General features: G+C 47.4%; 1 protein-coding gene across 4 annotated transcripts; it reads left to right on the plus strand.

The window, feature by feature from the left end:
* The first annotated feature begins 6,138 nt into the window (after positions 1-6,138).
* SLC16A1 (solute carrier family 16 member 1) lies at positions 6,139-78,197 on the plus strand. 4 transcript variants are annotated; one of them, XM_084611413.1, is made up of 7 exons: positions 47,025-47,146; positions 51,921-52,035; positions 55,342-55,397; positions 66,565-66,822; positions 73,325-73,468; positions 73,981-74,853; positions 75,653-78,197. In XM_084611413.1, the coding sequence occupies exons 4-7, from the start codon at positions 66,606-66,608 to the stop codon at positions 75,946-75,948; spliced, it is 1,530 nt and encodes a 509-aa protein (XP_084467539.1). In that variant the 5' UTR covers positions 47,025-47,146; positions 51,921-52,035; positions 55,342-55,397; positions 66,565-66,605; the 3' UTR covers positions 75,949-78,197. The 4 variants fall into 4 exon arrangements, with proteins under 4 accessions (XP_084467541.1, XP_084467539.1, XP_084467538.1 ...); XM_084611412.1 differs by lacking the exon at positions 55,342-55,397; XM_084611415.1 differs by lacking the exons at positions 47,025-47,146; positions 51,921-52,035; positions 55,342-55,397 and adding an exon at positions 6,139-6,160.
* The last annotated feature ends 65,982 nt before the right edge of the window (positions 78,198-144,179 follow it).

Consider the following 144,179-nt stretch of genomic DNA (forward strand, 5'->3'; position numbering starts at 1 on the left):
TTCAGAGATAAACACCATCCTCCTGTAGCAGAGGCCCTCACTTTCACCTCTCTTTAGGTTGAGGGTACATCATGAAGTCTGTGCTAATCCATCTGTGTCCTGAGCTGACTCCTAAGAATGGAATGGATTATGTTATCACTGCTCCTGGGATATGTCTATCCTGCTGTGGCCTTATTAGCCTGATGGTGGTATTGGTGGTAAAGACAAGAGTGCCATCTAGTGGCACAATTGGAAAGCTACATCTTGCATAGAGCAGTGCAATTAGAAATCATTAGTACATTCCCTGATCTGAACCTTGCTCCCCTTGAGTACGGTGCAAGATCAGCCCCAGGGTGAATTTAGTGCTGGTGAAATTGGTAGCCCACGAGACTGAATCCTCTGTTTATCCAGAGAACAGCTATAGATGGACAGTGGCAGTGCAAGACTCCCACATTCACCTTCCTTTGCCAGTGCCTCTCCCTGCCCAGCCCTCCAGACACTCATTCCATCTTTGTGCCTCATTCATTCACAGGCATTTCAGCAGGGGGCTTACCAACAAATCAGCACCAAATTAGATGGTGGCATTTGTGGATGCTTGGCCACTAGGAATGGTACTGAGCGGCCCATGGTGCTGCTGCTTGGTCACTACAGACTTAGGCTGGATTTGAGGTGCTGTATTCCATGATCAGTTTGGCAAACTCTCCCATCCCCTATAAGGGATGCTCTTTAATCTGGCACCTTTTGTAACACTTGCTGAGTTCTCCCCTGGCTCTGAGCAGTTGCTGCTGCCAGCTCGTTTTCATACAAAGTGGCAGTACAGTCTATTTTACTCATTGCACACACACAGAGTCACTGTCCTTAGCAGTTACACATTTTATCAGGCAGCCTGAGAAATAAGTGCTTGTGGCAGGTTCTAGTGTGAAGAAAAATCAGACCAAATAACAGTTCCATTACGATATTATTTCCTAAATGGACTCATTTCTGCCCACGTATGCCGGATACATGTGTTGTGTTATTGTTTTTTTTCCCCCTCACATCTTAATTGGAGTGCAAGCTGACTACATTTATACTGTTTATGTTAAAACAAGAACAAATCTGCTTGATAACAAACCCACACAAATGGAGATGTTTCTTTTCCCAAATCTGTCTTCTGCCCCTCATTTGAATGATTTTTAATCTAGTTATTTACAGTCTAGGAGCAGGTTTCCAAAGGGGCTCAGTACACTGGTACAGAGTACATATGAAAAACTGGCCCCAGCTTTGCTGAGCATTTGAAGATCTAGCCCTGGACTCTTGCAAAATTGGACTCCACAGACCTGATTCTCCACTGCCTTGTATTTTGTGTGGTCACTCACACCTGTATAAAGTGAGTGTAAAATGCTACCCAGTCAAAATAGCTGTGTTTGAAAACAACTTTGAACAGCTGTAAATGAGTCCTCAAAGGGCCAAGGCAAAGGAGAATGACACCATTGACTTCAATGGGAGGAGGGTCAAGGCCTCAGTTTGTAAAATCAGGAAGTGGCTACAATCTGCAAAGAGCTATTTAATAAACTGATGATAAAACCAGGGACTTTTTTGAATGCATCCGATGAAGTGAGCTGTAGCTCACGAAAGCTTATGATCAAATAAATTGGTTAGTCTCTAAGGTGCCACAAGTACTCCTTTTCTTTTTGCGAATACAGACTAACACGGCTGTTACTCTGAAACCTGTTTTGAAGAACTGTTTTTCTTGAGAAGAATACTATTCTTGGGAGAAATTTCCCAACCCAGAGAATGAATTCCAGCTCCTGACCTCTTCTAGGACTAGAATATGGAACTCTTCCCCTAGGGCCAGTACTGGGTGGGTATTTTGCTTGATCATTGTTCCCTGAGTTCTCTTCTCTAAGTCACACAACACAATGAATGCACCCAGCCAATCAGAGCCATTGAATTTGAAGAATGGGGCCCGCCTGTTATATCATATCTCCAAATTATCTCTTGGATCCATGTCCACATCTGACACAGTGATTAGCCAATTCACCATGAGCAAGTCTCCTGAACTGCAGTCCAGTCTAGGGCTAATTCCTAGCCCTTAGAATGGCAACCAGGCAGTCCTTTGTCTGCATTCATGCCGTTCATTTTTCGTTGGTGGTTTTCCCTTTAATTTCATTGGTTTCTCCCTCCATTTCATATGGGAATAGTTATGAGAAAAATATCAATAATGGGTCGCACTAATGACAGCATCCTTCCCGAGGAAGCCGGGGGTATGTAGGCTGCTGTCTGCCATCAGTCTCCTTAATTAGCTTTGCTCTACAACCCTGGCACTTTCCAGCCATCTTGGAGGAGAATAATGGGAGCTGTCATGGAGCTTTGTCCATGAAGTACCTTACATCCAGTTTACTTTAAAAGAGTCATGATTCCTTACAGTTAGGGTGATATGTATTTGCTCCATAGAACCTCACCTACTCCTTGGAACTAAGAGGCTGGACCCTGGCATTCCACACATGTTCAGTCTTGGCAGGAAGCTCTTCTGAAAACCTGGCTAGGCCCCAATGGTGGGTGCTGGGAACTTCTGACTGGCCCATGCCTGGGAGTGTATGACCTAGCAGCAATTGAACCCACAGCTCACAAGTCCTAGTTCAGGGCCTTACCCACAGGAGCAGCCTTGGCTGGCCCTGCTTTGGCTGTTGCTATTGCTTAGGCTTTGGAGGCAGCCACAGTCCAAGAGGATGCAGAAAGCTCAGGTTCAGGGATTGTAATGAATGTGCTGCAGGCAGAGGGTGCCTCTCACATTGTTCGGGGCACCCTTTGTCATGTGCCCTAGCTAGGGAGGAGCCCATCCTGGCAGGCAATAAAAAACATTAAAAGATATAAGTAGAAATAGCTGCACCATCATTCTTACAAGGGCTGGGAGTGTCTCTTGGAGGTTGGTCTCGGTTGCTGTAGCATCGCAGAAGGCAGAGATGGAAAAGTGCTAATCACCTCTCCCCTCTGCCTGGAACTCAGTGCAGGAGTATCCCCTGAAGTGTATTTTCTAAGGCTTTCTCCAGGATAGTGTTAAGGCCAAAATCTTCAAAAGTGGCTTCTGGGTTTTGGGTGCCTCCATTTTTGGAAAGTGCAGAACACCCACAGCCCCAAACCCATGCCTAGTGCTCAGCACCTCTGAAAATCAGGCCCCAAACATATCCCCAAATCAGCGGTCACTTCTGAAAGTGTGGTTATGTGTCTAGCAATTAGGGGGTGTGGGGGGGGGGGCTGGGGAGGTTCCATGCCCATGCCTGAACCGCCACCTGATGGTCATTTGGAAACGACAAGCTGGTGAGCTCAGGTGTGTTTTACAGTCGGGGCCTGATTCTCAGGATGCTGAGTACCCACGGTTCCAGTTGAAGTCAATACATCTGTGCTCAGCACCTCTGAAAATCACGCCACCTGTCAGTTGCTCTCAGAGACTGGCATATTCACAGCAATCTCTGAACATGAACAGGGTCCGTAGCTGGAAGGGAGTTGATTCTGCTAGTTCCTCTCTGGTGCAATGGACAGGTGGCTGTTGTAAACAAGCAGGCCTGTGTTGTCAGTGTCCCTGGAACTGCCAAGGAGAAGAACTGTGTTTACAGAGCCTCTGGGCTCTGCACACAGAACTTTGGACAGGCAGCAACCTTGTGATTCACTGTTCGAAGGAAGCAGGGTATTGTCAACCACAGCCCATGTTCAGCAGAAAGGTGGTGGGGTAGTGCTGGTAAAAGCTCCCTTCCTCCTTCCAAATGCTGTCTCCAGGGATTAGGAATACAAGAAAAACAAGCCCTGTCCTAATGCCTCTGCCAGTCTGGACCCTGCTGCTGACAGAACACCCACAGTGACTCTTTGCTCAGCCTGGTTTTGCCCCGTTCTTGCAGCCCACAGGGTGCATGATGGACAAACAGCACCTGCTCTGGGTGCCCCTGACGAAGGGCTGTGCAATGTCCAGACCCATAGGATGCAGTCCCCGTTACACTGCTCTGCTGAGTCTCACCCACCTGAGATGGAAATGCAAAGATATTTCATTTTGGGGGTTCTTCTGGCTCCCTGAATTTCTGTGATTTTCACACCCCTGCCCTTACTTCCCTTGGTAGCTGAGCACGGCGTGTCGAGGTGCAGATCACATCAGCACCTCTCCAGGCTGAACATGCTTCTCCCACAGCACTCCCTGCTCCTCCAGCCTGTGCAGCGAGGATCTCCCCCCAGCTCTGGGCACTCTGTCTCCACAGCACTCCTAGCTTGCCTGGGATGCAAGAGGCACACTAGAGTTCAGGACTGTGGTTCCCACCAGCCAATGCACACACCTCTGCATTCACCGGCCAGTGATGCTTTGTCATAATCCCCTGGCTAGCACCTTCTACTGGAGCTCACTTGGACTGTGCCAGTCTGGGTGAGGGTTTACACTTGATAAACTCTGACTCTTCCTCCAGCCGCAGGAGCCATTCAGATTTCTGCTTCTCAGAGCAACATGAAACACAACACTGGCCATTCCCCGCGTGTAGGTTATGGGTCGGAAGACCATGATCTGAATGGAAGCAACCCTGAACATTCAGAGAAAAGTCACTGCAGAGGGTGGTTGAGTTCATTGCTCCTGGCAGGTATCCTAGATCTATGCAAACCTGCAGATCATATTGCAAAGGCAGGAGCTGCTCAGGGAGGGGCAAAGTCTTCTCTGTACCAACTAAGGAGTTGCTGAAACTACTTGGCTAATCATTCCAGGTTTCTCAGGCTGTTGGAGTCTCACAGAAAGAGCCAAGTGGGGAGGAACCAAAGCACAAGGAATGCAGGTCTCTTTAACAACCCTTCCCTCCAGGATTTGCATTCACAAGAGCATTGCCGTGGCAGCAGGAATCTACATCTTAATGGAAACCCATTCCACATGTTCAGCTGGTCCGGACCTGCAGGATGAGAAATGGGACTGCTCTGTTACACCAGCAGCTTTAGTCTCAGCTAAGCCAGTTGTCATCAGAGGCCCTGTCTCTACACAGGAGTTTTTCAAACAGAACAAGCCTGATTCTCCTCTCACTTGCAGTGGTGTAAATCAGGAGTAGCTCCATTGATGTCAGTGTAGTCACAGCGGCATGAAACCTCCATGGGAATTTTGCAACTCTGGCTTCGCTTTTTATGGCAGGCACATTGGTGCGTAGGATGCAGGGTTGGGGAAAACCAGCAGCATGGCTGGCTGAGGATGTGCTTCCCAAGCCCCTTGCTCCAGATCTAGTCCAGTGCTGAACTTCAGGAATATCTAACAGCCCATGCTCAATGTATAGGAATGAGGGGCAGAGCATGGAAAAGCCAATCTAGCCGGGAGTGTGTCTTCATGAGAAGAGGTGCAAACTGAGCCCTGGTCTATACTGCAGATTTAAACTGATGCAAGGCAGCGTCTGTCACCCTAACTCTGTAAACGTCTACACTAAAATGTTGCTCCCACTGACATAACTTGCCGTGTAGGCCAACTTATTACTTCCACCGCTGTGAGAGGTGTGGCGCTTAGGTTGGCGTAGTTAGGGTGATGCAGCGACTTGCTGCCTTTTGGAAGCCGTCCCACAGTGCCCCACACTGGCAGTTCAATTGGTGCCTGGTGAGGACACGCTCCGCCAACACAAGGAGTGTGGTGTGGACGTGCAACCGCGATTTAATGACTGCGGTGGCTGGACGTTGACAGAACTTAGGTTGACATAATTGTGTAGTGTTGACATCCCCTAAGATAACCGTAACCTCACCCGAGAAGGACCCAGCCTAGAAAGCTCTGTGACTGCGCAGTGTTAAGGGACAGAGCTGCACCTTGGGCAGCAGCTGCTGGCTTTGCTGGAGGCTCCCTGTGTAACCTTGAGCCAGGCACCCGCTCGTCTATTCGTTATTCTCAAAGGGAGCTGAGTACGTGTGGAGATCCAGCCCTTTCGTGAAGGTGTCTGTGTTAGAGCCGCGCTCTAGAGCCAGCTCTGAAGCGCCCCGCCTCAGTTTCCCCCATCTGTAATGTGGGGATAATGCTCCTTCCTGACCTAGGAGGGCCATTGAGAGGATGAATACCATGACACTGTGAGTGCCTGCGGTGTGGGACCATGGGAGTAACCAGACAGAAACCAAGGGTCTGATTCTCTGCTCGTGCTGACACTTGTGCAGCTCCGTTGGCTTCAGTGGCGTGACTCCTGATGCACAATGATGTGAACGAGGCTGTGTTTCAGAGGTATGTATCTCCTGGGAGGGGACCTGGTTTTTACATCCAAAGGCGGCATATGCGCTGCCCTTGGAGATGTTGGTTAGCGCCCTGCTGGGCCAGGTGCTCAGCTGGTGTGATCGGTGTAGCTCCAAGGAAGTTGACAGAGCTACACCAGTTCACATCAGGTGAGGATCTGGCCTGATAACTGCGAAACCACTGCTCTAGGGCAGTGTTGTGAAGAGTTGGCCCTTTTAAATAGTTGATCAGAAGTCCAGCTGACCCCTTTGTGCCCCCCCATGACTGTTCCCTGCCCCTGTGTCACTGTGGCCCAGGGTTCTTGTTTTTTCACTCCTGATCCCCTCAAGTGTTTATGCTGTTGCCGGTATTGACCTGTGCACATATCTACTGGCATCTCCCTTGTGCAGGGCACTCTTGTCACAGTCTGTCTGCGGTTGCACCTCCGCCCTCAGCTGTTCTATGGGGCCCTACATGAACGTGCATCTTGCTGCCTGCCTCGGCCAGTTGGAATGACAGACAAGGCTGCACTAAAGCCCCCGGCAGCCCATCTCTGCCTTTGCTCTGGGCCTGGCTTGGTCCCACTGAGACGCACTGGGTGTCCTGCTTCCCCTGTCTCTGCCCCAGCCGTACCTTCCTGGCTTCCCTCTGCTCTGGCTCCAGCCTGCTGTGGTGGGGGATGGATGGAAAAGGGACCAGGAGGCATCCGTTGCTGGATTTGGGGGGTTGTTTGTGTCCCTCGTCACATTTTTTAAAAGTGGGAGCTGCCATCTGTGTGACTTTCCACACTCAGAACCCTTGAAGTCCCTGTTCGTGTGAGATCCTGTCGACCTCCATTCTCCCTTTGATCCAGGCTGCTATCAGACACGCTGGTGTCAGATTGGTGGTGGGCACGCTTCCTTTGTGATAAGTGGGGAACTGTCAAGGTTATGAGGTGAGCCCACATGGGGGACCCAACACCCAGGGTGCCTTGGAAAGAGAACCTTCCAACTGACCTGAACATGGCTCGTTTTCCTGCCTCCACTCAGGATGTGCGCTTTGGATGAGGACTGTGCATTCTAGCTACACACAAGAATGAGCTCTGAGTGACCAGCCATCACCTCAGGAGGTACGCACCTCCCACACTCATGCTTGGGAAGGGGCAGACTCCTGAGGGTCACCGAAATCTCCGTCCTAACTGATAAGCGAGCTGTGTTAGAAGAGCTGGGCAGGTGATGGAAAGAAGGGCTTGTGGAATGTTTTAATAGGGACACTCATCAAATTAATTATTTAGGTCAAGATTTCCAGGAGCAGCTACTGGCTCCAGGCATCTTACGGGGTTTTTCAGTGGTGGGTACTCAGCACTTGCTTGAAATTTGATCCCTTTCAGATGTCTCAAGCTGGACACAAAAACTGAGACTTCCAATCCACTGGTCACTTTAGGAAATCTTTACCTTGATGCTTTTTATTCAGCCAGCTCTAGTGAGGGCTGCTGGTTTACTGAGGCTCTCGGCAGATGAGATGCTTGCTGGGTTTAGTGGGTGGTGGTGGTTGGTGATGTACAGGAGGTCAGACTAGAGGATCTGCTCGTCTCTCCTGCCCTTAAACTCTGTGACTCTCTGTGGACTCCCCACAGCACTGTCCTGGAGTATTGTTGGACATAGTCTCACATCGATAGCTAATGCATGAAGCCAGTCACACCTGGGGAAGTGATGAAGTGAGCTGTAGCTCACGAAAGCTTATGCTCAAATAAATTGGTTAGTCTCTAAGGTGCCACAAGTCCTCCTTTTCTTTTTGCGAATACAAACTAACACGGCTGTTACTCTGAAACCTACTAGGAACTAAGTGATACGTTGCATGTAAGAACACTGGCCGTGGACACATTCCAGTTAACAGCGGCCATGCAGTCACCTGGCTGTGCCCAAGGAGGCTAAGGTAGGCTCCTGTAGGAAATATGTGAGTTCGAATTTCTTTGCTTATGGGGATTTATACTCTTAGCCTTCTGGAGCCAAATCAAGTACAGAAAATGAAGTATTTGTTGTACTTGACACTTCTCCATTCCTCTGAGCACCACTAGGTGACGGTAGCATGCTAAAGTTGATGGGGTGCGTGAGGCCATGCAGACAGCAGCTGCCTCATACTGGCCTAGTTTATTGCTATGCCCATTATGATGAAAGTTAGAGAAAGCACTTTCCATCATCCACAGAGCCTGCAAACAGCCCTTTGACACAAAATAACAAAGTTCAGTGAAAAGAACCTACGTGTCTGAGAAGTGGCAACTGCCCGGCAGGGGAGCTAGTTAACTCTTTTAATTAAAAACAGCACCAAAATATGAAATTTGTATTATCTCCACGTCTGATCCTGGGACTTTTAAGAATGAAATTTGGTTTAAAGGTCACAGAATAAAAACATCCCAGTGCCTGAAATGTCTGGTCTCAGTAACATATGCAGCAGTGGTGTGTGTAAAAAGAAAAGGAGTACTTGTGGCACCTTAGAGACTAACCAATTTATTTGAGCATAAGCTTTCGTGAGCTACAGCTCACTTCATCCGATGTGTGTGTGTCTCTACACATGCGTGTGGGTTTCTTTACAGTACAGAAGCTTGTGACTAATTTGAAGCACACTTTTTTCAGCTGGATGCAAACCTGAGGCCCTGACATTTGTGGGCAAGAAAGTTTCCCTGGCATTTGCTGCAACAGTTGGAGTGTTGTGTTCCGGACAGATGCGGATATTAGTGAGATTGAGGGAGGCAGAATTGTAGTTTAGAATAGATATTTGGCATTCTTGTTCACTTCTTGTGCTAAATGGTTGTGTACCCTGTATGCTGTTAATCAGCTTCCAGCTCAGTAGGGTCTGCATTTCAGTGGTGGGCCATTGATTCCTGTGCATAGTTTGTATGTTGATTTGGATCCTTTGGGATGAACGTGTATATTATTAGCAGTAATTACCTGTAATGAACGAGAGGTTATGAAGGAATCAACCTGCCTTGCTCGTTTTCCTGCTATGTCCCAAGTCCATTCCTCGACCCTTCCTGATTTTAGCTTAGCTTCTTGTACACAAGCCACCCACATGCTGAGATCAATACGCTTTACAATATCTGCATTGATTTAATCTCTCAAATGTTGCCCATATTCTCAGGATTCAGCTGATCGCCATATTTGGGGTCGGGAAGGAATTTTCCTCCAGGGCAGATTGAAAGAGGTCCTGGGGGTTTTTCACCTTCCTCTGTAGCATGGGGCACGGTCACTTGCTGGAGGATTCTCTGCACCTTGAAGTCTTTAAACCATGATTTGAGGACTTCAGTAGCTCAGACATAGGTGAGAGGTTTATCGCAGGAGTGGGTGGGTGAGATTCTGTGGCCTGCGTTGTGCAGGAGGTCAGACTAGATGATCATAATGGTCCCTTCGGACCTTGGTATCTATGAATCTGTGTTTGCTCATTGTCATTCACTGTGTCTTAAATTAAACATGACAGTCTCAAATCCTCTAGCCTCTACCATTTTCTCTGGCTAATGACCTAGCCACTGGAATCCCTTTCTGTGACTAGCACCGCCCAGCCCTCAGCAGTGACTAACCACTGCTCCAAGGCACAGTGTTCCCAATGGAGTTCCGGGGCTGCTTTTCCCAGAGGATCATTGCAACATGCAAGTGTCAGTTGGAGCTTTGGAGCCCAGCTTAGGGTTTGCAGAGGTATGGTCTCCCACTCCAGGAATGAAGTATGTTCACTTCCTCGAGTGCTTGGCATTCACTGACCACCGTCAGCTAGAGTCAATGGAGTTGTACCAAGGAAGAATATGGTCCAGCATTTTTCCAAAAGGCACCGGTGCCGGCAACAACATACTGAAGAAAGGCATCTAAAAGCAGAGCATCTCCCCCAGCAAAAAGGCTTAGCAATAAACCGCATTGGTCCTGGACATGGGGGACAAAGTGCCTGTCACAGGGCGCTGCTTCAGCTACGCCGCCTCGCCTGTTTTCATGGCCCCAGTCACAGACGCGCATGGGGCTTGTCTACACTCAAAACGCTGGCTGTCGTGCTTCAGTGCAGACGCCACCTACACAGCCGGGAGGGGCTCTCCCATCGCGTGGGTAACCCACCTCCCCGAGGGACAGTAGCTAGGTCGATGGAAGAGCTCTTCTGACGAGCTAGCGCTGTCTGTGTGGGGATTTAGGTCAGCTTAACAGTACCACGCAGGGGGTGGATTATCACTCCCCTGACTGATGTAGTTGAACAAATCTAATTATCGAGTGTAGACCAGGCCACAGTCTGTTACTTTTCTACCCCATGTACCTTTAATCCTCTGTTTGCACACAGGGTGGGACTTGGCACACATATACAGTGGGAGGGGTCTTCTGCACAGGTTCGTTCCTCCACCCACCTCACCCTCTGAGCCTCCCGTTCCTCCCAGCTCTATATCCCCCCAGTTACTGAGCCAATGGTCCATCAGCCCAGCAGTATCAGGAATTCCCCTCTAGGAACAGGTTAAGCCTGCAGCCTTCTTCGTGTTGCAGAACCTTCAACAGCCAGCACCCTCACAGTGCCCACGATCCCACATGCAAACCTCCGCTCTCCGGGCACAGACACAGGTGAGGCTGTGAGGACGCCAGACGTACACCCCTTCCCTTCCCCCCAAGCCTGCTCCGAGAGGGTATGGTGCCCACTGGAGGAGGATATTTTTTCCCTCTTAAACAAACAGGCAGCTCTGAATTAGTGGTCTAGTTATTTTTAATGGTAGGGACGGCCCTCTTCAGAGACTATGAAATTAAGCATTAACGATCTGCCTAAATTAGATTTTATGAGCAATAAATTAGGAACAATTTAATATTTATCCCAGTGCTGAGGCCAAATACAGTGATAAATTTAACAGTAAAACGTGGCCATTATTTTGTAATCTTTAAACGATATTTAAATTCAGTGGCACTTCAGGAAATTACAGTCTTTAAAAATTAAAAAAACCCTTTCATTAAAATTTGCATTTTCAGCTCCAAATCAGGCAAAGCAACTTTTAAAAAATTTATTTTACGGTACTTTTTAGACTTCCGTACATGGTTAGGACCCATGGTTCTGTGTTTTTGAGAGGCGTTCACCCTCTGACACATGGGTTTGTGTTTTTGACCTACCAGGTTGTTGCCATGTGCATTCTTCCTCGTTATCAAAGATGATTTTGGACTTCAGAAATGGCCCTTCCCAACCCCTTCCTCCCCAAATCTGCTCTTTTGATTGGATCCTGCAGTGAAGTCAGAATGTTGGATTGGTGACAACACAATCATTTACATAGCAACAAACTGTGGTGTCATCACAGGATCATCATTCATCGCAGGATCTGGCACGGGAAGGAGCCTAGTTCAAGGGAGACATGCCCTGCCCGGGGCTTTGCTCGTTGGTAATCGTCTCTCTTTCCCCATTTGCCGCAGTCTGAAGGTCTCAGTGTAGGGATACAATGACTGCAAGCCCTCCACACGTCTCAGCTGTGCTGAGGCAGACCCTGCAGTTTAGGATTTGTTGGGGATGCTTTGAGATGTGTTTCAGACACTAGCCCCACTTCTGACAGGTTGTGGATGAGGGCGTGTGGGACTGGTTGTTTCAGGGAAAGGAGCATTTAATCTTAACTGCAAACAAAGGTGGGCTTTTTGGGGGGCTTTTTGTTAGCAAAAGGCATTAATCCTACTGGCCCTGATCCTGGTCCCAGGGAAGCCAAGGAGAGTTCTGTTGGCAGCCTCCGAGGCAGCAGGATCTGTGGTTTGAAGTCGCCTGAACCTGGAACTGGATCCAAAGGCTGCACCTTCCTAACTGACATAAAAGCTGGAGCAAAGTCCAGCAAAACAGAGCGTGGGGTTTGCAGGGTAGAAGGCAACAACAGAAGCTGTGTCCATTATCTGCTAAAGGACAGGGCAGCACACACAGTGCTGGCCTGATAGCCTCTGCTCCTCCCACCCCTCTCTGGGCCTCAGCCTGCCCTTCTGGAGAATGTGGGCGGCACTCCCACAGGGCTAAGCCTTAGCCAGGGAACAGCAGGTTTGCTCTCTAACCCTGTCCCTGCTGGTGCTGCTCAGAGCCAGACAAGCTTGCAAGGCTTGTTCAAAATGGGTGTAGTTCTCTGAGCGCAGCAGAGCTGGGCTTGCTTTGCTGGGAGGGGGATTCCCCTTCCCCGGCCAAAGGCAAGCCCCTTGACCTGACCTGGCAATTCACAGGCTGCAGTGCCCACGTGCCCACTTCATTGACATTTTCCTCCACTTGGAGCACTCAGACACTGGCAGCAGCTGCCTCCTGCTCCCAGTGACTCCCACATCCAGCCCCAACTGCAGCCATGGGAAGCGGGGCCTCTCCACTCTGCTTCTGACTGCTACCGGAGAATTCCAATACCAGATGGATCTTTGCACCCACAGGTCAGGGAGAATCTTTACAATTCCCAGGCAGGGCCAGGCCTCCGGGAGGCTGGATCACCTTTTGCACCTTTCTTGCCTCTCTCAGCTGAGGCTGGAGCTGAAATAGACGTGTGGAATATGGCAGGGAGCCTCCCCCAAATGCTGGAGTTGATAGTGCTGGAAAGACAGATCACTGGACCCAGTGGTTTCTATCATAGGGTCTTATAGTGCTGCCCATCACCATAGTATCTGGGCACCTTCCACATACAATCCATAGTAATAGCTATGTTCCTAATGAACTTCATAGCGTGCCTCACTCTTCTCCCTTCTCAGGGTAAAACCTCAGCTTGGGGCAGGTTGGGGTCAGTGGGCGAAAGAGGCATCTCTGGCATGGCCCTCAGTCTTCTGCAGTGCTGACCTCAGGCTGCAGATAAAATGCAGAGATAATAAATAACGACAGTGCAGCACCGTGCAGCTGGCAGCAAAGGAGCTGGAACTGGGCTGTAGCCTGGTCCATCATTTGCCCTGTCCTGTGGTGGCATCTGTGCTCTGGCATGGCCGGCATTGTTCTGATAGCCACAGGATGAACTAGCACAAAGTCTCCCTCCTACACTTCTTGGCCTTGGCGTTTCACGCTAGCGACGCTTACCTGGTTTAGATAAAATAAGAGCAACTTGGACATGGGCCTGGAATTCAAACCAAACCTCTCCTGGGTCATTTCCCCCTTGTTGTTTTCCATTTTGGTACTGTCTCTGCTCTCCCTGTTGGTGCAGGGAGTGGATGGGCCCCAAACCCCACCATGGAGCCAGCCTGGTTTTGCAAAGAGCATTTCTGGGTGTTTCCTCCAACCAAGCCCTGGAGCATTCTGTAGTTCATCCATCAGTGTGTCTGAACCAGACAGTGAGGCTGGCTTGGAACAGACTTCGGTCTCTTGGCAATCTAGAGTCCTCGATCCAGGACTGCGCTTCAGCATGTATTTAACTCAGTGGGACTTCATGCTTAAGTGCTATCCCGAATAGGGATCGACTTACGTGTGTGCTTAAAAGCTTTCCTGAATCATGGCTAGGTAAGGAATTAGTTTATCCAATCTTGCCATCTTCGCTTAGGCAAAAGTCCCAAAGAGGCAAAGGAGAATTTTGCAAAATTGGGTCCTTAGGAAGGATGAGAGATGAGACCCGAGGAGAGCTGGGGGCCAGTTAGTGACCTGAGGCAGCAAAGGAATAAGCGGGTGAGCTGTGATGAGCGATGAGAGCAATGAGGCACAGCCAGCTGGGACTGTGTGCAGGGGAGAGATTCCCTCTGCTGTATTTGCTCTGTGTAAGCTCAGTGTAGGAATCTCAACAGTCAATTCAGAGCTGTGGGAAGCAGAGCAAAGGCAGAAAATGGATTTCTCGCACAATAAGACCAAACTGTGGTTCTCTGGTGCCAGAAGTAAGGAGAGGTTTCCGTTATTACTAGCATTATCTCCAGTACAATAGCATCTGCGGGTCCCAGTGGAGAATGAGGCCATATCGTGCTAGGTGCTGTACACACAGGGAGCACGAGACAATCCCTGCCCTGGGGCACTCACAATCTAAAGAGACACGGCAAAGGGAAAGTGGTCACTCAGCAGATCAGTGGAAGAGCCAAGAACAGAACCCAGAGCGTCTGTGTCCAAGGCCAGTGGCTGAAAATACCGCTCTAAGAAGCCACTGAGCCAAGCTCCTACTCTGATCCTACACCCCACTGGAACAGATTTTTCAGCTCCGCCCCCCAGGGGCACTGCATGTGTTGGGCAGAAGGAAGTGCTGTATGTGGGAGCTGCCCCAAGGACTTCAGGGGCAGAGAGAACACTGCACTCAGTGTGTTCAAATGCGCTGGGGGTTTGGGTGTGACCATGAGTTTGGTGCTTGGTCTGGGAAGCTTGAAGAGTTGGTTTGATGCTTGGAGGCATGTTCCTAAAATGTTAGCATATGTCTGAGAAACGCTGCCGTGGCCCTTGTATCATGGCGCAGCTCCCCTCGCCATCTCTGTGTGCTCCTGCAGCACGGAGTGCTCCTTTGAGGGCCTGCCCTGGAATGAACCAAGCTGCCCAAGGCAAGGCCTTCCAGCAGGCTGGCGCACAGAGAGCAAGTGTGCGTGAGTATCCATGTGTGCGCGCTCAGGCCAAGACACCATCTTCCACAGGGCTTTGTCCACACCATCACTAATCATATCAAGGTGTTCTGCCAAGTTCCTTCCAGTGAACCTGGGACTTTATTCAAAATGACAGGGGATCTGATTTATTATACTAACGAGCCGGCGATCAATAAACATGACCTCAGGGAATCCCAGTCCCACAATTCCATTCTTGTTCAGTTCCTTGGGGGAGATGAAAGGTTTCCTACAACTTCCCAGTGCTACCCAGAATCTCCCCACTTGATCTGCCAAAGCCTTTTGCTGCTCTCGAGCTGGGCGTTTGATTGAACTGACAGGAGCGTCTTATTAATTGTACTAATGAGGGGCTCTGCAACACGGAGCAATGGGCAGAGCTGGAGAGAGCCCAGTGTGGCTAATACAACGTGCAAAGCTGAACGGAGCACCAGCTCACCCTGTTGCTATGCTACCAGCTAAGCTGCCTGTAGGACCAATATGTGAACCAGTCGGTGACTCTGGGAGAAAAACTGCTCCGTAGCTCACATAATTAATAGGACAGTGATGCTTTATTTTCTCAGCTGGAATATCGAATAGGGAAGCTGTGACTGCACATGTACCATAAGCCTCCGCGCTCTGACCCCAGTACAGCAAGAGGTTAGATGCTAGCAGCAGAGGCTGGGTGGGAGCTGCACTGCCATGCACCCACATGCCGGCTGGGTTACATTCACACCAGCGTCGGGCCAGGCCTAAGTGGTTCTGAGGTTTGGCTCGGAGAGACCAGTGACTAACTCAGCGCCAGGGATCTTGTGATCACAGGTTCTCTGGTGGCATTTTGGCACAGGTGGTGAGGGGAAGTGCATTGTTTCCAGACCCCAGGGGAGGGCTGGAGTTTGGTGTTCAGACCCTGCTGCTGTTAGGCTCAGCCAAACTGGTTTTCCCAGTTCCAGTCCAAAGCTGAGGTGAACTTCCCTAGGTAGCGTCATTGACAACGGATCCACTCCAGAGTCAGCGGCCTACAGCAGCTGTTGAGTGCAGAACTGGGCCTGGTTTCCCTTGTTAATTTTTCTCCAGTGCTGCAGAACAGAGAGGACACAGAGAACATCATACCTCCGCATCACTGCAAAGGGAAGGAGCAGTAACCGCAAGCGCTGGGTGACTTGCAAAAGGATCAGAATTCTGGTTCACATTGGATAAGCTTTCAGGCTGGCTTTCACACAATTTTACTGGCACTTCTGGTGCTGGCTGGAGAGTCCAGGGGGATGGCTTCCTTCAGGGCTTTCAGCCGCTGGGGCAGAATGTTTCTGGCCCTCAGGAGTGGCTTGATCAAAACTAGTTGAATCTTTCTAATGACTGGGCTCTAGCTCCACCAGCAGCCCTGGGCTGGATGCAGGTGTCGCTGCGGGAGGTTCTGGCCTGTGTTTTGCAGGAGGTCAGACTAGGTGATCAGAACAGTCCCTCCTGACTATTAATAATCTCTGACTATTGAGGGGTAGGATGAGATCTTTCTGGGGAGCAGATGAGCCCACGTCTGCCTGCTGTGGGGTTCTTGAAACTTCCTCTAAAAGCATCTGGTGCTGCTCCTGTCAAAGACAGGATACTGGGTGGGACGGACCCTAGTCTGAGCCAATCTGGCAATGCCTGTGTGCCAGAGCAGGTTCACTTTTGGCCTGTGTCTGTGTTGACTTTGATGGCATATTAGGCTCTGTCTACAGTACAAGCTGTGGTGCTGCCATGGCGTGCTGTAGTGTCGACGCTTGCTGCAACGACAGCGGGGGCTTTTCCGCTGCTGTGGTAAATCCACCCCCTCAAGAGGTGGTAGCAAGGTGACAGAAGAATTCTTCCATTGACCTAGGGGTGTCTGCACCAGGGCTTAAGTTGGCTTAACTACGTCTCTCAAGGGTCTTTCATGCCTAAGGCCATAGGCCAACCTATGTTTTAGATGTAGAGCAGGCCTTAGGCTTTGTCTACAGACAAGCTTGCACCAGTTTAGTTAAACAGGTGCAACACCCTGTGTGGACACGCTTATTCTGGTTTAAGAATGGCTTATTTTAGTATAGATTAAACCTGTTCCCAGTGGTTTTAAACTAACCCGGAATAAGCCTGGCTTAAAAAACCTAGTTAAATTAAACTGGGGCAGCTGTGCAGTTTGCCAGAGGGCCCTGAATCCTCTCTTTGGCCTTGTTTTCACTAGGAGGAAAAGTGTGTTCTTGCCTTGTGTTCGCTAACACGTGGTAACTAACAGGAGGAGAAATCCTAGTGAAGATACAGCAGTGTGTAGTTTTCACATGATCAAGGCAGTCCGTAGGCTCCCCATTGTCCTTTACTTTGACCTGTGAACTGGAGAGAGCAATGGAGGGTCACGCCCAGGGACGTTAACTCTGCATGCCGCTGCGTCAGCACCTCAAGTCTCACAGACAGACAGAAAGAGGAGAAGGCCTCTCCCTCACTGGCCCAGTTGCCAGGTCTGGAAGCACATGCCGTTGTATAATACCAGGGCAGTGAGCAATGTGGGGCTGGGAACATGGCCATACACACCTGTGGTGCTGTATAAATAAAACAGCTTTAAACTGGAAACTACTCCTATGTCCCAGTTTGGTGAGGCTGGTTTCCACCTTCCTGTGGACTTCTCCGATGGCCAGTATACACTGCAACAATGAGTGATCCAGAGGAGCTGGTTACAGTGGCCAGGAATTGTAGTGTAGATGGCATCTAGCTCCAGCTGGGGGGCTGGGTTAAAGCGCTGGACACACCAAGGCTCTGGCACCGTTACAGGCATCTCGGTTCCGTCTGTGCTGCACCTATTGGCCATGCTGTTCCCAGGCCAGTGGCAGCGGTACTGTAGACAGGAATAGGATCCAGCTGTGTCTCCACCACTGAACTTCACAGCCTTGCCCTGTCTAGGGATTTAACCAGGTAACAGACATGGCTAGGTTCCATCTACACTAACTGTTCGAAGGATTTGATGTGTGAATGGAAAAGAAGACAGGACCTTGCCTCTTCAGAGCAAAGAAGCAGCTCAGTTCCCGTGGAACCACTTTATATGTTGTTAAACCATCTCATCTGATTTCAAGAAATGAATTACAAACAGGAAAAAATGAGAAGGGCAAATTACATGGCTTTATGTGCCCTCCCTCCCCCCCGAAGAATGGAGAAGGGGGTTGGAAGCTGGGGTTATCACCACCCAGTGCTTTTTCACAAGCAGCTCGCTGAATTTACGAGCAGCGTCAACAGTTCAGTAACGGCATCCGATAAAAAAAAGGTTAATAACTGCATCTGTTTCAGATGACACGTTGTGGCATGCAAGCTGATGGGGGACTTTAAATAACCAGTGGCAGGAGCAAACTGCCAAGATACCCTGGCCTTGGCTTATGCTGAAATTCCCACATATCACCGCCACACAAGGTAAATCAGGCTGACCTGAGCCAGCAATAACAGCCCGTTTCGCCAAAAGGACAAATTGCGGAGCTCTCCTAAGATATTAATTCCTACATGGAGCTTAACATGCAGCACGTGCAAATTTACAGTGATAAACAGGAATATTCCTGATTTGTCTAGGGAGAAAAATGGAAGAGTGACAGAAAATTCTAATCCCGGGTCTTTTTCTTTGTATCTATTTTTAGACACCCATTTGAGGGCTGGATCAGATCTCTCCAGACTGCACTCTGGAGTGGTAACGTTTTCTGCTCAGGTTAGTGCCCACAATCCAAGCTAGGCTTTTAGGTTTGCAATGATACCTTTGGCAAAGGCAAATATTAGAATTAGTCCAGTTATTTTCTTGAGTGCTTCATGCCCCAGCACATGGGAAACCTGGGACAGGAGCTATCTGTACCCACTCCCTGTCAGTACCGCTAGTGTTTTGGGGATGATTCAGGAGGTGAGTGGGTAAAAAGGAATTAGCCATAGGCCATGCTGCTCCTGGAAACCTGGGACTGGCCAGCTACACAGGTGGTTTTGCTGACAGAGTCCTCAGGATATGTCTGTCAGAGCCACTTTCCCCAGGTAGGCATGTTCCTCTGAGCAGCTGCTGTTACAGGTGAGAGAGAAGCTGAGATTATAGGGGGACTGCAGGCAGTCCCAGGGCCTGTATCACTGCCTCAGAGCAGTGAGAGACACCCTGACATACACCCCTGGGGGTGAGAAAGGCTTTGACCCAGATACCTGGCAGTGGCCAAAGACATCTGCTGGGTCATTAAAGGCCACTCTGCCATCCAGTTAGTGTCTCATCACGGCACAGACCTAAGGGCTTCACCCATAGCATGGCTGTGTCTCTGTACTCAGTCTGGGACCCTCCCTCCTGACTCAGTGATACGGGAATTGTGTCTACACAGCAGCTCTCCGTATCATACATGGGGCTGAGTTAGGACTGTGCTGACAACTGCGCTGCTGCTAAGCCATAGCAGTGCATGCTGGGAGAATCTGGGCAGCTCCCCCATCATGCCTTGGCAGGACACAGTGTCCAGAGACATGGACACGGAGCAGCCCTGTGCTCTGGGATGTCCTGCCGCACAGAGAGCTGGGAGGAAGCAGGTCCTGCCAACCCATCATACAGACCTGCTCAGGGTCCCGTTGCCACTGCAAAATAACAGGGTGTGGAGTCAGTTACGGAAAGACAATATGGGCCTTGGGCAGGAGTGACACACTGTTCGCTGCCAGGGTTATGTGCTTGGTGTGCAAACACAAACAGTTCTACACGCCACTAACTAGTGGCCAGTTTGTTTAGAAGTCGTGGAGTGGACAAGACCTCAGAGATCTGCCCTGAAACTTACTCCTGTATTTTTCCTCTGGGTCTGGTTTGGAGGGCGCTCATGTCCTTATAGCGGAAGGCCCTGTGCAGACAATTATCCCCAGTGGTCTAGCGAGTTTACCTGAAAGAAAGCCGTGTTGTAAATGGAATACGGTGGGGCAGGTCTGTTGTGTGTGATTCTATTAGCAGAAGCAATGCTGTGTCTTCCACAAAAAGTTATTGTCATCAAACTATTTTATTTTCCCTTCTTAAGAAAAGCACGGCTGAGTCGTCCCTGGGCAATGGGAGCAGACAACAGTAATCTATAAGCAACATGAATGATATGCTGATTACTCAGTGAAAAGGTCTCCTTTCAAAAGGCTTCTCATTAGTGTCAAAGGAACAAAATGATGTGAAATAGAAACAGTTTTGCCCTGCAATGAAATCACCAAGGTTTTATCAAGACTTAGCAACAAGGCCACACCAAGCCAGCGATTTCGGATGAGAGAGAGCTCTTGTCATAATTTTTCATTCATTCCAATGACTTTGTTTCAAGTATTTGGCTGGACAGGAACAAATAACACAAGAAGACTGATAATTCCATGTAGCAGCAAGGCAGCAGCTGGGTCTGCCCTGGGTTGGGCTGACTTGGAGAGGACGGGCTGGCTAGCCCGGGCAGAGCTGACCTTATGTCTGCCTACCAGAAACCAAACTGCTTTCCTCATCACACCATTTAAAAAAAAATCAGTTTTTATGAATAAGCTGGTTTCTGATTAACCTTTTTTCATCATCCCCAACTTTCATCAGCAAATGAGCAACAGATGGTCAGTAATGTGGGAATATAAGATTTGCTCGACCAGACTGAACACTGGCCCATCCAGTACATACCCTCCGCTGAACCCCATAGTACATCAGGTCAGCTGTGCAATGTGCATCATAGGCAAAATGAGCCCGTGTGTGCCTTCTATCTAGGGGTCTCCAAATTCTTTATAGAGGTGGGTAAGAATTACTATCTCCATTTTACAGATGGAGAAGCAGAATCACAGACCTGCCTAGGGTCACACAGTGAATTGGTGTCAGAGCCCGTTCTCCTAACTCCCAGTCCCCTGCTCTGATCATTAAATTATACTTCTCTTCACATGTATAGTGCTAAGTGTTATTAGTGCTGATAAAATTACCCAGCCACTTCCTAATCCCTGCCCCATCAGCTGACACAGTCTCCTTTTGGTACAGCAATCTTGGAACAACCACTGTGGTCTCCATGCAGCACCTTAGCAAGCAGCATGCCATTCATTTGCAGCTTCCTAGCACAGTCCTAGTGTCTCAGTGAAGTACACACCTCCCTTTGTGTATTGAAATGTTGGCCCTGGACTTTGATACCAAAGGTAAAAAAGAAACCAAACTCTCAACTTTAAGTTAGGGGAAGGAGAGTGACTGCCCTTTGTGGGTTGGCCAGACCCAGTTTGGGCACTAAGGGGTAACCCCTCAGCTAGAAAAATGTACTGCTACCTCGTTAGGCCCCTATCTGATGGGCATTGTGATGCGTGCAGACCAGGTGCCAGCTCTTGCCATGGCTTTAGGCTTCAGCCGAATGCTGACAAATTTGTTGCTGGACCCCAGTCCAGCTCACCGGTGCGTTAGTATAGTTAAGCTTGAACTTGTGATAATGTGTTTAGTGTTTAGACTTTATGAAATGCTTGTAAGTTGCTACATGTATTAATCCCACTTATAACATCTATATCCCACTCTGTAATGTAATACTTATGTGCTCGTGCTATAGCTGTAAAATGTGTGTTCTGAACTAAGTCACTCACAAATAAGAAAAAACTTCAGCTAGTGCAAAGTGGTAAATCCCTGAGAAAGGTACTACTTCTTGCCCGTCACAGTGTTGCCAACTCTCACGATTTTATCATGAGTCTCATTATAATTATTGTTTTCCTTAAAGCCCCAGCTCCTGGAGTCAAATGGATACGTGATGATTTTAACCTTCTTTCTTAAAGAAAAAATAGGTTTCTAGCCCTCGTGGCTGTGGAGGAAGCTTCAAAATGTGACCCCAGGGCACCCAAAAGGCTCAAAAATCAGCAGGCAAATGAAAAGAACCCCAGATCTGTTACTTCGACATAATCTCATGATTTAAAAGCCAATCTCATGATTTCCAGGGAATCTGACTCACGATTTTTGATCATTTGGGGTTGACAATACAGTACTGCCATCAGGATGAAATGGGCCATTGTGGGGCATCACAATAAAAAGACTTCGCTAATTGTCATTGCACACCCATGAAGCAGCCATATGCAAAAGGGCTCATCCCATCAGCTTGAATTCTGGAAGAAGGAAATTAAAATAGCGGACAAGACATTTTTTCATCTCCTTGACTTGTTGAACTTTCCCAGGGCTGGAGCTAGGAAACAGAAGCAGCAATCCCCAGGGTCAATCCTAAAAGACGTTCAGTGCTGACAGATTACTGCAACTCTGTCCCCTTTTGGAACCATAGACTGTAACTCATTTGGGTAGATATGTTTATGTGCTTTAACCTGTAAAATCCTTAGATAGTTTACTACAGGACTGACTACAAGCATTGTTTTTGGTGAGAGAGGTACAAATTGACCTGGGGTAAGTGACTGATCTCTTGGGGCTGGAAGCATCCTGAATATTTTATGATTTTTGGTGTAGGACAACCAACCATCACGACGTGCCGCTTGCCTGGGGGACAAGAGAGACTGGCATGGCCAAGGGGACTCTCTGTGACGCCATGGCACGACTGTTGTTCTGCTTCAGGAGTTCACACTTGTTACTGCGTTGGTGACAGCCAATTATAGACCACACAAGCCGCTTGGCAGTCTGCCCGGAGGTTGGCATTCACGGTCATGAACCACCCCAGGCAGCGTGACAGCCATCAGCAGGGTGGCTGGAGCTGCTGGAAGCAGTGCAATTTCTCTATAGTATGTAATGTTGAAATGTTACCAGGCATCCGATCTGAAAAATACCCACAAATCTAAGAAAGGGCCAAGACTCACAGAAACATAGTTTTATTTTGACAAAAATTGTCAGAAAACTTCTAAATACAATTGATAATGTAGGTGAACACCCAAACCACTGTGCTATGGAGGGCTTCATACTCTTAGCATTTGCTTGGGCCCAATCAATAGTTAATTAAAGGGGAACAGCTTCAACAGTAAAGGCTAAATGTCCATGTTATTCTAAGCTGGCCCAAGGAGAGAACTTTGCCAGGGACAGAATTGCAGGGCCTGGCCCAGCATGGATACCCCCATGGACAAAGGAAAAGAAAAAGCCACCAGGAAAGACTGGGAGGAATCTGGAGTCTTTAAACAGGTCCATAAATGCTTCTTCCTTTCTCAGTGGTCTCCTGCATTGAGCTGAATGGAACCCAGCCACTAAACCACAAACGGAGAGGGAGAGCGCCTTGGCTTCTAAATACAATTGATAATGCAACTGCATACTCCAAAATAGTACTGCTTTGGAAAGCTTGGGAAATAGCCCCCGGTGATATATTTTATGCTTTTTCCTGTACTTTTGCCTTTGGTTAAAATCTATAGTCACATGACAGTATGAGCTTGTTTGTACCATGTAATACATCAGAATATTTGTCATTATTTGTAGAATGGTTTTGAGAAACCATTCTGAGAAACCAGAATTTGAGAAATGTTTTTCTGCATGCTATTTTTATGAAGTTATGCAAATAATAAGAGCCCTTTCTAACTACTTATAATGTTATCTGCTTAGCCAGAGAGTAAGTCTAAAGCACACATGGTAATTATCTTCTTTCTTATTATCACTGAATAAATGATAGTACATGTAAATTACTTGTACACCAGTAATGCATTGGGGCTGCAGAATGGCTTGTATGAATATATTGTGTGAATAACAAAGTATGAGCATGTGCTTTTCTGGAATCCCTGCATATAACCATGAGCTACTGAACGTCTCATGCAACACCCCTTCAAGGTATATTGGCTCACAGAAATAGTCACAGTAATTTGCAGATTGTTGAAACATTTCTACTCCCCTGCAGAGTCTGTGTCTGCTGTGTTCATTAGTCTGTTGCTTGCTCATCACTACCCCAGTTGCATACATCAGAGCACCCAAAGTCTTCCCTGTTGCATTTGCATCTCCTTGTTGCATAGGTACTCCTACAGCTACACAGGTGCAGGACCATTATGGTAGGAACAAGGTGTCATGCTATCTATGGACCATCTGTTGTTGTCAGGGGACGCTTGAAGATACTAAACTGTTGCATGATTCCCTATGAGTGATTGATAACTTGCATGTTTCAGGTGCTGACTGAAGGAGAACAGTGTTGGTGGCAGTTTCTCACTTGTTGGTTGGTTCTTAGCAAACAACTCACAGGGTGCACTAGCTGGCTGCAGGGGGCAAAAAAGTGATTCCTGTTTTTTTAAAAGTGCCCCTTGCTGGCAGATACTTTTCCATAAGCCCTTCATCTTCCCAGGCACAGAGGGGAATAGAACTGACAGCTTTGACATCCCAGGTGAACACCCAAACCACTGTGCTATGGAGGGCTGTATACTCTTAGCATTTGCTTGGGCCCAATCAATAGTTAATTAAAGGGGAACAGCTTCAACAGTAAAGGCTAAATGCTCATGTTGTTCTAAGCTGGCCCAGGGAAGAACTGAACATGGGTCTCCACCTTCTTGTGTGGTTACCCTAGCCACCATGCTACAGAAGGCTTCTTACTTTTGACTCTTGATTTGACCTAATCAATAGTTAATTAAAGTGGAACCACTGCAACAGGAAAGACTGAGGGCACCCACTATTCTAATGTGGCCCATAGAAGAACCGAACCTGGACCTTCAACATCTCAGGCATACACCCTAGCCCCCAGGCTACAGAGAGCTTCTGTTTAGCTTTGGCCCAACTAATAGTTAATTAAAGCTGAACAGCTTAGACTGAGGCGACATGCCATTCAAACCTGGCCCAGAGAAGAACTGAACTACAGTCTCTACTATGGCACATACTTACCCTTGCCACTGCGCTACAGCATGCTCCTTAGGGCTGATACTTGCTTGGCCCTAATCAATAGTTAATTAAAGTGGAACCACTGCAACAGGAAAGACTGAGGGAGCCTCACTGCAGAATACCTCAAAGTCCAGCAGTTAGGCCATTCAATTGCCATGCATGCTTCTTAAAGCCCTTCAGAAAGGGGTTGAACCCAACTCTCCCATAGTCTAGGTGAGTGCTCAAAATACTGAACTAGAGAGCGATTCGTAGGCTCTCTGTGGCCCAATTAATGTTTAATTATTGAATTAAAGTGAAACAACTTCAATAATAGATGAAGAAGAACCCACATCAGAACACTCCTAAGGCCAGTGCTTAGAGCGCTCACTTGAAGAAGGAGAGACTCCATTCACAAGGGAAAGCAACACAAAGCAAGTTCCTCTATACCCCAGCTAAGGTCCCTAACCACTGAGCTAAACAGGAGGTGGTTTCTTCCTTCTCCATCTCCCCTGACTGTTTTGTGTGGTGCTGGGCAGGTCCTTGACAATCTTCCAAGAAACAGTTTGGGCACCTAAGTCACCTGACTACAGGAGAGGGGCTCCTGGCTTTGGCTCTCAAGCAGAGATAGAGACCAAACTCTGTGAAAGGCCGGGCTGATGACTGAAGCCCCACAGATGCTGGCTTCCCTGAGGATTTCTTCAAGCCCACTTTCCTGAGTCACACTGCCTATCTCACCCATGAAATCCATTGCACTATGCATGCCTCCCTTCTCAGGGGGGCATTGTCAACTTCACTTTGATTTCTCCATTTGATCAGCTGTGCTTTGCGGCAGACTGCTTTGTCATAGACAGCACAGGTCCAACCTTGGCCCAGTGAGAGGAACACATCCTGAAAATATTTCATCGCAGTTACACAGTCTTAACATCAGTTGCCAGTGCAGGAATCATTAGACAGCCAATATTCATAAAATATAAAATAGCAGACAGAAAAACTCTTCTCACATCAGTCCATTCTTCAACTCATGACCAATATTCTGATGTATTACATAGCACAAACAAACTCGTACTGTCGTGTGACTACAGACTGCTGCAATGTAGGCAAAAAAGAACGGGAAGATGCATAAAAAATATCGCCTGGAGCTGTACTAGTTTGAGTACATAGTTGCATTAACAAATGTATTTAGAAGCTTTCTGCCAATTTTAGTCAAAATTAAACTCTTGTTTCTACAAGTTCTGGCCCTTTTTGTGATTCACTCCTTTCTCAGCCTGCAAGCCCGATAATGGTTTAACTTTACATGATACAACAAAACTGCATCGATTCCAGCAGCTCCGTCCCCATGGAGACAACCATGAGATATGTGCCCAACGTGTGACAGCCATGTCATTTTTCTAGCTGGGGTTACCCCCACCCATGAATAAACCCCTTTTTAAATCTGGCTGGTAGAGTACAGGGTCATGATAGGGTGACCAGACAGCAAATATGAAAAATCGGGATGGGGGGGTAATAGGAGCTTATATTAGAAAAAGACCCAAAAATCGGGACTGTCTGTATAAAATCGGGACCTCTGGTCACCCTAGGTCATGGCCATGCTGGTGGGAGAGCCGCATCCTGTGTTGGGCCTCTCAGGAGGTGCAGCACAGAAAGCACACCACTTTGGTATGTCCCTCCGGGCTCCTGTAGCTTACGGCAGCCTTGTATGGCTGCCCACGGGCTGCTCTGTCCATTCCCTCTCAACTCCCACCACGCCGCCGCCTACCCTGCATGCCCCTACACCAAGGGTGGTGGCACCAGCCCGGAGTTCCCCAGGGAACTATTGTGGCCACCATAGCTGGGTAAAAGGGGTGCAGCAGTGGCCTAATATTTCTTGACACTGGTTTGAGTTCTGCACCCTCCTGCAGCCAGGGCCTGCCAGGCAATTGCTCGCTCTGCATTCGCGCCTTACGAGGGGATTGCAGGATCCTTTGCTCCTGGGAGAGCAGGTGACCTCACCCTTTGTTGCTCCTTTTAGACATGGCCCTGAGGCAGCTGCCTATATCACTGGGAAGGACTGGCACTTGCCTTCACTGGTGGAGGAGAGAGAGCTGGGCACCCAGTCATGCTACCACAGCCTATGTGACACCTGCACAGCGCAGGGATGCAACACCCCACCCAAGCACCTGGAAGGAGGCTGTTGGGCGGGTTGCCATGAATCAAAGGGTGGGCATGGGGTGAGGGCAAAGGGAATGACAGCCAGCATCAAATGTGCATTGTTCATCCCTGTCTCTGGCTGCAGAACAGTAGGAGGGGAGGTGTCAGGGGTGTGGGATGTGATCAGCGTGGGGTGGAGGGTGGCAATTCTCCAGGTTGTTATCTCTAGGCTCCTGCCAGAAAATGTCAGCATCTCCTATCTCTCCCCTCTGCCCCACTGGCATCTCTCTTCCTGCCACAGAGCTCTCTCTCACTCTCCTCCGACTGGGCTTCCCCCTTGCTCTCTTCACATTCCCCAGCTCCTGTCCCTGCTGGCTGGTTCCTTTCCAGCTCTTGGTCGCTCTCCAGTAACATTCCCCTCTCCTCGCTTCCCTAATTGAGGCAGGATCAGAGCTGCTGCTGCTCTTACTAGGGATACCGAGATTTGCTTCCTCACTGTGGAAAAGTGATTTCTTGTCTTGTAAATGGTTCCTGTTTTTTGACTGACTAAACTAGGGTCACAAGCCAGCAGCTGCAACTGGCTCAGAAGGATCCCAAGTAGTTAGCCCAGAAACTCCATTGAAAGAAACCCCTAAAAGCTTCCCCACCCCCCATCCTTCTCAATCAGCCTTGCATCCCCAGCCCCACACCTCCCTGCAGCTTCCACGTCTTGCCTTTCTGTGGACTATCCAAGGAGGAGAGGCCTATAAACAAGCAGACCCCAGTGCTAGCTGTTATTTCTTCTATGATCATTGCACATTATAGTCCTGCGAGCCACTAAAATGTTACAATGGAAGCTGCAAGGGATCCCTGGCTGCCTTTCCCGGGAGAGAACTTTGCCAGGGACAGAATTGCAGGGCCTGGCCCAGCATGGATACCCCCATGGACAAAGGAAAAGGAAAAGAAAAAGCCCCCAGGAAAGACGGGGAGAAATCTGGAGTCTTTAAACAGGTCCATAAATGCTTCTTCCTTTCTCAGTGGTCTCCTGCATTGGGCTGAATGGAACCCAGCCACTAAACCACAAACGGAGAGGGAGAGCGCCTTGGCAGCTGGCAAGAGCAGCATGATCCAGAGCCTTGACTGCGTTAGGAGAGCCACGTAGTCAAGGAGGGGCAGCAGCATGAGGAGAGAGTGGGCAGCTGCGATAATTTATACAAAAATGTGGTGATTGCTTCTGACGATTCCTCAGCCCGAGGTCTCTAGGTCAGGGGACAGAAAGCTCTGGTGTGTGTTACAGTCTGAGGCCTGGCCTGCATTGGGGATTTCTCCGTTTCTAGCTGCAGTGGAGCAGACCCCTGGTGTAGTGATGGTAAGATCCCGGCCCTACCCCATTGTGGCCACTGGCTGCACAGGGAGCAGAAGCAGGCCTGGTCCTGCTGTTGGCACTGGTGAGGGTTACTCCAGTTTCAAGCAGGGGAAAACTGCACCAGTGCAAAGAGCAGGGTGGCCGTCTGCACTCGGGGTTCACACTGGCGCAGCTGCAGTGATGGCTGTGACTGGAGCAGACAAGCAGGGGCACTGGAACAATTTGTACAGTGGGGGGCGCTGAGAGCCAGTGAACCAAACTGTAACCTCTGTGTATGCCCGGGGGTGCAGCCACGCCCCTCATTCCAGCACCTGGGCCGACAAGGCTCAGACTGGAACCCTTTGGAAGTGGGGACTGGCTAGTGGGACGTGGCACCTTTCGAATCCACCTCCATCTCCTGTCTCATGGAGCTTCTGTAGCAGGCAACAGTAAAACTCCTGACATGCTGGGGAGGAAGATGGGGCTGCATCTGTTCAACATTGCACATGTGTTCCAGCTCTAATTCAGCTTAACAGAATCGGCTTCTGCAAAGAGTGCAATACAGTAATAATCATGACTGAAGCAGCATTAAACTGAATTAACTTGAGTTCAAATTGAGCTGAATCTGGCTTGAGGTCAGGCTGGTCACTGTATTGAGCTGAGTTTGAATTGAGTTGAGCTGCAACTGGTAGTGGCTGGAATTTCCTTCCCCCTGCTTTGGGATAAAATGCCTTATCCCAATGCCTTAGATAAATGGGCTCTATTCTTCGATTTTTTATGCTGCAGCTCAGCTTGTGGCAGCCAAGACGATATAGGTTTTCGCAGCTCCCCCTACCTTTCCCTGGCTGCTTCCTACCTCTGCTTAAAGTTTGGGAATGGGCACTGTCTACATAGGAAACACTCAGCTTCCAGCACCTCACCACCTATTTACCATCAAAGCACCTGGACTTTCCAGGTATCTGTAAGAAAAAAAGGAGATTTATTCCCCTCCTGCCCCCACAACCCTCATTGCCAGAATGTCACTAGTTCTGACTTCCCACCCCACCTTTTCATCCTAAGTTTGTATTGTGGGGCTTCCGAGTGCTCAGGAAAGAGGCTAGCTTCAGGAGAGAGTCCCCTCTGCCTAACCTTTGCTGCCATCAAAGAGCAGTTTGCAAAAGGCCCTTCGGAAAAGAACTGGCATAGGAGCGTTACCAAACTAGGTCACTGCTCACCCTTCCAAAGCAGGCAAGGCATGACTACTCTAAGACCCTGGGCCCTGAAGTCCATATTCCATTGGGGGAGGGGCACAGTGCTAATGATCTTCATTGCTGGTCCTAGTGAACTTCCATCTACAAAGAGAATTTTTTTGAACCTGGCAGGAAAACACTTAATCAAAACATGAGCTTGGAGCCCTTTTAGACTGTTTACTCCTGTCTCAGTCATTGGCCAGGAGGCCAAATGCCAGACAGCAGGTTTCAAGCAGGTTAACTTTGGACCAAGATGATAACAAATTATCTTCCAAATACACATTTGAAAGCTCAGTGATGTCAGCATGTTTAACTTTGCATTAGCCTCTCCTGCTCTAATATTCCCTGACTTTTTATACCACTCAATACATTTCCTCCCCTCCACTGAGCTAACCTTGGAGCCAACAGGATTTAGGCCATGGAAGAAGACTTTATCTTGAGATGCAACATGTCTTTCTCCTTGGAAATCTGAGCTCTCTGAACATTAAATCTCACCAAATGCGGGTAAATCCATCCTCATCATTGTATCCACGCATTATACTTCACACCTGAACATAGCCATTATATGAAAAACATACCCCCATATCTCAATGTCTGTACTTTGACCCGTTAACTTTTTACCCCCAATCGGGGATATTGCAGATTATAGAGTAACAGCCGTGTTAGTCTGTCTTCGCAAAAATAAAAGGAGTACTTGTGGCACCTTAGAGACTAACCAATTTATTTGAGCATGAGCTTTCGATGAAGTGAGCTGTAGCTCACGAAAGCTCATGCTCAAATAAATTGGTTAGTCTCTAAGGTGCCACAAGTACTCCTTTTCTTATTGCAGATTATGTATTCCTTATGCCAGTGCTACTCAAAGTGGTGGTCCGCGGACCGGTGCCGGTCTGCAAGCCATCAGCTGCCAGTCTGCGCGCACATTGGGAAAAAAATTGCTGGTCCCCCACATCAGATAGCTTGACAAGCACTGCCTTACGCCACCCGATCCTAAACTGAACTTTGCACCCCTTGATAATTTGTACCTTATTCCCCGATAACCAGAAACTTCTATGCTTAAACTCTGTACTGTGTTCTTTTTATTTTAACGTCATCTTAATAAAATTATTAAATATGAAGTTAGGTTTGGGAATCAATAGGGAAGCGTATATTTCTTTCAGCAGAAACAGACAACTTTATTAACTATTATTAGAGCAGAGTGCATAATTCAGAGTAAATAATTGATCAGGCCTCTTTAGCTTCTTCTGCATGTGGAATATTCATGAGTTCCTCAAATTGTTACTGAATTTATTCAAGGGATTTTCTTCGGAATTTCTTTCCTTTATGAATGGGTCACAAACACAGCTCTGCGTTCATTAGGCATTCAAGTATTTGAAATTCCAGCAGTGTTGCTCAGTTGTGACTGGCTAGGTAGGTCAAACAACATTGTATCACAAGCATTTCCTGCACTGAATTCTTGAGCATGTGATTCACTAATTTGCTTTCTGTGAATACTCATGCCTACTTAGTCACACCAATGTTTGTGTAAAGTGAACACAAAAGGGATGTGAACATGAACTGAAGCAAATTCATTAAACATGTTGGGTAAACATTCACCCACACCTTTTGGCAGGTATTTCTCCAACTCTTGTTATCATTTACATTACACTTGCCTGAAAACAGCACTTTCCAACAGACAGAAGATCCCCTACAAAGCAATGCAGCCCCAGTCTTGACAATCTTGCAATCTAAAGACATCAGTGTAGAAAACAAAAGGAGCAAGGAGAGCTGAATGGTTGTTACTACTGGCTGGGAGGCCTGACAGAGAAGCATGGGTTTCAGATGTGAGCTGTGGGTGTGGAGCCATGGTTGGAAGTGCTGGAAATCAGGAACAGAGTGTGGCAGCAGCCAAAGAGGGCTTAGTGTTCTGGTACGGTAGAGAGAATGGAAAGGAGAAATTGTGGAAGGACGTAAGAAAAAGCAGTAGGATTTGGGAGTCCAAACACTGTCCTGTCCCCTTTCTGGCTCCCTTCTAGGGAAGGCCCCTTCTCTCTACAACACTGTCTTCCTCATTTAGTGCAGGACCCTAGATATTTTGATTGGAGGACACACACACTCCAGAAGAATGCCCACACAGGGGGTGGTATCACCTGAGTTGGGAATAACTAAAGTAAAGGATAACTGCTGAAAAAAGGACAAGGGACTGTTGGCCTCTGAGCTCCTCAGGCCAAAGCAGAAAACCATGCCACAGGTGGAACCATGCGTATATATGTGTTTACACTTCCTCCGAATAGATTTAATGTTATCAATGGGCTTCTTAATGTGACTGGGCTTAGAACCCATGTCAAGCAGATGGATGACCCCAGAGGAGGATATCTGAGCCTTCAAAAGGATAATACATCTTGTAAGAGATTTTCTAGGTCAGTGCAGGCCTAACTATGCTCCCATGGTCAATGGTCCCATTGAAGTCCCATTGAAATCAATGGTCAATTCCCACCCTCTTTGGCGGAGACAGCATTAGGCTCACGCTGAGCACTTGCTTTTGAAACTCTTACCTCTTGTGTCTCAAGGAAACACGCTGTCACATGGATGACCAGAGGTGCATGAAGGTGCAAGACCCAGGCCCAGCAGCAGCCAAAGGGGAACGGAGGATTCAAAACAGCTGGTTAGGAGGAAAGGGCTCTGCCCCAGGACACTGCCCGACTCACTGCTGGCCTGAGCCAATGCCCACTGAGGTCAATGGATGAAATCCTGGACACTGAAGTCAATGGCAAACCTCTCACTCAAGGGGAGTCTTTTGGTTTACTTTGGTGGGTGCTGGATCTGGCCCTGTGTTCATCCAGGCAAATGACCTGAGTCGATCAGCTGGGGTAACAAGTGGGTCACCCTGACACTGGCCCCTAGCTGAGTTTTCCCAGGGAAGCACCTTGCAACCTCCCCAGTGCCATTGTCTCCCCTTTTGGTTCCTCTCCACTGCATTCCCACGTGTCCACTCTCTGCAGACCTTCCTGCTACTGCCTGGGTCTCCTGCCTGTTGGGCTTTGCAGAGACAAAGTGTTACCTGTGGAATGTTTAGCTTGGCAACAGAAAAATAACATGTGGAAGGCAACTCTGGCTTGCCATTTCCATGTGAGGTGATGTTTATTATTCCTGTCAACAGTAAGTATGCGTGGCCCTCTGTGTGCTCCTCTCCAGGGATCATTTGTTTAAATGAGAGCCCCTGAGCAGAGCCTCTCAGGTAGACTCTGCTTCCCCTCAGCCAATCTCTGCTCTTGAGAAAGGGTCGGAGTAAAATGTTTGGAACAAGTGAAAGGAATACATCTCACACATATACAACCTACCGGCTGTGAACGAAAGGGTCAACGCAGTGGCTGTAACTGCTGAATCCTGCTCATGCTGGAGAGAAGATTTTAATGGCAACACAGATTGTTGCAGCTGTGCCACCCAGAAGGAGTACTTGTGGCACCTTAGAAAGACTCACCAATTTATTTGAGCATAAGCGTTCGTGAGCTACAGCTCATGCATCCGATGAAGTGAGCTGCAGCCCACGAAAGCTCATGCTCAAATAAATTGGTGAGTCTCTAAGGTGCCATAACTACTCCTTTTCTTTTTGCGAATACAGACTAACACGGCTGTTACTCTGAAACCAGAAGTAGTGTCCACACAGCATTCCGACCAGGCTCCTGTTAGTCCTGGCTAGCTAGGAGAGTGCCTCGCATGCTCTCGTTCACTTGCAAATCTGCTGGTGTCCAGCGCAGGTGGCTGGGTGGAACTAGTGGGATGGGCACTAAAGGGACGGCAGAGCACAGGGCTGTGTGGTGGGATAACATGGCAGGGTCTGATAGTCTCTCTGTTCCTGTGATGGGACAGGGATGAGGGTGAACGTGGGGTTCCGGGGATATGAAGTTACCGTTGTGTTTCCTGTTGTCTGGGACTTTTCCCAGCTCAGCGTGGCTCTGACCTAGGCACTGTTTCCCACGCTCCCCTTGAGTCCTGGGGAGCAGAGCATTGTCCTAGTAGCACTATATTCTGACCCAACTCCCAGCTACCCAAACCATCTCCCCTGTCCCTGGGGTTGGGAGCAGAGCGGGCACAGAGCCCATATACCTGCGGGGGAGGCTTCCTGAGGAGGGGGCATTTCCACAGGATATTTCTGCCCCCAAGGCTTCTTCACACATTGCCAGAGGGCATAATGGGGCCCCAGTGTAACTGGGAATCTAGCCCCAGAGGTACAGGGGTATAATGTGTGATGGGCCACAACACAAGATCCGGCTGCCTGGAAGAGAAATCAGGAATGGGGCATGCAGGGGAGCTGGTGTGCATGTTGCATAGAAAGTGACAAAGGTCCCCTCTCCAAGCAGCATATTATTGTTAATTATCTGTATTACCATAGCACTGAGCGATCCTAGTCGTGGGCCAGCCCCTTGGGGTGACTGGCAGCTTCCTGACAGTTTAGCTAATGGAGCTGCAGCACTGGGACAGAGGTGCCCCACATGGGCAGCTCACCAGAGGGGCGCTGCAGCCGGGCTTTCTTCCAGGCCTAACTACGCCACAAAGTCTGGCTCTGAATTTTCCCAGAGTTTGGTTCCAGGATTTTGGATTGGGCCCAGTCCCAGACACTGGGCCAAATACAAACCTGCTCTACGTGGGTGCCACTCCACTGACTTCCATAGACCAAACGGACCAAACCAAGCTCCGCTCTGCCTATCTCAGGTGCGTTGGAAATAACCCTCAGAGTGCTGCAGTGCGCTGTGCTTTCTCAGCAGAGGCTGGAGGAATGGTGGGGCCCGCACCTCTCCCCGAGAGTGGTTCTCAGCGACAGCGCCGGTTGTCTGTGGAGGGGAGTGTGCACTGGGCGGCCTGGATCTGCATGTGCAGCCTGCTTTGCGGAGGCCTTCATTCCCACAATGCTGCCAGTGGCATCATCTTTATGCACCGCCTCGTGCTAGGCATCAGGATTTCCCCAGACGTGCAGAAAGAGCAGGCTCCTGGACGCCTGTGACCCATGCTGTTCATGTTGGGAAACCCCAGCTGCCAGCCAAGCGTGTCTGGCAGGCTGCAGGTTTAGAAATACTTCAGAAAATAACCCTTCAGCACCAGCCAGGCCAACAGATATGTGGGTGTTGCAGAGCAAATATTGGTAGGGATTTGTTTTTTCTAAGTGCTCTGCAGGCTCCAGTTCTCTCTGCCATTATGAACTGTCCCATCTGCTTGCTGGGGGAGACAGGGAAATGGGCAGAGTTAAGGGAGAGGATCACTTCTTGGCAGTGCAAAGGATGTGCCCAGCTTTGGCTGGGGAATTTGGCTGGTTAGACCTTTGTGGATTTCCATAAGCTGCAGCTCCCACTCCCTGTGCTCCCATGTTAATGGGACTGAGCAAGATCTGTCTGCTGACTCAGTCGGCAGACAGCTCGGGGCTACTGCAAAGTGTGACTTCCAAATCTTCTGAGACTTAAATATTTATCTGTATTCCCACTGATAAATGCAATTAGGGGATTTCCCCTAAAGCAAATGGTTTTCTTTTGTGTGCTCACCACAGGGAAGAAGGCAAGAACAAGTGAGATGGGTTTTAACCAGGTAGCAACTTTATCAGTCAAATTGCATCCCAGGTTCCCTGTGCGGTCCCTTGCACCCCATTCATCCCTTGCCAATTCTTTGAGTGCTCCCACCGCAGGCAGAGCCAATCATCAGACTAGGAGGTTTTCTGGGCACCTTCAATTGCCCATTAGCATCCCTCCCCCTTTCATCCCTTTTGAGGCAACGGGGGACCTCAACAACCCCACTAGCGCCATGGTAAAGCATATGGCGGGCAGTCCTGCCAGGGTAGTGTCCTAACCCATGGTTCACATTTTTCCTCAGGGATTAGATACGTTGCCCCCTTTTGTACGGAGGTGCCCTTAGGATGCCATTGTGGATCTGGAGCCTAAATGAGCGAGTTCCTGGTCCCATTGCATGCAGTGCCTGCCATGCCAAGAGAAAATCACAGTCTGCCTGAGGCCCAGCTGCGAGCACCTTGCTGAATTACACGCTCTCTTGTAAGCCCAGTGCTGTGCCTACGGCTGCATACCCTCAGCCCTGGGGATGCTGCAGTACATCCGAGGTGACAGATGGGGGAGGTAAGCAGACATGGTTAAAACCTGCTGTGCTTATGGCCCACTACCTGCCTTGGCGTCCCATCAGGTAGCTGCAGACAGGCCTCATAGGGCCTGGAGCGCTAGTGTCCTTTAACCTCAAATGCACTCAGCCCCTGTGTGCAAAGAGTGGGAGTCATATTCTCCCAGTGTCAAGCCCAGAATTACAGCCCTTTCCTAAACACTGCCATGAACTGGAATTTGGTAAGGAAGAAACGGTCCCCGTGCAGGAGCTGGGGACCCTTATGGGGTGGCTACTGAACTGCATATGCCCGCAATGCCCATACAGGACACAGGTCCCCCTCACCAGAGCGTTGCAGAGCCTTGCTCACCCCAATTTGATCAGTTTTTGATGTGGACTGTGAGCCAGAGAGAATCATCGTGCCAACCCACGTCCTGTACTTTGAGCGTCCACCCCGAAGACTTTCCCTGGGCCGAAGGGCTCACCCACCCGGAAGGGCCTGAAGAAAGCCAATGGAAAGGTTGCTGAGATGAACACAGCCTGGCTCCCCCACATGGCAGCTCCTAGATCTCATCTCTCTGTGTCCCCGCTGATAAATGCAGTGCGGGGATTTCCCCCTAAATGGAATGGTTGTCTAACTAGAAGCACATGTAATATGGTTGGCTATGGAGTCACGATGCCTTGTGCTTCATTGGGAAGTGTCTGGTCCCGGGCTCCAGGAGCGGGTGCACTTGGCTCTCGGGACTCTGTGATCCGAGTAAGCAGAATGGCCCTCCCTAGTGTATCTACTCCAGCCTCCAAGTCAAGGCAGCCATTTCCAGCCTGGTTCCTCATTCCTAGGCCACACCAGCACATTGCTGTGTAACCCAAATGCCCAGGACTGGGGAGCGGGGACGGCAGCCGGAGAAGAGAGGAAAATAACGACATTCCTCTGAGCCTTGCAGCTGGATCTCAGGGATGCCAGACCCTGTTGTCCAAGCACAGAAGGGTTGTGTGAGGTGGGGCCGGAGCAGCTAGTGGCAAGGAGTTGCTTCCTGTTCTGCAAGGAAAGCCAGAGGAAGGCAGGTCTCCTGGAGAGCGGCTTTGGCAGGCTCTGTGCTGGGGGAAGCAGAAGCCCTTATTGTGGTACTGAGTGTTCTACAACAAATCCACCTGCTTGCTCTCTCAGCTGCCCTGACTCCCTCTCTATTCTTCCCAGTTTCCCGCCTCACTTCTCCCCTTTCCTCTTGTCACCACTGCTGACGGCTTTCTTTTCTCAGCCCTGGCCCCAGTGACGGGTCTTTCATCCTCTCCTAGGGGTTACACCTTTGGGCAGGGGTGGGGTGGGAGGAGGTGGAGGGGGAAGAACTGTAGGGACACTGACATGCTATCATGTGAATAGTTAATGCAATTTCATTATTGAGCTAATGTGCATATTTGTGGATACCTGAATTTCAGTATAGGACAAAATCGTGCGTAGATGTGGCACTGGTGCAAGGTGGCAGCTCTGGTGAATAAAGGTCTGTGTGAAGATTCAAGGTAAATCAGCTGGACAAGTGTCTCAGATACACACTGCCCTGCCAGGATGCCTCAACCCGATTATTGTGCTGGCAAAGACAGAGAGAAACCCATGGTGAAAATGGTCCAATTCTCATTCACACAGTACACACACTTCCCTCTGCCCCCAGGGCTGATGATACTCATCCAATTCTGCCTCATGTTCTCTGCACTGAAAGGTGCAGCCAGAAATCTGTTCCTGCAGCTGAACAGGGCTCTGACCCATGTAGGGGTTGCTGGGTATGAGGAACCTCCTGTGGCACGTTCCCGCACTCTGTTGGGCTCTAGGCTTCCTTCACTATTGGGTGCCCAGCCGGAGACACCTTTGGGGGAGTGTCGGGATGCTGAGCACTTGTGAGTGCAGCTGAAGTCAGTGGGAGTTGCAGGTGCTCACACCTCTGGAAAATAAAGTTCCAGGTGTCTCAAGTTGGCCACCAATATCTAGAGCCAATTACAAAACGGCTTCTCTTTCTTAGTCCCTTTGACAAACTCCCCAAGGATGAGAAAGGACCAAAGGATGGAGAGGGAGATTTGTCCGATAGCCCAAAGAATAACTGCCATGGGCAAGCGGGGAAGGAAGGATGCTGGCTGGAACAGCAGCCCGGGACTCTGGTCTGTCCTTCACTGATGTTATTCCTGTGATCTGCACAGGCCACATGTGCGATCTGGCTAGAGGGACTGGAGGAAGAAATGCACTGGGAGACTAAAGCAGGTTTTTGCAGGGCAGAGGAGGAAGAACCAGTGACCGTGCAAGCAGAATGAAGAGAATGGAAATCACCCCCAGCGGAGGAGCACAGCTCCACGAGACTGGAGCTGCAAAACCTGGAAACAAAGTTGAAACAATAGAGTCTATGCTAAATAAATACATGAGCAAAGGACTAGACACTGCGAAGCATATACAGCTCAGAAGATGTAGCACAGAGCATGACTCTGATTGCGGAGAGCTAGGTCCCCCTTCCAGGCCTCAGAAAATAAATCTGAAGGACTGGAGAATCGGGACTGTCATCAGATGAAAAGGTCTTGAGAGGGAAACAGCCTACTCAGCTTCTGGCAATAGGGGTGAAAGAGGGTACAGAGAGACAAGGGGCTTGTTCCCTGGGAAGATTTTGGAGAGAGCAGAGTTCAGCAAAATGCAATAAAATAACAAGACATGTGTGGCTGTTCTAAAGGTGGTTCGCCCCAAGCGAGGCATGACCAGTAGGACCCATTCTGATTTCAAGTGACCAGAAAAGAGGTTACTCTGCTCTGGAAGGTTCTGTATTTCTGACGGTTAATCTGCCCACCCAGACCAGTGTTTCCTGCAGCTGCCAGGGGCGCCAGCCACTCCTCAATGGCAGGTATTGTCATCCTGATCTGGGGAAGCTGCCCTTGACTCCCATGGCTGTTACACACACAGAGGCTGTGAATGTCTCACCAGAGTTCAGCTGTATGCATGGCACGGTGCCCAGTTACTGCGGTGTTAGCCGAACTTCTGCCCTGGGGTTTACAGCGGGTGTCAGTTACTCCCTAGTGCTGCAAATGTCAGGCAAATCTCTGCCTGCCTGGAGGCATTGGCACCACTTGCTGCCTGCCCTTTGAAGGCTGTTGGCATGCGTTTGCCAAAGGGAGCATACTTAGCAGAGTGGAGGACTCAGAATTACCAAAAAGATATGCTACCAGGCATTCAGTGGGAAAACCAGCAGGAAGGGAAGGGAAGGAAGGAGTCATAGCGTTGGAACATGTGGCTCAGTGAGGGAGTATAGTCTTCATGCTCCCTGAAGAGCATACTGGCAGGGACATGGAGCAGTGAGTGGGGAATCGTTGCTAGAAGAAGGTGGGTGCACCATCAATTTCCTGTGACAGCCACTGTATTTTGTTTTCTTATAAGCGTCTGGGCAAACTAGGACACCTGGTGAGGTTCAAGGGAGGGCACCGGGTGCATTTATCACAAGAACTGAGAAACCTAGTGCCCAAGTGTAACTTTGAGTGGTGAACTAATGGGAGAGTGCAATGCCCTTTCAAGTTTAGTTAAGACAAATGTGAGATTTCTCTATTTATGCTCAAGAACTCTAGGCAAGATCACAGAGTTGACTGCCTTTCACCTAGCTAGTAAGCTACTGCAGTCAGACATACTAGGTATGTCATAGCCATTAGGATACAGGATAGTAGACATGTGTAGTGGGGGCCATTCTTTCCTGTGTGTGTCTCAGATGCATCAATCATCAGTGGAGTCCATCTTCCTTAAGATGCTCATCTGATGGTGACAGAGTGACAGAAGACACTACTGGGGTTCCTGAGAGAAACTGAATGGAAATATTTCCTTATTGCTTAGGTACTTTATACTATCCTCCAAGTGGATGTATTGTTGTCTCACCATGTCTTATTAGTCTGCGGTCACACCATCCACATGCAACGGACTTTAATGAGGAATTAGCTCTATCGTCACCATTAAACCCTGGTCAGCATGGTGAGCATGCAGAGCAGGTACGAGAAAAGCACTTACAGATAAATCTCTCAATCACCAACATAAAAATTGGCTGGTTCAGAGATCACTGCATTGTCAGCATCTGCATCTAGAGACCCAGGGCTATTTTGTGGGGATAAAATCTCTCCAAGACCTGGTTTGCTGCCTGGTTTGAGCCTCTATTATGTTGTTTTTAAAATGTTTCCATGCAGCTTGCAGGCATTTTACTCTTCTGACTGCTCCTTTTAATTTCTGTTTAACTAGCCTCATTTTCTGTAGTTCCCTTTTTTGGAAGTTAAATGCTACTGCGGTGGGTTTCTTTGGTATTTCCGCCCCCCGTAAAGATGTTAAATTTAATTACATGATGGTCACTATTACTGAGTGGTTCAGGTATATTCATCTCCTGGACCAGATCCTGTGTGCCACGTTAGCTGAAATCAAGAATTGCCTCTCCCTTTGTGCATTCTAGGACTAGATGCTCCAAGAAGCAGTCATTAATGGTGTCTAGAAATGTTATGTCTATATCCCATCCTAAGATGGCATGTTTCTAGTCAATCTGGAGATATCCAAAATCCCCCATTATTATTGAGTGAAAGATACAGTATTAAAAATGAACCTTCCTTAGCTCTTCGCTAATTGGTCTAAAACTTGAACAAGAATAATTAAGACTTTACAGTTGGAAGGGAGATATTGAATATTAATTGCTAATTTAAGCATTGTATCAGCAAACACTTTCTTCCTCCTCTGATGCTTTCTAAAGCAGATTATTTTCTGTACAATCAGAGAGGTTGTTGCACCACAATCACCCTATACAATATCACATCTTTACAATCTGATAAGACAGACTCAGAGGATTCTCTGTGGATGATTTATTAATGGACTTAATAAAGAACATTTTTGACCAATTGGGTGGATTGCTACTATGAAGGCTGAGCCTCGAAAGGTTTGGAGGCTCAGTTACATTGAAATTGTAGTCAGATGCCACCAGTGTGGTGCTCCGCTCTGTTCAATGTTGATAACAGTCAGCTGCATGAGTGTGTTCCCTCTGTGTGCTGCCCCTTCTCTGCACATCGCTGGCACAGCAGACCCTGAGAGAACCCCCAATGACCACAGACGCTGATAAGGTACGAAGGCACCCGGCCAGGTTTATTGTCAAACGAAGCCCAGTTCCCCGCAGACACTGCAGGACATACTACGAATATGTGCCCCCTGGCAATGGACCGGCTCAGTCAGTGGGGGGACTCTCCACTGCCCCCTATGCCAGACAAAGATACCGCCCCAGGGATGCATTCTTATACACAGGTACAAACAAGTTACACACCACTCCTGACGTATTGAGGTACAACCCCTTTACGTAGCAAGGTGCCACCTCTCACCTTGTACATGTTGGTTCGAACAAAACAACTCTATCCATCATATTGTCCTTCTGACCCTGTCTTTAGGATGTGTCTGCCTGTTCCTTGTTATCTCTGTGGAATGTGTTCGTACTGGGATGTTCTGATATCTAGTGTCCAGTACCTTTTAGGTATGTATCTTTTTGCAGTATCAGCCCTTTCCTTGCCAGCTTCTGTGAGCAGGGCCTGCTTCCAGAAGTGGTTGCATTTCAGTGGTGGAGGATTGGGTTCCCATTATGATAATTAATAGAAGTAATAGCTAGCTCTTCTGTAGTGCTTTTCATCGCAGATCTCAAAGTGCCTCACAAAGGAGGGCACCATCCTTATCCCAATTCTATATATGGGGAAGCTGAGGTAGAGAGCCGTGAAACAATTTTGCCCACATTCAACCAGCAGGCCAGTGTCAGAGCTAGGAATAGAACCCAGATCTTCTAAGTTCAGCCGGTGGTCTGTCCACTAGGCCATATTATTATTTCACATCACATCATTATTTATTATTGGTATTCTGGCAGGAGATGGAGACCTCATTGCACTAGACACTGTATACATGCACGCACAGAGGGTGAGACAGTGCCTACCCCAATGAGCCTGCAATCCACACAGGAAAGACAGACAAAGGGTGGGACCGGAAACAAAGGCACAGAGTGGAGGAGGGCGCTCAGGAGCTCAGTGCCAGGAACAGAACCTGTGGGCCGTAAACATACAGCGCCTCCAGTGTCACTGCTTCAGAAGGAAAGGTGCCACAGACACACAAGGTGAAGGGATGTGTTGGTATAAGCTCAAAGCGTCTCCTTTTCTAACTCTGGCACATCTTATCTTCTAGCAAAAAGCAGTGCTGGGGGCTAGGATGAAAACTATCCCTGCTTTTTAACCCACGCAGAAGTTTAAAAAGTCTGTTCAGCCCACTAGCTCTTCAGTGTCTGCTGAGTGTCATTTTAGGAGGTGAATGGAATTGTTATAATCGGTGCATGTGGTACTATTTTCTCTTATGAGGCCCATTCAGTGCCTTAACATGTACAGCGTGCACCTGAAGTGAGCCTGCTGCTGTGATGGGGGACAGTGGTTTTCTTTGGCGAGAAAGGGACTTAACCTCTTTTGGCAGCTGCTCCATTTTCCATCTGTTGAGAGTCCCTGATTTGCGGTGTGTTCTTTCTGAATCAAACTGAACCATATTTCTCACTCATCTAAAGAAAATTACCAGCTATTAACAATTTATCCCATGAAACAATTAACTCAATTTATCTCACTATGGTTCCCCAGAATAGCTCCATGGTTGTCGGAAGGTAAGTAACATGCATGAGGAACCCTGTTGATGGGGATTAGCTCTCTCACAATATTTGTGACAGGTCCCAGTAAGCACACAGGGAATAAGGGCTATTTCATGCCTTGGTGCAATAGGCAGTTTCCATAATGGGGTAAGCAAAGCCCAACCGATACATAAAGCTATGAAAACATGAACTCTTGGCTTTCTTATCATTCCTGCTGGCTGGCAGTCATATCACTGATGATTTAGCAGCACTAGGAGATGCAAACTTCATTAGGCTAATCCCAAACACCCAGCCACAGGCTGCTGCTGCTTTGGGAAACACTCTCTCTGATTTCCAGACAGAAGAGCTTCATATTTATAAAGAACATTTCTGACCAATTGGGTGGATTGCTACAATGGAGGCTGAGCCTTGAAAGGTTTGGAGGCTCAGTTACATTGAAGTTGTTGTCAGATGCCACGGGTGTGGTGCTCTGCTCTGTTCAATGTTGATAACAAGCCATTCTATCACTTTGGAGTAATCACTGATACAAAAGGGAATCCCAGATATTGTATGTCACCAGGTTCATGACAATAACATTACTCACTCAGGTTATCTGCAGTAAGCAATTTTCCTGTGAATATGTGAGCACTGTAGTCAGGTTGCATAATGTTGAATATCTTTTAAATGAAGACGTTTTGCTGCATTACCCACTCACATGGGCCTCACAGCAACAACAAGTAGCTACATGAGCGCAGAAATTCAAAAATGTACAGCTCAGCCCTGAAATGTGCTGAGCACCCTCACCTCCAACTGAATTGTCACTCACTCAGTCTGAGCATTTTAGGCCCTGGCAGGACCAGGCTCTTTGACTGTAATCTCTTCGGAACAGGCATTCCACAGTGAATTCTTTAAAGTGCAGTGTAAATGTGCAGAACTATATCACTGTCACATAACAATAAATACTAATTATGACTCAGATGACACTGCTATGGGCAATACGGAGACAATTCTGTAGATGACCTTTTTGCACTAGTAGCCACATCTCTCTCTAATTCATATTCTCAAATATGATTTTCTACAGCTCTAGTGACCAATATATGCCGGCTAGCACATAAATGTACATCAATCATATATATGTATGTATGTTAGTATGCATTAAGCACCAATACCATGAAGCACAAACATTGTACCAGTGATGTAGCCTAAACTGGCCTATCCCATAGTTTAGTTCACTTATGATAAGTTTCCCATAACTCCTTGCATTTGCTGGAGTAAGCATTTGGCGTAAGTGGATAGGAAACTGGTCAAAATCAAGATATATTCCTCCTATGTCTTAGTACAAGCTAGCATAGCACCTTCATGGACAAGTACCTGGAATGCTTGTAAACAAAACGAAGATAAGGAACAGAACAAGTTAGGGAACTGGGACAAACTGATGGGTTGAATTTTAGTGATGTGTAAAGAGAGATGTAACTTGTAAAATCATGATATAAATACCACCATCTGAAACACGTAACTTGGGGGAGCACAGCTTCTGTGTAAGGTGAATGTAACATTGTTCCATGGGATGGCTCCTCAGAGACTGGTATCACATAGAACCTTTTCCAGTACCATATTAATAAACCTGACTGACACTGGTTATTTGGTCTCTTGAATATATTTCATAATGAACCAAAGTGTGGTCAAAAAATTGACTATACAATTTATCAACACCACCTCTTCCATCACAATTTCTATTTTTCTTTAAAATAATTTATTTTAAAAATATTTTGTATGCATTTTTAATTGAATTGTGTTGGATAATTAATACATCTTCTCCTCCTAAAACCACATTTTTCGCTTTAAAACAATCCTAGTGTGCCTCATATTCTTAAATATGTATAATACTGCCAACTGGCGAAGTCACCCATCAGGGATGAGTTGTGTGCTGTGACATGCAGTAATCATGAATAGACTTGAAATCATTAAAAGACACAATCAGGTTAAAAATTATAATAAAAATTCTTACATCCATTACTAACATCACTTCAGAATATTACAACTAAATCATTGGAAACCTTGTATACCTTCTCTTCTTGATCTATTTCCTCATCTAAACAGTAGAAAAAGTCAATACTACCTTAAAGAGGCCATTAGATGGGAAAGTATGCCTAAAATGCAAAATTGCTAATGATGGTTGAGGGTTTTTTTTGTCTCTGTGTCCTAGAAAGAGAGCCAAGACACTTCCCCATCCTGTGTAACTCCTAGTTGGCACAGAGACTTGCTAATGGAATGCTGGAATTTTTGCCCTCCCGTTAGGGGAAAGCAGAAGCTTTCTCCTGAAAACTGGACAAACTAGATAGGAGCAAGTTACAAGTGGAGCAAAACAAGAAGCCAAAATCTAGGCCTGCAACAAAGTGAGAGAGAGAGAGAGAGAGAGAGAGAGAGGAATAAAGCTGGAAGTGAAATTCCAAATAATACTACAGCCTTTTAGAGCAAAAGTTACAAGTGCTGGAGTATAAAACATGTAACAAAAGCCCTGGACTCCTAAGTGCCTGGATACTACAGTGATACACTTATTAGAAATGCCATGGATTAGATCAAATTGGGATCTCTAGTAGGGAGGAATGGATCAAAGTCACAGAATTTATATGCAAGCTTACTGGGGCTCCATTTTAAGGAAGAGTTGTGTGGTGCTTCAGAGTGCCATGCACTTACCTCCTCTTGTTGGGTGGAGACAGAACTTAGTATTAACAGGTAAGGCCCCCATCTTGAATGATCAAGAAATTATCAGCTGCAAAGGAAAAACAGAGTGAAGTAGAAAAGTTTGAAAATTCTGTTTTTCCAGCACCTCAGAGCAAAAGGTGGGAACAGACTGATAAAATAAAAGAGCTCAAAGGTACAGCACAACCAAGGCTCTGAAAACAGATGCATTGAGGTAAAACTTTCTTGCTTTTAAATGTATGTTATATTGTTTTTAGTTTCCTTGTAAATAAAGACAAACCCCAGACAGGGGTTGAGCTATGACACCAGCAACATGTCTGAGCTGCATTTGGAGCACAATGGGATAATCTAATAATTTAATAATCTAATCTTCCATGTAGAGAAAAAATGGCAGAACAATATCATTGCCTCACTTGTTGCTTATTCATGACATTTTATTTTGTCTCTCTCCCATTTCCCTCTGTTCTTCTACTTAGACAGTAAGCAAAGACCTTGTCTTTTACATGTCTATAAAGCGCCCAGCTAGTTGCAAATAATATACAACTTAAAAAAAAATACTTGTATGTTCCATGGACATTTAACAGACATTTGAAGTGCCTCATGGCTAGCTAACATGTCATATGCCATTAACATTGAGGGATGTAACTAGATATTAATATAACAGGGAATGAGGTATGCTGATTCTGATGAGGTAGTGGAAGCATTAATCTTCCTTCATTCTAAGTACACAAGCCCAATCTGGTCCATTTCCGTGCAAGATGCAGATCCAAAAAATACATGAAGTGCTTTATTTGCTGACAGGTAATATTTATGCATTCATAATTAAACTATTAAAAATGAAGAGTCCTTAAAGCCTTTTGTTCAAACAAGCCACTGGAACACTTCCCACTGCTTACAGTCATCTCTTGAAAGGTGCCCAGTGGCAAATTACCACATAGGAGTCCATTGCCCCCCAGAAGAAGACCAAACCTGGAAGCCCCCAAATGAGCAATACAGCCCCTGGTTTGAAGGCGGGAGGATGATTCTGTGGTCTATGCAGCAGACCTGAGATGTGCTGTAACCAAAGGTTCAAACACCAGCAGGGCTGGCTTGGCTCCCCATTCTGTCACACAGCTAAAATGATTAGGACTGGTCAGGAACGTTTGACTAAAAGTGTTTCCATGGGAAAATGCCAATTTGTTGAAACTGAAACATTTCACAGAAATATATCCATTTCGACAAAACTTGTGCTGTGAAATGTTTCTAAGGTCCATAATGGAATTCCTGGTCAAAGCAAGAGAGAAGTGAGACCCCTGAATAGTCAATGGCCCAGTGGCTCTGAGACCAGGCAGAACAACTGGGGTCTCCCACATCCCCAGCGTACAGCCTAACCCAGTGGCTCTCAACCTTTCCAGTCTGGAGTCTGCTTTGTCTTGTATACCCCAACTTTCACCTCACTGAAAAACTACTTGCTTACAAAAATCAGACAAAAGTGTCACAGCACACTGTTATTGATAAATCGCTTGTTTTCCCATTTTTTACCATGTAATTATAAAACAAATAAATTGGAATATAAATATTGTATTTCCATTTCAGTGCATAGTATATAGAGCAGGATAAACAAGTCATTGCCTGTATGAAAGTTTAGTTTGTTCTGACTTTGGTAGCGCTTTTTATGTAGCGTGTCGTAAAACTAGGCAAATATCTAGATGAGTTGACCTACCCCCTGAAAGACCTCTGTGTACCCCCCGGCCTACAAGTACCCCCACTTGAGACCTGCTGTCCTAACCATAGGGCTGTTCGCTCTCACCAGTGGGGCTCTTTTGTGCCTGAGGTTGTTTGTTTTACAAAAAAGGTCAGGAAGTTTCTGTTCCCATTCCACATCAGAATGAAAAACAAACGTGCAACTCTCCGAGCGCCTCACCGGAGGGAAACGTTGTTTTGCAGCCAGGCCCAGGCCACAAGCCCTGTGCCCGGCCAGGCGGCTCTGCAGGGGCTGCTCCGTCAGCGCTGGGCTCTGCCGGGCGGCCTCAGCCGTGGCCCCGCGCGGAGCCAGCCGGGGCCGCGGGCCTAGGTGGGGGCCACAGCGCCGGGGGCAGCAGGGGCCCAACCGGGCCCTCACCAGAGGCTGGAGCAGACCCGCGGTCTGTCTCTCGACTTGTCCCGGGCGCCGCGGTCGGCGTTTCTCACGTCTGTTCTGGAGTCTGGACTTTGGCTCTGCCCTGACCAAGAAGTTTGGACCCTGACAAAAAATAATTGACCCCCGCCGGCGCCCTGAGGGGCCGGGCGTGGGCCGCCCCCTCGCACCGGGACATTCTGGGGTCACAGGAGCCTGGTCCCCCCAGCGCCTCGCCCCCCCCACCCCGGCCGGCAGCCCTCAGCGCCCCCCCCGCAGCGCCTCGCCCCCCCCCCCGGCCGGCAGCCCTCAGCGCCCCCCCCGCAGCGCCTCGCCCCCCCCCCAGGCCGGCAGCCCTCAGCGCCCCCCCCGCAGCGCCTCGCCCCCCCCCAGGCCGGCAGCCCGCAGCGCCTCGCCTCCCCCCCCCAGGCCGGCAGCCCTCAGCCCGCAGCGCCTCGCCCCCCCCAGGCCGGCAGCCCTCAGCCCGCAGCGCCCCCCCCCGCAGCGCGGCAGACAGCCGCCGCCGGGCTGGGCTGGGCTGGCCTCGCCCCGCCTCTCGGGGCTGGCCCCGCCCAGCTGCGCTCCCTGCGCGCGGGCTCCCGGCCGGGACCTTAAAGAGCCGGGGGGCGGGCGCGAGCCGGCTGGGAGCGGAGCGGCCGGCGGGGACCGTGTGCACAGGTAGGGCCGCCGCCCCTCCACGTGGCGGGCTCGGGGGTCGGGACCGGCCTGAGGCCGGGGAGCGGGGGCGTGTGAGAGGGGTTGGAAGGGCTGGAGTGGGGGTCACGGGGAGGGGTTACAAGTACTGGGGTCACTGGTGGGGGGAAGGGATGGGCGGGGGAGGGGTTGCAAGTACTGGGGTTGGGGGCAGGATGAGGCGGGGGGGTCACTGGTGGCCGTTGGAGGGAGTAGGGTTGCAAAGACTGGGGTTGGGGTTAGGATGGGATGGGATGGGATGGGGGGGGTCACTGGTGGGCGGGGATAGGGTGGGGGAGGGGTTGCAAGTACTGGGGTTGGGGGCAGGATGGGATTGGAGGTTACGGGGTCGGGGGAAGGGGGGGTCGTTGTGGGGGAGGGGTTGCAAGTACTGGGGTTGGGGGCAGGATGGGAGATATGGGTAGGGGAGCCTGATGTGGGGGTGGGTCACAGGAGACTTACAAAAAGAAAAGGAGTACTTGTGGCACCTTAGAGACTAACCACTGGCGGTGGGGAGGGCTATAGAAGCCTGATATGGGGGAGGGGGGGTCACTGGAGTGGGTGCTGTAGGTTTCTGGCTAGGTAAGAGCTCACTGGTGGGGTGTTTGAGCTCATGCCGGCTGATGGATGAGGGCCCCTATCCGGGATGTTTGCTCTCTGTGGCACATGGCCTTTCCTCTCTAGGGCCTCAGTTTTCTCTAGTCCCAGGTCAGGGGGCACTAAGTGGCTAACAGGGCTTGTGGGGAAGGACGTGGGGCCTTTAGCTGCTAAGGCATGTGTTGGAATGGGGTTTGGGAGTTCTGGGAAGTGTATTAATAGGGGACTTTTTGCCTCTAAAGGTATTCCATTACAGCCCCACGCTGGGGGGACTGGCTTTGTTTGGGAGGAATGGGAGAATCAGTCCCCAAGTGGGGATTGTGTGTGGGAAGGCTTTGCTGATGCTTCCCATGCTGTACCTTTGCTACATATGGGCAGAAACAGAGGATTTCTGTTCCAGGGCTATTAATCTGGTGCACTGTACTATCATCAAAATGTTTGTTTTAATGTAGTTGGTTTAATTGGCTGTGGATGACTCTCCTTAACTTTGGCATAGATGTGCTCACTGGGATGAAAAGCATAAAGTACAGTTTTAGCACTTGATACATTACAAAGTTTCCAGGAGGCAAACCTCACTTTTTGGGTACGTTGCTGGTGTTCCCCTAGGAAAGAACTTGTGATTCCAGGCTGCAAAGCAGTGCTAGCTTCAAAATCACCAATATGGCTCTTTTTAGAGTAGGTTTTTGATCGCTGCAAGGGATGTGCTCTGGGTTAGGTCAAATAAAGTTTCTCCATATACTTTTGGAAAGGATTTGTCTAGTGCATCTTCAGTTCTGTAACAGTCTGAGCTTTTGAATTACTGACATTTCCTGACAAACTTTGAAAATGTTCCCTGCTTAGACACCATTCTGCTGAAATCCTATATTCTTTGTTGCTTTCTTCAGTAGTAAGTGTGGTCTAGCAGTTCTGGGTTCTACTCCTGGATCGGCTACTGACTTGCTGTGGGCTGCAGGCAAGTTGCTTAACCTCTGCCTCATTTCCCCCCATTTAGGGAAACTACTTGCCTATATCACAGAGGCACTAAGGCTTAATTTTCATAAAATCCTTTCAAATCCTCTGAAAACTGTTACAGAAGTCAAATGACTTGTCACTTAAAAAATGGGACCCTTGTTCTTTAGGTGCTAGCTTGCTCCCGGAGGCCTGAACTCGTAATTCCATCTAGTAATGATATTATTTTTTTAAAGGGGAAGAGATACAGGAAAAAATGATACAGTGTGGAATCATCTCTCCCTATGATAGAGCAATGGATGTTTCAGCTCTTCATTTGTCTACTGTACCCGACTTGCTAATCCTGTTTCTCTCCTAAATTCATTTTTAAATCTGCTGGATATTTTGGAGGGTCTGCGCACTTACATCCTGAAGCATTTAGAGTGTTGTATTTTTCTTGTCCCTGATTTCTTCCCTTCTTTCTTACTAAGAAAATCTTTGAAACTTTTAAAAATACAAACTTTGCTATCTTAATTTTTTTCTGCTACTCTAACTTAGGACTAAATTTAGGTTGATATAGGTACGATGCTCCAGGGTGTGCAAAATTCACACCCCTGACTCTGTAGCTATGCAGACCTAACCACTGGTGTGGACGCACCTACATCAACAGAAATATGCTTCCACCAACCTAGCTACCATTGTTTGGGGAGGTGGAGTTTCTCCTTCTGTTGCTCTAGTCTGCATCTATGCTATGAAGTTGCAGCAGCACGGTGATGGCTCAGTAACTATGCCACTATAGCTTCTGAAACCTATAGCATAGATATGGCCTTATAATTGACACTTGCTAGGAAAGAGCAGAAGCCCTTTTCCATCATGTCTTTCCTTTCTGTGCCAGTCAAACTCAGAATTATGATTTGGCAGCTGAAAGTTTGTTTTGGGGACTGGAAGGGAGAAGCCCTTATTATTATACAAAGATTTGCAACAACAACAAAGGGGGATACCTGGCTGGCTGCTTCCTGTGAGCAGAATGTTGTGTGTGGGTCACCCTGAATGGTAGTTCCTGTTACAGCCTTGGAGTCTATGGTGTAAAGGATTTCAATGCTGAAACTTGCCTCACTCTACTACTGATTAAGCTTGTGGTCCTAGCACAATGAGGCTGGTTAAGTTAATGATTTTTAGTGGTGGATATTGGCACATATCATTGTGGGGTTGTTGCTTGCTTCTCTCTGTACTTCCCCTTTCACTCCTGCTGATGAAACACTGCACCATTCCTGCACCTCAAGGCTTTCACTGTAGCAATAAGGATGGGTGGACAAGTGAGGGGACTGCTTCCTGCAGCTAGCTATGTCACTGGGGACTTGTGAATTTACCTACTAGAGGGCTCTTCCAAATGAAGAGCGTGAATGAAACATTTCTAAGAATTAATTTAGAGGAAGTTAAAGATGCTCTTAAACTTTTGCTATTTTTATCAGGAACACCCTGAAATGCAGAGTGCATCCTGCTTCTTGATTCTTTGCATTTAACCATGTGCTTATATCTGCTCTATTAATATAATACTGTAATATAAGGCAGTTCCTGTTTGTCTAGATGGCGCAAGACCTTGCTCTGGAAGGGCACTTCAGCTGTTCATGTTCTTGTCAATCTATGAGTTGTTGGGAGCAATGCTTGACACTGTCTCTCATGACTGTGATGCAATCCAGGGAACAGCACTACAGTCATAAGCTAGTAAAATGTGACCTACTTTGCTTAGTGGCTAATGCTGTGTCCCCATCTGTAAGGGGAGTACAGGGACCTAATTCTAGTTAGGAGTGGGTCTGCACAATATATGCAAACTTCATTTGTACTCTTCAGGGGTTGTTCATTCTTGTCCTTCTAGGTCATCTGTACCCAAAATAACTGCCAATAGCCTCTTTGATTCCCTGTACCAAAAGAAGGAAAATATTGCTGGTTTACCTTTTCTGGGGTTGAGATTTATAATTTATACAGGCTTTTTACTGACTAACATAACATATCACAGAGCATCTCTTCTGCTTATGCTTGTCTCTGGTCTGAGAGCTCAACCTCAGAGGTGAAAGTAAGCCGGTATGCCCCGGTACGGCGTACTGGCAAGAGCTGGTGCATTGTACTGAGGCAGCCTGGCTTCCCTGGGGCAATTTAAAGGGCCTCCAGAGCCCTGCTGCTGGAGCCCTGGGGTAGAGGCTGCAGGCCTCCAGCAGTTATTTAAAGGGCCTGGGGCTCCCACTTCCCCAGGACTCTGGCAGCTAATTAAAGGACCGTGGCAGTAGAAGCAGGGGAGCCCTGGGCCCTTTAAATAGCCCCTGGAACCCTGGGCGGCTGCTGCTGCTACCCCAGTGGGGAAGGAGGGAGGGGGGCTGGCTCTGGCTCTGACCCCCCTCAGCCCCGCCCCTTCTGTCCTAGGCCCCACCCCTTCCAGGGGCCAAAGCTGGCCCCAGTGTACCAGAACCGTAAGTCGGTTGACTTACTTTCACCCCTGTTCAACCCCTCCAAATAAAACTCCCACTGACAAGCCTGGTAAGTTTAGGTTTCAAGTGTGAGGCCTTTTAGGTGAGTTGCATCTTAATATCTTGTATATGGACGGAATGGAGCCCTTTTAGTCCACTTGCTGTTACACCCACAAAAAAAATCACTGGTGATTGCACTCTGTATCTCATTATGTACTGAAATGACCTGTGGAGTAGAGTAGAACTTTATTACTGTACAGACATAGCATTTAACTGGTTCTTTGCACTCTCATGTGCTCCTGGTGCTAAAATGTATGGCCTGATTTATTCATTTTTTTTAAATAGCTGCAGAGCTTCAGGATTTTGCTGAATGGCAGGTGCTCAGTAGTTCTGAAATCAGACCATTGTAGCCCAAATAAACAGTTTGAACCAGATCAGTACTCCCTAAGCAGATCTCAGCGTTTAGTGTTTGTTTTTAACACCGCAGGATGTCTGATGTGCATGTGCTATTGCTTAGGCTGTTTGGTAAGAAACGGCTGCTGCTCTGAAACCTGGTAAGAAATCTTTTATCTTAAGAAAATGTAGGCCTTCATTTTCTAAGTAGCTAGCCTAATTTCTACATACAGTAAAAGAAAATGGCTTAAAGCAGGGCTAGTCAATAGGCAGACTGCAGGCCAAATCTGGACCGCCAGATGCTTTTGAATGGACCCTGAAATCATTTTATTTACTTATTATTATCATTGTTGTTTGTTTGTTTTTTCTCTGGAGTCTAGACCTTGACTATACTTTGACCAAAAAATTTGGATCTTGACAGAAAATAATTGACTGCCCCAGCTTAAAAGTGACTTAACGCAAGTTTTAAAACTTCCGACTTCTGTTGGTTACACGGTAAGAATTAGTCCGCTTTCTTTTTGTACACTTTTAACTTGGTAACATAAAGTATTAGTGCTTCAGAGTGATCTGTTTTTTATGACTGACAAATTGCAAGTGTTAGCTAAATGGGCAAGACTGAATTGTAAAGATCAAGCCAGAGTCAACTGAATTGTCATATAAAAATATTGAGCTTCACCATTCTGACCTAATTGCACTTGGGTTTTTTCTTTTAATGTCCTTGCGCCATTTTATAGCCTTGATACTGAAATTGCTAAAAGGTAATAGAAGCTTGTATGGGAGGAGAATACAAAGAGTGGAGTCCTATCTGTTTTCTTGTTGACTAGTGTATGAATTGGCTGGCTTATTTCCAGTAGACCTACAATAACTCAAAGAACTCCTAAGCCATATAAGGTCTACATTTTTAACAATCAGAGTAATTAACCAGCGGAGCAGCTTACCAATGGATTTGCTGATTTCTCCATCACTTGCAGTCTTTAAAACAAGATTTGCTGTGTCTCTGACAGACATTATTGGACTTGATATAAGGATTATTGGGTGGAATTCTGTGGCTTGTGTTATGCTCCTCTGGTCTCACCTCCTGCACAGTGATTCTGTTCTGGCCTTAATGTGCTGTAGATGGCAAACAGTTCATAAATTTGGAATAATAATCTAGGAGCCAAGTTTCAGAGGTGTAACTCTATGTAAACTGTACAAGTTCACTGTAGCTGTCCCATTTCGCATTTCATCTTTGTCTCCTATGACCCACTTGCCACTGCTGTATTTTTATTTGTATTGCAGTAGTGCTTACATGTTGCAGTCATGGACCAGGACCCCATTGTCCTAGGCACTGTACAAACACAACAAGGGCTGTCCCTGTCCTAGAGAGTTTACAATCTCAGTACAAGACAAGAGATAGCAGGTGGATACGGACAGACAGACGGAAGCCCAAGGAACTGCTAGTTCTCATTGCTGTATTAAATGAGTGTAGAGATGGTGTTTATGCAGCTTGTCCTTTCCTGGAGGCAGCAAATCTGTTGGATGACCCCATTCAAGTGTGGAGCTGTTCCATTGAGGTCCAGTTGCTGTTCAGATGTTTCTACCATTCTTCCATGCCTTCTCAGATTTGGTGTGACCATCTCCTGATGCCAGTTCTAGCTGATAACCCTGAACACTGATCAAGCTACTTCATAGAAAATCATGATGAAAATAGCTGTTTTTTTTATGAAAAGATGTCTGAAATCTGAATGTAAAACAAGAATTTTACTTTCATTGCTGCCTCTATGTACCTGAACATGTCTTATATAAGTGTAAGAGTCCCCTGCTCATGCTAAATTACACCTTTTATAAACCAATGAATAAGGCAGTTCAATGCAGGTTGTCTGTATTCTTGGGTGCTTTTGTACCTTGTTGTTGGAAGACATGGTATGTGAGGCTACCCTACTGTCTGGGCATAGTATGAAGTGGGAAGATGAATGGAAGATGCGCCAGTTTTGGTTCTGAACGCATGGTACTTGTGATGGAGTGTCTGTAATTTAGATCTCTGACAGCATAAAAGAGGAGAACTCTATTTTGCTCTGTTATTTGCAAGGATGGGGGTGGGTGGAGGGTGTTGTCTCATGCTTGAAATCTACATAACTACATAACTAGATACTGACTTAAAAATTAAATCTACAGACCAATTGCATTGGGCAACTGCATTATATGCTCCCCTATGCTGCCCTGGACATGATCTCAACCTGTCCTGGTCCCTTAGGTACTGGACTAAGAGCATCAAACTTCTCAAAAGCTGCACGTAAGCTAAGGAGAGATTCCACTGCAAGTTAAATCTAATTAAACATTGTGGCACTGGTTTTATTGTTGCACTTGCAGCTTTTATGACTTTTTTCTCCTCCTCCCCTCATGAAACCAGCTTATATGAAGTAGTTTTACAAGGAAATGTGGGTCTCTTCCCACCATTGTTAGTATGACTCATTTATGAGAGATCATTTAGAAGCTGGCAGAGTACAACTATGTAAAATTCAAAGATGTTGTGTGCAGGGTTATATTTAACACTTGGAGCCACTTCTGATCAAACATTGTCACATAAATGACTTTAAAACACTCCCTGATAGTCTAAAGCCTCATCTGTGCTACTATGTTGGGTGAACGGTAAGTCAGCTGGGGTCAACCTATTTGTGCACACGTCCGCACTAAAATTTGTCTCCCGTTGACGTAAGAAACGCAGTAAGACCATCTCCCTCCATGGCACGGAGCCACCCACTGAGCTCGAAATGGTGAGCATTGATACTAACAATTTTCTAGTAGCTGCCCCATAATGCCCATTCTGTTACAGTGAGCACACTGGTCACTATTGTGAATTCCACTTCCTGGGGTCACAGAGTCTGGAAGCCACCTCCATCCCCTTAAAATAGCCTGTGTATTTTTGAAATGCCTTTTCCTGGGTGCCCAGCTCGGCAAGAACAGCTATGGACCAGCCATAGAAATGTGGATGTCTGACCAGCCCTAGTGCAGTGTGAAAGTGAAGAAACTGCATTAGGCATACTATGAGGCCAGGAGCAAAACAATCTGCTTTTGATTATTTCTGCCTTGCAGAGATCTGGCTCTATGCTTGTTAAATACAGTAATTAAATTGAGGGCCTCATATAGTTACTTTAGCAAGCTCTGCAGTGTGGACTGGGGCCTCTATTTCCCCTAGTAGTGATTTTTTTTTTTTTAGTGGGGGTGGGTGGGTGGGTGTGTGTATGTGTTTTAAATCCTGAAGATATTTAATACCTTTTTGTTGTGTGATTTGATTCCTGTTACTGGCTTGGACAGACTTTAAAGATCGCTTAATAAGAAACTTTTATCTCTGTGCAGTTTAACAGGGTCTGATGTGAAGTCTCTGCTATTAGCCCCTCACTTTTTTCTGTGCTACTTCACCTGCAATGTCCTCTACAACCACTAAACTTTCTATTTGCTGAGCCTGGGGAATCTGAGTAATCCACTCTAGTCCCCACCTAGTTAGAAGGCAAATTGGCTGTAGGTGAATTCAGGAAAATGCTTGTTAACAGGAAGTATTTTGGCCAAGAAAGTGTTTCCTCTCCGAATCTTCTGGTGCTCTTAAAATTCTGCTGTAAACCTGCTCTCAGCACTCCTTGTCTGACTCCTCACCTGTCTGGAACGAGGGATTGGCAGTTGTGGTTCATAGTGTTGGTTGTATTTGCTGGGTCACCAAACACTTGACACACAAAGGGTGCTCTTTGGCCATGTCATAGAATCATAGAGATCACAAGGGTAATCCAGTCTAATCCACTCCCCTTTTTTCCCCCTTCTCCCTACTAGGAGGAGCTGAGTCCATCTCCCTGGTCTATGAGAATCTTCTGAATCCGCATCACAAGGTCTGTGAGCCAAGGAGTGTCTCCACAGGCAGCAGATGCTCAAATATAAAAAAGCCTCTTTTTTTTTTTTGTGATACCATCCACTCCCCTGTTCCGTTTCTGAGTCGCTCCATTTGCCTCTTACAGGCCCATCACAGACGGGACACAATAATGCATGCAATCCAACTCTCTGACCACATGGAGTCTCAGCCCCAGCAATTCACTCTCCCCTCACTAGGGACTGGGGTAGAGTCCACTTCCACGTTTGACTCATGAGTTCTAGCATGTTTCCCTAGGACGTCCTTCAGAATTTTATTCCAAGCTTAAACAACATCCTGCCCTCAACTGTGATTGGAGAGATTTTGCTATAGCCAACACCCATCGGCTATTTTAGTAAGGGATGGTATAAAGTAGGCAACAGATCAGAAAAGGAATCTGTGCCAATCTAACAGCTGGCCCTGCATAAGGATGTGAGGGTGAGTGGGCAGCTCCAGTACTTCTGATGTATATAGTTTCGCTCTGATAATAGTATCACAGCTTCTGGAGGCTGCCTTTTTGGACTACAGATAAGAACATCTGCTATCTAGTCTGTTTTATGAGTATTGGGTGTTGCCTTTGGGCATTTATCAGTCTGTCACCCTGTGGTTTGCGGATTGGAGTGCATCTCAAGAGATGCTGGCCATTCTTAATATAACAGTAGGCCTGGCTGGGGATGAGTTGGGGGTGTCATGGTACTACCATTTACTTGTGGGACAAACTAAACTGTTGATAGCATGAAACAATGAGTGTTGTCTGCAGCTCTTTCTGTGGGTTGATGTCCTTAAGTTCCCTGATGCCTGCTGCTGACCTTATCTCACCCCTTGCACAAATACTGTGACCGAGTAGGTCCTCAATTGCCCATTGTGTAGTGCAGAGCCCTTGTGAGTCATATATCCCATGTGCAGCTGGGTTAAACCCCCAGCTAGGGGTATGGAGTGGACTTTTGTCCCCCAACCTAATTCTCTAAATCCGCTTAAAGCCAGCAGAATTGCTGTTTCATTAGCTTGCAGTGAGCCCTAATTCAGCTCCTTCCTGCCCAGGCAAGGACTGTTGACTTTGAAGCAATAAAAACCACTTCCAACTGGAGGAAAGGCCTGTGAGTTGCTCAGGAGCATGCACTCTTGTTGCAAACCAGTAAGGAAATATGCTGTCATAGGGTTCTTCCAGACTTAGCTTATGGCTGGGGGCAGAATTCCCACCTGAATTTACACTGTGTAACACTACCCCTTGCTCTGTGAAGTGTACTGCCTGGATGATAGGAAGCGATGTAAACTGATCTAGTGATGCAGAGGTGGTGTGGGGTCAAGTGCTTTGCATTCTGCTAGAATTGGGGTGGTGTTGTATAATGGGTACATTGATTAGAAGATTCAGTGTTTAACAAGTATTTTCCACGGCATGCATCCGATGAAGTGAGCTGTAGCTCAGGAAAGCTCATGCTCATATAAATTGGTGAGTCTCTAAGGTGCCACAAGTCCTCCTCTTCTTTTTAGTATTTAACAAGTTACCACAGAGTACCACTTCCTGCAGCTCACTTATTTCTTGCCTGATCTCAGATGTCACTGTTTTGTAACTGCTAATAGCAACCATTACACAATCAGACTTCCCTGAGCAGAGTCCAGATAGTAACTCATCATATTTCACAGCCGTTAGACTTGGCTTTGGTTCTTTAGTGTTTAGTAGGCCTCTGTTTCCATCCTCATAGGAGATTCGCTAGCCCTGGGAATGAGTTTGGGTTGCTTTGCGAGCTCTTTATAACAGAGGAATGCATCTGATTGGGTTCTAGCATGTGGTCTGTAAATTAAGGTGGGATAGAGCATTCTGATACTTGTAGTCTCTCTAGGCTACAAGATGAGGGTGGTTGTAACTGGTTCATTTTATTCAATATGGGGGATGTGCTATGGGTGCAGTTTTTTTTGTGGGGGAAAGGGAGGGCTTGGGGGAGCTGGCATGGTAGAGACTAGTTGTTTATGATACAGGGAGGGAAACTATCAGATGGGACAGATTCAACCTCTCCTGCCCTCTCGCCGGGGGAGGGCAGCAGAGTGTGTGTGGTGGGAAGGGAGCCTGGGCTGGATCTGGCGGAGGCTGTGTGCACTTGGCTCAATTTGTCATTCTACGAGAGAAACTAAATTGTGATTGAAAATAAAGGGTAAGGTTTTCAGAAGTGCCTAAGTTTCTAATTTGGACATGTTAGAGATGCCTGCTGGCTCCTTTGGAAGAATGAGAGTGCTTTTAAAATGCTGCCCGTGGAGCATGCAGATGGCAGTGAGCAGCAGGAAAGAAGCAGAAGATTAAACCAGTTGCATTTTCCATGTGCCTCTCTTCCAAAAGACTGGCTCTTCCTGTCCAGCTCCTGGTGCTGTTCTTAGGAGCAATTAATGCTACACTTTGCTGCTTAGTACACTCTGAATGGAAAGCAGAGCAAGGCTTGCTGAGATGGCTACGCCTCTGCTAATGCCCAGATCTACTGAAAACACCTGTCTCTGAAGCTCCAGATGCCATGTGGCTATTGGACAGATTAAGTTAAACTGGAGGCAGCTGGATTGGCTTCTGCAGCAGCAGGAAGAAGCAAAATATTTCCCAAATGCATGAGGATGTAATCAGTGGGAAGACAGATAAACATAAATAAAGCCTGATAAGAGCATCTTACTCGGGAATTTATTTTTAGAACGCTGACCATGGCTTCGGTAATGGGTCAGTGGCATGCCAAATCTTACGGCCCAGGGAAAAACACAATGTTTGGCTTTAGTAGGAATAGTAGGTAATCCTTGTTCCAGGGGCTGTGGGTTTTTTCTTGTTTCCTCTGAAGTGTAGACACTGAGAATTGGGTTCTGCTTTGCAGTTAGTACTACAAGGGGAGACTTTCTAAAACAGCAACAGGAATAATTCCTGACTGCCAGCACCTTCTGACACCTTGGGCCAGTCACTTCACCTGTCTATCCCTTCCCCGTCTTGAGCTAGCTTGTGGGTTTAGATTATAACCACTGTGGGGCAGGGACTGTTTCTTGCTGTGTGTTTAGACAGCACCCAGCATACTGGGGCCTTCCTGTTGGCTGGGACCTTCTGTTGCTACTGTATTACAAAACAATAGGTAAAAAGTAAAACACTTGTGTCCAAACGCTGTAAAGCATGTAAAATTCATGTGAATCTCCACCAGGGAATTCTGGGGAGGGAAATTCCCATTGATGGGAGCTTTAGTGGAGAAAAAGGCCTAGCAGCTTCTAGCAACGTGCTACTGTGTTACTTAAACCTTGCTCCAAGCAGTCTTGGCCTCTGTTTCTGAAATAGCGTTGAATGTGGTTTGTCTGAATTTGAAGCAGATTGGTGCTCAGAACCTGTTCAACTGCATACCTATTGTCAGTGACGGGTCACGGGCTAGTCAGACAGCTCAGAGCAGGGTAGGGTGGCATGGTAGTAAAAATCCTTGTCTTGTCTACACTAGAGCTTGTGATGAACTCTGGGAACAAAGTTTTGGGTCCTGCCCACTTGAGGCTTTGTCTTGTTTGCAAGTCAGAAGGGTGGAAGTCTCTCTTTTCAGCCTTCATGGATGAATTCTGATAATTGCTCAAGGTAACATCCTCCACAGCAGAGGCGGGCAAACTACAGCCCGCGGGACTGTCCTGCCTGGCCCTTGAGCTCCTGGCCTTGGAGGCTAGCCCCTGGCCCCTCCCCTTCTGTCCCCCCTCCTGGGGAGCCTCAGCTCGCTGCGCTGCCAGCGCTCTGGGCGGCGGGGCTGTGAGTCCTGCCGGACAGTGCGGCAGCATGGCTGGCTCCGCCAGGTGGCACGGCTGCCAGTCCTGCTGCTGAGCGGCAAGGTAAGAGGGCAGCGAGTGGGGAGGTTGGTTAAGGGGCAGTGGGTACCGGGGGGAAGTCAGAAGACAGGGGGCGGAGGTTCTGGGGGTGGGGGTGCTGTCAGGGGACAAGGAATGGGGTGGGGTGGATAGACGTGGGAGTCCTGGGGGGGCCTGTCAGGAGGTAGGGGTGTAGAGGGTCCCGGGAGGGGGCAGTCAGGGGACAAAGAGTGGGGGGTTGGATGGGTCAGGAGTTCTGAGGGGGGAAGTCAAGGGGCAGGAAGCGGGAAGGAGCAAATAGGGGTCGGGGGGCCAGGCTGTTTGGGGAGGCACAGCCTACCCAGCCCTCCATACGGTTTCAGAACCCCAATGTGGCCCTCAGGCAAAAAGTTTGCCCACCCCTGCTCCACAGTGATGGCTTCTAACAATTCAGCAGATGTGGAAGATGAGATGCATGCTTGCAGGATTATAATCTTATACAGAAAACTAACAACAACAAACACCCACCCTGAGCACTCCCTCCTGGTCCTAGCTGTGCAAAGGCTACTGCTGTGACCTTCATAAAGGGGCATTGTAAGGAGATTTTGCGAAGGGCTTGCTGCAGAAATATTTCATTGCATTTTGCTGTGGTCTCTAAATGAGAGCTTCTGTTTTTGGCTGTGGAATTCTGCCAAGCTGGGCTTTTCAGTATACAGTAATTTACTGCGTGGTAGAAATACACATCCTGGATATTCTGCTTTTATACCTCTAAATAAAACAAAAGGGGTGACTATAGCAGTCCGAAGGACCTGGTGCTAGCTACATGAGGGGACTAGATTCTGGCTTGCTTCCAGAGTCTGCAGCCCTGCATGCCAAAAAGGAATTCAGTCTAGCTCTTATACCACATTTGCTACAGGGGAAGGTGGCGTGCAGGGAGAAAAGGTTGCCTGAGGCGATTCATTCTTGCGATTTATAAAGAGTTTACAACATAGAAGATGCAACCCTTGCAGTCGTTGCTTGGTCTCACCAGCCTTAATTACTTCAAATGTGGCTACTTTAATGCCTAAATAGGGCAAACTGTAGCTGACTGCTTGGCAGCTGTGAATTTGAGTTCTAAACACGTCTGACACGTAGCAGCTATTCCAAAACAGAATTGGAAGTGTCATGACTATTACTTGGGTTTTGGGGAAATGTTTCATGTTGAACTGACTCCTATTTCTGGGTGTGGTTCTTTTCCTTCGGCTGAAATTTCTTCCATATGAGGGTAGGAAAGAAATAGGAAAGATAAAACCTGAAACACAGTTGAGAGAAGCCTTTAAAACTGGTCTCCTCAGTGGCTGGAGGGAAAATGTAGCATGCAGAATTGGTAATGCAAATCAGCCCTAATGGTCTCGTCTGGCACTATTCTCTACGAATTTTGCTTTGTGATTTCAGATCTAGTGAAACTCCTACTTCAATCTAGTGTTAGCAGTGACTTGCAGTTTGTAATTCTCTCTTTGCTTAGATTTAAATTGGGAGGGGGGAGAAATAGCCTACTGAGATTTCTGTTGCTTATCAAATGATGCAATCTTAGTCTGTGCTGGGAAGGGGGAGAGGGTTGCTGGGAAAGGGCAAACGAATCCAAGTCTGAGTAAGATCAGTCAACTTAGTTTTCCCGGAGTGGGTGAAAGATTGATCTCTTCGTAGCCTCGTCCTCAAATGTTGCACTGGACTAGTCCAGAATCTTGGTATAACAGCAGCTGAAAGGGGAAGTTCATTGATCCTTATGAACGCTCAATATGACTCTAAAAGTAGGAGATAGTTGGAAACTAGTGCATGCAATCTCCTCTGGAAAGTGACGTTAACTTCTTAAATCATACATTTGTTTAGATGCTATTGAAAGAGTTAAATTGTACAGAAAAAGCTAACAATCCTTATGGTAGACTATCTGCTTTTGGTATTGAGAGTGAAAATGGCCTAAGATGTGGTTTCTAGACATGTGTGTCTTACCCTGCACAGGGCCTTCTCCTACCCTCTCTGATCTCCACTCTGGTTGTAAGCATGTCTTGTCAGCCACATGAGTATTTAGTCTGAATAGCACTTGTCAGTTGCTAGCCAGTGTGTAGCATCTCATTTTGCTGGAGAAGTGGGCCATGAATCTGTAAATCCTGAGCTCTTTCTCAAATGCCTGTGTGCTTTAATCTGCATTAAAGCTCCAATTTATGTGACTTTCTCTCTGTATTGAGTGAGCTCAGTGGAAGCTGCAGTCACCTGACATAATGAGAAGAAACGCTCCTTTTGGGCTTGGGAGCATAGTTAAACTAATGGGGTTTATTTAGGGGGAATACGTTGTAAATGATTCTTTTGTCAGAGCTACAGTGTGACTTGGTTCTGCTCGTGATGGTCATGTGTTGGCCAAAAAGCTGTCTAAATATGTTTCTAGCAAAAAAGAAATGAGTGGTGGCGGTGTCAAACAGAGACTAAACGAGTTTTAAAGGTTTAATTAAAACAGTCTCCAATGCTTTGTTTCCTCTTACTGCTGCTGTATGCTGGTTCAAGGCACAAATGCCTGAACATGAACTAGTATTTGGAGGTGAGGTTGTCAGAAGCCACCTGTTTTGATCCAGATTACACTTCCATGAGATCACCATTCATGGTACTTGGCGTGATCAGCAGAAGGTTTCTTGATCTTCAGGAGTCCTGGCTAGTTTTCCCGAGGTACTTCTCAGCTGGGGTGAGTAGACCCAAGGTCCCTTGTAATCTGCAGGTGGATGGAATGAAATTCTGCAGCAGGGTTTCTCATGCTTCAGGCTGCCAATTCTGCATCAGCTTCATTTAGATTAAATAAAAGTTTTTTAATTGATCGTGTATGAAAATGAACAATATCTTCTGTATAGTGGTCTCTTCTATCTTTAGGTGAAATTTAGTCTATATTGCATTGTCCCTGCACTTTCAGTTCTTGATATGACTCATATTGATGATGTTGTAGGAGCCGCTGGAGGTTTTGGCCACCGGGGAAAAGGAAGTTGAGACTTTTGGCACTCTGGCGGGTATCAAGGCAGTGTAGGACAGTGGAATAAGCACACTAGCTGGACGCTCATCCTAAATGAGGGCAGGTCTACACTACGAGAGAAAGTCGATCTAACCTACGCAATTTGAGTTATGTTAGTAGTGTAACTCAAGTCAACGTAGTTTAGATCTACTTGCCACAGGGTCCACCCTATGCTATGTCGATGGGATACACTCTCCCGTCAATTCCCCTTACTCTTCTATTGACTCTAGTACTCCACCGTAACAAGGAGAGCAATCTGCGGTCGATTTAGCGGGTCTTCACTAGACCCACTAAATTGAACCCCCTGATGGATTGATGGTTGCAGCCTTGATCTACCCGTAAGTGGAGAAAAGCCCATAGTCATATGTGAATTAATATTCACAGTTACCATTGAATGAATGCATTGCTACAAATAGGGCCATTTGCCCCTCTTGGAGCCATTGTTTCAGGCTGCTCACAGGTTCAGGAAGACAGTGCTATGTCTGTTTACATCCAGTCAACCTTGAAAAATCGCTAACTACCGACGAGAAATTCTTTCCATCTTTTCATTTAACATCTAGATTGTGGAGCACAATTGCTCAGCAAGGGGTAGATGCTGTGCCAAATTCTGCAGCAGCAGAATACCTGGAACCCTCTCCTCACGAAGTTAATACAAGATGCAGTTTGCCAGAGTAGGATTAATCTCCATATGCTATCCTGCCAGGCCATGCTTATGGGGTCCTGGAAGAGCTTCCCAGCCCTGAGATGCCTTCTTTACAGAGCGTTCTGTTATCACTGATATAGTTGTTCTGCGTTTTGGGTTTGCAACAACTCAGGTGCAGTAACTGTGCTGAGACTCATGGGCCAACTGACAATTACCTGATTTTTAAGGAAGCTTCTGTTTCCTGCTTAAAGCTGCACATGCTTCTGCATTTCCTCCATGGTGACTTTCAAGAGCCTGTCTTGCTGTGGGGTGGGGAGATAAGTGCTCACAAGATTACACTGTAAATCCTTAGCAGGTCCCATGTGCATGTAGGAATGCCTGCTATGTTGTATGTAGCAAAGCTGTTGTTTGAAGGGGCAGGCTGGTTAGTTTGTGGTTCCTGTCTGGGGTGCTCTAATTGTCTTGCTCTGTACCCTGGGTCTGAAGGTATTGGGTGCTGTTTTGAAATGTCAGTATAACTGCAGCTAAGCATGTCAGTAGCAATTGCGAATGTATAAACAAACAGCATTTGTCCTTGGCTCATCTGCTCCTTTCAAGTTCTTCCATCCTCTCCCTGCATTGTTGCAGTCAGCACAAATGTTCAGCACTCGCTCTTGTGCATGATCTTTGTTTCAACTGCTGCTTGTGGTGAGAGGCATTCAGTCAAAACAAGGCCATTTCATAATATGAAATAGCTATGTCCATCCTACAGCATGGAGCTCTACCTTCCGCATGACATCCTCCCTGCAATCTGTTTGTGAGCAGCTCTTCCTCCTTTAGCAATGCTTACCATGACAAAAGACCAAGGGAGAACTTTAGGGATCTTCAGTCTGTTTTGAGATACAGAAATGTGTCTAAATGCTATTTTCCTTTGACTTTCTTGGGCTCATAATGGAAACTATCTTACAACTACACATTGTAGTGTTATGGCTGCACAATGAAGTCCCAAGTCAGTTCAGTTTGAGATAACAATCAAGGTTGCATCCGATGAAGTGAGCTGTAGCTCACAAAAGCTTATGCTCAAATAAATTGGTTAGTCTCTAAGGTGCCACAAGTCCTCCTTTTCTTGTTGGTATGAGTGTAATTTTACTCAGTGTGGCCAGCCATAAGCATTGAAAAACTATGACCCTTGCCCTAAAATAACATGAGACTAAAAAAAATACATTCTAGCCTCTGTATTTGTCTGCTGTTTCTGAGCCTTTGGCATAAATTTGCTTTATGCATTCAAGCTTTTCTCTGCAACCAGGCTGGCTAGAAATGTACTACTTTAAAAATGAAAGTTGATATACTTTGTAACTACATGATTCCAGGAGCTGGGCTTTACCGAAACCAACGAATAGCATGAGATTTGTGATGAAAATCCTGAGCATAGACAGCAGCGCTGCTTTCCACCCCAGGGCCCAACAGAGGGGGTGATGGAGTAGCAGAATTGTATTTAAGGAGTGGGCCAGAGAGGAGAAATTGGGAAGGATGAACCAAATGCCTAGAAACTGCCAAAGACTAACTGGAAAATCTTGCAGGAAACCTTTGGTGGTTTCAGCCTGTGAAATTAGACTTTAAAGCACCCTGAATTATATGTAATGGGATGGCCTGATAGTGAAGTTGCAACATGAGCTGCATCAAAGCAGACAAGAATTCAAGCCCTATGAATTCTGTGGCAAGCATGTAGGCACCTATTGAAACTTTCCATTGTTATCAGTCATTGCTAAGTTTAGCTGCATTTAGTGACCTTCAGAGATTGCTTCATGCACACGCACAAGCAGAATAGAAGCATTGACATGGTACCTAGCTCAAGGAGAGACGTCTGTTTCTTCTCTGAGAGGCACATTTTAGTCATTTGATATTATTTCTCCTGTCTCTTCCCACTTCCACCTGCCATCCCCCCTTTTGATGGTATTAATCTGACTCTTTGGATATAAGGGGAGAGTCCAGCACTAACTTCTAAAGCAATTTCCTTTTAGTAAGGGCACTAGGGGTGGTTGTTTGGCTGTACTTTGTGGTGGTATTTTGTTATGAAATATACACAAGAGACCAAATAATCAATGTCAGTCAGGTTTATTAATATGGTACAGGAAGAAGGTTCTGTATGATACCCAATTTCCAAAGAGCAGTCCTGTGCCGTGATATTCCCCTTATGCAGAAGGTGTGCTCTCCAAAGTTACATCTCTAAATCCATCCCTGTACACCCTACTTGTTTACCAGTAAAAGGTACTGCATATGTCATTTGAAACTGGATTTAATTAATCAACTATCTATCTTGTTTGTTTCTGGTATCATGGTGTACCCCTTTATCTTTTGTTCTGAACCCATGCATTCCAGGTCATGATGCTCCCTTATTTTTGTTCTGAGCACATAGATTCCTGGTACTAAGGGGCATGAAGGCACCTCTTAGATTTGCATGGGTGACTCCTTTCCTGTTGCTATGAAGATATCTGTCCTGATACTGACAGTTTTCCTATCTACTCAAGCCAAGACTTACTTTAGCTAATGCAAAGTGTTATGGGATACTTAGCATAAGTGTACTGGATTATAACAAAGGTACAGGGCAATCTGGGCTATATAACTGCTACATTAATACTTCAAATGCTTAGACTGTGTATTGCAAGTGGTATTATCAGCGTAATATATGGATGCTAGCCAGCATATATTAACTTCCTATAGAAAATGAAACCAGCTTCCCAAATTATTTCACACTCCAGTCACTTTTTAATTTGCCCTGTCCACTGCTCTAACACTGTCCTTCTCTGTGGTAAGATCGGTACCTCCCAAGGCTAGTCTGCATTTCCTGTGCTGCCCTACTTTTGCAGGAATATATCTTGTCTTCCCCCTCACTGTGATAGATAGTGAACTGATAATGGCTCTGTGAATGTTAAAGCTTAGAAGAGGAAGTGGATACTAGCCAGGTTGGAGGCTCAAAATAGTTAATTTGAAAAAATCCACATAACAGTATTTTAAAAAATAAATGACAGTGCATGATTGTGTTTGTACAGTACGTTCCTTGTAAAATCCCATGGCTCTACAATAACTGAACAGCATGCGCAACCCCTGCACTTTCCAGAAGCAAGACTTTCAATGCTGCCAATAACTCAGCACTGCTGACCAACCCCACAATAAACCTGTGTGACTGATCTGTAGTTGGCAAGGAAGCTGCCTTCTATTTTCAGCTTTCAAAGGGTTACCTATGCTTTTAATTCACTGCTTATAAATATCTTAAGGCAAAGCCCTTCAAAAGCATCTTTTGGTTGACTGTCTTGACACCTTTCAGGAGCCTGAATTTCTGAAAATGCTGAGCACCCACCCTCTAAAAATCTGCTCTGTTCAAGGTGTTGCCGGTTGGGAATCTTAAAAATCAAGGCACCTGGAATTGTTAATCGCTCTTGAAAATATTGCCTTTTATTATTTTAAATGGGTGGTGGTCTTGATCCTTGTTGAATCTCTCAGGTAACCTCCTTGCCCCCATTCTAACGCCCTTAAACAACTTCTGAGTTTCACGTGAGTGTTGCATCTATTTCTGATCCATCACTGATGGGGAATTCTTCTGTGTGTTAGGGGAAGCCAAGAAGGGCGACAGTTGGACAGCTCCAGGGACCTGCTTCTTCCTAAAGACTCTAGAGTAAAATGCTGTTGTATTCTTTACTAAGTGCTGATGTCTTGTGTTCTCTGCAGATCTTTGAAACCCAGCTTAATCACCACAAACTTCACTCAAGATGCCGCCAGCAATTGGAGGCCCTCAGGGATACACCCCACCAGAAGGAGGATGGGGATGGGCTGTGGTCATCGGAGCCTTCATCTCCATTGGCTTCTCCTATGCATTTCCCAAATCCATTACTGTGTTTTTCAAAGAGATTGAGGTCATCTTCGATGCATCTAGCAGCAAAGTCTCCTGGATCTCCTCCATCATGCTGGCTGTTATGTACGCAGGAGGTAAGCAAGCAGACGAGAGACAACAGGGAGGTGATTTAATGGTCTCCTATTGTATTGCCTTTCTCCAAAACACGAATAGGGACTGACTGTTTCCCATTTGGGTGAAATTTTCTAAACTGGTTTGTTTGGAAAAGTTTGGCGTAAACTTTATTTAATGCCCAAAGTGTGAAAATGAGGTTAAACTGTCCTGCTCCTCTGCAAAGCTATAAGTAAAATCTTTCCAAGGAATTAGGACTTGCGTAATTCTGCACTTGCCCTCGTTAGAATGTACCTGTGACATTTTGTCTGCTTCTAATATCTTCTGGAAGGCTGGCATACGAAGCTATGGTGAATGCAGGAGTCCCTACAGAGAGTCGTCATAGATGAAAGAAATTACAGCTTGCAGAGCTGATTCTATACCCAGCAAATCAATAGAAGTATGCACTGTGGTGTGGCCAAAGGTAAAGTGATAGATCTAGGAACAAAGAATGCAGACGAGGATTTGGGGGTCATGGTGGATAATATTGGAACATCAGCTCCCAGAGCACCACTCTGGCCGAAAGCGCTAATGTGATCCTGGGATGTATAAATGGGAATCTTGAGTAGGAGTAGGGAGGTTATTTTACCTCTTTCTTTGGCACCAGTGTGACCCCTACAGGAATAGTCTGTCCAGGTCTGATGTTCACTGTATAAGAAGGATGTTTAACTGGACAGGGTTCAGAGAAAGGGCATGAGAATGATTAAAAGACTGGAAAACCTGCCTTACAGTGACAGACTCAAGGAGCTCAATCTATTTAACTTAACAAAGAGAGGGTTAAGGATTGACTTGCTCAGTCGGTAAGTACCTACGTGAGGAACAGATATTTGATAATGGTCTCTTCAGTCTAGCAGACAAAGGTATAACAAGATCCAATGGCGGGAAGCCAAAGCTAGGCAAATTCAGATTGGTGATAAGGCTCAAATGTTTAATAATTAGGATAGTTAACCATTGGAACAATTTACCAAGGGGCTGTAATCTACTGACAACTTTTAAATCAAGACTGGATATTTTTCTAAGAGAGGCTCTAGTTCAAACAAGAATTTGGGGAGGTTCTATGTCCTGTGCTCTATAGGAGGTCAGACTCGACTATCAGTGTTCCCTTTTGGACTGATCTGTGAATTTGTTCCAGCTGAGGATCTGGCCCGAACACTAACAACACAGCTGCTCTTCCTTTATTTTCTTTCTTTTCAGTGTGTTTCTCTCTTGTAGTGCTGAGAAATCTGACCTGGTCAGAGCGAGTCCTGGTCCTGGGCTAACTTTAGCAAGGGCATTTTGCAAACCTAGCGAAAAGGATTGTCTCAAACTCCTCTTTTAACAGCAGAAAGATGGCAGCAGGGACCAAAAGTATAGGAAAACAATTGGACAAGGCAAACAGCAACTTTTTTTTTTTTTTTAAATGCTGGTGAAGCCCCCCTCTGCCACATCTTGGGGGTTTGGACTGATGGGGGCAAGACTCCAGGCCACCTCCAATCTTACATTACTTTCCTTAAATAGGTAACTTCTGAGTACATGGGGAAGGTGGGTTCTTACCACCGTCCTCACTTCCTCAGTATTCTGTAGCAGCCTGTGAATGTGCGTGGTAGACTACGTGGCTAAAAGAAGCTCCCACTGTGACAGCCATAGTGTCCACCCTGGAGGCAGCTCTGAGTATTGGTGATTGTCGTGCTGCCGCTGTCCCAAACTGGCAAACCGCCTGACGCATATTTGCATTTGTGCATCAAAAGCCGCTACCGGCAGGAGCTGGGCATGAGGCTTTTCCATGGGGGAACAGTCCCTGCTTTGTCCTAGCTCAGCTAGTGAGGCAGCCAGCACATTTCCCTGCCTCCATGTTATAAAAAGCTTGTAAACTGTAACTGACTTTGTGGGACCTGATCTAGGCCATGCCCTGTCCGTCTCTAGTGGCCCTGTGAACGTGTTCTCGTGAACGCTCTTGGGAGCCTGTATGCAGAAGGATCAGTAATGGCTAACAGGGACATGGCAAGACGGAACCAGTCACCTGCTCTTGGAATGAGAAACACTTATTAATCTTTTTCGAAAGTGATTTGCCTCCCTCTCCCAGTTGCCAGGCATTAGGGGAGCTCCTTCACAATGACAGCTGCAGAAGTCTTAAAATCCCAACAGCTCACTCGTGCCTGGTCCTGCAAACTGGTTTGTTGATGTGTACGTGACCTAAGTGCTGTTTTGCGCTATGGCCCAAGTTTGAAACTATCTAGAATTTTCCAGAGCAGGAATGCTCCTCTGTAATAGCTTTGGTATTTCACTTAGGGGTGGCACAAGTACACACAAGGACTGCATTACTGCTTTCAGGCTTTCCACAGCCTTTTACAGTATGGGCCAAGAGCTTGTAAAGAGATAATTAAGTAAATAATAAACTGTGTTGCCTAGAGTTAAGCGTTAGTCACCAGATGTGACATCAGTCCCACCCTCTTTCCCCAAGTAACTCTTTTCTTGTAACCTTAGGATGTCTGACTAACTCTCATTCCAGGAAGCAGGGGTGCTTTGCATACAATATCTGCTTCTGAATATATCTTTGGAGGAAGTTCTGTGTGTGTGTGTGATGTTTGCAAAGGCAGCTCCTCATCCTCCTGCCACCCCCACCCCAGACAGACTGTACTATTGCTCTGCATGCTTTTTCACAAATCTGCAGAGAGCCAGAGAGAATACTAAACTCTGCTTGGCTGAGCCTTTTTTGAGCAGCCACAATGCATGGTCTGTTACTCCCAGACTCATTTGGATCCTGAAAAGCACATTCTTGAAGGAACTCAGTTTTCTTCATAGTGTCGAAAGGATGCTTTATTCTGGTGAAAGCTGCCAGATTGACCAAGTGACATGGACTTGGTCTAGCTCTCCCCAGAATAAGAGGCGAATGGGCAGCAGCAAAGCAAGGCCTAATTCTGAACTCTTGCTAGTTTGACACTGTTGTGACTCATCTGAAGTTAATGGTCTACTGTATCTGTACTGTATGGTGTACTGTATCATGCACTACTGTATCTGATCACTGTTTACTTTGGATTAGGGTTTCTTGTAATGAAGCATTATCTTAAGGGTCAGAGGATAATTGGGCCTATGCTGGGGAGGGCACTTGAGTTCAGGTGCTGGTTTGTAGTTGTTGCTTTTGATTTTGGTCCAAGTGAGTTAAAGGGACACAAGTTAATAATTTGAAATGACCTTGTCTCAGTTACTAATAAAATTAGGAAAAAACAGATTTTAATTTCGCTTCTTGCTGTCTTTTCTCCACACTGAAAATAGACTAGTCAGTATTTTGTTAAGTTTGTGGCCAGTTTTAAAGGTGTGTGTGCTACAGTGCTACCACAATCTTTGAGCTTTTGTTTAATCAAAACCAAAGATCCCCTTCCCCATTGTGAGGATACTTAAGCACTGCCAAGTGTCTCATCCAGCACAGAGCACTTTGGATCTGGCTCTTGCCCTGAGCAGTTTTGGGTTTTTTATGAAGCCTAAATTTTGGGCCCAACTTGATATGAACGTTGCTTTTTGCCACAGTAAGAGCTAATGTCATGAAGCCAAGCTTAACATACTGCTCCCTGACAATATATTAGCAGGCCTTCAGTCCTACTATTCCCTGGTATGTTGCAGTGCTGTCCTTAGGATCTGCTCCAGGAACATCAGGGAGTGGTTTCATGTTCAATGTGCAAATCTTTCAAACTTTGCTAAACTCCTGGTGTGTCTCTACACAGTGGGTGGGTGGGTGGGTGAGGGAGGGAGCGTCCCAGCCTCCAGATGCAGTGCTGCGGATGTGAAAAGGAAGAGTCAGTCCTTACGGATTTGCATGGGGCCTTGGCTCAGTTGCAGAGGTTCCTTACGGGAACTGTACAGCACTCTGTGCCTGCTGGGAAGTACCTGCACGGGCCCTGCGTGTGATGGAGGGCATAGGCCATTTGGAATACCGCTGGGATTTCTGAGTGCCTTGGCTCCAGGTAGGAAGCCAGGCTGCTGACACAGCCACTGGACTCTCTTCAAACATTTTCTAGGTTCTGCTCAACTAGAGGTGAAATGGTCAAACCACATCTGAGTAGCCAGGAATAACATGTTGACCTTGCTGTCTGTTAATCGTGAACCCAGATCTGTTAATGTTCAATGGGTGCTCATTCAGTTTATTTAATTACATTTTAGTGTCTGTAGAGCATGCACTACTGTATCTGATCACTGTTTACTTTGGATTAGGGTTTCTTGTAATGAAGCATTTTAAACTGTGGGTGCACACAGCAATCTGACTTCTCAAACATTGGAAGAGTAATTAAAATAACAAATGAACAAAAATCCCTCCCCTGCACATGAAATATTTCTGCTGGAGGGGCTTTGGAGCTGTGGCTACTCCCTGGTTGTGCATTCAGCACACAGCTAGTCTGTGCTAAACATCCTGTTGTTTTTGTTACCCATCTGTGCTCTACCACCCGATTCTGTGTTTCCTCCTCATATTACGCCTGAGCTGTAAGCCCTTTGGGGGCAGGGATGGTTCCTACATTTCAGAGTTCCTGGCATAGTAGGGCCCCGATCTGGCTGACTCCCTTAGGTTTTACCACAAGATAAACGATAGATCAAATTTTGGATGGTTGAAAACAGGATAGACCCACATAACCCAGTTTGGAAAACTGCAGTCTGATCTTCAGGACAGAAATATCCCTAAAGAGTGGACAGCATCACATGCAGCACAAATAAACACAAGCTCTCTTGTTTCCAAGTAGCTGTGGGAAAGTTTCTTTACAACTGCTCTGCATCCCCACTTCTCTGCCCGTCACTTCTTTTCCTGGGTAGCTATAATGAAAGTTCATGTTACTATTTTCTTTGGGTATAAAGGGGGGGGAGGGATTTTTCTTGTGCTGCCCTCCAAGCCAGAGGAGTAGAGTATGTACAAGTTTAAAAGGTTTCTCCTCGGACACACATGAGCACATTTCACACTGCTGTAGAGAAAGATAGTACTCTGCGCTAGTGCGACTAACTAGTGCAGGGGATGAGTCATGCTGATGTTTCAGAAGCTCTGCTGGTCTGGCGGAGGTGGTCACAGCTAGCATCACAGACTGAGTCAGATGTCAGTTGGTCGAAGGCTTTAAAGAGCAACTGATGACTCTTGAAAACGTGGGGAAAAAACACTTAGTTTGGGGACCATCCTGCTTTTTCCTTTCCTAGATTGGTAACATGCATGCAGACAAGATCTCCATGTGACTGTGGCTTTTGATGTGTAGAATTCCAGTGGAAAATAAGGAGCAGGATCTAACAAAACCAATCATGGTATCACACTATGGTCTCTGGGGCACAGTGGTGGTGGGATGGCTTGACTCAAACATTCAAGTTTCCGTCGGGCTTCTGTGGCTGAAGCAAAGTGAAACTTTAAAACCACGAAAAAACCCAACATTGACTCAATTTAAACTCCAGTCTCACTTGAGCTCTGTTCTTCTTTCTGTTCTGACTCACTAAAGCATTTTACAAAATCCCTTCAAATCTCCCTGTTTCTGCCCCCACGTGCACTTGATATTTTGGTACCAACAACATCTAAATGTTACTAGAGAATCTTATCCAACATACAGGCTTTTGAAAATATCCGTTCTGTACATCATGACCCCCTCCTGAGGGGAAAAAAATGACCAGCTTGTTGAATGCAGCATATTCATGGGTGTTTGTGTGGTGGGTTGTTAGAGCCACGCCCAGAATAGCTAGAGTTTGCATTAGGGTTCAGAGAATAATAAAAATAACTAGCTCCTATATAGGGCTTTGCATCATTAGCTCTCAGTGCTTTCCAAAGGAGGTCAGCATGGTACCATCACTGTTTTATAGATGGGGAACCTGAGGCAAAGGAAGGGGAAGTGACTCATCTGAGGTTACCCAGTTGGCCAGAGGCAGGAATAGATCCTAGGAGTTCTGAGTTCCAGCCTAGTGCCTTATCCATTAAGCCACACTGACTCCAAAGGGATGGGTGGGACCAGATCTTGTGTGTCAAAGCTATTGGGACAAATTAATCTGTGGTATAACACCACTGAATTCCCTGGAGTTACACCAGGGCCTAATCTGTCCCCTTGTGTCTCTATAAACTTGGGGAGGCAGAACTGTATCCATTCATATTTGTGAGGCTCTCTGAAACCCTACGGACTTAAAAACTTTCTCAAGCTCTGCAAAAAGCAGAGTAGACAGGCTCTTATGGGGAGCCAGTGCGATGTTCCACTGTGAACTGTTTCAGTTTGGATTCTAAACCGCCTGGAACATGGTGCTTTGGAGTGAGATGTCCGAGCACTTAACCCAACATGGCCTTATGTCATCCACCTTGCTCTCCTGCGCTTCTATACCACCCCCCTCCTCTTGACAGGAGAGCCATGGCTAATGCTCCTCTTGATCACCCATGCCCAGCTTTCACGGACTCCTGAAGCTAAACCTCTGTGCACTCCTATTAGTGTCCATCTGCTTTGTAGTGCATGCATGCATACCACCCAGAGATGTCTCCCCTTTGGTTAACTCTCTTTTGATCTCTTCTAGGTCCCATCAGCAGCATCCTGGTGAACAAGTATGGCAGTCGGCCAGTAATGATTGCTGGGGGCTGTCTGTCCGGGTGTGGCTTGATTGCAGCCTCTTTCTGTAACACTGTGGAAGAGCTCTACTTCTGTGTTGGGGTTGTGGGAGGTGAGCGGTCTTTTCATGACTCCTCATGTTTAGGGTTAGAATCATAAAAGTTCATCTTAGCCTTGTCCTAAGTCAGTATATAAATTGCTATATAACTATACACGCTCTGAATCTGAAATCCTCCTCAGCGAAGGATGTGTGTATCAAAGGATGTGTGTTCTGGTACTTGGACATCCCCATCTTATCTCAAATCAGACTTATTTCACACTAGTAAACTTCATTATCTCTTGTATCCTGGAACTCCTTCAATTCTGGCTCTAAAAAACAAACCCCCAATAGTTTGCTCACTAGCAAAATTGGCACCTTCTTCCTATATCACTGAGAATCTGCAGTAACTGGCCAAATCCTGCCATTAGTTACTCCCTACATAACTTCTGAGATCAGTGCAAGTTAAATTTAGTATAACATGAGAAGAACTCGGCCCAGTACCCAATCCATTAATCCCATAATCTACAGATGTGTAGAGATCTCTCATTTTTAAACTCACATGTATGTATTCTCTTATTTTCCAGGTCTTGGGCTTGCATTTAACTTGAACCCAGCCTTGACCATGATTGGCAAGTACTTCTATAAGAAACGTCCATTGGCCAATGGATTAGCTATGGCAGGTAGCCCTGTATTCTTGTCTACACTGGCCCCCCTGAACCAGTTTTTCTTCAGTATATTTGGCTGGAGGGGGAGTTTTTTAATTCTTGGTGGCCTTTTGCTGAACTGCTGTGTAGCCGGATCTCTGATGCGACCTATAGGCCCCAAGCCAGATCAGCTGAAGAAAGAGGTCTCAAAAGAAGTATTGCAGGAAGCTGGGAAGTCCACTGTGAAAGCGGATGAAGGAGCTGGCGATGCCAGTATGGACCTTATTGCTGGAAAGACGAAGAAGCAGAAGCTCACAGTTTACCAGACTATTAACAAGTTCTTGGATTTGTCCCTGTTTACACACAGAGGCTTCTTGCTCTATCTGTCCGGCAATGTGATTATGTTCTTTGGACTGTTTACTCCCTTAGTCTTCCTCAGCAATTATGCCAAGAGTAAAGAGTTTGGTAATGAGTCTGCTGCCTTTCTGCTCTCCATTCTGGCCTTTGTAGACATGGTGGCTAGGCCTTCCATGGGACTGGTGGCAAACACGAAGTGGGTTAGACCGAGGATCCAATATTTCTTTGCTGTCTCTGTGGTGTATAATGGAGCGTGCCACCTCCTGGCACCCTTCTCCACCACCTATGCTGGGTTTTGCGTCTATGCTGGGTTCTTTGGATTTGCCTTTGGCTGGCTCAGCTCTGTCTTGTTTGAAACATTGATGGATTTGGTTGGGGCTCAGAGGTTCTCCAGCGCTGTCGGGTTGGTGACCATTGTGGAATGCTGCCCTGTGCTCCTGGGACCACCTCTCCTAGGTAGAGTATTTTTATGTATCTCCTGGGGTGCCTGTGTACTGTGAGAATACCAAGGTGGGGAGGGAACAACTACTGCTCCTTCCCAAAGGGCACTTGCTGGGAAGGCTGAGAATTGAAGGCACAGAAGTGCAGAAAGGCATGAGTGTAGCCAGAACACACATGGGAGGGCTCTTCCCAACAGGAATGGCCAAGTGATTATAGACATACTAGAGTGTGTGTGGATTATATCCCAGTGCAGGGAGGGTCTTCCCGCAAGGAGAGCGTCCACACTCTTTCTCTATATGAAATTTCAGGGTCCAAGCAAAGTTTGAGTGTTTCCCCTAGAGCAAAGCAAACTTTGGCTTTTAACCTTGGGGAGATGTGACTAGAGGAAGCTACAGTGACAGCTTGGATACCCTGGTCAAAAAAGAGTGTCACCTGAAAAACAGGTTTTCTAGGAAATTCTGGGGGACTCCTAGACAGTCTTGGAAAATGGCTGGACTTTTTGGTCTACCCAAACCATACCTGAACAGCCTCTTCCTAGTGGGTTTGCTTTTAAAATTTAAGTGGACATTGATCAGAGCTTACTGCCATGTGCATTGCCATTTTACCAGCACTGCATTTGATCAACACTTAGGTCAAGCTTTAAAAAACCTGAGCTTTTAAGCAGAGATTGTTCTTGTGGCTAGATGCATGTGCATGAACACACATTACGGGTTAGACATCTGGGGAGAGCTTATGCATGTTAGCTTAGAGTGATTCCTGCTGTATAATGGGAGATGGTCAGCCACATAATGCATTGTCCTCTCTGGTCCATCAGGTAAACTCAATGACATGTACGGTGACTACAAATACACATACTGGTCCTGTGGAATCATTTTGATCGTCTCTGGGATCTACCTGTTTGTGGGAATGGGCATCAACTACCGGCTGCTGGAGAAAGAACAAAAGGCAGAGGACAAGCTGAGAAACAAAGGGAGAGAGGAGGAAACCAATATTGATGAGGCCGAGAAACAAAAAGAGGCTGAGAAACAAAAAGAGGCAAACAATGATGTGGCTAATGCGCCACAGAAAAACACAGAAGATGGCATAAAAGAGGAGGAGAGTCGTATGTGAGGGACTGATTTTAATCCTGGAGGATTGGAGGAAGTGCTGTTCCTCTAAAATAGTGTCTGGGGAAAATGCTGTGCTGGTAGTGAGCAGTCATCAGAAGTGTATAAACCAAGTGTTCATTTTTAAACAAAGCTCTCAGTTGTTTTTCCATCTGGATTCAACAGAGGTAACAGCTAAATGTGCCATATCCTCTTACGTGGGTGGGAAACTTTTTTATATTCTGGCTTTTTTAACAGTAACATGAATGTACTAATAGGTGCCTTAAAGTTTCCACCTCTAGACTACTCTGGAAGAGCCTTAATACCACTCTGTAAACCATGTTTTAGTTAAGTTTTTTGTGATCTGTTTAGGGTATGTCTGTTTTTAAAGCCACAAAAAAGGCTACTGGATATTTTGAGGCTCAACTGGCTTCAATGCTGAGTCTAAAATGAATACTGCTTCACATACTTCTTAACTGCCAGATTCTTAGTGGAAGTTGGGATATTTTTGAGGTGGGTTAGTGGGAGGGGTGGTCTTAAAATATGACAAAGTCCAAACTCCTTTGGATGACAGACACAACCTGGCTCTATTTGTAGGCTTTTCTAGCACCTCTTGAAAACATTTTTAGCTACTGTAGTTTTTTAAACCTCCCCACTTTAGTTAAATTTTCATGGAACACTTGGGTTGGAATTGATGACTGAAATTAGTGGAAGGCTTTTTTTAAATAACTATCTTCACTCCACTCCTTTTGGGGTGGATCCTCATTTTATTGTGATCATCCCATTTTCATAAAGAACACTTGCTGATGCAGGAAGGATTCAGGTTTAGATCATCCCACTTTTCCTAGGCAAAGAAATTTCCAAACACTCTTTGTGATGCCTCTCTTCAAAGTAACACTATGAAACCAAATGGGTACAAATGCAGAAAGTTGAGTTGTTTAGTTAGGAACCTGCTTTAGTCAGAACTAAAGGAATTGATGCTGGTACATATCGGGTCTGTGCATCCATCTTTCCCATTCTATTACTGAGTTTGGCTTTGGAACTGGAAGTCTTCCACTGCTGCTTCATTTAGGAAATCAGCATCTCTACCAGTGTTGGCCAGTACTATGTCCCTTCCTCTTCCCTAGCCCTGACCCTGAGCTTCCTAAGAGGTGGCTTCTCTGTCCTGAAGCTTCCTTTAGATTGTGCACCCCTCCAGGAAAATAGAGTATTCTATTCTTTATGGAGCTCTGTTCCAAACAAGATGTTGCAAAGGCTTGCTGGTGTTCTAGGGTGGATGCAACTCACTTCAGTGGGAGTGGAGTTGGCTTTTAGCAAGAGGGTATCAGTTGTGTTACATATTCTCGGAGTCTGTCCTGTGTTCAGAGCATGACTGGCTCCCTTACTGGTATGGATGTGGTCTTGAGTACGTGGCATATTGTCCTGTGCTCTGAGGCCTATTATTTTGCACACTAAATGGGGCCAGATACAGTCAAATACTCTCATATGCCCATGAGGTAAAATAGCTAAAGCTGCGTAACTGCCCCCTCAAAAAACTCTACTTGCTCCTGTTTAAGTGAGAATTTAAAGCAATTTCTAACTGCTCAGATCAAAGACCCTTAAAGTGGGAAGGGGAGGATATCTTCTGTTTGTACATAATTTATTTTTTTAGCACTGGTAAATATCACAACTTGCGTGAAGAGGGTTAAGCAGATGGCCTGTGACCCGTAGGCTCCTGGTGCTTGTGTTTTAGTGAATGTTAAACAGATATCCTGTAAGAGGCATAGGTTTTTGTTTTTTTTCTCTAATAAACTTTTGTATAATTCACCCATCAAATGTTGTTTTTTTTCTTTTCCTAGTCAAATATTTTAGTATGTTTCATAGCCACATTCTAGAGATGTACCAGTTGGTGTGCATTTGGTAGGTTTTTAAGGGGAGAAGCATGTGGGATATTTGAAGTTACAGATTCTTCAGGTTGGCCCGTAAGAGGTGGTGGTGTAATGCAGTTCACCTAATCCATGAGCACTTTCACAGAGAAGCATGTTGGGGATCATCTGAGCTGCATTTCTTGTGAGATTAAGTCAAAGCAGAACAAAAACAAAGACTTGTAGTTCTCTGTGTGTCTGGAGAGTACAACACACTCTGATGCAAACTCAGTTTAAAATTGAGATCCACAAAGCTCATTGGAAAGTAAAAACACTAAAGGAAGTGTTCCATTCCAGATACTGACTTTGTAGCTCCACTGAGGGCTGAGTGTGTTCACACACCTTAAAAAAAAAAAAAAAAAAATTAAAAGTATTAAGAAGTCTCCTCAACTGCAGAAAGAGGTTTTTTCTATGTGGGTAGCTTGTAGCCCCAGATGGTCAGGGACTCCGCACACAGTGATGCCACTGCCTTACTTGGTTTTAGAGAGGGGTTTTTAGGGCTTGTCTACACTTACCAGTGCGCGGCCATCAATGCATCAGCAGTTGATTTAGCAGGTCTCGTGAAGACCTGCTAAATTGACCGCAGATCACTCTCCCATCAACTCCTGTACTCCACCAGATCGAGAAGAATGGGGTCGACATAGTGCAGTGTGGACTCCGTGGTAAGTAGATCTAAGCTATGTTGACTTGAGTTACGCTATTCACGTAACTCAAATTGCGTAGCTTAGATCAACTTTTCCCTATAGCGTAGACAAGTCCTTAGAAGCCGTTCATGCTGTCTTGGCTTGTTAAAATATATAACTTAAGTTTTAAGAAAAAGCCTAAATATAAATTTCTTAACAAAAAACCTAAATGTTAAATCCGACAGCTGAAGGATTAGGGGTTTTTTATGAAACTAAACCTCATCTGGTTCCATAGTTCTATTAGCGTTTCCTCTCTCCATTGTCCTAGGTTTATCTGGTCAATTTCCATATTGAAGAAAGAAACTTTAAGCTATAACTTTGCTGAAGAACTGAGTTTGCACAACATAAGATGCCAGACAAACAGTAGTGATGGTAGTTCATACAGATCTAGGGCTAGTAGGAATAAAGTTGAAACTAATTTTTTTTGGAGACTTTACATATGTACAACATACAGCAGGTGGCCTTTGCTCTGTCACTTGGCGCCCCAGACAGTATTACATAATGAACTGTGAAGTCCTCTGCCCTGTTTCCTTGGCTGCTGACTTAGTGAGTTGTTTTTGTTTGTTGTTTAATTTCAGTCTATTCTAAACCTACAAAAGGAACAGGTCAGGGTGTTTTCATACTCTAGAATAACGTTATAAACCCAATAGAGTATTTTGTATAAACAGATTTTATTGTACTGTACTGAGCTGTGACCTTGTAAAACCAAGATATTGTATGTTTATAAATTTCTTATGTCTGTCATAGTTCACATTGCAATAAACTAACCTTAAAGAGCTGCAGGTGTGGTTGCTGTTCTCGTATATACGAGGAGACAAATTACCAGCTGCTACATATTCTTGCACTTGGTTTGTCCTTCCATTGACTGCACAATGGAGTCTTGCCAGGTAAATTGGAAACACTAAAAATGTCACATCAGTGAGGTACCACATTGACCCCTGGAGACTAGGTTCTGTCCCCAGCTGGACAATCTTCCCCACCAATGAGTCTCAGCCATGACCTAGAGGGACTAGTTTTATGGGGCATTGCCTGCCAGGGACCATTCAGTCCCTTACGCTTTCCACAAGGTTGCCCCTCACGGTGATGTGAACACCTAGAACTGGGTCACTAAACAGGCATATAGTGACAACTCTTGGTTGCTGCCCCTGACTGGAGACTGGTGCTGGGCTTGCTGTGGTTTCCGTGCTTTTCTCTTGATTGTAGGAGCTGTGAAATGGCTGCACTGTGCCCTTTTGCAGCCTTGGCCAAAGCAGTGTGTTTTCTGTATCTTTAATCTTACACAGTGCCATGAGTACTAGAGCCTCTTAGGCGTTGTCTTCATTGCCAAAAAGCTTGGGGCCTGAGGTGGTGGGGTTTTAAACAAGATAATGCAGGTTAGCGACCCCGCTGTAGAATCCTAGTGGACACTAGGCACCATAGCTCTTCCCATGAGGTGACCACTGCATTGCACCACCCACTGCTTGAGGTGGAGCTTGCCTAGGTTTACCTAGTGGTAAAACGACAGTGCCTTGCCTCCTAGGACTGCGTGGTGGGATAGCAAATGTGCACTGGTTAGCACAGTGAAAACCTACTTCTAGCTAGAAGGAGAGCCCATGATTTTTAAGGAGCTCTTGGCAGATGGGGGTGGAGAGCCTCTTACAGAAACTTACTGTCCAGACCTCAGGAAATTTAATATTTAGCTAACGATCGGGCTGTTGGACTTCCTTGTGGGATAAGGCCAGGCTGCTACCTCTGCTCCCATTTCCCAGCACTGGCTTCTGCTCCCTGCGTTCTCATTCTCCCAGGTGTTCTTCCACCGAGATGTCCGTAACCTAGTCAGTGAGTTGGGCCTAGTCAGGCAAAGCACCTGTGCACAATAGAAGTCCCTGTAAAGTCCATAGGGCTACTCCTGCTTAAGGGCTTTGCTGTATCAGGGCCTAAAACATTTTTAGCCTAGAAACTAGCTGAAGATGGAATCTGTGTAGATGCATGTAGACTCAAGATGCTGAGTCTATTTCACTTCACAAAGAGAAGGTTAAGAGGTGTCTCGATTAGTCTACAAGTATCTACACCGGGAACAAATATTTGACGATGGGTTCTTCAGTCTAGCAGAGAAAAGGATAACATGGTCCCAGGGCTGCAAGCTGAAGCGGGACAAATTCGGAGTGGAAATAAGGTGTAAATTTTTAACCAAGAGAGTAATTAACTATTGGAACAACTTGCCAAGTGTGGTGTGGATTCTCCATCTGACCATTTGAAAATGGAGATTGGCCGCTGCTCTAAAAGCTCTGCGAGAGGCCTACGCTCATGGTCCTAATCAGCGGCAATGAGCAGTGACTCGACCTGCAGTAAGCTGAAAAACAGCGATGGCACATTTCTGCAACATGCCAAGGAAAAGTCCTGCCACTGTCCTCTAGGCCCTTTGTTTGGAGGGGGTTGTATTTGGTTTAAGATTTCCCAGGACTTAATTTTTTTATAATAATAAACGAACTTCAGTTCCCTTGACTGCATGCCCGGGTTAAACCTGGGCGATGGGGGGTGGAAGAGGTAGAAGCCGCGAAGGTCCCTAACAGTCAAATCTCTTCATGTGTCTCCACCTCTTCCACTTCCAGGCCCATGTGGCTGGGGACATGGCAGCGCTCTCCTGCCCGAGCGGGGAGCGGAGGCTTTCTGGAACCACTTGTTTTTAGGACTTGTGCAGTGAGGTATGCAGACGGGGGAGGTGTGAAATCGTCCGCCATGTTGCTTTACTGTGACGGGCAGCCTTGCGCTTTCACTTCGGCTAGGTCAGGAAGGTGCGATTCCTCCGCGCAATAGAAATAGTGGTGCTGGACTAGCTCAGCTAGCCGCACGAGTACGTACGCAGGGGGGCCAGCTGGGTGCGTATTCAGGGGCCTAGGCCGAGCTGCACTGCTATTTGTAGCATGCCAGCTGGAGCAGAGCTCGCGTGGGTGTGCCTGCCCGGGCTGGGGATCGCTCCTCCGAGCTCAAATGCGGAACAGAACCTCGGACTACTTTGCTCTTAGCAGAAACACCTGGATGGAATCAGAAATGTGGTGCTGGAAGGGACCTTAAGAGGCTCCCAGCCCCCCGCACTGAGGCAGGACCAAGTAACTCTAGACCATCCCTGACAGCTGTTTGTGCAACCTGTTCTTAAACCCTTTCTGTGAGGGGGATTCCACAGCCTCCCTTGGAAGCCTGGTCCAGAGCTGAACTCCCCTGAGTTAGAAAGTGTTTTCCTAGTTAATAGCTAACCTACATCTCCCTTGCTGCAGGGTAAGCCCATTACTTCTTGTCCTGTATTTACTGGGCATGGAGAACAATTGATCCCTGTCCTCTTCAAATACGTTAAGGACTGTTCTGAAGATTTATCAAGTCCCCCTGGAGTCTCCTTTTCCTAAGACTAAACATGCCCAGTTTTTACTCTCTCCTCACAGGTCAGGTTTTCTAACCCTTTGATCGTTGTTGTTGCTCTCCTGTGGACTCTCCAGTTTAGCCACTTTTCCTTAAATCTGGCACCTAGAACTGGACACAGGACCCCAGCTGGGGCCTCACCAGTGCCGAGTAGAGCAGGACAATTCCCCCCATGTCTTACATCTGATGCTTCTGTTAATACACCCCAGATTATTAGCCTGTTTTGCACCTGCATTGCATTGCTGACTCTCATTCAATTTCTGATCCACTGTAACCACCACATCCTTTTCACAGTACTGACATCGTGGCAGTTATCCCCCATTGTGCAGTTGTGCGTTCGATTTTACCTGCTTAAGTGAAGTACTTTGCAGTTGTCTTTGCTGAATGGCACCTTGTTGAATTCAGGCCAGTTTTCTGCCTTGACATTAATTTGTATGTCAATTTAATGCACTGGATTTTAACATAATCAGTATTATCCTATGCTTGAAGGGTCTGACAGTGGGGAGAAAATTGGTGGTTGTTTTTTGTTTTTTGTTTTTTTTAAAAAAAAGCTTTTGTAACACCTTGGACTGAAGAATCTTGATTATCCTACATGTTTGGGAGCTGTCCAAAGAGTGCTTCTAGCTAGTTAGACCAAGGAGTTAGCTGCTGCCAACTGGAGGCAAGCATGGGTGAGTTTTCACTAGCCAGATGCATCCAGCCCCCATTTGGCCAAAGGAAGAAGCCCTTGCAGGCTGTTAGAGATTTCCTTGGAATGCTTTTTCAGGCTTTCCCCCTCCTTCTTGCCTGGCGGTAGCAAACAAAAATTCTCTTCATAGCAGGCACAATTGTAGAAGTAGCTGGAAATTAACTCCCGCATGGTTTGTTTTCCCAATCTTCTTCCGGGCCGTCTGCCAGAAATGCTTTCACAATGGTTCTGTGCAGGGCAGGTCAAAGTGTTCTGAAGCAACTGCCCACGCACTAGCAGCGTCTGGGCGCAGGCCGGACTTGCCAGTGCCTGGCTAAGTCCGGCCATGCAAACGGCTACAGTAGCCCAACAGGGTAACCCGGCCAGAGTGAGGCTGAGTCTGCATGCACCTGGCACTGGAGGCAGGGGGACAGCTGTGCTGCAGGCTAAGACTGACGCTGTACAATTATGTCTTAATACACTGAGCCCAGGTGACCGGTGTTAGTGTAACAGCACAGGAGAGCGAACGTCTGTTGCTGCAGCTCAGAGTGAGTTAGTCCAACATGCATGTTCCTATGCTGCCCCTTTCCTGCATGTGTCGGCTCTCGTCCATAGGGGCCACACGTTAGCCTGAGATTAGTCCAGTCACTGTGGCATGTTCCAGATGTCACCTGACACAGCCACCACGGGGGGGGGGGGGAACATGAGAGAGAACTACAATCTTGAGGAAGTGGACAGGGCCCTATTTCACTTCACACAAGCTGCCACTGTGTCTGGCTGGATATAATTGCAATGCATGCTCTCTGGTGCAGCTTGTCTTCAGATGAATAAATGGTCCTTTTTTAAAGCATCAGAGCCTGTTCCATAGCACTGAGAAGGTCCTGAATATATTTAGCTTTAACAGCTGAGCTGTGACAAGAAAATGTCTCTAAAGCAAGGCCTTCCAAAGCTCATCGGCTTGCTGTCAGTATGTGGCTAGATGGAAACTTGGCCTTGTTGGACCAACATTCTGTGTGCACAAGAGAGAGAGACACACACACATTCAGTCTCCTGGCTAGTTTAATGGAATTGATAAATAGTCCCAACTAAACTTCTCTCTCTCGGTGCATGGGAAAGAATTTTGGGGATTAAATCTGAATCTCCCAGGCCAGTTCCCACTGGAGTCACTGGACAGGACTCTGATGTGTGGCTGGGGAATGTTTCTTCTCTCAGCTCTCTCACACCCTGAAGACATGTACTAGAGCACGCGGTACAGCTGCAGCGGTGGAGAATACATGTCAACTCACTGCAGCCGTTAAGGCAGCTGAGTCAAAAGTGACCTTCTCCACTCATTAAACCCGAACATTTTTAATTTTACAAGCAGCAATTTTACTTTACACCACTAGATTTATGTAATAAAATGAGCTGGAAACTGATGGCTCCTCTATAAAACAAATGGCCTTGCAGCTTGCCATTCTTGCAAAGAGCAGCAAGGAGTCACGCGAGCACCCAGAGGAATTGCAGATGCTGGGCAGGTGGCTTTGTTCCTATACCTCTTATCCACATTACCCTGAGACACCTGGTAACAGGAGTGGGCACATGGCCATGCTTCAGTTTTACCCTACTTTCGGGTCACTTTTTTCCTACCTTCTATTTGAAGCAAGTTATCATCAGTGTGGGAAAAACAATTTTCTACTATCACTGCCATAGCAAGGCTGGTACAATGAATCTGCCTTAGTGATAAAACGATACAGAGCTGCAAAAGTCAAGAGAGGTGAAAGCTGCTTTCCCTCTCTGCTGCAACGCGCAGCACAGCACAGATAAGGCTAGCGTTACAGAGAAGGGGGCCCACAGAAAAGCAACAGAAATGATAAGGAGCCTGCAAGAGATTGAAAAGAGGGTCTGGTGCCTTAGAGGGGACATGATAAAAGTGAGTGATCTAGAACAGGGTGACTAGAGGCTTCTGTTCTCCCTGTCTCCTAACACCAGAACAACTGGAAGGTGGCAAATTCAAAGCTGACCAAAGGAAATCCTTTTTCACATGATGTATAACTAGACTGGAATTCACTGCCACAAGTTGTCATTGAGGCCAAGAACTTTACAAGCTTCACAGAGGGACTGGACATCGATGGACAACCAGACTATCCAGAGCTAGAGTAGTTTATGCTAAGAAATTTTAGAAGGGAGATAAAACTTCCTGCTTCAGGGTTTCCAATCTCTAACTATTACAGACCAGAGGGAGACCATCCTGGGGGTTGATTATCCCACATCTGCCCATTGCAGGGGTTCTCTTTCTGAAGCAGCGACTGCCTTTGTCAGAGACAGGATACTGGGCTAAATGGCCCCCGAGGTTGATCCAGTCTGGCCATTCCTGGCTAAGCTCACCTGGCTATCAGTGCGGGCTCAGCCTCTGCAGCTGGTTCTCCTGCCCTGCCTGCAGAGCATGGTGCCCACACCCAGGTCCATTCCAGCAGGGACGGAGGCAGGTTGCAGTATAAGGCAGCCTCTTCCCTTGTGCCAGTCCTGTTCTTCTCCCACAATCCCTGGAGCTCGCCCACACCGAGTCATTCAGGCCACCGTCAAATGGCCTAAACCCTCCATAGCGCACTGCAATCCATGTCCGAGACAGATGGGTTCAGCCCAAGTAGCAGAGCTCATTCGTGTGGTGGGCTGGAGGAGGGGAGCTGCATCCCTCCCTGCTCCCCAGCTCTGAGTTCAGGGCAGTTTGTTCCGATTTTCCAGGGCATTGGAGCTCTGCTGTGTCTGCAGCTCTGCAAACACTCGTTTCTATTCCAAATGCCTCTGTGGAGATGCCAGAGTGAGTGCCATGGAGGAGCGCAGGGACATGAAGGGTGAAAACACCGCTTATCCAGAGCTCAGTGACTTGGAAAAACAAGGCCCAGGAAACAGAGAGACATGCTGAAACCTAGCCTCAGTGGCTAAGCTCCCCTCTCAGCTGGCCTGTAACTACCCAGCCCCAGAGCCATGTCCCCCTCAGCCCAGTGCCTTTGGAGGTGCAGCACAGATGTTCAGGGCAGGGGAATGTGCTGTGGCCCTGCGGCTCTTGTGAGGAACTGCAGGGCCCCAAAGACATCTGGAGGGCATGGGGCGGGGGGGGGGTCACTCATTGGGCTGGCTGAGCCAAGGCAGCGCTGAATGGATCTGAAAGGGCAGGTGGGCATTGGGGGCTGGGTAAACCTGTGGGGTTGCCCTGGCAGTATTCTAACCTAAAACAATGGCAGGCCATGAGGGTCCCAGGGCAGCGGATGACAGCCAGATGGCTATCCAGTCAGAGTACCAGGAACCCAAGTGATTCTTGTGCCCTGACCTGGGACACGGCAGCTTTTCCCTTGGGATGCATGTTGCAGTGAACACATCTGTAGGAAAAGAGACAGCCCTGGCCCTGGTCTGACACTGATATTCCACTGAGTGTCCATGCGGAGCAAGGGCTTTGTCTTTCCTGATCCCACCCCTGGGCGACTCTGCCTCTCCACCCCGTCCTTTCCCTGCACACCCCTCCCTGCCACATCTAGCAGTGAGGGCATCATGTGCACATGACATCATAGTCTGTTGTCATGAAAATGACTGACTTCACAGTGCTGATTTCCCTGCAGGATCCAGTGCAAAGCCCATGATGAAAGGTCTTTTTCTGTGGCTAAAAAAAGGTTTCCTCTTCCACCTATTAACTGCTTGATGCTTTCAACTGAGTCTGACTGAAAAATCACATAGTCATGTCCTGCATGGGAATTTGCGTCACAGCAGGAAGTGAGGCAAGTTTTCCCTTCAGTGATGATGCACTCAGACCTCACTCTGTCCCCCAGGGGCAGGCTCTCATGTGACTATGTTCCCCAGGAAGTGGAGCTGCAAACTGCCAGACTGAGGCCTCAGACAGGGTCAATGAAGCCCGTTTCCTAGTGCCTCTGTGGCAAAAGCAATATTTAAAGCAAGCTGCAAGGAAACCTGGCACCGATTCTCTGCTTGTGCTGAATCCAGACGGGCAGGGAAAGTGATGCCAGCCAGCACAGAATTCTAAGCAGACAGCTGTGTTTGCTCCTGCCTGGTTAGAAGCTGTGTGGAGAGAGGCTTATTATCTCCTGTAATATATTAACAAAGCAGTGTCACCAAGGACAGATAATTGCTGCAAAATGGCCATCAATGATTCTCACTGCACATTATATTCTATTAATGAGAGTCTGCACTTGTGTCCCACGTCCATTATGAGCGGTAGACGGATGCTGTGTGCCTAGTGCCGGGCAAGGAACAGCGATTCCACCCATCACCACTTGCTTCCCCCTATTCTGGACAAACGGGTTCTGGTGGCTCGGTGCCTCAGCAGAGGGAATGCAGGAGGGTGGGTGCCCGAAAGGTCTTTGTTCTTGCTGATAAGCCCCATGGATTCGTTGTGCTTCCTGGGCAGAACTTTGTCACCCTGCAGCAGAAGGCCTGTTTCCCTGGCCTGAAGCGCTTCTGGCAGTGCATGGCTCTGGGTGGGGAGCATGGGGGTGGTTCATGACCTGCCACTCGGGGCTGGCATCTGCAGGCAGTGTAAGCACAGTGGTGCTCATTACGATGTAGCACAGAGGCCAAGCCTTGGGGGAAGCCCTATCCCTTCATCTCCGTCTCTGGCAGGAGAGCAGGCATGTGTCAGTGGGTGAGGCTGGCATCATGGCGCCAGGCCGGGTGCAGACATGTTCTGAGTAGCTCCAGGCCCAAGGAGCCAGCGTAGGTGTATGTGAGTAAGGTTAGCCTGAGGCTCTGCTGGGCGCAGGCATGTCCTGCATGGTGCCTTTTCTTGTGTATCCTGGGGGGTGCATGTAACTCACTGCTCACCTGCTCTCTATTTCAGTGCCAGCCGTTAACCCTTTGCGACACTGTCTGGTTCTGGGCTCTCACAGCCCAGCTCCTGCTGCTGTGTCTGGAACCGTTGCATTCGAAACATTTTGCTAGAGCACTGGGCTGTGGGACGTAGCTCCCCCGGAGGCAGCGGTGGCCTGACCCAGCTCCACGTCTCTCTGGTCAGTGACAGCAGTGAGCAGTGTGTTCTCCTCCCAGAGCCGGTCAGTTGCAAAGCTTTGCATGGAAGGTGAACTAGGGAGCAGCAATTCAGGGTGAGATGCAGCACCCCTGTGACTGCAGTCTGGGGAACACCCCATTTCCCCCAGATCCGCTAATGCCCATTGGCCATGGGACCTGACACACAGCTCTGCCCATCTCCCCCCACCTTCATCGACAGCAGCAAGGCCAAGTGCTCGCAGCTGGGATTAATATTGGCACACATCCTGTATGCAGCTGAAACAGACACTTCCCCAGCTCCTCCCTTTGAACTCAGCCAGCTCTGGTGCAGCTGGTGTGGCCAAAGTGGCTGAGTACCCCAAGGCCGTGCCTTGGGCTGGTGTGCGTGCCCACCCCGAGGGAGGGCAATGCTGCGTTACAGCACATAGCACGTACAAAATGCTGTATAGCACTGACCAGTCCATCCTCACGTCCACTGCGGAGCTCCCTTCCAGCCCCCTGGGGCTCTGCTCTCCCCAGGGGAGGAGGGGAGCTGTGGCCGTGGCTCATTCTGGGCATATGTAGATCGCCTCTCCATCATGGCGATGACTGAACTTGCCGTAAATTCCCCCAGCCATGCGGGGAGCTTTCCCCAACTGAGGCCTGTACACAGAGAGTCCCCGTTCATCTTCCGCTGTCGGCCTCTGGGCAGCAGCTTTCTCGCCAGCTGTTCCGTTACATTCCCTGCTGTTTGATGTGAATTGATTTATTGCTATTAATCATGGCCAGTGATGCCAAACCGGTGACTACAGAGCTAGCCACTGGGCTTTCTCGCCAGAGCAGCTGGGCGCTGTTAGAATGAAGATGAGGGGAAGGTGTCCGGGACCTACAGCCCCCGACCCCGACCCCCATAGGCTCACCCTCCACAGCAACTAGCTAGTCAAGCAAGGAAGGTTCCTGTCCTGGGGGTGGGAATGGGGAGGGGCAGGGACTGGGAGGGGAATGAGCTGTGGGGATGTTCTAGCACTGGGGGGTGCCAGAATGGGACGTTTGCTGCACCAGGGGCAGGGGGGTGGCCCTCTAGGGAATGTCGTTGTATTGGGGGAGAGATGCCTGGGGGATGGGCCATGTGACCGTGTCCAGCCCCAAATGGAAATGCCCTTACAGGCCCTTTGGTGCATCTGAGCCTTTTCCCCCAGAAAGGCCAGCGAAGGGCTCACTGGCCCTGCAGCTGCCGAGTGAGAAGGCTGGGATGCCCTTGCCTTGGCCCGGGGGCGAGGTCTCCGTACTTCACAAGACGCCCCAGTGCTGCTCCCAGACCTGCAGCTGTGCCAGAGCCCGAGACATACCCCTGCTGGGATGGATGCTCCAGCCACCCACAAATGGCCCCACTGGCCATCCTGTGAGTCAAGCTGAGTATGGGGCCTGCTGAGCCCTGGAGCGCGGTGTGCTTTCCTGGAAGCAGGGAGGGCGCAGGCTGGGCTGCGATGTAACTTGAAGCTAACTCATGCTCCTAACTCAACCAAACGGGTGTGCGCTCAGCCAGGTTTAGCCGCATGGGCTGCAGCTCCCAGCATAAAAGGCCCCACTCGCAGTGTGTCAGGGCGTGGTCATTTGTTGCTCGCTCTCAAAGAAGCCTTTGAACCTCACAGCTAGGGCACGTCTGCTCATTGCAAGGCTCGGCTTTGCAGCCCGAGGGAAAGGCTAATTAACTGAGAGGCTCTGGTGGGTGGCTGTAGCTCAGCACTGGGTGAATCCTGAGAAACGCTTCACGGCAATAGTCGGGGGAGTTCGTAAGAGAATTTGCTTCATTCATGTTCAAACCGCCTTCTTTTTCCACAATGTGACCAAGTTTCATTGGCACAAATGTTCGTGGAAACTATTTGTGAAATTGGCTCATCCAGGTATTCAGAGAGGACGGGCCTGTGTAAGCCATTGGTCCAGCATGTCACATGCTCACCTCTAGCGTGTGGTTCACACTGAGGACAACAGCCTACAGCTGCTGCAGCCTAACGGAGTTATTCATCCAGCTCAGGCTGCTAGTGGTGAAGTGCCCGGCATTTACACACCCCTATGGCCCTCAGGGGTGGTGCCACTGGCATGTTTGTCCATTCGAGGAACAGAACAAAACACCATGTGACCTAGCATTTCAAATGCTTTATGGGAGACCCTCAACAGTCCAAAAGTGAACTGTGTTGCTTAGTTGCGATTGGCTGGATATTTGCTGAGTGGATGTGGATGTGATGCTATTATTCCAGCAGGAAAAGGTAAAATTCACTGAACTAACGATTCAAGTTGAATTATCCCCTCTGCTTTCAAAGGGGACTGGCTCCCTTGCCATCCCCAGGCATCTTTCCTCTGACGAAGAGAGAAGCAGGTAGTTTGGGGACCTATTATTGTCTGTGGCACTGATGACCCCACACCGCTCAGGCCCTGTTGGCTGGACCGGCTGATCAGGGGGGTAGGTGAGAGGCAGCAGCATCAGACCCCCCCACTCGCATTGGAAAAATGGGAGGAATTTGGTTTTGGAAGTCAGGCAGATTTTGCTCCGGGATCTCCCTGCATCGGGAGATGGATTGTCATCAGTGGCCGGATGTCTGAGCACAAGAAAGGGCCAGGGCCAGGGTCCTGGGGGAGCTGCAGGGAGCCCAGGTAATGACAGCTCAGTGCAATTAGGAAGAGAAGTTACTTTCCCCAAGCATGATGGCTTGGTACAACCCAGCAGTTTGAGCGCCCTCTCGTGGCCAATGGCTTCAACTTCACCTCCCAACATCTGACTCGTGCTGCAAGCTCAGGAGCAGGGGGATGTTGTCTCAGCTCACTCCTGCTGCTCCTGCGTCCCGTCCTGGCAGGTAACATTCTGCACGGTTTGCTTATTGCAGAGCTGGCGCATGGACCAGGCTGGGCCCAGGCTCCCGTGGGTCTTTCTGCATGCATAGCAGTGTGTGTGAGGCTGGGAATGAAGCCAGGAGAAATAGCAGGTCCCTGCCTGGAGGTGTCCCAGGCGGAAGGGCCCCATAAGAGACGCAGAGCGCTGTGTGCCCCCCTATAGCTCACACCTGCCTGGGGCATGTGGAGACTTTGCTGCTCCCAGCCCAGGGGGCAGCATGAACCTGGGACAAATTCCATCGCCTTCTCAGGGGCCGTGCAGCAAATGGCTCCAGACACAGCTACCGTAGGGCAGGGTGACTCTCCGTCCCGGGCTGGCAGGTCTCCGTTTCTTGTTTTGCCACCTTGTACAGAAAGAGGAATCTGAACATCTGAATGCTAATGCAGGGCTTAGCTTGGAGGGACTGTTGCTGCATATAGTTAAGGGATAACCACAGATGCCTTCAAGAGGGGGCAGAATAAATGGCTCCCTGGCCCCCAGCCTCTTTGTCTGTGGGTTTGTGCAGGAGAATGGCAGTGGCTGATTTTCTCTGAGGCATTTTACAGAGTTGTTCTTCCAGGGGTGTGGGGGATGTTTGCTTTAATTTGCAAGGTGGATAAATAAAGATCCAACGGGATATTCCCAAAGATGTGAAGGGAGGTCTGCTGCCCAGGGCTTGGATCACTGCACTGGAGCCCTGTGTGTGTGTGCTTAGCTCGCTAGCTTCTAGTCGTCACATTGTATTATACAACGTGGTGATTAACTCAAGTCCTGCAGCATTTGGAGACAGGAACTTCCCTGTCTGGAAGAGCAAGGTTGAGGGGCATGGGCGAAGAGCCCAGGATGGAACAGCAGGGGAGGGGCGGGAATACAGATCAGCAGGGTATCAGCAGAGCTGTGTCTGTGTGGGAAGCCTGGGAGGGAATAATGAGGGGCTGAGGGGGGGGCACACTGGGTCAGGACTGAGGGGCATTGCTGGGCCCTACACAGGTATGACTTTTCTTACTTTGTAGGTGGGCAAGGGCATGTAGAGACGGGACTCTGTGGGGATCAGGGCATCTGAGCGTCTCGGAACCAGAGCCTAACAGAACAGCAGCATGGCGACCGGGCTCAGGAGAGGTGATTGCCGGAGGCAGGCACACAGTGGGGGCTGGGGTGCCCTTTTTGTTCCCACGTGGCTAGAGGCTCTTGCAGCAGCAGCAAGTTGGCCTCCGTTCTCTGGCTTCTGCCCCATTTGGAAATGGAGATTTAGAGAGAATTGTGGCAGGACAGGTGGCCTGTGGGCTCTTCCAAGTGGACCAGAGCGCAGACATCTCCACTTGTTTATGGGTCCTCCCCTACAAAGGCCAGTGCGGGATTGTCCCCTGCGTGCAGGTAGTGGGTTCCCCAAGGCTTTGGCGTGAGGTGAACTCACGAGTCACATGCTTCTAGGGTAACACTCCGGTCCTGGAGAATCAGCCTCCACCAAAAAGTTACTTCCTGAGAGCTGGAGACTAACTGTATTAGGAAAAAATAACAGTACATAAATCAAAACAGTATGATCCCGGTCATAATTAACAAAGTATTAATTAATGACTTACTTGCAGAAAAGTTAATTACTTTTTACAGAAAATTAAGGGGGGGCAGAGAAAATGAAACATGTTTAAAATTTAATTAGCACTGGCACGCTGTGCATGAGAATGAGCCTGTTTCTTGTGAATGTAATTGTTTGCAATTAAAGATCAGTGTCTCATTTTCATCTCCTCCCTGTCAGGCAATTAGCTGCATCCCTTCTCGCACAGCTCTGTACATCCATTTCGCTCTCCTTTCGGCTGGCAATGAAGCAGAGCACACAGCGGCTGATGAGTATCGAGCAGTGGAGCAAGTGAAGGGGAACGCTGCCAGCTCTCACCGGACTCACTGCTTGGCAAATGTTATTGCTGAGTAATGGCATCACCTTTCTATGCATGAAAAGGCTTACCATAGCTGCATAAACAAACCAGCTGGGCAGGAGTCTTCAAGACAAGCAGCAGATTCACTGGACTGCCCAGCGTGGCTGGGAACATGCCAATCTCTTGGGGGGTGGTTACAGGTGAGCCATTACCGAGAAGAAGCTGGAGCAGAGCCGGAGCCGGGTTCCTGTGTCAAAGCCGCAGCAGCACTGCCCCCGGTGATGGCGGTTCTATTGTTCCACTTGTTAATTAGCCGTACCCTGTTAATTAGCCCTACCCTGCCCCTCCACCTCTGACCCTGGGCAACTGGCTGTTACCTGGCTGTGGGATCTCAGAGGCCTTGCTCTCATGGACCGAGAGAATCCCGGCCAGCCCGTGATAATGGCATCAGGCTGCCCATTTCACCTCAATGCCTTGCTCTGGCACAGATTTATCAAACAACCTGCATGATTTCTCCTTCCACTCCGTGCGGCTATCTCTGCTCCCCCCGTGCGGCCCCTGTTCTGCTCCGGTGCTGACGGAAGGAGCAGAGGGGAGTCTCCGTTCACATGAACAGGGTCCAGGTAGTTTAAGGGGCATTTCTCACGCTGCAGGAGGTGGGCGGTGGGGAGACCATGCGGGAGGCCAGCAGCGCCAGTCAGACCCTGCGCTCACTGAAGGATGGAGGCAGGAGGGGAAGGATCAGTGGTGCTTTGTCATCCCCGGGGGAGGTGCACTCTTCCCATGTCACTTTCATCCAGGGTGCTCTGCTGTCCCTGCAGCCTCATTTAATTGAATTTGGGGGCTGTATTTTAACCAGATTTCTGCAGGCTGCAGAGGGCAAACTTGCTCAGGGTGATGAGGCATGGCTCATGCAGGGCCCCTTCCCACTCCCAATGGAGACAGTGGCACCTCCCCGCACTGCGGGACAACACTGAATACACGAGTGGGAGGGGAGAGAGGCACAGACAGAGATTAAGGAGGTAGGAAATTCCCACACTGCTTGCCACAACTCCCCCAAAATCTGTGCATCACAAAACTAACAAGACAGCATGGATTCAAACACTCTCTCCTGCCTCGAAGTTAACAAAAAGAACTTGTAAGACTACGTGTAACAGTGCCATCTAGTGAAACCCACCATAACCCTACCTGTGGGAAGCATTACCTAATATTCAGACTGAATTTACGTTTGCCTGATTTCATCCCATTACATTTAGGATGAAGATTAAGCATTGAGGGTAAGTGGTTCCGCATAGAATGAATCTTAATCACTTTGTGCTTAACTGTGTTCCATACAGAGATCAGCTATTGAGTGAGGCATAAAAAGCAACAAGCTGCACACCCCTGTGAGATAATTACCTCGCAACTAGGTGTCGCCCTTACATAATTGTTTAACATCAGCCTAGCGAAACTCATTCAGAACAAGCTGGCATTTTAACACAGAAAACAATCCTATTAAATCTTAGCTGAGTGCTTATTTCAGAAACTCTATGTGTAAGCCCAAAGCCCTTCTAGCCGTGCCCAAGCAGACTAATAATCAATGGGGAGGAAATTAGCCAAGCAACCTCAAGGATCTAGTCTGATGGAGCAGGAATTAAGGGAAGATGTTTTAGAGAAATATTTCAATTTACTCTCAAGACAAGGGGCCTCATTTGGGCCTCAGTTCAATTTTCCTTTAAAGTCGTCTTAATTGCATGGGTGAGGAAAAGCTGCTTTTTCGCTTTGTTACACAGAAATATCATTGTCAGTACCATTTTCTTACAATTTTTCTCATCTCCTGTGGTTTTAGAGGACTCAGTGGAAAGCCGTATTGCCATTCAATGGTCTTTAAATGATGATAAGTCCCTCACACTCTGCTTTGGTGTCAACAAAGCTAAGGACCTCAGTCATAGCCCCTTCTTCTTGTTTCCCATGAGAAAGAATCCAGGAATCAAGTACTGAACACAGCTTGCATTTGCATCTTCTAGGGGGCTGGTGCTAATAAACAATAATAACAATAATACTTTATGACCCTCAGATGCAAAGTGATGTAGAAGTGAAAAGTGTTTATGCTGAGATACTGCCAGCTTTAGCGGCAAGTAACTCCCCGCGGAAATCAATGGCTCATTGGGATAGCTCGCAGCAGCAGGTAGCATGGAATAGGTATCACGGTGGTAAAATCAGCCCTGTAGTGTTTATAGACATTCATTTGTTAAACCTCACAAGGGGACAAGTTCATTCCTGGTATCAGCCGGTTAGAATATGTGAAGAGAGACCAGGGATGAATGTGACTCAACAGACCTGTCAAGTATGGAAATATTATACCCATTTTCCAGATGACTAAATTGAGGAACAGACAGTCTAACTGGCATAAGCAATGGCTGGAATAGAGCTCAGCTGTCCTGATACCCACCTCCAGTTCTAACCACTGCATCACACTCCTTCCCAGAGTAAGGACTAGAGCCCGGGAGTCCTGACTCCCAGCCTCCTTGCTCTAACCAGTTGGCTACTATCTACCCTGACTTTTAGATGACAGATGTTTTAGTGCTTTGCTGAACTGGCACCTATATGACTCTGGTAATTAGGGTAACCTGGATAAGGGTTGTCTCTACTTGAGAAACGGGACCAAACTAGCCACTCCATTCCTTTGGCTGGCTACCAGTGGAAAAGTGAAGGTGCTGAGAGTGGCCGTGCCTGCTGCCCACCCGGCTGGTCTCGTGGCCTTTTTACAATGCAGTTTGTTTACAGCAATTGTTTGCTGCGTTATTATGCTGCCTGGTGCAGTGCCCATTAAACGCTGGGCTCCAGTGCACAGGAGAAATCCGTACATTCTGCTGAGCTACCAGCTCATCCACTCAGAGCAACAGCGAAGCAGCCCCGGTTCTGTTAGAATGCATGTCCTTAGCTGTGTCTGTTTGATTCTGGGGAGATTACATTTTATTGAGTTTATTTTTCCAGTAGAAGGAAAATTCTGGTGTTGACCAAATTGTGAGCAGTTACTTTCAAAATAGGAATTCTAGTTAAGGCATATGGAGCTTCAGAACGGCACTCCCTGTGCCAGCCCTTCCCGCAGGCCAATAGATACAATGAGTCCTATGCTAAGGTGCCATTTACCAGCTGTGCTCTGGAGTTATATATAAGGGTTTTGCAACCAAATAGTGTCTGAATTGTTTTGATAAGCACCTGTTAAAGCAGAGCAGGTTCATTTCAAAACATGAAAGCCAGGAAGGGCTGGCTAACTGACCACTTTTGTCAGTAAAACTTTTGTGGGTCAGGGGTGTGAAAAAAACACATCCTCTGCAGAGTCTGGGGCCTTGCAGATCAGTTTCCTGTTGCAGGAGAAATCAGTTTGTTTTTTAGTGTAACTGGCTTATTCACACCAGTCCTGGAACAGAGGTGGTCACAAACAGCATGGAGGGAAACCCCACCCCTCAGGAGTCTCAGCCCAACAACAATGCCAGGCTTCAGGGAGCAACTCCACCCACAACACTGACTAGTTAGGGAGATTGGGACAGAGAACAAACCCGCTCGCTTATTGCAACAGCTCCTGTAAAGAAACCACATCACATCACAGCATTTCTTCTCACATGCTCATGAAACGGTGTAACAGCCCCTCTGGTGACTCCCTCCATAGCACTGTTACACTCTCTCTGTGTGATCCCCACCGCCCAGCCCCTCACAAATGGGTGGGTGAAGCCTCCTCTGCTGCCTGGCCCCAGCTGACAGGCACAGCAACAAACACAGCTGGAGCTGCCCTCTGCACGCAAGCAGGGACAGCTGCTTGGGGTGTGTCTGTGTCATGAGGCTGGCACCCACAGTCAGCTGGGAAATGAGGGCTACCCTGGACTGCTGTTTTATTTAGCTCCTAACATTTTAAATGTATCTCCGCTCTGGTGGACAGGGCTGGACTGAGAGCCAGATTCAGCTCCCAGCTACACTGGTGCAGCCATCCTGGCGTCAGGGGAGGGACAAAGGTGTAAGAGCTCAGAATTTGGAGTCTCAGGGTCTCCTTAACCACAGACCAGTCCCTTGGTCTGTGTATCTCTCTGGGTTCATCTATTGCACCTCCAGGCTCACTCTCAGGGTCCCTCCACATTATGGGGAAGGACCTTGCTGCTGCCTGTGTCACACCTGTTCTGGCTTAATGGAAGGGTGCTGAGACCACCAGCTCTCTGAACCTGTCTAGCCTCTGGCCGGCTGGGAAAAGAAAAAGCATTTCTCCTTAAAGTGAGACTCTGCTTGTACACAGATCGCCTCCACGCTCTGTTCTGGGCTCTCAAGTCCTTCCTGAGGCGTGTGCCGGCGGTGGCGAATCGCCCCCCTGGCCTGACATTAACAAGCCATCTTCTTTACAGGCTGTTTCCTTCCAAATGTTCTCACTGAAAGACTTCTTGTCTCACATCTTAATGAACGAAGTGCCCTGGCTCTCCTGGTGCTAATGCTGCTGGTGAGTGCTTTGCTGACCCGTCTTCTACTCCTCTCTCTTTGATGTCTGTCTAAGGAGAGCGCGGTGCCCGCAGACAATGAAATGCTAAAACCCAACCAAGCTTTGAACTACAATAAAGTGTGTGAAAATGGAATCGATTCGGCAGCCTGATGACTCAGTAATGAAGAGTCAAGTCCCACACAGCAGTGTGTCACCCGTCTGATATCTTCATCACCTTTATCTGCATGGAGGGAGCGGATCCCCCCCCCCAATCACATGGCCTGGTGAATAGTCTCTTCCTGCCGAAGACCTGAAGGTTAAGCCCTTGATCGACCTCCACAGGTCCCAGCTGTGCAAGCGAAGCTCATCCATGCAGCACTAGCTTCTCTGTGGTAGCTGGAACGGGTGCCCATTTGTACCTCGGGGCTCTAGACACATTTATACAGGGAGCCACTGGGCAGCTACGGGTGGAGAAGGGGGGAATGTCCTGCTCAGGGAGGAAAGGCCAGGGAGGAAAATTAGACTTTTAAACTTATCCCTTACTTTGTTGCCAGGTCTGGTGGAAAATAATATCTACATGACAGGGAGTCAAAAGCCAGTGTCAGGACACCACAGTCACTAAGAAGGGCCCCTGGTGAGGTATGGAAGCCATGCCAACTGCCCTGCTTTACAGCAGGGTCATGTCAATGTTCATTCTTGGGAGCCATGCCTTGTCCCAGGTGACGGGCAGGCAGAGGGGAATAAAATAATCAAAAGAGCACAGGTGCCTCCTGTAAACTTCCCACGGCATTCTGGAGCAGGTCCCCCAGCTTATTTGTCATCCTAGTGTATTTACTGCTCTCGATCTGGCTTCTGCTCGCATTAGACAAGTCACAGCCTCTTGTTTCCCACTCGGACTCAGCTGAATGTGTTCAGCAGACCCTGATCTGGCAAAAACAAAATGTTCGGTCTTTATCCCTGTTTGCTGAGCCCAGCCCCTGTGCTGTCTCAGCAGCTGAGGACAAGAGGCTGTTGCCAGACTGGCAGTGTTTGGTGGCATCGCTGCGTTTCTTGTCACAGTTTCTAGAGGGAAAGCTCTATAATGGAGCATGATGTTTCCCAGCTTCACAAGGTCATTGTGGTCTCTGGAAGAGTTAGTAGCAGAGGTCTGAATGGGAAATCCTCAGGCTTGGGTATAATCAATCCCTGAAGATGTACCAGGGAATTGTGCTGGCTCAGCTACTCAGGGAGACGGGACCTTTCTCATCTCAGGCTGGGCTCACATATTGCTAACTCCCCAGGAGGATAAGGAGCATCTGGGTCACTGGAAAGCTACTTAAGAGCCCTAATCATGAATAATAATTGCTTCAGTGCTCTTTGATTCTGTGGAAATTCAGGGTAAAGCTCACCCCCATGCAGAGGTCTGTGCACCACTCAGGTCACACTGTGAGGGCTTAATTGGTGCATAAGTCTCTGCACAGAGGTGATTCACCTTAGAGAGGGATTCCGGGATGGGCAACCCAGCTACCCCCAATCCAACAAGCCAAACTGGAATCCAAAGCAGCTGAAGTTCCATTGACTGATGGGGTGGTTTCACACAGCTGCCTGAAGCCCTGGCATAGCCACACGCAGCCAAACAACAGAGTGAATGCAAAGTGACAGCTTTCCCTGCTGCTGCCTAAGAGAATGATTCTGTGTGTGTGTGTGTGTGAGTGAGAGAGAGAGAGGTGTGTGTGTGTGTGGGGGGGGGGGTAGGGGCACATGGACAGGCTTTCTGGTTCTTTGAATGATGGTGATGGTGTAGGGTGAAAGAAGCAGTCACTGGGCCCAGCACAAGGGTAACTGAGTGGAATAGAATGGCCTGTGTCAGATGGTGTCTGGTGTTTAGCTCTATGAATCTAGGACAGAATAGCTTTGGTAGGGCTGAGTCTTGCTTTTTGGGGTGCGAATTCACCTGGGCATCGCCTGGGTAATATTGACATTCAAGTTTTTGATCATTGGAGTGCCTCTCTGCCAGGTGGGATGAGGGCTCTACGAGTCAGGGATGAAAACAAACATTAACACTTGAGAGGAGACCTCGCGCTGTGGATGATTCATCTTTGGAAGTGACGGGGAGTCAGCTTGCCAGTGCTAGGACCATGTGCAATTTCCCACCGACGAATGCAGAAGAAGAAAAAATCCTTTGCACTGAAAATCCTCTTCCCTCTCTACTGGTGCCCGAGAATGCATCCTGGCCAGCACCTAAGCCAGGGCCATAGACACCCGAGCCCCCTACCCTACAATCACCACCCCCCTGCATACAAGCAGGGGAAGACCTGGGGCCGGGTGCTGGGAATGTGTGCTTCCTATTCCGGCTGAGGGAGCGTTCAGTCTGATGCTGCAGCCATTTGCCTTACTCCCGTCTTCCCTCTGTGGAGTTCACATACTGGAATAGCAGGGCCTCCGTGACGGGTGGTTCCTGCAGCTGGCTGAGGTGTAGCTGACTGGCCCTTGGCAAGCAGTTTGTCTTGTAGCCTGCGTGGCTTCGAGGCTGGGGTGGAGTTAGCTAGGTGTGTCGATCAGGCCAGACGTGGGTGCAAGTAAAGTTGATTCGTGACTGGTTGGTCCTTTGGGGTGATGATGTGGGTCCCTGGTCTCCCCTTTGCTCCAGCTTTGCTGTTAAATGGCAAATCAAGCACCCATGTGCCAGCTGTACCCAGCTGTGCACCAATCATTGATCCAGGTGAAGCACCCCCTGCACCCCCGTGCACACAGTTGTTGGCTCTGTATTTATTGTTCACAGACTCTTGGCACAGGCTCTGCTCGGCAGCATTGCCATGGCACTGATAAATGGCACACTGCAGTCTGCAGCGCCGTGGCAGGCCTGACCTTCTCTCAGTGTAATTCAGTGTGATCCATCCCTCTGAGGGCCAGGGTTAGATCAGGAAGCACATGGATGAGTGCCTTAGATGTGCTTGTTTATTTAAGATCCACAGTGCATTGTGGGAAGGGATGGATGGTCACTGGACACAGAGCTTGGCATCTCCCATAGCCAGGACTTGGGGTGTTGGCTTTGACTGGATGCTAATCGTTGGGGTGCATGAGAAACATCCCTCTGCTTAACTGCGGGTACAAGATGGGTGCTGGGCAAGCTTCCTCCAACACCGTGCCTGCCCCTTTGCCAATGTGCCTCAGCCGCGAGTGGGGAAACGGAGCTGGGGCTGAGTGACCCATTCAGTCCTTGGCCTCGCTCTCTGGTCCCAACGAGTGGGCCGATTGCCAGGGTGCATTTCCGGCATGTGGACACTGTTGGGGGACACTGGGCTGGGATCCAGCAAGACGTTCTGTGTCTGGCACAAAACAGCTGTTGGTGGATTTTTCAGGCTCTCCCTGAAATGTGCTGGCGTCTTTAAAGCGTGTTTAGTTTCCTCCTAAGGCTGGGGGTTTGCTCTAAGTGTGCAGGTCAGTCTGGGGGCACGGGGAGACAGTAAGAGGATGTCAGGGAAGCAGAGAGGAGTCTACAGAAAACATGGATGTGTTTGCCCAGCTTCCCTGCCCAGCCCCAGGGCTTTCCCCGGAAAGTCGCCTGAATGCAGCACCCTTACGCAGCACCGCTCCCAGCTGCATGGAGATGGGGGCTGAGTACATTAGCAGCATTGCCCCTGCTGCCGAGGGTGGAAGTGGGGATGGTGCTGAGCACGTGGAACGTGTCATTGTGCAGCAAAACATTCCCAAGAGCATCTGTGCCTGGCTGGGCCTGTTGCCCTGGTGGCATCCAAGTGTGGTAAGAGCAACGCATGCACCCTAGGGATGAAAGGCTGCCATTGATGGGCTAGTGTTAACCTTTCTGGGAGCTGCCTGGTGCTCCTGCCCCACGGGGACCCCACGTGCCACCTTCCTGCTCGCAGCACCGGCTGGCCAGTGGGCAGAGGTGTCTCCTCCTGGGCGACAGGGGTTGAGGCACGTTGTCCCCACTTCACTCGCGGCTCCTGCTGGAATGAGAGGCTGGGGCAGCAGAACCCTGCACACAGGCCCCAGCTGGGCTCTTGATGGGAGATTTCCCGCACACACCCCTCTTGCCCCTGCTTTGCTCACGTGTTCCCCTGTGCCAAGGATGGCAAAAAGTCACCAGACTGCCACTGTGGCAGTGGGCTGCTGGGGGAAGATTGTCTCATACGACTTCAGTGGTGATTTGCCATAAGAGAAGGCAAAGCAGTGGGGCAAGCCAGCTCACCCTGTTCTGTGGGGTAGAAGTTGAGGCAAGAGTGACAGCCACTCCGAGACTATCCGCAGTGATTTATTGGAACTCTTAGCCATGTGCCATCAACAGTAATAAGGTCAAGAAAGAAAAATGGATTTCCTAGGTGATATAATAGACTTTCAAGCACATGTATGGACGCAGCTGACCTGAGCTTCCATTAACATTTGATTAACGTCTAAATAATGAACAATGCTTCAGAAACTGACCAGGATTCTCCCCCAAAAGCCAGAGGATCAGTCAACTGCAGATATTAAGATCTATTGATGTGATTCTTTGCAATACACAGGAAATCCCCCAAATGGAAGGGCAGGCCTCAGCTCCAGCTCCTCTGGCAATCAGCCACCCCATGCCTTTCAGGGCACTAGTTTTTGTAGCCATTCTGGCATGGGAAGGGCATGCAGGAGGCTCCGGGGTTGTGGGCAGCACTCAGAAAAGGCACAGCTGAGAGAGTGAAGCTGGTGCCTGAGAAGCCCTGGGGGCAAGAGACTGCAGCAGGAAAACACAGCAGTGCCTGCGGACTCCTGGCTCTGGCTTGTGCGGGTTCTGGCTAACGCTGGGCCTTGGCCTGATGACTACAAGCTCTGTCTTTAGGGGTCTCGTACATCAGACGATGTGGGAGAACTAGAGGCATGGCAGTCATTCCTTTCCTCCCACACCCGGTCACTGTGCTTTGTGAATGATGAACAAGATCCGCCCTCCGTACACACTGCCCGCGGGGGCCCTTCTCTCTTCCCTGCCCCCCTACAGCACACTAGCTATCCAGCCTTCTGGAGTTTAATCTAGAAGAGGTGTGTGTTTAATCACACTGGTGTTTTTAGCATGTTATGCTTTATTATATGCACTAGCTCATACCACATGGCTTTCAAACGTGGCCTGGGAAGAGAGACCATGCATGAGAAACATGAGAGCAAAAGGGGTTAAAACCCACAGGAATTGCTATAAATAATGTACTCAGCTAATTTCAAACTTGTTACAGTCAGTGATCCTTGGGCCAGTGAAGAGCAAAGTGACCTAGACACATCTGCTTGATTAATCCTCAGAATAGCCCTGTGAGGCAGGAGCGTGCAGTCCTGATATACAGATGGGGAAATCAAGGCACAGAGAATTGATGTGACTTTCCCCAGGTTGCATGATGAGTCAGGGGCAGAGCTGGGAATAGCACACAGCAGTCCTGACTCCCACACCTCTTCTCTAACTACTAGAGAACACTGCTCAGTGAAAGGACAAGATAGGAAAGGTGAGAGACATGCAATAGGAGTGTGAGGAAATTAATCTGCAGTATCCTTAACATTCCTGAATACCTCTCTTCCCCCCCCCCCCCCCCCGCTAGAGAGCAATGAGGGCTGAAAACTGCAGCCAGACAATTGTTTCTTACAGACCTATGGTGGAAGGCACCTGTACAATTACCTAGCATGTGCATTGGTTTCAATATGGCCCCTGGGCATCACCTTTATTTGCAAGAAGAACTACATCTTTGATGCTAACACTGTCCATCCTCCCAGCCCCCCAAGGAATGGGCGGTGTGATCAAGGTCAGAAAACTCATCAGTTCAGGTCCCAGCCTCTGTGCACACACTGGCATCTGAATGCCATGATTCACATTCGGCAATCTCAGGTGGTTACCCTTTGGTTTAGAGTAAACTGGGACCTTCAGCCAAGCAGGAGTGCCCAGAGGGAGTCACCCTGAGCTGGTGAAGCAGTAAGCAGAGAGCAGAGCTAGGGGCATGCCCCAGGAGGTAAGAAAGGAGAGTGTCTCACAAAGGCAAGTGGGAGCTCAGTTAGTGTTTCCAATCTTCAATGTACAAAAGCAAAAATGCAAATGGCATGAAGGTGCCCGACCTTGCTGCCTTCCAAGGGGTTAGACACAGAACTAGCTCCATATGGACCGGCTTCTTTATTCATGAGAACTTGTTCTTGAGCCCAGCACTGGTGGGAGCCGGTAAGCCCAGCCCTGAGTGCAGAGACGCTGGTGGAATGCTAAGAACAAAAGAGAATACTGCTTCCTGTTGTTGTAAGGACACTGCTGAGCTGGAGAAAGCACACAGCAGGGGAGGTCAAGACCAGTGTATGCTCATCAGAATTTCATGACATCTCAGGAAATTGGGTGCAACTCAGTTTGCTTCCTTTCAGCTCCCTCCCCATCCATGTGGGAAATAGTCATGGTAAATTTCAGAGTAACAGCCGTGTTAGTCTGTATTCGCAAAAAGAAAAGGAGTACTTGTGGCACCTTAGAGACTAACCAATTTATTTGAGCATGAGCTTTCGTGAGCTACAGCTCACTTCATCGGATGCATGTCGTGGAAACTGCAGCAGACTTTATTTATACACAGAGAATATGAAAAAATACCTCCTCCGAACCCCACTGTCCTGCTGGTAATAGCTTATCTAAAGTGATCATCAGGTGGGCCATTTCCAGCACAAATCCAGGTTTTCTCACCCTCCACCCCCCCACACAAATTCACTCTCCTGCTGGTGATAGCCCATGGTAAAGTAGCCTTCTTGAGAGTCAGTTAAAAGCAAAACAGTCTTCTGGCTTAGTTAAGGGTCATTAAAAATCAAACCGAGATACACCAAACAGGCTGAGCGAGAGCTGAGCACAAAGGGGGTTTGCAGAATCCCAGATACTGCAGCTGCATTGAAACCTACTTCAGAATAGCACTATGTGCTGGAGGGGTTTTTATAATTATTCCATTATCAGGCGCTCCAGCCCCCTAAAATCAATATCCAGGAATGATACTGTTGCTGGAAACATCAGCTCTTGACTGCTTACCTTCAATGTCAGTATTTTATTAGCTAGCATATAATTACCCTGTGGAACTCCCTGCTGCAGGAGATTATTGAGAATAATAGATCGTCTAAAAATTTTGTTTTAAAATGTTACTACTCACACAAACAACATTTGCAATTACATGAATTCTGCTTTCAGAACCTCACACTGCAAAACCTTCAGTGTGCAAGATGGCAATTTTAGTAGCTGGGGAAAGGAATATGCTCCAATATTACTGTGATAGGTATCCTAGACAGATATTGTCCTGCTATGGTCACTGTATTCTCTCACTGTTCCAGTCTGTCCTCAAGACCTCACCTGTGAATCTACAAGAAATTAGCCAGCTAATAATCACTAGGAAGCAGGGGGTGGTTTATGCAAAGCATATTGGCCATCACCCTGCAGGTATGGGGCATCCTCTTCCACTCACCCTCTGCTCGTTATTTGTCTTCCACACCAAGCCAGTCAAGCTGCTGCAATTGTGTGCCAAACGTTAACGTGCTAAACACAATTACAATGCATCAACCTATCCAAGGAGATTCCTGACCAAATACACAAAGATGCATTGACTGCACAGCCAGAACCTTTGAACATCACATGCTGGCCAAAGTGAGCACAGGATCTGAGGGAACAATTGTAAATGTCTATACAATATTGAGAGGCATGGTCTTACACGGCTGGTCTCGCACAAAGAGAATGTGCTGTAGAAACCACGGTAAATGGACACCCTGAGACATGGCGTCTGAACTCCAAGCTGCCAGAGCAGACGTGTTGGCTGTCGGTCTGTTGCCAGTCACCTCGTTAGTGTTTGCAAAATGGCCTTTGATGTTAATTTCAAATATGTATGAAGAAAACAGAAAATCGATCTTTGTGGAGAGTAGTTTCTTTAAGATTCTGCTTGTGGAACATGAAGGAGTATCTGATGCAAAGCAGTCGGCAGGGTGGCTGTATTGTGAGGTTGGCACAATGAATGTATTTAACAGGGGGGTGAATGCTCAATAATTCAGAAAGTTAACTAAGTTGTAGTTACCGCTGAAGTATGTGAACCTTCGCTATCCCTTGCAGGTAAGCCTGTTCCTCTCACAGCGTGTGCAGCTATCCAGCTTGAGAACTGCATTCACTGCCCCCCCGCAAGGCAAAGACCCAACAGCAGGGAATATTTTACAAGGAAGACAGGAGTGCCACAGAAAGGGCAGTCGACACCATGCTTCCTCCTGGATGCCCCTGGCTCACAGATGGTGGGGCCTGGACATTTCACCAGGGTGCCTCTATTTCTGGGTGCCCAGCCGGAGATGCCTTAGGTCTGATTTTCAGAGGTGTGAGGACCTGAAGCCCCAATGGACTTCAGTTATGGGTACTCAGCACCTTGCACTGGGGATATGGAAACAAACAAACTAAATGCTGGTGATATTTTTCCTGTAGCCTTCATGTGTCACCACCTAGGATGCACTCAGTGCTCTAGGAGTGCGGCTTGAGGCCTGCACTTTGCAAGGGTTTGTGCAAGATACACAGTCTCCCCAAGGAGTGCCACGAGTGATCTCAGCCTCCACCAAGCTCAAAATTCCAGGGCCAGGTTCAAAGAACAGGGCCAAATGAGTTATATTCTCTCACTGATTTCAGATTGCTGATGAAGTCAAATCAGCTAAAATGGTGGAGTATTGTAGCAGGTCTATGAGAAAGAAAGAAAATAACCCATGCTATAAAATAATTCCTCAAGTTGGAAATTCACCCCAGTGCCAGGCCCAGACACCACTTAAGCCCTCCAGAGAGGCCTTAAGTGAGACTGAAGGGTGCATCAGCCTTCTGTGGGCCCCATGCAACGGTTGAATTTCACCCCAATGAAAAACAACTGATTCAGTGGGCCATCCTTGACCAGAAAGAGCGCTCAGCTTGGAGTGAGCAGCCTTGTCGTGTTAGCTCTTGAGCTGGAGGAACCAGGGGGGTCTTTTGTTGGATTATATTAAAGAAGTTCTATATTAAAATCACAAATGAGTTTGATTCCCCATAGTTTAAATTCTAGGATATTACTAATTAAGAGGTCTCTTGGTTTTTGGTACTGTTTCTCTCCCTCTCTGTGTGAAACTTGCAAGCTGCTAATTGTGTTAGTACAGGTTTAATATTCTAAGACAGAGTCTGTTCTCAAAGCAATTCTTTGTAACAACAACCACTCACACAGAGAGAGACTCAAAGCAATACTCTGTAACAACAGAAACAGCACCCAGAGACTCCCCGCCCTTTTGTTGTATTCATCTTGCTTTGTTAACAATTGTGATTAAAATAGAGATAGAGGATGTATGTGGATGGATGCTTGGTGTGGATAATAACTGAATGATCAGGGAGGCGCCAGCCTAAGAATCCAGTGTCCATCGGCTGAAGAAGGCGTCAAGTGGAAATAACCAGAGGACCCCCCGGAGGGCAGACTGGAATCCACCCAACAGCCTTAATGATGGGAGAACCAAAGAACAAGATAACATCTGGAAGCACGGAGCCGTCAGGAATGTGCCATCTGCTGATTGATTCAGCAACAGCATGATGAAGCAATTCCCATAGACTGGCATAGGAAGAAATTCCTATAAAAATGGACTCTAGAAACTGAGAACTTTGGGGTCTGATTCTGCAAACCAACTTCCAGGAGTATCAGATGTGCATCTGACAAGGCCCTGCTCCCTCCTCGTGTCCAGGCCACCTGGCCAGTGGCTTGGCATGAGCAACTCTAAGGCTGGTAACTATGATAACAACCATGCAGAACCTGTGTGTGTGTGTGTATGAATGAATGTGTGAATAAATATGAAATTGAATGGAATGTTATAGCTATAACTAACTGCTTACTATGATTCTTTCTGTATTCACAATAAATGTGGTATTTTGCCTTTTCCCCTTTAATAAGATCCTGCTGTTTTTTATTTTATTTGTAAACACTTTTGATTGCTTTAGTAATCAGGATAAAACATGAAACAAAACAACTCCTCAGTGCAGGTCAAACGGTTAAGGCCTCTGAGCTTTGGCAATAATCCCTTGAAAAGCACTGGTGCTGCGCAGAATCCATTCTCACCTCACGACAGATTTGCTTATAAATCCTTATACTTTGTAACTTTGACTTTGCAGGTATTGAAATTGTGTCTTGTGGCCGGCTCTGAGGCTGAGTGACTACTCCTAATGGAGCTGTAAAAGGGATATAGATATTAGGCCCTGCCACAGCTCAATGTACGGCTGTGTCAACAAGAATAAGACCACCCATTAGTTCAGACCTCAGTTCTGTCCTGTCCTAGCAACGAGATCTTATCAGGTTTGATTTTAAGTAGTTAATGAATAGCATACAAGTTAGAATAAACCTAAATGCACTTGTGATAACAAAAGCCTTTCAGGCTGTATGGGGAGTTAACACACTGCAAATAAAAGGCAAGAAAAGCCATTATCTTGCAATGTCTGGTTCTTACTCAGCCAAAGCACCATGAAATCATTATTTTTAATTATGGGGTCTTACCCTAGAATACCAGCCTTAATAATTATTTATAACGATTTGTGAGCGCACATTACAGTCTCCTAGACAGTTCAAGTTGTCACAGGCAGCTGCAGCCAGGTTTGGTTTCCTTTTGCTGGGCACTTATTTCTCCCCAAGCTATCTCACTGGCTGTCTTTATTGTTAGACTGACTCAAAGGCCTTTGTTTGGTGAGGAAAAGCTCTAGTATCTTTTGATTCTGTTACTCCTACTATTCCACGGCGTGAAATGACTTAAAGATCCCTGGGATTCACCTCAGAGGTTCTTAGAGCAGCCACTTTGGGCCAAGCTGTGTTGAGATGGGGTATTCAGGCTGTGGCAGCGATCTGAAAAATAAAAAATGGCCCCTAAGGACAAATGGAAGGACAGCAGGACCTCCAGCAAGGAGGGGGAAGGTTTCACTGAATAGTTAGTATAGCTGAGCTGGATTCATTTTTTCCAAAGCCATTGTGGATCCATACTCAGGGCTCTCCAAGTCTCATATATTCTGAGGTGGAGTTAACTTCCATTTGTCTTTGGGCTAATTCAAAACGCCAGCCAATAGCACGTGAGTGAGTCTAAGTAAGTGGTCAAAGCAGTGGTTTTTGTAAAACTGACCACCCCTCTGAAAGTCAGACAGCTTTCTCCCTCCCGCCCTGGTGAATTACACTGACTTTGATTATTGGGAGCATATTTGATCAACACTTAGTGTTTATTTATTTTTAAAGGCAAGTGGTGTTTTCCTCAGGGGAATTCATTTGAAAGAAGCTCTTCTTTCCTTCTTTCTTTCCTTCTTTCTTTCAGTTATTAAATGGCAAAATGTTATCAGACCCTACACTGAAGAATAGAGCTGGAAAGTATGTTTTATGAAAAAAATTAAAATAATTTTCTTGACATCTTTTGCAATGAAAATTGTATTTTTCTGATTTTTCTCTCCTCTCTTCCTTTTCATACTGAAAATGAGAGAAAAAGTAACAAGAACAAACAAATAAACCAAGCAAAACAAAACACCTAACCAAACAAAAAGCAAAACAACTCCCTTCTAAACAATCTCTCAACAAAACAAATGAACAAACAAACATCCCTAACAAAACAAAAATATTTCATTTTGGGCTTCTGAAAATTGAAAAATATGTAAACAATTTCAGGGAATTTTTTCAACTAAGTTTGGAATATTTTGAAAAAACACACAAAAAAGTCATTTTTTGGAAAAAGGCCATTTTAATGGGAAAATGTTTAAAATGAAGATTTTTGACCAGCTCTACTGAAGAATTTGAAACCTACTGTACTGATTCTCCAATAAACCATCATATAGACAGCTATAAGAATACCAGAAGGATGAATTCCCAAACTAGGGCAGAATCTCATGCTAACCTTTAGCTAGTGGAATGCCTTCCCAGTTCCCCTATGCGCTTTTCTTGATGCTTCCTTGAGATGGTCAATCCAGGCTTACACAGTGTTCAGTTTACTGTTTTCCATGCATCCCCTATCAAATCAACTCCATTGTTCTTGGTCCATCAGATGTGATTTAGCCTAATTTGCTTTCTCATTGCAGGTGTTAAAATTCTCAGCATTCTGCAGTTTTCAATTTTGCCCTGTTACTATATAAAAGTCATATAGAGTGTTTGCACAAACGCCTTGTGTATAAGGACACTGCAAAAACTGGGAGCAGGATGCTCTCCAGATCATTCCTGCCCTTTGCTAATTCCCCAGGGCTACATCCAAAGAGGCCTTCCCATTTCTTTGTTTTAATTGCATTGCTGAAGAGAGACTCATGTTTTACCTCCAGAGACACTCGCCCTGTCTTAGTCATTCTCCAGTAGACATCAAAGTAATTGCAATTTCATTTGATCAATGTTCTTACTTTTTTTTTTAATAGGCTTCCCTGGTCTGCATAAATATTTCTTGTTCTGATGACTCATCCTGTTTGAGACTGAGGTCTTTCTCATAGCCATGTTTGATGGATTATTTTAAACTCTTTCCCATTACTCTCCAATCGGCTGTGATTGTCACATGCCATGTTTGGCCTTATTCATAGTCACCTCAATAACCTTAACTATCATTTTGGGTGCTAGCTTAGCCATGGATATTGTACCTCCATTCTCAACTATCCGTCAGTCTCCTGATTTATCCAACTCTCTGCTGCACCAATTAGCCCCTACTCCCCTTCAGAGTAGGGCGGGATTAACTCTCTTTGCCCAGCTGGGGCTCCAAGGTTTGGCATAAAATGTCGTAGTGTTCATTTCCCATTTGGGAGGGACGGGGAAAGAGCCTCTGAGCAATCCCCTGAAAAACAATACAGGGAGTCTGCGAGAGAGCAGATGGGAGCAAATGGTAAAAGAATTCAGAGCCCTCCCCCTTGCCCCAGGCTTTGCTTTTTGACTGGAGGTGGCTCCTTTATATTCTGTGCATAGCACAGGGGTCTTCCAAGCTAAAAAGCCCGTCTTTAAAATAAAGTCACCCCTGGGGATCAGGAAGATTTTAATGACAGGAAAAAAGTCTTGGAAATTCAGACCTGAGGTATCACAAATCGGTCTGTGAGGCCATATGGGATTCCCCCCTCCACTTTGATGCCATCTAGTTCTGAAGGGGAATTTGGCTCGGGTGGAAAGGGCTTTCCTGACAGCCCCAATGGTCAAACTTCTCCACTTCGTGTGCAGGGCTTGTTTATCTTCATGTTCTCTTCAGATTGCATGGTGCTATCAGCTGGACTTTTGTACTTTTCCTAAGAGCCTCCACCCCCAAAACTATTTAAAGGTAAAAGTCCGTTTTCTTCATTACCTGGAATCCCACTGTAATCATTTACAGGACTGCCAAGTGGGTGAAAACTGCTCCAGCCATGTGAGTGAGCTGAGCATTCTTTGTAAACCCACACAGCCCAGAGGTAAATGACTAGATGAGATCCAAGGCGGGGGAGCAGCAGGGCCCAAACAGTAGATGTAGCTCAGTGTCTGCAGCATGTCTGCCTACTTGGGCATATCTCCACTGTGGTTAAACAACCATTTGTTTTAAAAAACATGTCCTCATGCACTTGCAAAGCCCATTGAAATTGAGAATGGCAGCAGTTCCTGAGAGAACAGCTGGCATCTTTTGTTGGTCTATCTGCAGACGGTTGAACCTTGGCTTCAGAATCGGAGCTACTGTGTCTCTTACATCATTTCAGGTCATGTGTGCAAGACAGCAGCAGCAAGAACCAACCACTGGGGTCTTTCTTGCCTTACTAGGCCTGTGCTTGTAGGTTACAAACCTGAGGGGATGTCCCAGATTGAGGTGTCAATAGAGGAGGTTTCGGAACAAATGGACAAACAGCAATAAGTCACCAGGCCCAGATGGTATCACCCAAGAGTTCGGAAGGAACCCAAATGTGAAATTGCAGAACTGCAGTATGTAACCTATCACTTAAATCAGCCTCTGGACCAGAGCAATGGAGGGTAGCTAATGTGACAGCAATTTTTAAAAAAGGCTTCAGAGGTGATCCCGGCAATTACAAGCTGATAAGCCTACACTGGAGCTGTCAGCTGGTTTATTTGGCAGAGGAAGCCTCGATCTATAATAATCTATAATCCCAACTATACATATACAATGATGGGGTCTATATTAGCTGCTACCACTCAAAAAAGAGATCTTGGAGTCATTGTGGATAGTTCTCTGAAAACATCCACTCAATGTGCAGCGGCTGTCAAAAAGGTGAACAGAATGCTGGGAATAATTAAGAAAGGGATAGATAATAGGACAGAAAATATCATGTTGCCTCTCTATAAATCCATGGTACGCCAACATCTTGAATACTGCGTGCAGATGTGGTCGCCCCATCTCAAAAAAGATATATTGGAATTGGAAAAGGTTCAGAAAAAGGCAACAAAAATTATTAGGGACATGGAACGGCTTCCGTATGAGGAATGATTAATAAGGCTGGGACTTTTCAGCTTTGAAAAGAGATGGCTAAGGAGAGATATGATTGAGATCTATAAATCATGACTGGTGTAGAGAAAGTAGATAGGGAAGTGTTGTTTACTATTTCTCATAACACAAGAACTAGGGGTCACCAAATGAAATTACTAGGCAGCAGGTTTAAAACAAATAAAAGGAAGTATTTCTTCACACAACACACAGTCAGACTGTGGAACTCCTTGCCAGAGGATGTTGTGAAGGCCAAGACCATAACAGGGTTCAAAAAAGAACTAGATAAGTTCATGGAGGATGGGTCCATCAATGGCTATTAGTCAGGATGGGAAGGAATGGTGTCCCTAGCCTCTGTTTGCCAGAAGCTGGGAATGGGCAACAGGGGATCAATCACATGACGATTCCCTGTTCTGTTCATTCCTTCTAGGGCACCTGGCATTGGACACTGTTGGAAGACAGGATACTGGGCTAGATGGACCTTTGGTCTGACTCAGTGTGGCTGTTCTTATGCTCTTATGTTCTTATGATCTGCCCATCCCAGTGTGAAGGGCTCTAACAGGAGGAAGAGAGTTGCAATTTCCTCATGTAGAACATTAGAGAAGGGCTGAGAGCCAGACCCGCAGATCCTAGTCCCCTGGAACATTGGTGTCAGTTAGGGCTGGCTCTGGATTTTATGGCTGGTTCTAATGGGCAGAACCAAAACCCAGGATCCTAACACCAGTGCCATGTGGGGAAGTTTGGATCTAGCTCAGGGTCCATCTCTATACTAACCTGAATTTTTCCACATACTTGGGTAGCAAAAAGTGCAGCATGCAACAAACTAACTGCTGTTCCCATGACTCACCTCCGACAGCCTTCATTTAAGTAATGAATTTAATTATTTATTTTACAGATAGGCATTTCTACAGGATACCTACCTGGGCTACTTGCTCAGAACTCATGAGCTGTGTGAAACTTGTGGGCCCATTTCAATAGCATGAATCCTTTTGTAAGTTTGCCCCTTATGGAAAATCCCCTGTTGAGTGGGGAAGTGTTACTGCTTTCACACTGACCTCAGCTTTTCACAGTGGAACAACTCCCTGCTGCCCCACCAAAAAGTAGGGGGGGGGAGTCACATGGAAAGCAAGAATGAAAAATGTGCCCTCTGCAGCAATCTGAAACACGGGTACTGGGCTTGCGGGGTTCTGCTCATTCTGCCAGTGGTCAGAATCTCTTCACGTCACCAGCTGGATTGTGCTTTGTTAGCCCAGCAGAAACCTGGAGGAACGCCATTGTCCTCCCAGGTGTGTCTGGCCCAATGCTCATGGACCCATTGAGCTGTGCGGACGATGAATCAAAACTAGGGTGTCAAAATATTGACTGAAAAGCATCATGGACAGCCGCAGCTGCCCTGGCGGGTGGGAGGGTTCTGGCCTGGTGGGACTGGGCCCCCGGCAGAAATGTTGTCTCTGAGCCTATGAATTATGCACTGCATGCAGCGGAGCTCACAAGGAGCTGGAGCTGACGTTTGCTGTGGTTCTTCTGGACCAAGCAAATACCCGACACCTTCTTACTGCAAGGGAGTTGAGGAGTGAAAGTACAAGAGAAGGAGGGGCTGTGTGGAGCTGAGGGTGGGAGTGCAACCTGTACGACTCCAAACCAGCCAGAGGACCGGGTGTGGAGCTGTGGAGGCTTATTTCTGAGCCATTTTCCCTTCTCACTTAGCTCCAGCTGCTGGATTCTGTTTGTTCCACCCAACGCGGCATCTAAAGCAGAGTAGTGTTCCCCTGAGCTACCTGCACCCCTGTGGGGCTGGGGGTTCAGTGATCATGTCACCTCTTCCTGGAGGAAACCCAGAATCCTGGGGTCAGGACTAGACTGGGAAATGAATGATTGTCAAAGACTTTCTCTGACACTGTAGCTCTGTTTGCAACGCCTAAGCCTGCATGTACATTGGGGCCTAGATTCCATGGTGACTGGCATGCTAGAAATGCATAGATGGCAATTCTGGTGTTGATCTGGGATCTGAAACAGTTGTTTACATGTCTTTCTTTTCCAGGAAGGCTCTTTCTCTTCTTCCGGGCCGCTGCACATTCTCCATCCTCTGTGTTTCTCTCTCTTTCCTTGCCCTTTTGCAAAGTAGCTGCTCTAAAGTTGGACAAATTTTCTAAACCTCATTTCCCTTGTGCTGCTTGCATTTGCTCAACTTGCCACCCCATTTCTCTCACTGGCTTTGCACCCTGGGGCTTGTGTGTCTCTCTCACACCAGGACTGTGGTCTCAGGGGACAGAATAAACAGAAATCAGGGCTCTGTAGCCCTGGTGTTTGAATGTCAGCTCCATTTCCATCTCTCTGGCTCAGTCTTGCTTTATGTTTCTTATTCTTATATTTCATTTTATCCTTTTTTCTTTAATTTCCCTTCTCTGTTGGTTCTGACAGAGCTGCCTTCTGTTGTCTAAGGTCTGACTGGTTCTTAGCTTGTCAGGCAGGAGACTGGCCTGAAAGAATAGCCCATTGTAGCAGGGTGAAAGGCCAAGGAAACATTAACTCCTCGTGTTCCTCCTCATAAACGCCTCTAATAGAGTCCTTTGCACTGGGAGACACAAGAGGGCAGTGTGATGTTAAAGCAGACCATTAAAGTTGCTGTTACCAGCATTTGCACGTAAATGTTACTTTAAGGGATGATTAGATTGGCCCCAAATACCTTAAAGGTGTTTGTTGAGTTGATTTAGTTGTCTAGTGGCAGCAGGCAAGTGAATTGTACTGCAAAAACATTTTAACTGGTGACTACGCTACGTGGTATGAGTGGGAGAGGGAAGAATGCAGCAATTCCCATTCGTTCACAGTGATGTTTAGGGCATCTAGTGGGAATGTTTTGTATTTCCAAGTCTCGTGATGATCACTGATCACATTGTATTTACAGAGACAGCAGCTTCTCTCAGAACTAGTGATTTGTAGCTAAGCAAGATTTATTATTGAGGGAGAACATTGGTGTGTTTGAAACACACTGTCTGCTTATTCCAGTCCTCTGGTTCATTATTATTAGAGGTAATGGCCAACTTTTCTTTACACTCAAAAGTCAAAATACAGGAAAAAAATACTAGTGATCTAAGTTTGGCAGAATGAATGATACACACAGGGATCATCATTTACCTGATTGTATCATGCTACCACAACCGTGCTGCAAATGCATTCAGCCGAGTGCAACCTTACCTTACACACACACAAACACTGTCACTCAGCAAAGGCCTATGATCAACACAATGTAAAACATTAAAAAACAAAACACCAACTCAGGAGGAAGTCAGTCAAAGCCATCTGCCCTCGTGTCACTAAGGAGTAGGAATTCTGGGCACCCGGCCTTAGGGCATCCATTCACCCAGGAGTTCACGGGGAAATGAGTCACAGGGCCTGTCTACCCTGGCGCTTCACAGCGCTGACACTTTCTCGCTCAGGGGGGTGAAAAAACATCCACCTGCGCACTGCAAGTTTCAGTGCTGTGAAGTGCCAGGGTAGACAGTGCCCCAGCGCTGGGAGCTGCGGCCCTCGTGGAGGTGGGTTTTTATAGCGCTGGGAGAGCGCTCTGCCGCGACTACACAGCCACGTTACAGAGCTGCCATGGCAGCTTTAACATTGCTAGTGAGGACATGCCCATCGTTTGAATCATACCGGAAATGTCCGGGTGCTCCTCCTCTGTGCTCTTACCGCGGTGTTACGGTGCCCACGAGTTTGCTCATTGCAATGCAGATAAGACATGACTCCTGCCCCCAGGGATCCCTGGTGATGCTGTAAGATGTTGGGGACGGGCCTAGAGGAGGATGGAAGGGGCAACCCTGGTAGGATGATATGTGGGGTAATTCACAGCCTCATGGAGTAAAGAAGTGCTCTTTCTGAGGCAGAAAACAAATAAATGTCTTAGCTAGCCATCCGTTCATCCAGCCATTCTCATATGTGCCCCTCCACACCCCCTGTGCATCCCAGTACATACCCTTCTACCCAACTGTCCAGCAATCGTCACACAGCTCGTTTCTGTATTTGTCCTTATGGGCCTCTGGCTCATATTTGAACCAATGGTATCGCAAAATGCAAGTTAATTGGAGGAGTCATCTCATATTTCAACCCATGGAACAGCATTATGTAAATGAACTGAGGACACAAGTCGGGAGTTAATGAGAGGCAGAGGGAGGGGAAGCGGTCTTGTACCTCCCCAGGAACAGCATGACTCAGGGGAGGGGGGCAAGGCAGAGCAGCACCTTGGTACCAGCCTGTCCTGTGTATCTTTCTTAGGCTGGAAGGAAGGGAATGGCATGCAGGGCGTAGCCTTTCTACAGCCACAGCCTTTCCCCGGGGCCCCACAGCTAGCACTGCATGGCCAGAGATGGAGAAGGGCAGATGTAACTAATGGTCACAATGCATTCACTCATCTCACCTCGGACAATTAAAAGGTGGTAAAGTCTGCAAGTCTGAGAAGCAACAGCGGCTGCAGCTCCCTGTGATGATCTGATTGCACAGCTCACATCCTTTGGAATAGAGAGGGTTAACTAATTTTCAGGATTTATGACTTCCAGGGCCTCCTAGGTTTTCTCCCCCCTCTCCTATTAATCAATAACCCATTATCATAACTCTTTGGAAATGATTTATTGTTTTTATCTTCCGTTTCCATCTTGGAGACAGTAGCCTTTCTGCATCAGAGCTTGCTATAAAACCTTTGGGCTATGAAGATGAATAGAGATAGCGAGTGTGTCCAGCACATAGGGGAAGAGATGATAAGATTGCTTTTCAGGGCAATGAAGTCATTTCTGGACTCTCGCATCCCGTGTAGCACAAAGTTGCATCCGGCTATAAATTGTGGCTCTTGCCTCTGTGTACAGTGTCAAGCAGCTGTGCATATTTTGAGGGTTAGGGAGGGATAGTTGCTCGTATTGAATGCCATTTGCAGAGGCTCTTAAATAGGCACTGGAAACAGTTTGGGGTTTGGTAACAAATTGAATGAAGAGTAATGGCCAGGTGGCTGTATCAGAGCCATGCCCCTGTCAGAGCAAGCAGAGGAGGGTTATTCAGCCAAAGCAGTGAGGTCTGCAATCCCTTTTCCAAATGCAAGGTTCCAAAGTTATTATTCTGAACGAATTGGTGCTGAACAGGTCCCGAAATATGGTCACATGGCTCAGGGATTGGTAACCATCAGTGCATTGCCAACAGGGAGCTATGATTATAAACAAATCCTGGGCATGCAATTGATTTCAGCCATCAAAGCCTTTTGCCTAAGCAGGCCTTTGCTTCTTGGATTTAGATTTCCCTACGGACAGCCTTGTAGCCGTACATATCTGACTGGCTGCTCTGGATCATTCATGAAAGCCCCCCTCCACACCTCTGCTCTGCCTACGGCTAGCTAGCTATCCAGCCAGCTATTCTGGGGAAAGAGGGTTTGGAATCCTGAGGTGCAGGTGGACTAACCCGAGACTGTGGGTATGTCCACACTGCCATTAAAAACCCGCAGCTGGCCTGGGCCAGTTGGTTTGGGCTAAGGGACTCTTTAACTGCGGTGCAGATATTTGGGATCGGGCTGGAGCCCAGGCTCTAGGAACCTCAGAGGTGAGAGGGTCCCAGAGCTTGGCTGTGGCTCGAGCATCTATACTGCAGTTAAACAACCTGAGCCCTGCAAGCCTGTGTCAGTTGGCATGGGCCAGCTATGAGTGTCTAATTACAGTGTAAACATACCCTTAAACTGGTGTTCCTTCCTTTCCACCTCTCAGCTGCATTTAAGGGAGGGAGGGTTTCACTGCTCTCAGATGGATTCATCTCTGTGCTGGAGGAAGGTGGGGAGAGGATAGTCTCAAGCTAGAACTGCCCACAAGCAAGTGTCTGACCAGTCAGTGACAGAAATTCACCTTGTAAAGTTCATGGTGATGGAAAGAAAAATCAACTGGGCCTCAATTCACTCCAGTGCTTCCATGCCCCAGGCTCCTTGCTGGAACACACCAAACCTCCCCTGGTCCAGTCTCTCCACTGTGTCCGCCTGCCTACCACAGCTCTACCAGTCACAGGGATGAGATTAACCTGACAGCAGCGGCTGCTTGCTAGCTACTCTTCACAGCTCATCCAGAAAAGCCAATTCTCTGCATCACAAAACAGCTGTTAGCATGCAAAGATATTAGAGGTAACGTGCCATCTACCCTTGCAATGGGGACACTCTCGAGAAGAGAACAGGAGTACTTGTGGCACCTTAGAAACTAAAAAATTTATTTGAGCATAAGCTTTCGTGAACTACAGATCATTTCATCGGATGCATGCAGTGGAAAATACAGTGGGGAGATTTTATATACACAGAGAACATGAAACAATGGGTGTTACCATACACACCCTAACCAGAGTGATCAGGTAAGGTGAGCTATTACCAGCAGGAGAGAAAAAAAACCTTTTGTAGTGATAATCAAGGTGGGCCATTTCCAGCAGTTGATTAGAACGTGTGAGGAACAGTGGGGTGGGGAAATAAACATGGGGAAATAGTTTTACTTTGTGTAATGACCCATCCATTCCCAGTCTTTATTCAAGCCTAAGTTAATGGTGTCCAGTTTGAAAATTAATTCCAATTCAGCAGTCTCTCGTTGGAGTCTGTTTTTGAAGTTTTTTTGTTGAAGAATTGTCACTTTTAGGTCTGTAATCGAGTGACCAAAGAGACTGAAGTGTTCTCCGACTGATTTTTGAATGTTCTAATTCTTGACATCTGATTTGTGTCCATTTATTCTTTTACGTAGAGACTGTCCAGTTTGGCCAATGTACATGGCAGAGGGGCATTGCTGGCACATGATGGTATATATCACATTGGTAGATGTGCAGGTGAACCAGCTTCTGATAGTGTGGCTGATGTGATTAGGCCCTATGATGGTGTCCCCTGAATAGATATGTGGACACAGTTGGCAACGGGCTTTGTTGCAAGGATAGGTTCCTGGGTTAGTGTTTTTGTTGTGTGGTGTGTGGTTGCTGGTGAGTGGATGTGTCATTACACAAAGTAAAACTATTTCCCCATGTTTATTCCCCCCTCCCTCCCCCACTGTTCCTCACAGGTTCTTGTCAACTGCTGGAAATGGCCCACCTTGATTACCACTACAAAAGGTTTTTTTTCTCTCCTGCTGGTAATAGCTCACCTTACCTGATCACTCTCATTACAGTGTGTATGGTAACACCCATTGTTTCACGTTCTCTGTATATAAAATCTCCCCACTGTATTTTCCACTGCATGCATCCGATGAAGTGAGCTGTAGCTCACAAAAGCTTATGCTCAACTAAATGTGTTAGTCTCTAAGGTGCCACAAGTCCTCCTTTTCTTTTCGTGGACACAGACTAACACGGCTGCTACTCTGAAACTTCTCGAGAAGAGAGTCCCCCTTGCCACCCCATGAAAGAGGAGATTGCAAAGAAACACATGGTTTGGGCTTGTTCAAACTTCAGCTGGACTTTGGGTCAGGCCCTAGAGAAGCAGTTGTCCTCAGGCCAAGGATTCACTGACCCAGCCCTCTCGAGCTGCCTCATATGATGCTGGCTCTACCTTTTGAACTGCTTTGCTCAGCATCAGCAAGACCAGGCAAGAATTCAAAACATCCAGCATGTCACTTAAAATTAATTGGCTGGGGGTTAGTGGGACACATACAAAGCAATATTAATATACACTACATGTGATCTCCTTCAATAAATCATGCTGGCTGTTCTGATGCATCTCACATGAAATATTTACAAATCTGTAAATGTCTTTCAGTTAAACAGTCACCAAATCTTTTGTTTTATCATATTTTAGCATAGGTCAAGCATGAAGCACCAGTTAATAGCTCCAGCAAAAAGGCTTTCTGGAGCTCTGTTGTGATGTCTAATACGCATGTACGTTCTTCCTGAATAATGTATAACCATACATAGCAGATTGTGATTTTATGGGCTAGGGACAGAGACCAAAACCCTTCAGAATAACAGCTTCAGCTGCCAGGTGCAGGACCCAGTTTGGAAAAACTGCTTCATTCTGTTGAGCACAAGCAATGAAAAGCACCTTCTGTGTAGGCCGCTGCAAAGGTGCAGAAGACTTGCCATGAGGAGCTTGTGATGTTAGTGCAGCAGGAGGTCTCAGCAGCTGGCTGAGTTTTCTCCAGCCTTGGAGAGGTCTTTGATCAGAGACAAGGCATTAGGAGAAACAACTCCCTCAACCTTCCAGAGCACATCAGAGGACCAGGAATCACAGGCCCATAGACAAGAGAGATGGGGAAATACTAATAGGGCACCATGAGCCATTCCAAAAAGCCAGCGTTCTTTGATTCAATAGATTCCCCAGACAGGCTATCCTCCAGGGCTTTGCTTGATCTTGATTTATACCAGCAGGGCTCCCACCACTTCCCTTCAATAATGGTTATGGAGTTGTTTTAAGGGAGACATTTTTGTTTCCAACAACATGTTTCTTTTTCAGAAAGTGCTAGGGCTGGATGATGCAATCCCCGTTAGCCCAGGAAATGGCGACATACCTTATCCTGGTCAGACACGGACATGCCTGGGCAGCTGTGTGTTTGCTGATGAGACCACAGTACTCAGTTGCTGGCCTCTTGTCCTGCCATGAGCAAGTGGGGTGCAAGCTAGCTGCTAACACAGGAGAATTGGGCTGTATAAGGATCAACCACATGTCTGTTAGTTGGTGGCTGGATAGAGAGACTGAGCCAGTTTGTGGCAGGATCCGCAGGGCACCTGTCTTCAGTGCGTTTGTGTCCTGCACTATACCACAGTCAAGCCTCAAACTGGGCCCAGAGGTCTGTACGCAGCACAGAAGAGCCTCCAGCTGGCCAGGCTGGTAGCCATTGCTCTGAGCCCATCTTGGCTGAGCTGGCTTCATCTGCTCCACTCACTGGCTGAGTGGCAGGAGCGGTGCTTGGCAGCTCCCATTTACGCACCTACCTAAAGCAAGATTGTCGGATAAGCATTAAAAATCTGGCCCCACCCAGGCCCAATGCTTTGTAAAATGCATTTTAAAGCAACCCCAAGTCCCTGCCCCAAATAGTTTACAATGTAACTCAGACAAATATGGCAGAGCCCAAGAACCTGATCCAGATTCTCTGTTATGGAGAGTGGATTATGGTTGGGAATCTAGGACGATTCCTGAAGCTCTTCCTACTTCTGGCCCAAGATCTATCTTAAGGGGTTAATAGGCACCGTTTCTGCTATTGCTTCTCAAAAGACATTTTGCTGGGGTTACTGCTTTGCTGACACATTTAAGGCAGCGTCGAGCACAAAAATGCACCTGTAACGTCATAGGTTTGCAGCGTATGTTATCGCTAAAAATTAATACACAATCACCAGGGGTGCGAATTATTACAGCAAAATTTTGCAACTAAGTAGGTTGTTAACAAGTTGATTTAAAATTCATAGATGAGGGGGGAAAAGATAACAGGGCAGAGAATGGCAGGCTCAAATTAATTTAATATTAAGCTGTTTGATGAGGAATCAGTGATGTAGAGTATGAGATAAGGAGAGGGATTAAAGGGAGTTCATATTTAAAATCAATTTGACAGGGTGCCAGCTATCACTCAGTTCAGATGCCCTACCATTGTAAACCCTCGTCACTGCTTTCATTAGCTCAATGTTTGCGACTTTAATTATCCATCCCAGGCAGGCCAGCAGCTGACCTGATTTCCAGTCTCTGGGGATGGAGCCTGAGCCAAACCGGCCACATTTCACCCATTTTATTTGAGCTCAAATCACTGTGGCCTGGCTCACATGGCTGGGAAGATGATGGCTTTCCCCAGCGGGGTTCAACTATTTGGCCCAGGGTGGGGGCAGAGACTCTGCAGTATCCTTTTCTGATAACGGGCAAAGTGTGTACGACGGAGGGAGCGGCTGGCTGGCATGCAGGGGTGTGTGTGGTATAAACAGTTTGGAAAGCAACAGCCTGAGGAATGGTGGAGACACGACTGTATTTAACTGTTGTTTTCCCATGGGGGGACGGTCACGACTAACGGACGTGGAGGAGGAAAGAAGGTGGGGCTCTAAGGACCTGTTTATTTTTCATGACAGACCAGGGCAGCGATATTCTCTCTCCACAGCACAGGTGCCGTCTGGGCAGTAGCAGAGCAAGGTTCCCTGAAGCACAGGAAAGCTCTGTCACATACACTGCTCCTTCCTGATGCTCCTGGCATGCTAGCAGTCCTACAGGCTGACTTATAAGCACAGACCTTGCTGGGACACTCATCGCTGTACTGTCTGAGCACCTGACTGAATATAGCCTCACAACCCTGCCTGACAAAAAGGGCTGCATTACCTCTGTGTTACAGATGGGGACACTGAGGCACGGAGCTTAAGTGACTTGGCCAAGGTCACATTTAGAAAATCTGTGGCACAGCCAGCAATAGAAGCCAGGTCTCCCATTCCCCAGTCTTCACCACGATATCGGTCTCTGCTCTGTGACTGGATCTCACAGCTTTGGCTTTTGCACAGTGAATTACTTTAACATTTTTAAAACAGAGAATTTTAAGTTGATTAAAATAAGAGCCAGATTAATGTGGCTAAAACATTTGCCAGCATCAGTTCAGGAACCTTCTTTCTGTCCTGATCTGTCCCATGGCTCCAGTCCAGCTACTGTTCAGGAAACCATCAGTTTTATTTTTTTTACCCAGTCCTTGAGGGAAAACAGCTGGTGTAATTTTTTAATCTGTGGCTAAAACCAAGACTAACGTTATTATTTTACCAATCATTTAAGGGGTGGAAAAAAATAAGAGCAATCCCGAATTTCCTCCTTCAGGTTCTGAGGCAATAAAAAAGGATATTTGTGATTGGTGCATAAAGGTCAATCAGACTAAAAAATGTCCAGCCACAAGAGTAATATTCTGTAAATGAATTAGACGCAGGAGACATATCCAACGGAGTGAAATGAATTCAAATGCCAATGAGCAGTGAGAAGGTAGTGGCAGAAATGGCTGTTCCATTCTCACCTCTATGTATGGGCTGGTATTTTCCAATATAGCAACCTGAGGCTAGGTGGCGAAATGTATATCAAGGCGCATCTGCAGTGACTGATTTTCAGAGGAGCCGAGCACTCACACCTCTAGCCCAACATTGTCAAAAACAGACACTGAAGGTGGTTCCCTCCATTTTTAGGAGCCTGGTGTGAGGCACGTTTGCCTGCAGGCCACATGGCACTGTGGGTTCTTGGCAGTTCTGAAAATCAAGCCACTTGAATTCCGATGTCCCAAGGCTGTGACCCTGTGCGTAATTAATTTCACACCCATGACCCGTGTGTAGATCCACTGACTCTGATGACACCGCTCCCGGGTAGAATCAAGCAGAGGCATCAGTCTTTGCGGGGCTGGGGCCCAAGTGTGAAGACTTTGGCCTTGGTAGGATGCAGTGCTTAATTTGTGCCAGGGCTGAGCCTGGGCTTGGCTGTTCATAGCCCCGACCCCTCTGGGCTTGCCGTGTCAGCTATGAAAGTAAAAACATTGCTTGAGCCCCGGCATGTTTTTCATTACAAATTAAGCATAGTTAGTTAGTTACAGCCCAAGAGCCAGGGCTCACAGTCTCTCCATGCTGATGTCAGAGCCCAGCCCAGCTGGGCCAGGGCCCCCTTCTCCATGGAACGCATTCTGTAACACCCTGGTCATTTCCCTCCCCTCAGCTGTCAGTCACAGTCACAATGCTCATTCTCATGGGAGCAAGTGGTCATCGCATTTCTCCCATATCTCAAGCCCATCACTTGCCCCAGCGTACAGGCTGGGCATTGCCCCCAGCAGACCCATTCCCCACAGCATGCATTGCTGTGGCTGCAGCAGCCTGACAGCTGTGCTCTAGGTGTGTCAATGAAAGGACTGGCTTGACACATTGGAGTTACCACGAGGCCAAACAAAAGCACCCACTGCATCTCCCGGGCAACATGTCAGCATGGTGATGTTGCCCATTTGAGGGCCTCCTCTCCCACTTGCTGATGGTGCTGCTCTGGGATGGAGGATTCCAGTCCGGAATCCTCCCCCGCAGCTAATGTCAAGTTAACTGTCTCTTTGTTTTGTTTCAATCTGTGGCTTATTGTCTTGCCATCCTTTCCCTGCTGGACAGCCCCCCTCCTTCCCGTCCATCACTGCCTCTTTGAGGTCTACAGGCAGCTAGCACATCACTCCTTTGTCTTCTCCCCTGTCAGTCAGTCGCACTAACTAACCTCTCCTCGTAAGTCAAAGACCTCCTGATTCTTTCATTATTCTCGTCACCACGCTCTGAATTCTCAGCACTTTATTGAGAGCCTTTTAATCAATCATCCCCCACTCTCTTTACATCTCCAGCATCCCAGCATGCCACAGACCCTGTGACGTGTTTTATGACAGCGGGTGAGAGGGGTTTTATAAATGCACAGGAAGGCTGCAGCTCACTCCCCTAGGAAGTGTTGTGGCTTTTCACAGCACAGCAAAAAAAAACCTTGGAGACAAAAGACCCATTCTGTTTTTTGGCCAAAAGCAACCCGTTCTGCCATGCACGCACAACACTCATGACTGGGAGTTCAGCCTGACAAGAGTGGTGCCAAATGGTCGAAGGGTCTCTGCTCCTTCAACCTTGTCTGGCCCTTGCCGTGCAGACGTCTCCCAGCTGCTAGCCAACGGGGCTGTGGCTGGTATGGAGAAGGGAAGTCTAGAATGTTTATGCATTTCCCATAAGTAACAGGTGGCAGCAGTCTTGATAAACTATTGAACCATGCATATTTTGCCTGCATTTTGGGGGACATTTCTGATGTCTGAGCTGGTGTTTTCTATTGCTGTAAGAAAAATGATCACTATTCAACAACCAAATTTTGTTTCAGTGCAGATGACTGGGAGGGTCTAGTGCTCAGAGAAAGTCCCTGCTCTGATACTGACTTGCAGCGTGCTGTTGGACAAGTCACTTCACCAGCTTGTGCTTCTGTTCCCCATCTGGGAAAAGGACATAAAAACACCGCCAAGCATGCAGGTAATGTTGGTAATGCTCTCTGGGGTCCAGGGATGACAAGCAGCATTATATAAGTGAAGAGTATTGTGCAAATTGTTTTTGCTAAGTTCTTGAGCCCTTTGGATGCCATTTGTAACACGTATAGGGTCTTTTCATTTATCATGTTGGAGGCAAGTGCCGGCCAATGATAGTTTGTGAAACTACCTTTCTTCATGCGCAGGATATAACATCAGCTTTCTAAGAGCACTTTTCTGGTGTCCCTGATATCTTACCCTGCAGAAATTGCACAAGATTCAGAACAGGCAAAATAACTGAGGCAAGCTCAACACTGGAAATCAGCAGCAGAGGGGAGTATTCAAGGTAGATCCTGCCTGATGTAGCATGATAGGTCTGGATGCTGAATCGGCCTTTACACACCATTTAACATAATTTTACAACATGAACTCTTCACAGTTGTTTGCTCTTCTCTCCATGAATCTGTTAACAGTATTTGTGATATAATGAAAGAAATGAATTGTTTGGTCTGCAGACGGCAGAAATAGCCTCTTACTAAACTGCCATCATTCTTACTGTGTGTATGTAGTTTGAGCAAAATCTGTGCAGTCTGCAATGCCATGGGAAGGTTAGAGGTGTGTCCAGTGCCACTGTCATGGTTCTGTCACTGCGCCGGCCTGTCTTGTCCGTAGGCACAAAGCTTGCATAGCCAACTGCAGGACCTGTGCTCAGAACATTCTCCAGAAACACAGATTCCAGCCAAAGCAGTTAAAAGGGTCTCACTTCACTCACTTTAGGGTACCGCATTGGTGGGTGTGCTACCAGAATAGAATAACATTAAATAGAGCAGGACTTAAGGCTAGATAGCTGTAGTGTATTCTACACAGGGCTCTGCACCCTGAGACCATCTGGAAGCTGAAGTTGGTACAGGGCTCACTTACTAACCTATAAGTCACTTCACGAAAATGTTGCACTGGCCTCCAGAAATCTGCACGGGCTGAGAACAGGCTCCCGGGTGGAGCTGAAGGTGTTGCATTTAATCTGTAAAGCTATAATGGCTTGGGACACTGTTACCAGATGGGCTGCGCCTCTTTCTCACCCTGTGAGATTCTGGCCATAGCCATTAGTGGAGTGGCACAAGATGATAATTCTGTTTAAAAGAGAGGTAGCTGCTGGCAGGGAATGCTCTATGAGGGGCCCTTCCCTTGAGAAGTCACCCCTTTCCTGGGATCACCAGAGCCCAGATTTCCTATTCTTTTGTGATCCTGCCAGGCATCTGGGGAGGGGTGGCTATGAGCAGTAAGACATGGGGTTACTGTGTTTGTGATGAAGATAGAGGGTGAGTATTGCTGGGACATTGCATTGACTGCCACTAGGGATTTGGTTCATATGTATTGATCTCAACAGATATAACCCCCGTGGCTCAATGAGTGTGGTGTATCAGAAAGGATTGGTACATGTGTGTCTCTCTCTGGATCTCTGGGAGTTTTAGAATGTGGCCTCTGGATACAAACAGCGTATGTCTAAGTCCAGGTCTACACTAGAAACTTTGCTGACATAGTAATATTGGCAAGGAGTGTGATTTTATGACATTTCCACAGCAGGAAAAGCCTTCATGTAGAAGCAGTTTATACCAGCATAAATGTGCTTTTGATGGTATCACTTATTTTGTACAGGGAACCTATATAAACTATACTGGCAAAGTCACTTTTTTTTTTTTTTTTTTTTTTTTGCCAGTTTAGCTTAGTTTAAGCTGAATCTACACTAGGAGGGTTTGCTGGTATAGCTTGCACCTTCAAGCCTTTCCTAGCATAGCCCTGGCTAGGGTCAGATTTCGCATTCCTGTGTGTTTGTGGTTTAGAGAATGATGGTGGAAGCTGTACAAAGAAGGGAAACCAAAGGCCAAATCTACTCCAGACAAGCAGCCACAGCGTAATGCTGACCTTGGTAACTGGCTTCAGAAGTCAGCCCTGTCTGTGTACCAACATTCCAAATGCTATTCAAAAGAATTAAAAGGAAGAAGTGTCCTTTTTCATTAGTAGGAGGAACTGTTAAAAAAAAAAAGAGGGTGAAAGTTAAAATTTAATTGGCTTATGCTCGGCACAAATTCCCATAATGGCTACATGTGAGTAATATACAGAAGCATTTTTATAGGCTTAAATGTGAGACCAAAATACTGCCACTTATTTTCAGGCAATCAATTGCATGCTATATTTTCTCACAATTGATTTGGAGTGTATATCCGTGTGTTTATACGTTATGCACTAGTGCAACCATACCAGCACAGAGCTCCCAGTAGCATGGAGTTGCTTTCATGAACACAGTGTATTGCAATACATTTTTTAAAAATGGCACATAATAAATTAATTGCCTATTCTGCAAAAATAGGACTACATGATAAATGTAGCAAGCATGTTACAAGGAGGAACACAGACTCGTTCATTACATGACAGAACAGTGAGATGGTGACAAGAAATGAGTCTTGATGCACTTAGAGCCAGAGTTGGGTGAAATTCAGTGATTTTGAGGTGTAAGGGGCTTGTGAACTTTGGTGTTTTGGTCTATGGAGATCCACCCTCCCTAACTCTCTTCCAAAGTTTTCCTTTGAGTTTCAAGCTCAAAAGAACTTAGCAGCTTTGGCTGAATTTTTCTTAGCTTTTAAGTTTTACTGCAAAACTACAAGACACCATTCAGATTCACTTGGTTTCCATCCCCATAAATACAAAATCCAGGTTTACTCTGAACTCAGCCCAGGACATTTTATAAAGGAGATCCAGGATTTAATCGAACCAGGAGAGTTCCACCTGATTTTGTGTTTCATCACAAATGCTGTGCATGGCTCCAGCCATTAACTCTAGTCATGAGAGAAATAGAAAGCCTCCTCCAGACACTGGAGTAGATATTTTTGCTCTACAGAGGGAGAAAATACAGTCGTCAGTAAGCTTGTGAAACCCAGGATGCTGGTAAATTGCCTACCCCCCATTAACTTCCAGGGGAATGGGGAAATCATAGGCATGGATTTTTGAAAGCTGAGATGACTAAAGAGGGAAGCCTAGTCCACTGCTATGAGAGCTCCTGTCACTTGCCAACATCCTCGTTCGTTTTCTTTGTTGGAAGAAGAATGAAAGACAGCAGCTTCCATTTGAATATGCCTGGTCAGGCTAGCCACTATTTATAGACTTAGCAACACCTGTTTTAGTGCTCTCCATGTTTATATTGTAATGAGCTTCCCTGTTCAGCCCTTCCTCAAAGGGCCGTGAGGCTGTAAACCAGTGAGTCAGGCAGATGCCAGGTCAGCAGCTCAGTTCCTCTGACCTTTCACAGAATACCAGGCAGTCGGACTTTGGAGTCTGAGATCAAATGCTGATGACAGAGATTCTGATGTGCAGGAGAAAACTGTTAATCAGAAATCTGCTCTCTGCATAATGATCTACCTGGCAATGGGAACGTCTACATTGTAAACCAACCTCATGAGCTTGAAAGTGTCATGTGGTGGTAGGCCATCTGGTGTGAATGTAATTCCGGTCATCTACAGAAAGATCAAGGAACAGCTGCGGAACAGCGGACCTGTCTGTCTCAGGGTGGCATAGCCGTGTTGAGGGTTGTGGCAGGCGCAGTATCTGCAAGTATCACAAATATGCTCAGGGGTAACCTGAATAGAGGGCAGTAGCTCATCTCCAGGAGATGCCAGAGGTGTGTGGGACATGGGGCTTTGTGGGAATCAAGGTATAGTATTAGCTTTAGTATATTTTGCTGGATGGCTTGCTGGGGAGGTCGGCTACTTCTGGCTTTGTTCTTGATAGAGCATGTAGCCAAAGTGGTTGCCTAAAGTGAGGGAACCTGGTTTTCAACTGACCTTCAGCTGACATTGAGGTCTTGTCTCAGAAAATCAGATCACAACTTTATTTAAAAGTGCAAACCTCTGGTATTAGATGCCTCAGCTCCCAGGAGTGATACTTTGGTCTGTGTTCTTACTCGTTTCTCAGGGCGCCTGGATGGGTTCTGTGTCCTTGACATGTTTAAAAACAGACAAATGGGGGGAAAATGACCCAGCTTATTTCGTACCTAACGATGAGGCGAACCGTCAGCACGACTGCTTGGGACTGGAATATGGAAGCCTCAGTCGCTTTCAGCACCATGGCTGGAGCACAAGGGACTCAGAGGGTGTGTCTACACTGCTATTAAGCACCTGTGGCTGGCCTGGGGCAGCTGGCTCAGGCTGCAGGGCTGTCAAATTGCTGTGTAGATGTTTAGGCTCAAGCCTGATGGGGGGAGGGTCCCAGAGCCCAGGCTCCAGCCTGAGTCTGAACGTGTACACAGCCGTTTGACAGCCCTGCAGCCCCAGCCTGAGCAAGTTGACACGGGCCACCTGGGAGTGTTTAACGGCCGTGTAGGCACACTCAGCTTGAGCTGGTCAGCACGGGGAGTACGCAGGGCAGGTATTTTGGCCACTTGCTGGAGTGCTCCCTCCCCTGCTCCTACAGTCCCTGTCTAACCTGGACTCGGCTGCTCACTGTACGCTTGTTTTTTCCTGACAGAAATTCTGAGGAGTTTCAAAATGAAGTTAGGCACTTGAAATTATTTGCCTGATTTCCTGAGTCTGCATAGTGCGACATACTCACAAATACCGCCAGGCGATGAGACACAACCTTATTTATATTCAACCAGTTGCCCATTATAGCAGCCTGCTAGTTCCCCACCTAGAGTGCCTTTATCCACAAGGCCCTGTGCTAGGGATTGTCACCTTGTTTGTACTGTGGCATAAAGGATCAACAGACTAGCGTTAACTCTCTCTCAAATACCCTTGCGAAATCCAGGGCATGTGCTGTCCGGCAAGACAGTGATGGCCAATGCATCCTGTGCCTCCTCTCCCTCATTACTGTGTCTCCCAATAGCACATTAAATACGCTTCCTGATGCACTTCATCATCACGCTGCAAAAAAACGTTTTCCCAGTTTTCCCGTGACAGTCTTGGTTCTGGTGACATTTATTCTCTAGTTAGAGAGACAGACTTTGGTGTCCCCATCATACTGCCAGGGTCACAAACTATCCCTTTTCCCAGCCAGGGTGCCTGCCATCGGTGGCTTGGCAATGCCCAGCACATGTCAGTCTGCTCCTTGTAAAAAGGGCTCCCTCCCCCGGCTAAGCAAAATGAGAGGTGTCTCCCATAGCCACTGAGGAGATGTTGTCAGGGGGTGAGCTGTGCAATGTCAACTAATGCCCACAATTCAAGCCCCACATACCAGGAAGAAACTCACTTTCCCCCTCCCCAAATAAAGACCTGCTCCTACAACCAACTCAAAATGGGGAAACATGAGTAAAACACAATTAAAAATATTCCAGCTTTGTTTTTACTCCTGGTGACTTGTCAGCTTAGCAAACAAAGGCACTTATAAACATTAATCATTTGGGCTCAATTTATGCTGGCTGACTCATTTAACTCCTCAGAAGGCAGGCCTGTGCTACTTTCATGGTGTGTTTAACTTCGCAAATAATTTATCAAACACAACACCCAATTAAATTGCCCTTCTGTATCCATTAACTATTATATTGATCTTCTTTTTTTGCTACCTTCACCACTGGCTGTGATCCCTGGTTTGTTTAATACCATAAATATTATTGCTCCTCTCCCTGAAATCCTTCTGATGACTCTTGGCCTATGGCAAGTGCCACTTTGCTTACTCCAACCTACTTGAGTCCAGCTATGAAATACATTTCTCCCCCTCTGTCTCTTCCCTGATCTGAGTTGGTGACAATTCTGCAGCATACCCAATAGAAAGGAGAAAAGGACTCACAAAAAAGTGGGGTGACTTGACAGCAATTAAACACAAGCATCTATTATGTATTACAAGCATCTATTTCACATGTACCTTTAATGCTCCCATCTCTGAGGAATCTGGGGGTAGAGAAAAGTGCCTATTTGCTACTTCTACAAGTGATGAGGAAGGTGAATGTTACGTCAATTCCATTGTTATTACATGCAGTTATAAGGTGCTCATCACTGAAGTATTTTGATGCGCTTATCACTAGACACCTATGAGGCCTCAAAGCATTTGCAGACATTTTCAAGCTACACAACATCCCTGTGAGGTGGGTAAATAACATTAATACCTGTTATTTTACTGCTGGGGAAGTGAATCAAAGAGAAATTAAGTGACTTGCCCTAGGTGGCACAATGAGATAGAGGTAGATCTTAGAACACAGATGTCCTAGGTCCCAGTCTCCGACTCTAACCGCCAGAAAACACCACTTCCCTTATCATCCTTTGCAGCCAAATACCACTCTGATTGACTTCACCTCCATGTTCCCGCCCTGCACCTGATCTCTCACAGTCCTCTTGAATCAACTGGTGCCCTCTGTCTTGAAAGTCTGTTTTCTAATGTGCCAAGGACTGAGCTGTGAATTTGGCCTCTCCCAGCATCGTTGGAGGCAGAGATCCACTGAATCAATCCTCGAGACTAAGAAATGCTTCCCCAGATTCATTATGACCCTGAGCCCTCTGACTTCACCCCTTGCAGAAAGGCTTAGAGTGGAAGAGGCTTGTTACATGGATAGGTATGGGGGGCAGGGGTTTGTAATGCTGTGGGATTTTGTGGCTTCTTGCAAACAACATAGTCAAGGAGAAAGCATGTACTGCACCAAAGCAGTGAACAGGCTGAGAATCCTGGGTCAATAGCAGAAATAATTAGAGTTATTCCAAATCATCCCCTGAATCATTTTCAGAAGGCCCTTTTCGTTTGATCACAGCTAAATGGAGGAAAGCTTTTTCTTTATTTTTTTATAAAAGTCACACGCACACAAAAGAAAGCCCCTGACTTTTTGCAAGAAAATTTGTTTTTCTATTAAGCCCCTGCTCAGATCTGATCTTCTGAGGGTTACAGCATCTGCCCTTGCCCCGACTGGGATTGCTCAACTCCCAGTGGAATTCAGGCTCCTTCAAAACTCCCAGCCACAGCTTCTCAGACATACTCCCCATGCATGGGTAACTCAGCCAGCATGGCATTAGTGTGACCACATTCGCAGAAATGGGGGGCGGGCAGCAGGGATAGCTCAGTGGTTTGAGCATTGGCCCGCTAAACCCAGGGTTGTGAGTTCAATCCTTGAGGGGGCCATTTAGGGATCTGGGGCAAGAATTGGGGATTGGTCCTGCTTTGAGCAGGGGGTTGGACTAGATGACCTCCTGAGGTCCCTTCCAACCCTGGTATTCTATGATTCTAAGTGTTTAGCACTTTACTGGGGAACCGAGAAACCTACAAAACCCAAACCAAAGGGCATCACACCTAAGTGTGCTCTGATTATTTGGAATGATTACTGTTCAAGTTTAGTTACTGACGACGACATGTGGTAGCGTACTTGGAAACAAGTGCTGATTGACTTTGTAAAACCCTCGCAATAGGAGGCCTTGTGATAGCATGTGCTATTAGAAGTTTGCTGGGAGCTGGGGAGAGACGCTGCGCCCACCCCCGCAGGTCTGTGCAGGAAGTGGGAAAGCAGTGATTGTTTTGATTCCTAACTAAGCAGATTAAAAATCTTTATTTGAAGGGTGGGGGAGAATCAAGTAAATGACTCTTTTGCCAAATGATCCCCAGGACAGGAACTTTGGGGCTAACTAGGCAGGCAGGGAATGCAACGGGCAAAGCAAACCTGCATTCAGCCGGCATTTCCAGCTTCCTCTCCTGGTAAATAATACAAAGTGACTAATGGAATCAAGAGAGCCGACGTGCGGGGAAGAAGAGGAAACCTGACATGGCTTGTCACTGAATATTCATCACCATGTCAGAACAAGAAGTGACAGCGGTAGGCACAGGGGCCCCATCCCAGTCAGTGCGGGGGTTAGGGTTTACAGAGGGCTGGATAACATTGATAGGGAGGTGGTTTCAGATAAGGTAAGGGTAGCAAATCTCACGTTGCAGGGTGTAAACTGATCACTGTGCGGGGGTTATGAAGACCTTCCTAATCTCTCTCTCCTCCTCTGCCCCCCCGCCCCCCCATCTCTAGATGCATTGCAAAGGAGAGAGCGTGTTCTTCCTGAAACATCGGACATTGGTCGCTACTGGTGACCAATGTTAAGAGCTGCCCGGGGGAAGCCATTCACAGTGCATTACAATAGACAGTGTTACTGGCCCTACAAAACCCAGTATGTATGTTACATCTTCCTGGGTGCCATTGACTCGCACCCTACCTATTAACTATTTACATACACTAAGGTATTGGTGTATAGGTATTGTTTCATATTCTCTGTGTATATATAAAGCCTGCTGCAGTTTCCACGATATGCATCTGAGGAAGTGAGCTGTAGCTCACGAGAGCTTATGCTCTAGTGGGTTGGTTGGTCTCTAGGGTGCCACAAGTCCTCCTTTTCTTTTTGCGAATACAGACTAACACGGCTGTTACTCTGAAACCTGTCATTGTGAAGAGAGTTGTCACTTTGGATGGGCTATTACCAGCAGGAGAAAGAAAAGGAGTACTTGTGGCACCTTAGAGACTAGCCAATTTGTTTGAGCGTGAGCTTTCGTGAGCTACAGCTCACTTCATAAAGCTCATGCTCAAATAAATTGGTTAGTCTCTAAGGTGCCACAAGTACTCCTTTTCTTTTTGCGAATACAGACTAACACGGCTGTTACTCTGAAGCTTATCTAAAGTGATCATCAAGTTGGGCCATTTCCAGCACAAATCCAGGTTTTCTCGCCCTCCACCCCTCCCACACACAGACTCGCTCTCCTGCTGGTGGTGGCCCATCCGGGGTGGCAACTCTCTTCACGGTGTGCATGATAATCGGGGTGGGCCGTTTCCTGCACGGATCCGGGTTCTCTCACCCCTTCACCCCCCTCCAAAAACCACACACGCGAACTCACTATCCTGCTGGTGATGGCTCATCCAAAGTGACCACTCTCCCTACTCCTTTTCTTTTTGGGAATACAGACTAACACGGCTGTTACTCTGAAACCAGCAGGAAAGTGAGTTTGTGTGTGGGGGGTGGAAGGTGAGAAAACCTGGATTTGTGCTGGAAATGGCCCAACTTGATGATCACTTTAGATAAGCTATTACCAGCAGGACAGTGGGGCGGGAGGAGGTATTGTTTCATGGTCTCTGTGTGTATATAATGTCTGCTGCAGTTTCCACGGTATGCATCCGATGAAGTGAGCTGTAGCTCACGAAAGCTCATGCTCTAATAAATTGGTTAGTCTCTAAGGTGCCACAAGTCCTCCTTTTCTTTTTGCGAATACAGACTAACACGGCTGTTACTCTGAAACCTGACACTAAGAACAGTCCACTTTAAACAGAGAGCACCACTCAGTCTTACCTATAGCAAGACTGGCCCTCTGCTATAACAGAGCTCTCTGTATCACCGGACATTATACCCTGCTGGTCCTATCTGATCGGACAGAGGGTGGGACACCAGTGCTGATGGGCCACTGATCTTCATAGCAGGAGGGCTTCAAACCATTTCAAGCTGCGACGGACTCCACTGTTTGCATGCGCTCTGGAGGGAAAAATTTCCAGGGGGAAGTCAGCTCAAAATCACGAAGTTTTTGGTTTTGGGTTGAAAGATTCAGCTCCCTGCTTTGTGTGGCTTATGGCCAATAGCATAAATCAACCTTGCTTCACTGTAAGCCAGGCTGAGTTTCGTGGACTTCAATAAACTCAGCTTGAGTTTCAGAACTGTAGCAAATCCTCAAAGGAGGCACCTTCCACCTCCTCTAGGGTCTCACTATCAGAATTTTGCCCAGGACCACGGTTCAGGTAAACGAGTTGCACCCAGAGGAAGACTGTGGCAAGGGTTCTAAGCTCAGTCACTCCGTTTGGCACAGTAGAATGGGTTTCCTTAGTCCTTGGTAGTCAGGATAAGCCCTAAGAACAAGGGTGACATCAGGAGACATTTTAGGTTGGTTCTTGGTAAAGGTGTTGTGGATGTATCACAAGTGCTGGATTTGTACTGTGTGACTTGTGACTTCAGTCACATGGTATTGTTTCTGTCCCGGACTGGAGGAGTGAAACTTTTTAAAAACGCTTATGGCATGAAGATGCATGAGGTCTCTGCACATCCTTGTGAACTAAAAATTACCAAGAGGAAAGTTAAAAGAGAACAAATAAAAGGGGCTGTGGACACCGCGGAAGCAAATATCTGTTTTTCATTGAATGAATGTTCCACAAACCCTTTTGTGTTGTATTTGCCTGACTCTAATCATGAGAGTGCTGCCCAAAACTGTGAACTTACCGTGGCTGGGAATCTGCCATATTGAGAGAAATTTCACAATAAAATGATGGTTTTCTGGGTACGGAAAGTGCCTTTCATTTTCACAACAAATCTGAGGTACGGCTAAAAAGGGACCTACATTTTTCACCAGCCCATCACATTGCTGCTGGTACTGTTCTTGAGTGAAGCTCTAGTTGTGCAGCAGATAAAGATGGTCAAATGCCATCAGCTGGCATAAAGATGGTCAGATGGTTTAACTGACCCAATGGCAAAGGCTAACCAGACTAGACGGGGGCATACACACAGATTAGGGCAGTTCCCATAGTATAGGCTACAGTGAAAAGTGTTACAGAAAGTCTGACATGTGAGAGGCCATGCTACTGTGATTAATCATTTCTAAACTTATTTACTTAATGAAATTGGAGTGGTACCATTGCAGTGTCCGCAGCACATGAAATGAAAGTCACGTGTAATGAAAAAAAGAGTAATAAATGTTAGCAGCACAGGACAGGGCGATCTGCAATTTGGTGAACATATACAGTGCGTGAGAGGCTGTGCTTGTGTTACGTTGTTCCGGTAATCCTGGAATGAAAGGGGTCTGGGACATGTAGTCAGAGGCCAAAGGGGTCCTTGGGGAATGATGGTTGGGAACCGCAGTTCTAGAAAGATGAGGGTGCTTCACAGCCATTCAAAACAAAACCCAGGCACAGGGAGCTTACTGGTCAGGGTCCATCTAGGCTCAGTACCAATAATGGACAAGGAGTAGCACTGGGACATTATGGGCAGCCCTGCCCTGATTTAACCCAGTGGAATTCTGAACCCCCGTTGCCTTTAGTGGCGTCACTCCAGATTCACACCGGTGTATGTGATGGCAGGATGTGCTTGCAGAGAGCTGCGATGGGTGGATTTTTATAAATGATTTGGAGGTGGAGAGGGAGGGTGCCTGACAAAGACCGACAGAGAGACAGAGCGCAGGCTGGCCTGGATGGAGGTCTACGGCCCAGAGAGCGCAAAGTAGGTTGGAGAGAAGAGGAGCTTAGGGGGAGGAAGGGACTCAAGGCCAGAGACGCAGGGAGCACTGAAGGGGAGCAGCCAGACGGAGACACTTTAACGGAACACAGGAGAAGAGAAGAGGACTGCAAAGGGCTCTCGGAAGTGGGAGACAAGGCTCTGTACCGTCTGTCACCAGTCACCGTGGGGCAGACACAAAGAGGATGGCCTTTCTAAAAGTGCCCACTCACTGCTGGCCTAAACCTGCCCTCCCCAGGTCAATGGGCGTTTCCCCATTGATTTCAGTGGGAACGTCTGTGAGTGCTCTGAAGGCTGGACCAGCAGGAGAGGAAAGCAATTTCAGTGGCAGGGATTTTCATGGATTAAGGTTCCTGGATTCAGCCAGAGCCTGGGATCCGGCCCACTGACTTTTGGGGTTCAAGTCGGGGAGGCCCAGTCATCAGAACATAACTTTTTGGTTGGTGAATAATAGAAACTCTTGATTCATTCAGAGTCCGTTATCTCCCCAGACTGGAGCTAGGAAGACTTGGTGGGCGTGCGTGCCTGTTCCCACACACAAAAGTGAAGAATGCAAATTAAAGGTCAAGAAGCTACCCTCACCGACGTGACATGCCATGATATGACTTGACAACCTACCAGGTGCCTTTTTGTGATGGGAAGTGGCAGAAATGACAAACTCCAAGGAACATTTATGGGGCAATGTGACACCAGCTGCCAATTTGGGTAACACAAGGGGCCTCTCCAAATTTCTGGATGGAGAAGAAAGCAGTGGACCCCTGCACAAGTCAGAGTGTTTGGATGAAGCAGTTGTCTGTGCATGAGCCCATGCGCCAAAAAGAAACAAGCCAGAGCCCCAAGATTTCATGTACATTGCTCATTTCTTCTCTTTACGGTTCCCAAAACCATGGCTTCAAGACCCCAAAGAAGGGGGAAAAGGTTAGTGTTTAGTATCGCTAGGTGGAGAAAGGGAATTCAGTTTCACTGGGGGTTTCAATATTTTGAAATCCGGTTTTATTCTGATTAGGAATGAGACCCCAAATGTCAAAATTCTTCCTGGAAGGGAATGGAGCCTTGGCCCTGGTGAAGTCTGCCTAATGGGCTGCTAGCGAGTCATGGACTCTGCACACCCAGGTTCCCCAGCACCCTGCAGGTGAGCTGCCAAGGAGCCAGGTGGGCAAGCTGGCAGGAAGCCAGGCATGTTTTGCAACCTACCTGAGTTTCACTGGAACTTCAGCAAAATCAAATCCTCTCCCCGGAGTGTTTGTGACCAGCTCTTTTGTTTAGGGATGAGTACATGACAGCTCTGATTGTCACTAACATGCTAATGCTAATCAGAAAGAATAGAGGCCAGTTACAAACCACTACTGAGCCCGTCTGCAGAACACAGCTCAGCTAGGGGATGTCAGATTGGTCCAGTGACCAACTCACAGGCATCTGTGCACATGATTCTTTATGTCGGGAACTTTGGATTTCATGTGCCCTGGTCTGAGAGACAAGATTATGGGAGAAGAGAGGCTGGAAAAGTCAAACCTCTTTAGTGTCCAACTTATCTGAATATGCCTGCAAAATTCTGACCATTTCCTACAACTGTCTGGGCTGGAGCTGATCTGCATTGGCTCCAGGTGAGGTGGCAGACAGACAGCTCACAAGAGGAACTGGGATGTACTGAAGCCTGTGTTGAAATGGCAAGCTATCATTTTAACTGCAGAAAGGACAGGTCAGAGCCCAGCTCCCACTGAAAGTCAAATTCTTATTGGTGATTTGCCAATCTCCCCTTTTGCCTTGGGTGGCTGACTCCCCAGCCACCAGGACCATGCAGACGCACATTCTTCAGTGTCACACGGATGAAGCCGTAAGCACCGTCCTAGAATTATATTCCAAGCACATCGCTAACTGATAACTACTGCAGTACTATAATTCCATAATCACTTTTAGAGAAACTAGCTCCTGCTTTCTCATTTCAAATGTCACAGCTTGTGTTCGCTCTTTTATGCTTTGTACTTTCAATGAACTTCTTCTTTCCAGGACCCATTAGCTGGTTTAAAACTTTATAACAATCATTAGGGAGTTGTTCATTGCTAATTGTGCAGTCAGTAATATGCCTGCCAACTTCCAGCTGTACTTCCTCCTTTTCCTCTGCTCATTAAGGCATATTTCTCCTGTTCTGACAGCCTGTCCTCTCCACAAAGGGGTGCAGACATACCATCAGAGGTCAGGGGGCTGCATTAGTCAGGCAGAGGCGCAGATTTGGGCTGCTGCTCTGTGCAAGGGGGGTCAGCTGCTCAGCCTCAAGAAGGAAACTGAGTTCTGGAAAATCCCTTCACCTACGTTGATGGGCTGTTGGACATGAGGCTGGCATCTGATGTTCAGAACTTTATAATGCACAGCTCCCAGCATGGCCCCAGGGACAGAAGACCCGTTTTTACAGCAGGGGGCTAGCTCAGGGTACAGTTACTCCAAGGTACAGAATGCATGTGCTAGTTAGGTCACCTACCAATAACAACAAATCCAGGACAATGATAAATAATACACTTTGCTGTTTTTAGCACTTTCCCTCCATGGATCTGAAAGGAAGGCAAGTCTCATTATCTCCAGTGAGCTAAGTCAGGCACCGAGATATTAAGTGACTTGAGTAAGGTGATGCAGCAAGTAACTGGCAGAGGTGGGAACTAGAACCCAGGTCATTTGAGCCTCAGTCCCAAGCAGTAACTGATAGCCCACACTGCCTTTCAGGCTGACTACTGCATAGCTTATAGTCTTTGAAACAGGACTACTACCCACACATCTTGGTCTGGTCAAGCCACAACAGTGGTGGCTGGTAGAGACCTCAGGCAGGTGGAAAAAGGAACTGGATGGGCAGGAATGCACAGTGCAGAGGTGGTGTCTAGTACGATCAGTAGCAGCGTCAGCATGTGCAGGCAGCTCCCTGTGTTGTTTAACAAGATGTGCTAATGGCGGGAGAGAAAAGAGTGTTCAGAAACGGTCAGAAAGCTGCTGGTCATGTCCCAAAGTCAGCGCCGGATCCCTCTCGAAAGGGCTGAAAAAGGGACATTCCATAAAGAAAAGCATCTTTTTACAATGAAAAGTGTAAGCCAACTGCCTAATGACTGCAGGAGGATGAGATGCTTAATCCTCCCAAGCAAGAGGGAAGATCACTGTTAATCCACACTTAGCCTCAGTAAGAGCACACAGGAGAGAGGGCAGAGGGCATGTGAAGAGAGCAATTCCACCCTTTCCCTCTGAAAAGGGATTAAGACATCCTGCCGTACTGACTGTGAGCATCACTTCCCCTCCTGGAGGTGGGCTGGGAAACCTGTTGGGGTTTCAGAGTAGCAGCCGTGTTAGTCTGTATTCGCAAAAAGAAAAGGAGTACTTGTGGCACCTTAGAGACTAACCAATTTATCTGAGCATAAGCTTTCGTGAGCTACAGCTCATTTCATCGGATCCACTGAATGCATCCGATGAAGTGAGCTGTAGCTCACGAAAGCTCATGCTCAAATAAATTGGTTAGTCTCTAAGGTGCCACAAGTACTCCTTTTCTTTTTCCTTTGGGGTTTATAGCTCTTGGGCTTGCAGTGCCGAGTGCATCCTCGATGCTGGGAGGGCCTAGGTTTGAGGCGTGGGCTCATGCCAGCTGTGGCTGCTGTAGGAGCCTGGCATCAGACCTGCCCTCCTGCTCTTGCTGTAATTTCATTTTTCACTAGGTATTTTGGCTCCGGACAGTGTTTGTGGGTCCAAAGAAACCTTTGCTTACCTTGCTCCACAGGGAAACTGACACATCACACAACATCCAGCATGCTATCTGGCCTCTGGCATTGCCAGATGCCCGTGGAAAACCAAACTAGCCCCAGCCCTGGAGCCCATGAGCACCTCCTCACAGAGCGTATGCAAATTAGTCCGCAGATGTAGGAAACTGCACTTCCTATTCCTGGCGAGACACAGGTGGGGGAGGTAATGTCAAGAAATCCAAACCACATTCCTAGTCCTGGTCATTAATTGCTACGAGCTGTCTGCTTAAGGCCTAGTGCAATGCATGGAATATTTAAATGTCTTGCAGCGGCTGATTGTGTTTCCACGATTGTTCAGGACAGCAAAATGCTTTTAAACAACCAGCAGCAGGCTACATGTTGAGCAACAAATACTTTCAGCCACTAGATGTCAGGGTGATGTGGCTGCATTGAGCTCTGATGGAGCTGGGGGGGGTCCACATTCCTGGGGAAGGAACTGCTTGCTCGGGGTAGTGGGCAGACACTGTGCTCTATCTGCCCAGAGGGCAGGGCATCCTGGTGTGTCACCTGCACATCAGTAGGTCCCATCGGCAGATTGTTAACCATGTACAGTGCACCCATCGTGCAGCTGGGCCTGTCGCAGAGAGTAAATGGGATCTGTTGCCAACAGCCGGTACAGAATCAGAGCCAGCCATGCTCTGCCATCTCATCACCATGGACATGTCCCCTGTGGCTGCAGGCCCAAAGCAAGGGAGAGCCAGAGCCAACAGCCAGCCCCACGCTGGGGCTCTGGCTGGCTCCCAAGGTTCCAGGGCTGAGGGTGCCCCACCGATGGCCCACGTGCCCACCTCTCCGTCTCCTCTCCAAAGCCGGGCTGTCATCATGCACCCGAGACCCAGCTAGCTGAATCCTTACAGAAGGCAAACAGCTCTGGGGCACCTCACTCCTTCCCCAGGGACCCTTTGCCTGCACTCAGCTCACTTCTTCCTGTCCTGAGGAACAGAGCATGCGGGTGCAAGATGCCGGATCTGGGCCTGGCACAGATATGTTAAATTAAATGCTCCTGAGGAGTCCCTTATCCTGCAGACTTTCAATCTCCTGTAAATAATCATCTGTTAATAACTCTTATTCCTTTGCCCTAGTTAATAAACCTCTGGAGAGTTTATTAGAGGATTGGCTACAGGCATTGTTTTTGGTGTAGGATCAAGGGGACAAATTGATCCGGGTAAGTGACTGGTCTCTTGGGACCGGAAGCAACCTGAATGTGTGTGATTTTTGGTGTAAGTGACCATCTGTCACTAAGTCCAGATCGTCTCCTGGAACATTCATTTTTCAGGCCCTGCACTGAGCTCTTCCTTTGCTTTTCTCATGTCAGTAGCAAACAGGCCTGGTCCTGAGCTTCAGTGGGGCTGATGGGAAGCTGAACATGCCCCTGCCCCTGCCGTCCCCTCAGTGGAGATGCTCACTCCCTCCGTGGGTGCAAGCAGGGAGCTGCTGGGAACTTTTGCTCTGAGTGGCTTTCATGCCTGCTACTAGAATTGGCACCAGTTTCAAACTGCAACTTGTCTGTGTTCCAGGCCCCTGCGGGTGCTAGAAATGTGTCCTCTCCATACCCGCCCAGCCCCGCCATCTCCCAGACAGAGAGAGGAAGAAGATCTTTCCCTTTTGTTTATAAGCTACAGAAACAAAAGCCCCTTCGTTCCCAACTTGGGAACGGCCGGCATTCCTTCCAGGCCTCTCCCGCAAAGCTTCCAAGGCTTCAGCCGCCCTGGTTGGAACAGCAGCAGCGATGATTCCCTGATGGCTCACAAGCCCTGCATAACATCATGTGCACGGATGAATGTGTGGGGTCCCTTCATCACCCCTCTCAGCCTGACTGTGTGCCAGCCACAGCCACTGGCCCCTGGGGGCTCCCCGGACTGGGAGGAGCGGAAATGTGCTGCCCCAGTCACCCCTTTGACAGTCTCTGGTGCAGGAGGCTGAGCTCCCAAAAGCATGAACTGGTGGGAACCCACTGCCTGCTCTGACCTTCTACCTCTGGCAACAAACTCCAGCTACACGCTGGCTGCCCCAGGGTTTGACCTTTCAGCCTCATTTGTCCCCAGCCTTTGCTCCCTGACCAGTGGCCCTCTCCCTGCTCCACAATCCACCACACCTGCCTCAGAGTGTCAGCGAGATCTAACCTGTAACTCGAATGCCCGGGCATTCCGCACGGCCAGAAATCCCTGAGCAGAGGTGGGTTCAATGTGCTAGTTACATTTACACACTTACTTTTACTTTAAACTCAATAAATAGACACTGTGCCAGTTGCCGGGGGGGACTGACATGAGCCGAAGTACGGTCTGAGCTTTGCCGAAGGGACGGCTTTGGAATGATGTCCTGGAAGGGGACATGCGGGTTGCAGATACGTTGTATTGAGAGAGGCTGCCTATTAATAATCTGCCCCGTCTCTCCCTTAGTGCCCTGCTGCCTAGAAACAAGGAGAAGAAACAATTCGGGGAGAATGGATGGTTCACTCCCACAGCACTAGACCGCACCCTAACACCTCTGGCCCCAGTAGTTATGAGCGTCCCTTTCTTCTTCTGTGGACTCATGCTGCCACAGTATCACCTCTCCAGCTGCTTATTGGGGCTGGGCAAGCAATGCATCACAAATATGTGAGTGCATGAGTCCAGCCGTCACCCTTTGCTGTTTTTTCTCATTCATTTGCTGAAGGATCTCTTTGACTGATCCTGGATCTGAGGCTGGGCCCCCAGCCATTCGCTGTGAGCAGATGAGATTAACAACATAAACTATTCTGGGCAAGTCTACACTAACGCACTGGCAGAGCCGTAGCGCGTCTGGTGAAGATATGCAATGCTGATGGGAGAGCACTCTCTCATTGATGTAATAACTCCCCCTCCGCAAAAGGCGGAAGCTATGTCAGCAGGAGAGAGCGCGGGTGTGGACAGCACTTAGGTCGATGTAACTTACATCGCTCGGGGGGAGGGGTTGGCTTTTTCACACCCCTGAGTGATGTAAGTTGATTTAAGCGGTAGTGTAGATCGGCCCTATGTTGGTTAATTTTGACTGGACACATAGGTTACACGTTGCTGTTTCTGTTTCCCAGCTGGACAAGTGTCAATCTCAATGTCTCATCTCTGGCTTGAAAGCTCATGTTTATTAACACTTCACTCTTTGTGAATATTCTGCAGTATTTGCATAAAGTTTGCTGTTTCCATGATTGTTCCCTCCTGGGAGCTTGTTCCCCAGACTATTAATGGGACAGGAGCACATAGGGGTGTGAACACAGATGATGCTTAGCTCATTTAAACATGCAAATGTACAGTCAGAGATTTTGGGTTTACCATATTTGGCCAACTCTTGGGTACCCTCCATTTCTGAAAGGCAGGGCTGTCCTCGGACCCAGCCAAGAACTTCTGGGTTCTAGTCCCTGGTCTGCTGCTGTGGGGTCCCTTTATAAAAACTTAGGGCAAAGTCTTCAAAAATGTCTTCTAATTTTGGGCACCCAACCTGAGATACTGGAGGGCTGATATTTTTCATAGGTGCTGAGCACCCACAACTCCAGCTGGAGTCAACGGGACCTACGCGTTCTTACTGTGCCTCTGGAAATCGGGCACAAGGTGTTTCAAGTTGGACACTCAGAAATGCAGAGGCCCCAAATTAGAGGCTGCCTTTTCAAATACCTCTGTTAATCACTATGTCCTCACTCTGTACGATGGGGACAGTCTGATTTGCTGTCCCCAGAGGATGAGGTAGAGTTTAGAGAGTGCCCTGAACAATTAATGAGCTCACAAGTATTATCTTTATTTCCAGTTTCATTAGGCTGCATGCAAGATAACTTGGCATCATTTTTAAACCTCTCCCTTGGTACATGTTCACCCTGCAACCTTATTTGCCTCTTTTTTTTTTTTTTTTTTTGGCTCCCAGCTTTATTTGTTCAAAGGAAGGTCACTGCAGAGAAACAAGCTCCAGCTGCAAAGGAAACAAAAGCTGCTGCTGCAACCCAGTGCCAACTTAAATAAGTTATAGGACCAATATCTGATTTGGTGACAAGCTGGAAGAGACCTTCAGTGTCCAGAGGATTAATATCTAATCTCCGTCCTGTACGTATGGCAGGCAAAGAGTGCGGCAGTCAATAATGCAGTCAATTCTGCTGCTCATCCGCCGCCTTCTTCACGAGTAATTAGATTGGGAAATGATGAAGTGTGGGCTCACTGGCATTTGCATGCTGGCTGGCTAGTACTAATCAGCAGGAAAAAAATGATGCTGTTTTTAATTGGAAAGCACAATCAGATACAGCATAGGAAGAAGTAACTCCTTCCTAATGCATGGTGAGTTGATGTTAGCCAGGAGCTGGCTATGTGCCTCCCTCTCTCACTTTGGGTCATGCCCTTTAATGTACATATTTTCACCTCTTAAAGGTGATTCATATCCCCTGGTGCCTGACTGCAGCTGGTTCCTACTTTCCATGCATTTTCTAGCAAATAGCTTGGTCTTTTCTTTCATCAGAACAACCCTTTGCACGTGATGCGGTCATTTGCATCCATCCAAAATGGGCATAAAATACCTTTTGTGTTAGCGAACAGACAGTTCTGCTTAGGTCCCATTTCACCCCCATATACAATGACAAGATGGAAGCAGAAGAGAAGCAGTCCCTCTATGTCAATATTTGCACCTCAGCTCTTCCCTTTAGAGTGGCATCCATCACTGACCATCTGGGTGAACTCTCTCACCCTGTGCAGGGAATTGGAAAAGCCTGCAAAGATTGTTTGGCTGAGTTATATGTTACTGGGGAAAGTGCAAACTAATGTGAACATCATTTCTTTGCTTTATACCTTCCAGTCAGCAGTTGTTCACCTCTGGGCTTCATATAGACATCAGCCTGGAAATTTCTGCTTCACTCAGCAAACTCAGTCCATCTAGCTTGTCAGGATAACTGAAGGAGTTAAAATGACTGAGATCAAATCAGCTGGGATCCTGCACATTCTCTCTGTTCAGCTGCACTTTGGCTTTACCAATCTCTCTCTGGGCTTAACATTGCATTGTCTTCTTCTCTGAGGCTTCCATCAGCGTCTCTCAGACCCCTGGCTTCACCTCATTTCTTTTTCTTTGTATCCATGAATTTCTGACAGATGCAGCTAAGCAGAGTGTCTCACAGTCACTGCAGCAGCACGGACTTAGGCTTCTTCTGAGGCATGAGCCAAATGAAATAACACAAATGAAAACAAAGAAGAGGGAAGTACC

This window comes from Lepidochelys olivacea (genome assembly GCF_965140295.1).
Source record: "Lepidochelys olivacea isolate rLepOli2 genome assembly, chromosome: 21".
NCBI classification, from domain to species: domain Eukaryota; kingdom Metazoa; phylum Chordata; order Testudines; family Cheloniidae; genus Lepidochelys; species Lepidochelys olivacea.

What these genes read in the sequence shown, in the direction of transcription:
- SLC16A1 (XM_084611415.1), top strand. Translation starts at nt 66,606, where the DNA reads ATGCCGCCAGCAATTGGAGGCCCTCAGGGATACACCCCACCAGAAGGA. An exon ending in GGCTGTTATGTACGCAGGAG is followed by an intron (nt 66,823 to 73,324) that starts GTAAGCAAGCAG and finishes GATCTCTTCTAG; the next exon opens with GTCCCATCAGCAGCATCCTG. An exon ending in CTGTGTTGGGGTTGTGGGAG is followed by an intron (nt 73,469 to 73,980) that starts GTGAGCGGTCTT and finishes CTTATTTTCCAG; the next exon opens with GTCTTGGGCTTGCATTTAAC.